The sequence below is a fragment of the Lithobates pipiens genome, unplaced genomic scaffold (genome assembly GCF_037356315.1).
Source record: "Lithobates pipiens isolate NorthernLeopardFrog02 unplaced genomic scaffold, aLitPip1_a1.2 Scaffold_3, whole genome shotgun sequence".
In the NCBI taxonomy this organism is placed as follows: domain Eukaryota; kingdom Metazoa; phylum Chordata; class Amphibia; order Anura; family Ranidae; genus Lithobates; species Lithobates pipiens.
The window spans coordinates 175,955,874-176,065,709 of NW_027507790.1; the positions used below are offsets into that span (position 1 = coordinate 175,955,874).

At 43.2% G+C, this 109,836-nt stretch overlaps 2 protein-coding genes across 6 annotated transcripts; one reads left to right on the forward strand and one right to left on the reverse strand.

Annotated features, from left to right (window-relative positions):
- Window positions 1–14,317: 14,317 nt before the first annotated feature.
- Window positions 14,318–77,110, reverse strand: GFM2 (GTP dependent ribosome recycling factor mitochondrial 2). Of its 5 annotated transcripts, none has more exons than XM_077462528.1 (21): window positions 76,905–77,110; window positions 65,463–65,572; window positions 63,209–63,290; window positions 61,834–61,879; window positions 58,212–58,309; window positions 52,220–52,345; window positions 49,712–49,800; window positions 44,736–44,824; window positions 43,864–43,924; window positions 37,731–37,916; window positions 34,489–34,569; window positions 27,620–27,768; window positions 25,597–25,737; window positions 24,601–24,700; window positions 22,887–23,070; window positions 22,697–22,773; window positions 22,289–22,427; window positions 21,718–21,891; window positions 20,419–20,534; window positions 16,691–16,873; window positions 14,318–14,573 (listed from the first exon to the last, which is right to left on the reverse strand). In XM_077462528.1, the coding sequence occupies exons 2-21, from the start codon at window positions 65,523–65,525 to the stop codon at window positions 14,448–14,450; spliced, it is 2,310 nt and encodes a 769-aa protein (XP_077318654.1). In that variant the 5' UTR covers window positions 65,526–65,572; window positions 76,905–77,110; the 3' UTR covers window positions 14,318–14,447. The 5 variants fall into 5 exon arrangements, with proteins under 5 accessions (XP_077318654.1, XP_077318655.1, XP_077318656.1 ...); XM_077462529.1 differs by having other exon boundaries at window positions 76,896–77,110; XM_077462530.1 differs by lacking the exon at window positions 61,834–61,879.
- A 287-nt stretch (window positions 77,111–77,397) lies between these two features.
- NSA2 (NSA2 ribosome biogenesis factor) lies at window positions 77,398–91,238 on the forward strand. Its single transcript, XM_077462533.1, has 6 exons — window positions 77,398–77,566; window positions 81,333–81,520; window positions 87,083–87,233; window positions 87,823–88,002; window positions 90,732–90,924; window positions 91,033–91,238. The coding sequence occupies exons 1-6, from the start codon at window positions 77,564–77,566 to the stop codon at window positions 91,098–91,100; spliced, it is 783 nt and encodes a 260-aa protein (XP_077318659.1). The 5' UTR covers window positions 77,398–77,563; the 3' UTR covers window positions 91,101–91,238.
- Window positions 91,239–109,836: the final 18,598 nt, after the last annotated feature.

Consider the following 109,836-nt stretch of genomic DNA (forward strand, 5'->3'; position numbering starts at 1 on the left):
TTGTGGATGCTGTTACATCTGGATGCTGTGTTCCGTCTTTCTATGTCCTTTTAATAAAAAATAAAAAAATAAAAAATTAAAGAAAGTACTATACAATCTGGAACGACTGTTGGGAAAGGTTCAACTATGGAAAAAGCCTGCAGCTCACTGACTCTCCTGGCAGAGGTTACTGCCACCAATAAGGCCGGTTTCAAAGTCCAATTTCTTACTGTAGCCGCTTTTAGAGATTTAAAAGGATAATTTTCCTAGTTAGTCCCTGCAGGACCACTGACAAGTCGCAACTTCATAGGCGCTGCTCTTGACCTAGCCATTACCTTAAAGAATCTAATAACTAATGGATCTTGTGATAATTGTATTTCCGAAAAAAATAAAATAACGTGGCCATCTGTGTCCTCAAGGTGCTAACCCCTTCTCCATTCCATCATGAAGAACTTCCAGGATGGAAATTATCTCCTGCGTCCAAACACTTCTTTGTCACGCACCAGGAGTTGTAGCATTTCCAAACCTTGAAATAAATCTCTAGTGGCTTTCTTTCCTGCTGTTTAATATGTCTGATAGACCCTTTTTCTTTAGGATCTGCTCCTCAGAAACCAGACTGCTAACTTGAGCTGGCTTACATTTGGTTGACAGATGGGTCCCTGACTCAGTAGATCATCCCGTGGAGGTGACATACAATGGGGTTCTTCCGCCGGGTTCAGAAGTGTTGAGAACCATATTCTTCTGGGCTGATAAGGAGCCACTAGTATTAGATTCGTGGACTCTTCCTGAAATATTTTGAGGACCAATGGTATTAACTGGAAGGGGGGAAAAGCATAACACAAATGGAAGTCCTACAGTTGAGCCAGAGCATCCAAGCCTCTTGCCCGATCCCTTCTGTTCAGTGAAAAGTAAGTCGGGAGCTTTGTTTTGAGTGGGTCACAAACAGGTCAACCTGAGGACTGCCCCACTTGTTTACCACCATCTGGAAAGCTTCCGAATTTAGACTCCACTCCGATTTGGAAATTGTCCTCCTGCTCAGAAAGTCGGCAATCCAATTCAAACTGCCCTTTAGGTGTATTGCTGACAGGGACCCCAGATTTTTCTCTGCCCAGATTAAGATCTCCAGAGCCAAGGACAGGAGAACCCTGCTTCTGGTGCCTCCCTGCTTTGCTACGTAGGCGACCGCCATGGCATTGTCGCACAGGATCTGAACGTGTTGGCCCCTGATCTCTTCCTGAAACCAAAGGAGCCCCATCCAAATTTCTTTCAGTTCCATCCATTTAGATCTTTTTGCATCTGGGTTTGTCCAGGTTCCTAGGGCAAAAAGATCTTCCAGCTGTGCCCCCCACCCCCAGGAGTTAGCCTTTTTAAAATACGGAATACCCAAAGTAGGCCCTCACTTAGGTTTAGCTGGTTCCTCCACCACCATAATTTTCTCCTCACTTGCACAGGAATTGCAAACCGTTTCTCTTAAGTGATCTTCATGCCTCCAATTGTGGAAAATTACTTGCTGCAGATTCCTTGAGTAGAGGCGGGCCCATTGAATGGCCGAAATGGAGGAAGTTAGGAGACCCAATGTCAACATCAGTGACCTTACTGTTAGTGGCGAGCTTGTCTGGATCTGTTTTAATTTCAATAGATTTTTATTGAGAGTTTATACAGATACAAAAATATGTTTGCACAGTGCACAATTGTACCATAGAATAAAATAGAGTACAGTATAAACAGAAAATAAACCCTGAGATTTATTGAGCGAAGCTTAACTACGTAAGCTAGCCGGTGAGGACCAGGTAAATCTTAAGTTAAATAACTCAAACGAAACAGCATCTTAATAGCTATAAAACCCTTGGTTCCGGAAATCCCACAAATGAACGGGGAGGTCGAGCCTCCTGGGCTCAGCACCCCAAATGGGAACTTGCTGTGCCGAGAACCCGGAGACCCCACCCAACCCAGGATTGAGAACCTATGTAACAAACATCCTCTGGATTAAGTAACAAAAAACAAATGTCCCGAAACGAAGTTCAATGAATTACCTTGGACAAGATATAACTAAACTGTTCGATCTAAATAAGACTATGAACAATCTGCTTACAGATCTGAGGCTTGAGGTTTATGATCTTATAGAGGGCTTAAGCCTCACGTTGTACCTATAATAGGCCTGATAAGAAGCACTAAATCAGAGGTAAGATATATTCAGAATTAAGAAGAAAGAAAGGAAAAGAAAAGGGATAAGAGAATAGGTAGCCATGGACGAAGCGGGTCTCTCTCACCTTACCTCAACATGGAGTCCCTGGTCAAGGTAGACACTTAGAGGTATATCTGATCCAAGGATCCCATATCGCTGTATGTTTGTCTACCGTATCAAGGAAGATGTTTTTTCCTGTACCATGATCCAAGAAATTTTTCTTTTAACCAATCTCAGGGAAACCATCAGTTTTTTCCAGGCTCTGGCAATAGTAAGTTTAGTTCCGACCAGAATAAATCTAATGAGTTGTTGAGTTAATTTGGGGACCCCCAGCAAGGGGAAATTGAGTAAAGCTATTTGAGGTGTTTTGTGAATGGGGAAGGTTGTGATCTTCCGTATAATGTGGAAAACCTTATTCCATATATTCCTGATTTTCGGACAATCCCACCAGATATGCAACATAGAACCTATATGACCACAACTACGAAAACAAAGGGGAGAGGCATTCGGATAAATTTTAGCCAGTCTGAGAGGAACCATGTACCATCTCATAAGAATCTTTAAGTTAGCTTCTATGAGAGTCGCATTCAGAAAGCCTTTGAAGGCCGTAAGAGACGCCTTATGCCAATCCCCTAAGGACCATTGTTGTTGTAGATCTGTTTCCCATTCTCGCATGAAAAGTGTTTTAACCTCTGCCCTGGTGGGAACGCGATAGATCACCGATACCCCCCCCTTCTGCTCCATGGCTTGACCACACCAACGTTCGTAATCAGTGCTAGAAAGAGGGGGTCAGCAGAAAGCCCCAAAGACTTTAGAAAATTGTAAATTTGGTGAGATCGGAATTTTTCAGTTTCGGGTAGGTGAAGCTTTTTGATATAGTGACCTAAAGAGAAAGGACCTGAGGGTGAAATAAAGTGGCCAATCCTATATAACCCTTTATCTAGCCACCAGCGGAAGGCCATAATATCCTGCCCTGGAGGAAAGAGGGGATTCCTGAATATGTGGGAAAGTGGTTTCCAGTGGGAGGTAATAAATCGATTATTTTTCAAAGAGTCCCAAAGGGCGATGGAGTGGGAGAGAGTAGGTGCCATAACGGCCGGTCTGGACTTAGGCGCGCTCCATAAAAGGTAATCCAAAGTATGACTAGGGACCGCCTGTCTCTCCATCTGAACCCAATCTGGCTGGGATGTTTTAAGGTATATAGTAGACAGTTGGGAGAGTTGCGCCGCCTGGTAATAATAAAGTATGTTTGGGACCCCCAGACCCCCTTGATTTTTGTTACGGAAAAGAGTTTCTTTAGAGATTCTATGGCCCTTGGAACCCCAAATAAATTTCATGATTCTGGACTGAAAACTACGAATACGGTCCCTAGGGACAGGGATGGGCAATGACCGAAAGAGATACAAAATACGTGGGAGAAGTGTCATTTTAACCGAATTTACTCTGCCTATCCAGGATAAATTAAGGGTATCCCAGAAGGCCAGATCTTCCTCTAGCTTGCGGAATGTCGAGGGGAAATTAGCTGAATACAATTTGTCAATGGAAGCTGTCAGGTGTATCCCTAAGGAAGAATCGATTCCGACCAATCAAAGCGGAAGTTATGTTTAAGTTGTGAAACAAGTATAGATGGAAGATTGATGTTAAGCACTAAGGATTTGGCATAATTGACCCTTAGCCCAGAGATTCCGCCAAAATCATTAAGGAGTTTGCATATTACTGGGAGCGAGGTGGTCTGAGAGGAAATAAAAAGCAGTACATCGTCAGCAAATAGGGCACACTTGTGTATCTTCGATCCACATCTTATACCCTTAATGTCAGGGTTCGCTCTAATTGATATAGCAAGTGTTTCAATGACCATGGCGAAAATCAATAGAGATAAGGGGCACCCTTGCCTTGTGCCCCTGAGGATCGAGAAGGGGTTTGAATAATATCCCTGCATCTTTATTTGTGCCTCTGGATTCGAGTAAAGTGCATGAATGATGTTCATGAAGGATTGTCCAAATCCCCACTTTTCCAGTGTGGGGAACAGGAAAGACCAGGATACTGAGTCGAACGCCTTCATTAGATCCAGTGAGAGGAGGCTCCCCTGTGGAGGGGGACCCCCATCCCACTTGGACTGCAACAGTGAAACTATGTCCACGGCCCTCCTTATTTGATCCGGGCCTTGTCTCCCCGGGATAAAGCCCACTTGGTCTGCATGTACGTATAGGCTAATGAAGTTATATAGTCGATTAGCCAAAAGTTTAGTCAAAATTTTAAGATCGTTGTTGATCAAAGATATGGGTCTATAGTTAAACACACAACTGGGGTCCTTCCCAGGTTTGGGAATTACCGTGACAAAAGCTGAATTCAAGGCTTTATCCAGAGGAGAGCCAGATCTGAGGTGATTAAAGAAGCGTGCTAGATATGGGGCTAGAGTTTGCGAAAAATGTTTGTAGTAAGGTACCGAGAATCCGTCGGGCCCCAGTGCCGAATTTGACTTAAGATCCTTAATGACCCCTTCTATTTCCTCTGCAGAAATTGGAGCTTCCAATTCGTCCCTATGGTGATCCTTCAGTGTTGGGATTTGAATTGACTGTAAGAACGAATGAATAGCGTCGGAAGACGAGCCACTATCTATATTGCCATAGAGGGAGAGATAAAAGTCATGAAATGCATCCAAAATTTTTGGGGGATTCTGGGATAGTGAACCATCCTTCATTTTGGTTTTGGGAAGTGAAAACAGTTTGGTTTTAGGGGACGTCTAGCAAGTCGGGTACCAAGACTATTGTTATGTTGATAAAAGCGTCCCCCTCCCATCTGAGGTCTTTTTCTGCTACTGCAGTAAGTGCAAGATTTAATGCATTGCGGGTCACATCTAGTCTGTCTGCTGAAAGTTGTGTGGGGTTAGCTTTATGACGTTTGCTTAGGGAAGAAAATTCCCTTTCAAGTTTGTGTATTTCTGCCTTACGAGCCTTACGTAACCTGGTAGATAGTTGGATGAGGACTCCTCTTATGGTGGCCTTATGAGCCGCCCATAGCGTTGAGGGGAAAATGTCTTCTACATCATTAAGGCGGAAGTAATCCTGGATATGTTGTTCTATTTCCGTAACGTGTACAGGGTTGCTGAGAATGGAGGCATTTAGGCGCCAGTGAAACTCGGATCGATGGATCGTACCCCCCTGAATGGAGAGAAGGACAATGGAATGGTCCGAGCAAGCAGAGTCCCTAATGATTGACCGATGAACTAGTGGGATATGTTGTTGGAGGATAAAGAAGTGATCAATTCTTGCAAAGGTTTGGTGAGGACTAGAGTAATAAGTATAATCCCAAACCCTGGGATTAAGTTCCCTCCAGGCATCAATCAAGCCATAGTGATATAAATGTCTGGCTACCTTAAGGCTCTGTTTAGTCGGACGAACCCTATCCCTTCCGGGGGGACGTGATTTGTCCACCCCAGAGTCAAAAGCTGAATTAGAATCTCCGCCGTATATGACTATTCCTTCCGTCAGTGGAGATAAGGTACTAAGCATGGATTGGAAAAACTGGGCTTGCCCTTTGTTGGGAGCATAATATGAGATAAGAGAGTAAATTTGTTCATCTATAATAATTTTAAGGAGAATAAATCTACCCCCTGGGTCTCTAAATTCGGAAACCAAAGAAAATTGAACCCTTCCTGAAATAAAAAGACCTACCCCCTTGGTTTTGTTGTCAGAATTAGCTAAGTAAAATTTGGGGAATTTGGCATGAATGAAAGAGGGTTGATAAGATTTCGGGAAATGTGTTTCTTGAAGAAAAAGGATATCAATTTTTAGGGCGTGATAATGCTGGAAAATCTTTTTACGTTTGATTGGGGAATTAAGACCTTGCACATTATGGGAGGCTAGTCGCATTATTGGTTTGTGGTGGGGTGTGTTAGCCATGGAGCAGAAAGGCACAGAAGATAGGGATACCCTGAGGACCTACCTTCTCGCTTGTTACCAGCTGCAGACTGCGAGACACCGTAAAGGACATCCAGGACGAGCATCAAGGGTGAGAGAGACCACTTAATGAGCTATAATTGGGATAGAAAGGAGGGAAAAGAAGAAAATGAAACAGACAGGAGAGAAATACGTCTGGATCTGTTTTATTGCCCCCAGGATCTTTTCCTTTTTCTCTTTCGCCATGAACATCTTTTGTTGGATAGAGCCGATGCTATAACCCAAAAACCTTATCTCTTGGGAAGGGATTAAGTTTGATTTCTCCTTGTTTAGGATTCGACCTAGGTTTTGCTAGTGGCATTTTGTTCTGTTCAGATATGCTAGCAGCTGACTTTCTGAGCTGGCGAATAGAAGCAGATCGTCCAGATACGGTGTAGTGTCAAATACTGTCCCCCATTGGATAGTATCTGCCCTGTATTGCGCGTGCGCAGTACGTAGGACAAGACGCTGAAAGTCTCCGAAGATGAACGGCACCTGCGCTGTGAGTCCAGGTTCAAGCCCCACCATCCAAGTGGACATAGAGTTAGAATAAAAAATAGCCGAGCTAAGCGAGGCTGTGCCCAGAAGCATGGCGAGCGAAGGGAGGCCGCGAGGGGCCCTGTTACTTCGTGCTACCATATGTCCATTTGGACGGTGGGGCTTGCACCTGGACTCTGTGTAGGCGCCGTTCTTCTTCAGAGACTTTCGGAGTCTCCTTCTCCTCCATACTGCGCTGCTCCTGCGCAGTACGGGGCGGACACTATCCAATGGCCGGACAGTTTTTGACAGAACAACGGAACTATCATGATTCCCTGAATCCTCATAGGCACCAAGGCTTCTGCCATGACCTATGTTAAGATCATTGGAGCCGAGGACAAACCGAAGGGCAGGGCTTTGAATTGCAGATGGGATATCCTGCCCTCTAAGCTGACTGCCGCGACGCAAAAACCTTTGGGACACGACTGCAATTGGGATGTGAAGGTAAGCAATCCTGAGGTCGATGGAAGTTACAAAACACCCCTGTAAGCAGTTTCCTTATGGAGTAGATCATATCCATGCTGAACTTCTTGTAGCAAATGGACCATTTCAGCAGTTTTAGGTTTAAAATTAAGCAACATTTTTATTAGGAAAATGTGAGAATAAAACCACTAGACCTTCCTCCTCGCGAAGCACTGTAATAATTACTCTCTGTTGCCTCAGATCCTTTAAAAAGGATATTAATGCTAGGGCCTTGTTCTGCGCTCTGGGGATCTGAGTTACAAAAAAACTGTTTCCGAAAACTCCAACCTGTATCCCTGGGAGATGACATTTAGGAAAAATGGACTGGACGTTATTGCCCTCCACTGAGGGAGGAGGGATAGATGTCTCCCTCCCACAGCAGGACCACCATCACTGGCTAGAAGCGGAGTCTCCGGATCAAGTTTTTAATCAGCGCGCCCTTCATGCTGAGTTTACCAGGGCCGACATTCTGATTGACTCTGCCGAGGCATCTGCTAAATATTCCACTGCTTTTCAGAACTGGAAGGGTATCCAACAGATCCTCTTGGGAAGTACTTCCCTCAATATGCTCCCTCAGCTGTTCTAGCCAATGCTCCAGATTTCTGACTACCACAGTTGAGGCCATGGCTGGCTTAAGATTTGCCATAGACGAGTCCCATGCTTTTTTTTTTAAGGAAATCTTCAAACCATGATCATTCAAACCATGCTCCCTCATGAGGTAACCGTAGGAGCATGGAACCTCCTAGTCTATTCGCTGCTGCTAGGACCGAAAGTCTACGCCAGCCAGGGCCCCCCTTCCTGCGTTCTACAGACTGCAACTGGAAGCCGCACGCCCGACTAAAAGTTCCGCCCCTTCCAGAAATGATATCAGCTGCCATCCGGAATGAATGGAGACCCGGGAAGCCCCTGGCTCCACGCTTCGAGAATGGGACAGACTCTTCCAGCCAGCCCAAGCTCTCACCGAGCGGGGAATTAAGGGGGAATCTCCGGAGCATCCCCCACACGTCTGGGAGGATGCTGGGATGGCCCAAAGGACCACAAGGTCCAAACAGAAAAGAGAAGGAAAAAGATAAGGTGAGCCATGCACCCACACTCAAGACCTCTGCCTGGAGAGAGCACAGCCCACCCATGGTTCCATGCAGCGCTTCCACCATGACAGAGGAAACACTACAACTGAGGCCCTGGTGGAAGTGGGCTGCTTTAAAAGCTGTTATTTGCAATGTTTCCTGGGAAGTTGGGTGGAGCTACACTCTCTCCAGGTGCTGTCCTGGAAATGCTTTCAAGAAAAAAAGTTTTTCCTTTAGTTATACTTTAGATACAAATTATCTTTATAAATGTCAAATATTGAATGAAAATAGTATCAAAAATCTCACACACATTAAACTATTTTTATTTAGTATTTGACATTGATAAAGATATCTTGTATTTACTTGAATTTGGTTGTTTTTGATACGCCATGTGTGTTCCATGAAAGAAGCTTCCCTTTTTTTCTTTTGTATTAATACATATGCTGCAAGGACCGCACTGACTTAGTGAGTTGGCATATTTCTACGCTTTAAACAATTTTAACTCTTTATTAGCAATAAATACGGCATATTCTGGGAAAATACTGCATGCAGGATTTTGGAAAAGTTTTTTTAATGAATGATATTTCTTAAAGCGGTTGATACCGACTAGAGCCCCATAGCTCTTATTCCTGAAGCGCAGGCTAATTGGGGGAGCTGCATACTATCAGACCTCTAAAAGTTGGATTTGAGCCATTCTTTTGTTTGCTTTTGCCAGTTTTTGTATCCCTGCTTGTGATGCAATGTTATATATAAGGTTATGTTTCTTGGCAGTGTATGACAAGAGGGATAAACGGGACATACACTTAAGTTGCATGTGAAAGGGAAACCCTAAAGCCTAGTACCACACTCTCTCTCTCATATATATATATATATATATATATATATATATATATATGTATATACATACACACACACACACACACACACACACACAGTATCTCACAAAGGTGAGTACACCCCTCACATTTTTGTAAATATTTCATTCTATCTTTTCATGTGACAACACTGAAGAAATGGCACTTTGCTACAATGTAAAGTAGTGAGTGTACAGCTTGTCCTTTAACCCTCTTGGGCATGGAGTTCACCAGAGCTTCACAGGTTGCCACTGGAGTCCCTTTCCACTCCTCCATGATGACATCACAGAGCTGGGGGATGTTAGAGTCTAGACTCTAGAGACATGCTTGGACGGTCCATCACCTTTACCTTCAGCTTCTTTAGCAAGGCAGTGGTCATCTTGGGGGTGTGTTTGGGGTCATTATCATGTTGGATCTCTGCCTTGTGGCCCAGTCTCCAAAGGGAGGGGGTCATGCTCTGCTTCAGTATGTCACAGTACATGTTGGCATTCATGGTTCCCTCAATGTCTGGGGCAGCACTCATGCAGCCCCAGACCATGACACTTCCACCACTATGCTTGACTGTAGGCAAGACACACTTGTCTTTGTACTACTCACCTGGTTGCTGACACACACCCTTTACACCAGGGGTCTTCAAACTACAGCCCTCCATTTGTTCAGGATCTACAATTCCCATCATGCCTAGTCATGTCTGTGAATGTCAGAGTTTTACAATGCCTCATGGGATGTGTAGTTCCGCAACAGCTGGAGAGCCGTCGTTTGAAGATTCTTGCTTTACACCATCTGAACCAAATAAGTTTATCTTGGTCTCATCAGACCGCAGGATATGATTCCAGTAATCCATGTCCTCAGTCTGCTTATCTTCAGCAAACTGTTTGCAAGTTTTCTTTTGCATCTTTAGAAGGGTCTTCTTTCTGGGACAACAGCCGTGCAGGCCAATTTGATGCATTGTGCGGAGTATGGTCTGATATGTATATGCTTTGTGTGAAAAATGTTTATAGGGCAGCCACCCACTTGGGACCGGGCCCTGGTGTTCCACCATCGGGCTCGGAGAAAAGAGCCCTGTCCAGAGGTCGGGGGGGCCCTCCATGGTTTCTTGCATCGGGGCCCTGAAGGTTCTAGTTACGCCACTGGTGGTATGCATATGCTGCGTGAGAGAAATAACCTATTAATATGACAATTCTGTGGGGAAAAAATACAACTTAAAAAAAAAAAAAAAAAAAAAAACTTACAATGCCTCTTACTAAATACCTTGGATTGTCTACTTTCCAAAAATAGGTCATTTGGGGGGTATTTGTACTTTCCTGGCTTGTTAGTGTCTCAAGAAAACGAGATGGGCCACCAGGACATCAGATGTGATCAGGTGAGAACAATTTTCAGTGATTGGCAGCATAGCTTGTAGACTCTATAACTTTCACACTGACCAAATAATATACACTGATTTGAGTTATTTTTACCAAAGATATGTGGCAGTATATATTTTGGCCCAAATTTATGAAGAAAAATTAGTAATTTGCTAAATTTGTTTTACAAATTTTTCAATTTTTTTCATTTATAGCGCAAAACAATAAAAAACCCAGTGGTGATCAAATACCACCAAAAGAAAGAGCTTTTTGTGTAAAAAAAATAAATAAATAAAAAAATAAGGACAGAAAATTCATATGGGTAGCATGTTGCCTGACTGAGTAATTGTCATTCAAAATATGAGAGCACTGACAGCTGAAATTTGGTCTGGTTAGTAAAGTAAGTGCCCAGTGGTCAAATGGTTAAGGCAGCCTAATAAGGACAGCAACCTGAGAGATGATTGGTTCCTCCCACTACAGTAAACACAGTTAGAACAATGTTTGTGGCCCATTGAGGATGGCGGCCGGTACATGCCTCAATTTGGGACAGAGGCGGACAGGCCTACTGGGATGGCAGGAAATGGGTTTGCTTTGAGGACAGCGGTGCTGTAAAAAATATGTGGGCCTGGGCTGACATGTCAACTGCACATGTGCCGATCTGAAGATAGCCAGGCTCGGGAAAGCCCATACGGACTTGCCCACTTTCAAGCAGGCATGCGCAGTGACGCAATGGCACTGGGTGGTGCCATTTTCAAGTGTAAGGCAACAGTGGTACTGGTCTCAGTGAGGTCTCAGCGGTGGCGTACGCCTCTCATCTTGGCTAGGTAAGACCGGACCCTCTGACCACCTTCTGTTATTATTCCTGTACCGTGTCTGCACAGCCTATGACCACTTCAGTCCTTTGGGCGTTTAAATTGAGAGAAGCAGAAGTGTGTTAGAGCTGACAGCTGCAGATAGAGCAGCCAGCCAATAGAGTTTAATGAATCACGAATGGTGGAAGAGAGAGCGTGATTACACATTTAGGATTGGATGAACTTCTCTGCACCTTTTACTTCCATATGTCTAGACGATATTGAAGATTGTGGATCCTTATTCACTTTTGCACATGCACTTTTGTGTATTTTAATGACATTTTGGACTATTTATGGATTTGATATTTGATATTTTTGCACTACGCACTTTTTTTTTGCACTTACTGAGTTAGTGCCACATTCATTATTTACATATCTGACCGCCTCCTGTACCATGTCTGCACAGCCTATGACCACCTCCTACCATGTCCGAACAGCTTATGACCACCTCCTGTACCATGCTCTGCAGGAAGGTGCCACCAGGGTTAACCAGGATAAAACAAAAAGTATAGCTAAGATTCCTGCCCTTCCCTGTTCGGTTGAGGATGCTTCACTGGGTCAGAACAGGCCTGATGCTTCTTATGCCGCGTACACACGATCGGACTATCCGGTGGACAAACCGTGGGACTTTGCAGCGGAGGACTTTCCGAACGAGTGGACCTGCCCTCACACGACCGGACTTTTCCGGGCGGACAATCCGCCGGATTATGGCGAGAGTCCGCCGGACTTTTGAAATGAATGGACTTTCCCACACACGGGGTAAAGTCCGTTCATTTTGAATGTAGCTCCAAAAAGACAGGACTAGCGAAGGAAGTCAATGTTTCCGCCTCCATCGGCGAGATTGACACCTCGCTGTCCCCGTCACCTGGTAAGGATTTAAAGGGGAACCCCTATGCCCAAAAAAATGGCGTGGGGGTCCCCCCCAAAGTTCATAACAGACCCTTATCCGAGTACGCAGCCCGGTCGGTCAGGAAAGGGGGTGGGGATGAGCGAGCGCGCCCCCCCCCTCCTGAGCTGTACCAGGCCACGTGCCCTCAACATGGGGGGGGGTTCTTTGGCCCCCCCCACCACAAAGCACCTTGTCCCCATGTTGATGAGGACAAGGGCCTTTTCCGACAACCCTGGCCGTTGGTTGTTGGGGTCTGCAGGCGGGGAGCTTATCGGAATCCGGGAGCCCCCTTTAATAAGGGGGCCCCCCAGATACCGGCCGTCCAGGGGTCTTCTTCCGACTCCGGGGTCTTGTCCCACTCTTCGGTTCTTCTTGCCGGGCCTCCGCTATCTTCTTATAGCTCTTTTACTAGAGTTGGCCCGGTCTGTCGCTGCCGCCGCCTTCTCTTCTTCTTCCTTGTGATGTTGACACGACGCTCTCTCTGGCCACAATGGCAGGGACACGTTGTGCGGGGACTTCTATAGGGACAAGGGGCGGGGTCACCGGTGATGTCACACGGTGACCCTGCCCCTTATGTCACAGTCCCAGCATCCTCCGGGACTGTGACATAAGGGGTGGGGTCACCATGTGACATCACCCAGTAACCCCGTCCCTTGTCCCTATATAAGTCACAGCACAACGCGTCTCTGCCATTGCGGCCAGAGGAGGCGGTGACAGAGGACCGGGCCAATGCTTGTAAAAGAGCTATAAGAAGATAGCGGATGGCCCGGCAAGAAGAACTGAAGAGTGGGACAAGACCCCGAAGTCGGAAGAAGACCCCCGGACGGCTGCGACGATGAATAAGAAAGCTGGGCTCCTTCGCTAGTAAAAAGAGCTAGCAAAAGAGTAGAAGATAACGGAGGAGTCCGGCAAGAAGACCCCCCAAGACGGAAGAAGACCCCCGGAGCTGTCTAATAAATTATTTAAAAAACTTGTGTTGCGTTTTTTTATTTACACTTTTTTCACCAGGTGAATGAGTAGGAGTACATCGTACCCCATACTCATTCACATAGGGTGGGGAGCCGGTATCTGGGGGCCCCCTTATTAAAGGGGGCTCCCGGATTCCGTTAGGCCCCCGCCCGCAGACCCTGACAACCAACGCCCAGGTTTGTCGGGAAGAGGCCCTTGTCTTCATCAACATGGGGACAGGTTGCTTTGGGGTGCCCAAAGCACCCCCCCCCCATGTTGAGGGCACGCGGCCTAGTACGGCTCAGGAAGGGAAGGGGCGCTGGCTCGTCCTCACCCACTTTCCTGACGGGCCGGGCTGCTTGCTCGGATAAGTGTCTGATATGGATTTTGGGGGGACCCCCACGGCGTTTTTTTCGGCGTGGGGGTTCCCCTTTAAATCCATACCAGGTAACGGGAACAGCGAGGTGTCAATCTCGCCGATGGAGGCGGCGTCATTGACTTCCTTCGCTAGTTCCGTCTACCAGGAGCCACGTTCAAAATGAATAGACTTTACTCCATGTGTGGGTCAGTCCGTTCATTTCAAAAGTCCGGCGGACTAGCACACAGATGGGTGGACAATTTTGAGTTTGAGTCAAAACTTCTAAGTCCACCAGACTTTTGGGGACAAAAAGTCAGCCGGAGTCCACACACGGGCGGATTGTCCGCTGGACTCTGGTCCACCGTACCAAGTCCGCCGGATAGTCCAATCGTGTGTACGCGGCATTAGGAGCCTTTTTATTTTCTCTAGATCAATGTTGGGTAGGTCAGACCCTGTGACACCTTGTAGGTGTCATCCATGCAGTTTGGCAGAGGTCTATATGCACCGGTCTGGTATGCCCCATCCCATCCGGCACAGGTATGGATTATGGTCCTTCAAGAACCTCTGTGTTCCAGAGGGTTCCCAATACATTGGATATTTTTGGACATGCTACTTGCTTCTGAATTCCTGTGTCACTCACTCAATTATGGAGAAAAAAAAAAAAAAAAAGTTTATAGGGGGACTCGCACCCATTTATTGCTTCGTTTTTGGTAGATTTTAAGGCTTATTCAGGCAATAAGAAAAATGTAGTTCAAATAAGCTACTTTAAATGAGATGAAATTGATATTTACCACCATCATAAACAAAAATCTATGATCTCATTCAAATGATAAAATACACCACAAAATAAAAAATGGCCCCAAAAAAATCCCTTTGGATTTTTATATAAAAATAAATAAAAATAAATGCATGGTAAAAAAAATATTTTATTTTAAGTTAGGCTTGATTTACTTTTTTTTTTACAGCATTAATTAAGAGAATTCATTTTGCAGACATATTGAACAAGAAAGTTGGTTTTCTTGGTTCCCAGCAAAGCTTACAGAAGTCCTTTCTTCTTTAGCAAGATATTCTGGTCCTGAGGATCCATCCCTTCATAGTTTGCCAGCTCAAGAGTAAATGTGGCACTCCCTGATGTTAATGTACGCAGGTCAGTAGAATAACCCTTGAAAAGATGCAAATGATTAAATTAAATCTAGAATATATGCATATCGAATTTTCACCATCAAATACTATACAGGCCTTACTATTTACACTCAGTGGCCACTTATCTAGTATCCATATGGGTAACTGCACACGATACGGATATATGAACATTAGATATTCCTGGTAGAAAAAAAACCCCACAAGAATGGACTGTATAGCATTTACACATTAAAACTCTTACAGCTCTTTTTAAAATTAAGGTAAGGTGCATATTTGCATATAAATACTGACTGTCGATGTGTCTGTATGCACAAGCCCATTAAAAACAATTGGCTGCATTTAGATCTGTAAAGAAAATGCCTGAAACGTTAGGCTTTTAGGCATTGTGTGTGCAAGAGGTTACCAAGAAACATTAGGCACACTGTGGCATTCAAATAATGCTGAGATAGTATTAAGCAAACTAATGTGTGTAATGAAAACATTCCCTGGCCTACACCATTATAGCATAGAGGACAAAATGCATCTGGAAAGTCTGGCCCTGCAATACGCTTGTTACAGCAGGAAAAAAAAAAAAAAAAAAAAAAAAAAAAAGGTCACACCAGCACGGGTTTTCTCATTTGTCTAGCTATTGTGATAGACCCATTGTAGCTGCCCGTAATAGTTGCCTGGTGCTGTACACACCACCCTCTTCGTGCCAGTCTGCACAACGACGTTTAAAAAAAATAAATAAAAAAAAATTAAAAGATTTATACCTGGGCAGCTATGGACTTCCAGTGAGCTTGGCCAAGTATGTCTATTCTCTCCCCAACAATTTTTACCCACACAAGAGTTTTTGTTTATTAAACTATTATGTAAGTGTTAGGGATAGTAGTGCGTAAAATGTACAGGTCAGCAATGCTGCATTTACCACATCTAGCACCAACATTTCTGTATATTGCTTACATTCGTTATACTAACTTATTTAAATAACTCCTAAACCGCTTGACCATATGTATGTGCTTTATGTTTTGTCGTGTATAGCCTAGCAATTAATGTAAAGTGGTCGTAAAAGCCGGATAGTTTTTTACTCTAATGTATTCTCTGCATTAAAGTAACAAAAAAACATTTTTTTTTGTTACTCGCCATAAAATCCCTTTGTCTGAGTTTATTGACGGATACAGCTCTTCATATTTCTCAATCATAGGGTTATAGCACCACCTACAGGATTAGGACACTATTCTGCCTATGGGCAGTCCTAGCTGGTATAAAACCCCTGCTCTGCTATGGGCATCCAGTTCTGTAACAAGCAGTGTCAAAACTATCAAACTCACAGAGGGGTGACTGCTGTGTCTGTCAATGAACTCAGAGAAAGTGATTTTATTGTAACAAAAACAATCCCACTTTCTCTTACGTTCATTAACGTACAGAGCTCTTCATATTTGTGACCATAGGGACGCCCCCAAAGCAGTGCCAAAAAAGTGAAAGCCCAAGGCCAAACAAACAAACAAACAAACAAACAATCAAACCAGGCTAATAGAAGCCCAACTGGAAATAGAGGGAGTTTGTTTTAGGAGTGAGCAAGGTGGGTAGGTACATTCCTACACACAGTGGGGTTGATTTACTAAAGCTGGAAAGGGCGAAATCTGCATAGAAACCAATCAGCTTGCAGGTGTTGTGTCAAAACGTAATTGAACAAGCTAAAGTTAGAAACTAATTGGCTACCAGGCACAGCTGCTTCAGATTTTGCAATCTCCTGTTTTAGTAAATGAACCCCAGTGAGACTGAAGAACGAACGTAGCCACCCTCTAACAGGTAGTCAGATCATAGCAGAAAAAAAAAAAAAAGGAAAGGACTTTGGAGATTTGGGGGTGGCTTAGAGCAACATAAGTTACTCTTCTGAATTAAGAATACATACTTAAATAGAATTTCTCTTAAACCTGAGTGTTGCTTTCAACTGCTACCAGCAACTGCTTTATCTGCATCATATTTTTAGGCAAATGTTGAATGTTTGTGAGAAAACAGCATCCAACAATCCAAGACTTCAGTGGACTTCGTAAAGGCACATGCTCATCCATTCTCATATTTTTCTCATGAAAGCTATTGTCTGGGGGCATAGGAAGGGTAAACCTATAATCCAATCCATAGTGAAGCCCTTACCATGAGTTCAGCAAGTGGAACAAACGCTAGGATGACTTTATTATCGAAGCGGCTCTGGATCTCCTGAACATTGCCTCTCCTCTTTGCCAGATCCCCCAGTACACTGCCCAGGTACTCCTCACCCACGGTGATCTCCACTCTCATCAGTGGTTCCAGAATCTGTTTATCTGCTTTCTTCAAGGCCTACACAAAATTGTAAATATAAGAAAAATACAGCATATGTAAACTATTTATGTATTTGAGAAACAAGATTTAGCACCATTCACATCAGGCCTATTTGACATGTCAAATCACATGCCAAATCGGAAGCCTATTGTCGGCAACCTCACCGTCTGAATCTGTGCAATGCCGCACCGCTTCCCAAAAGTAGTTCCTGCACTACTTTTGGTGACTTGGGGGGGGGGGGGGGGGGGGCGATTTCAATAGAAATCTGTGCATGAACCCACACAGATGTCTTTCAAATCACCCCCCGAAATTGCACAAAAATGCGGGTTTGAAATCATGCAAGGTCCTTCCCTCAGTGTGAAAAGGGCTTAATAACATAACTCCAAATAAAAGTGCCTAAAAATGGTAATCCTACATTGTGTTAAAGGATAACCAAGCCCAAGACCAAAAATGTAATATATTGCAGCTTACAGTCCATAGATGTGGTGGTTGCATTAGTTCTTTTTTTCCCTTCAAGCTAAGAGCATGTTTTGCAAATATAAAAAATAGCTGCTAATCTCCAGAAAGGAAGCGTCTTTGTTGCTTCAAGTGAGCTGCACTGAATAATATCTTCCTTACTAGTTATTTTCTGTAAACTACCAATTTTCCTGCCCTCCATGTAATGGAGATAAAGGTCTCCATATCAGGAGAGCAGCCTAGGGTGACATCCATAAATCCCTCTATAGATACATCGGGATCCCAGTGACAGAAACTCTGGTATTTGCAGGTTTTCTGGGTGAATAAAGCAAAAGAAGCTTGAAAAATGAAAAACAAATGCAGCCACCACACCAAGGACTAGAAAGCTGTAATATATTACATTTTTGGTTTTAAATACATTTGGTTTAGTAAACATGTATAAAAGTGGCTATACAATCACTGTAACCACAAACCCAAATTGTAGATGCCACTCAGGCTGTAGGAATCCAAATCAAGAAAGCTGACCACTGTGGGTCCCGGCTCCAGACAGCAATTTACAGGGAAGAAAATGTCCATATGAGTTGCACACCTCTGCAAACCCCAAGTAAGAAAGTGTAACAGCCTCAGCCTTGGCTCCCATCAGGCCATGCCCCAAAGCTTTTCACTCCACCCCAGAGCTTAATCATGGGGAGAATAAATGCATCAGTGGTTGTCATATAATTATTCAATGATTGAATTACGATGCAACTTCACAAGAGCGTATGTACCCATGTGCAACGGTCTGCAGCAGTCTATTATTGCAGACAATCAGCTGGCACATACACTTTGGTGAAGTTGCACCCTTGCATTTCTATGCAGCAGGCTCATTGAGTTTGGTTTTCTGTGAACAGACAGTAGCTCATGTGATATATAATCAGTTAAAGCTGAAGTCTGCTGCTGACTTGTACATAGACTTTTGTGAAATTGCATCATAATTCAATCATAATTGATTATATGTCAGCCGATTATGCATTTATTCTGCTCATCAGCATGGAATCGCTATCCCTATGATTAAGCTCTGGGGGCGGAGTGAAATGCGTTGGGGCATGGCCTGGCTAAAGCCCAGACTGAGGCTGTTACACTTTCTTACCTGGGGTTTGCAGAGATGTGCAGCTCATATGGACATGGCTATACATATATTTTGACTGATATCACTGATCTCCACACACTAGACTGATAGTGGATACAGTACATTACCTGAATGGACCACAAGATGGAAATATCAAGGATAAAGACAATGGGGGTTATTTACTAAAGGAAAATACACTTTGCACTGAAAGCGCACTTTGAAGTAAAGTAGCTTGAGATCCGAGGGGGACATGCAAGGAAAATAAAAAACAGCATTTTGTCTTGCGCATGATTGGATGATAAAATCAGCAGAGCTTCTACTCATTTCAGATACACCCCTTAGATTTAGAGTGACTGCACTTCCAAGTGCACTTGCAGTGCAAAGTGGATTTGCCTTTTGTAAATAACTCCCAATATTCTGTCTGGCTATCCACCTTTTGACCTTCCTGGGCTACATTGGAAGAAGAGGCATTGTCTTGGGCCACACATAAAATACACCAACAATATGGATAGCCGATAAGCAAAAAGGGTCAGGCAGATCACAAGTTGAAGTAGAACCATAGGCTAGACTTTTTTTCCCCCCCATTTTGGATCGAATAAGGGAGGGCTATAACCCGTCAGATTATTTTTCGCAATCTGTGTCCCATTGCCGAGATTTCTCTTCACTTCCTGTCCCACAACCAACCTGCAAGTGAGAGATAATCCCTGCAAATTAAGAGAAATCTTTAGGGACCCCCAGTTCACCAAACCTAATGCCCCCATTGGAAGATTTCCCCACTTTTCTGTGAACAACCCAAAATTTGGGATTTTATTTACTTTCAATGATCATGGTAAACAGGACAAATAGAAAGGGGGAATCTTTGTAATGGGGGCACAGACAGGTTTTTATTACTAACATGGGTTCTAATCCCTCTCCAGTTTTGCCTTTAGTTTTACCATAACAAATCGCTGAAAAAGATAATGTAGCTATCCGAGTAATAAAAATTTTACACCGTTTTTTAGAAAACATCAATATCTGATTTGATGGACATGAATAAGTCTCAATGAATTCTCAAAAGGTGCTCATCAGATATTTTGGTTCTAATTTTGCCCTTTGTGTGATTCATCCTTGAAAATAGTTGCTCACAAAAGATAGGTGCTGCCGAAAACTGATGACGTGAATAAGGAGTGATTGTGAAGAGTGGGAGAAGAGAAAACTTAGAAAAGTCCAGTAAAGAGGCACTGTCACATTTTACTTCAAATGCTTGTGTTTGTTAAGCACAAATGCATTTTTACAAAAAAAAAAAAAAATGTAAATATTTTTAAGTTTACAATTTTGTGTTGACCCTCAGGTTAGACACCCCTGACCTAGACCTATCATTGATCAGCAAGAGTAGCATCTTCTTTGACCAAGTTTTTTTTTTTTTTTTTTTTTTACTAAGAAATGACTACAACTGGATGCAAGTTAGGATGCGATTAGAATAGTTACATAGCATTTACTTGGTTTACAAACAACACCCCTTCCATTAAAGCAGAGCTCCAGCCAAAGCCCCATTCCATTAAAGCAGAGCTCCAGCCCCCCCCCCCCTTCTGCCTGTGTCCCGTTGAAGAGATTCCACAGGAATTCTCTAAATAGTATGGGGACTTTCCCTCAGTTGTTTCTGAAACAGACATCTCCAAAGGAGAATGTTTTCTCACCTCCTGTGAGAGGTCAGAGGTTCCTTTTTCTACCTATTATATCCTTAAAAAAAAAAAGTTTGAAATTATATATTATATATATATATATATATATATATATATATATATATATATATATATATATATATACATATATACATACATATATATATACACACACATATACACATATACACATACACACACACATACATACATACATATATACATACATATACACACACACACTTTATCATATTAACTTGGATGATGACAGTCTCTAAGCTTCGGTCTAGTAAAAGTAATTTTTCAACAATAATTCTCATTTAATTGAAGACATTTACCTTCTGTATGCAGCGTGAAACACAGGCAGACACCATTGTTGCAGAGGTGCCAGCTAGTATATTTATTGAGTGCACTGTGACCCCAACATCCAGCAAGGGTGAACCAAGTAGAGGACCTAGACAAAAATAAAAACATATGCTATTTGAATTTCTGGGATGTGGTGCATGGTGTGAGCCATCTTGTATCCCATATAAAAAGTATACCTTATTTCTATTAATATAAACACTAATATATTGATCTGCTTTGCGGACACCTAAGCCGAAGTCTTCATTGATAAAAATAATATGGTTAGGGCCATTTTAACACTTCAAGCGATTGTAAGTGTTCAGATTTAAAATAATTAAATAACAGACATGTCATACTTACCTGATCTGTGCAAGTGTTTTGCACAGAGCAGCCCTTATCCTCCTCTCCTCGGGTCCCCACTGGTGAGCCTGCCTCCTTCCCCCATAGCAAGCCACACTTGTGCTTTTGCTCGCTCCCAAGACGGCTGTGTGTGTCCATAAGGTGCAGAGAGCTTAGCGCAGCCCACCACTCCCTCCCTCCTCACTGACTGAGCCAATGGCTCCTGCAGCAGTGTCTGAGCCAATGAGGAGGGAGAGAGCCACTGCTCTTGTGCACATTGCTGGATCAAGATCAGGCTCAGGTAAGCATAAGGGAGGGCTGGGGAGAAGCTGCATACTGAAGGTTTTTTTTTTTACCTTAATACAGACAATGCATTAAATAAATAAAAAAAAAAAACCTTTAGCCTATAGAACCACTTTCACTTCATACTTCCTAAAATGTTCATCATTTTACCCTTTAAACAGCAAAGTTACAGGCATCTTCCAAATTCAGTGAGAAAATGGAAACTGCCAGGAGCAATCAATGCACTCCTCCTTGGAACCGTTGGCTTGCCAGTTCATCTCTACAACTACTAGAGGGAAAGTATCTTTTCCACAGAAATGGCAAAATCACCACATCTGTGTATTACTACCTCCCCTGCTTGTGGAACAAAGTGACATACTGTTGGGTGTGAAGCCACCAATCATTCCAACACGAGGATAAGGAGAAAAACCTCCCCTGTAAGCTCCAAGTTGCAACAGTACTGCTTCTCTTTGACCCAGCAAACAGGAGAGCAAAGGGAAGGTGAGTAAAAGTAGCTGTAGGGGTCAGCATTACTGACTCAAAGCAAGTTTCCAGAAAACCAGAGGACAGTAATCACATGCATATCCCAGCTAGCTGTGTGACGTCAGGAGGCAGGAAGGCTCTGCTTCTTAAATAAAAAATGAATTATACAAAACAGCACCTTCTCTCACCTGTTAAATAAGCACTATGAATACCGTTTTCTATTGCCTCCTTATAGTCGTTTAATAAACTCTGACGAAAGCTATCAGAGTATTTAATAACTGGGCCACCATCGGTCAAGGGGGTAACTTCAACCTCAGCTGTCACCTGGTGCCGATTATCATTTATGGTTCTATCCAGGGTTTCTAAAAACGACAAAAGTGTCTATTACAAACAGTTACCATACACAGTAAGATAAACAAGCCTGCACATTTCAGGTCTTTGTCCTTAAGGGGAAAAAAAAAAAAAAAAAAAAATCAATTTCTGTCTATTCTTTAGCTTCATCTAAAAATCAATGCACATCAGTGGATCATTTGGCCTATTCTGCCAATAATCATCTTGCAGAAACGTTCTTTAATAGCAAATAGATACTACTACACAAAATGACCACGAAAATTACCAGAGTGGTAAATGAGGTCTTTATTCTGCCACTACTTTTAGCACCCAGAATGGTGCGAAGGGTTTGATTTGATGCTCAATTATGAAAGTGAAATATGGTTGTAAAGCCATCGTGAGAGAATATCGCAGTCTACGGAACAATACCTGATGCTTGGGAAACACTCAATATAGTTTCTCTGTATGCAATCTGAAGAGGTCCTAAATAGGTCTCAAGGCCATACTCCCTCCGGATACGATCATGAATGATCTCAATGTGCAGTTCTCCCATCCCACAGAGAATCATCTGAAAATAGTGTAAGAAAAAGGTCAGGCACTGTATTATACAAGTACTGTATAGAATACTACATTTTCATGTCTTCTATCAATAACCTGGCTTTTGCAGACAGACCTCTTTGGAAAAAAATATAAAGCAAATACAGACATTACACATGCTTATATCTTGACTTGATGGTGTTTAAAGCAAAAACAAACAAAAAAAAAAAAAACCAAACAACATTTTTAAAAGCTTTTTTCACTTTGGGAAAAAAAGCTTGAACCTAAACGCATGCTTACTTGTCCAGAGTCAGGATCTATCCTGACCTTCAAGCTCGGATCCTCCAGCTGGAGACACTTCAGAGCATTTTCCAAATCTGGATGCAAACAAAAGGATAATGAAATACACAAACCCAAGACACTACATTTTGTCCTGTTCATAAGCTGAATTTTAAAAATCAGATACATTGTGGAGCCAGTTTAGACATACCTGTCTGTTTGGCCACAGATGGGGGTTCAATGGTACAAAAGAAGACTGGTTCAGGAATCTCCACACCAGCCAATACCAGGTCCTCCTCCGACTTCTTTTCCTTCTTCTCTTCTGCTCTACTGGCCCTGCGGGAGGCTGCTGCTGCCGCTGATTTAGATGACACAATGGTGTCTCCAGTTGCAGTCTAATACAGCATCAAATATGTAACAGCACAGAAACAAGTCAATCAGTCTAGTATTCCTTAAAATATATCTAACATATTTATAATATATAGCTATATATACACACACAAAAATATATATGCTTATATCACAAACTTCTTTATTGCCAATACAAGCATCTTCATAAAACAGACAACAATTTCAAGCCTCACCGCTCTTCATCAGGTGCAGTGGATTGCCATCTGGCTGCAGCCGATGATCAGCATACATTTTTTGCATTCCCATTCCACAGAAATGAATCTAATGATTGACTTCTGGCAAAACAGCATGCCTGACAGCACACAGCACACATGGATCACAATTTGCCTGGTTCCTGCTGAACTGGCAATCCATCTATGGTCAGCTTTACACTACCCATTGTAAGAAGCCTAAAGTGCATACATGTTCATCCTGTGCATATCTGCCCATATGTTAGTCTGCTTAAAGCACATGACAAACACAAGGCCCACTGGCCAAATCCAGTCTGCCAGGCCTTGTCATGTGGCCCTTGCAACCAGTTTTACAGCTGAGACATGACAGAACTCCATTCTGCCTCCTCCAGCTCCCACCCCCAGTTTCCCACTGTCACATACATACACACGCACTCACAGGGGAGCATGGAGGGGACAGATCTGCAAGGTGAGGCAGAGCCACCTACAAAGGGGAGGTACCGGAGCCAGGCCAGGTAGGAGAGAGTAGAAAGATGCAAGAAAGACTTGGGTGGGGGGGTTGGAGCTGGGGTTGCACAATATGCACCCCTAAACCCTTCACTTTGTACACAGTGCACCCTTGAACCCTGCAGTGTACATAATGCACTCATGAATCTGCACTCTGTAGGTAGCACACTCCAAAACCCTGCACCCCTGGAACTGCACTGTGTACATAGCACGCTTCTAAACCCTGCACACTATACATAGTGCACCCCAGATACAACCAGCTCTTTGAGGGCAACCGTACTGTTGATGCGGCCTGTGATGAGATGGAGTTAAATGCCCCTGGCTTAGAGCATGGAAAAATACCCAATACCGGTGCTTGGTAATTGGTATGGTAGTCATGTGGCCAAATGGAAAAACATGGACACTTACAGAGAGCTTCCTTTCTTCACTTCCCGCAGCTGAACGGAATGGCTGGGGTATGACTGGAAGATAAGCATGTGCTCTTGGGGTGGGAGAAATTAGCAGCTTAAAGTGAATGTTAGCAAAAGGTTCAGCTAACTGCTAGCTGTACATGGTGGCAAGCATTCATATTTTCCTGATATAAACAAATGCACACCTTTAGCCTGCCAACTGCTAATGCACAATTCTTAGGTTAGGAACGGCTACACCAACAGATTGGAGGAATGCATAAGGTAATTCCATTTTACAGAGAAAGGTACTTTTTAGATTGCATTGTATGCCTTTGTATATGTTTTTTAAAGCATTGTATTATAGACTGTACTATTAGTCTCTTGCCAGAAAGAGATTGCGGCTTTTTGTAGGACAGTTCTGTGAAAGTAAATTTGTATTCTTGTATACCTGTTTTAGTCCAACAGTTAAAGCAATATTGCCAGCAGACAAGGAAGAGATTTCAACTTGCTGATCAGCAAATGGCAGCAGCAAACGGCTCATCCTTTCCCTAAATAATACATACAATATGTAAAACAAAATGTATGAAGAAACAGCTATCAGTCTGCTTACTGTATTATAAGGCAAACCCCCTAGCTTGGTTTAAAAGAAAAAAAATCTCCGCCCAAATAAACATTCATATAGTGCAATTTGTAGCACACGTACATGACGACACTGCTAACCACTAGAAACAGTATGAGAATTTAGCATACTTCATTTTACATTGCTGCTCCCTTTTTCTTTCTTTTTCTTGAGTTGCAAACACTTTTTTTTTTATAAACTAGAGGCAATTGTCAGCATGAACATTATTATTATAAATTGGTATTATTACTGTTATATTGTTTTATGGGTGTAATGTGTATCTATGCCTAGTGCTTGCAGTCTTTTTTTGCACTGTTAGCGCTGACTTGTTTTGGTCATTTTCAATTCTCAGAATTCGATTTTGGATAAGTTCAGGGGGTGTGTTTGATGCAAAGTTTGTCAATCAAGGTAGCAAACATTTTCAGCTCAAATTCACTCCGTGGGTGGCCCTGTCTACCATCTTCTACCCAATCAGCCCTCAATCGAAGTAGCAGGGCAGAAAACTATCAGCCAAACAGCTGCTGCATCAAATCAACTGTGTTGGCTGTCATAATACAATAGCAGCAGTGGAGGATTTGTCCATCCACCCTGTATATTAGAGATGGAGGAACTGGTTCAATTTTTTTTTGTTCTGTCTGCAAAAAAAAAAACTAATCTACAAGTGTTTGACCAGCTTTAGCATGGGCAACAAGAAAGACATCTCTATTCTGACTGCTGGGAGTTTACACTACACTATACTCTGTGCTACTCAGCACTTTTTCTACCCAATGTGGCAGCTAATACACTTTAGCCATTCAAAATAGACTTATAGTTAGTAAAACATACATGCAGTTTTTGTTGACATTATATATTGCAGATTGAGACTTCATCATTCCCGAGTATATCCGGACAAAGACCAAGGGTCCACGCTGCTTGTCATGCACAACCTTGAATGCCAGAGCACACAGGTCATCCTTGTACCACGACCTTAAAGAAATTGTACATGTTATATATAATCATAGTTCTATCTCAAAGTATATCTCCCTGTCTGTTTATACTGCTCATCGTCTTATAACCTAGAAATAAATGTACCTAGACATACTAGAAGCATAACAGTCAAAGCGTAAGTTCACCCTTACACAGAATCTGTAAGTTGAACTGACGCCCCATACACACTATCAGATTTTGCTGATCTGCTGATTTTTGTCTTCAGATTTAACAAAACCATGTAGTGCAAGGGCCTGCCTGATTGCATACAAATTGAAACTCCTAAGGTTTGACCTCATATTATATGGTTTTGGTAAATCTGAAGGAAAACAATCTGCAGAAAATCTGATAGTGTGTATGGGGCTTTAACACCCAAACTTGCATTGTTTGTAACGGTGTTTGTTCACACCTGAACGTAGTGTCGCTTGAAGCTCCACCCATGCTACACCAATAATATTTTTAGCCATTTATAAGGGGGGGCATTTTTCCCACTGACCATCAGTGTGAGAAACATTCTTCCCACTGACTTCTAAATTAACCCCTTCACACTGACCGCACACATATCCGGCCTCACGGAAGTGGGCTTTTTTCCCCTTGTGGGGCCATATATATGCATACCTCCCTTTGTGCTGGGAGCGTGCCGCACAGCGCACTCCCAATACAGAGACCGGGCTCTCTCCAAGAGCCCTAGGTTTTGTACCAATGATCAGGACCTGAGACTGTCAGTTCCAGGTCACATGATCACTGATAGCCTCTGATTGGCTAGCACAGTGATCAGTCAGTCACTCTTATCCCACACCTGGGGTTCCTTCCTCTTCTGAATGAAGAGAAAGATACATTGCATCTTCCTCTTCTTGCAGGAGTGGAATTGCAAACAAACCAAGTGTATAAAAATAAATAAATAAAAACACAAGTTCAAGATTGCCAGGGTTAGTGTTAGGGTCAAGGTTAAAGGTCAGCATATTTTGGGTAGAATTAAAAAAAGGTTTTCATATAGTATCAGTGTTGGTGTGTTTTCAGGATAAAAAAAAAAATGCGCAAACAAATAATATACCCATATGTGGGATCACTTAATGTTTAAGTAATTAATTTAATGATTAATTTGTTTTGGGTTGCTCTTTGGTACTAAATGATAATAGCAAGAAATATAGTTACATTTTAAAAAAAACTGTGCTTAGGCATTTAGATTTGTTTTACCCTTAAGGTGTGAAGGGGTTAATATACCATGAGTTGCAGATCTAATAAATTATTGGCAAGAGTCCCCAAGGCTTATAAATTATTTCAATAGCTCCACTGTGTGAGAAAAGTTGAGAAAGGCTTTTATTGTTTTAACTTTCGAAGACAGCCTCTGTACCAATGAGTTTCATCATTTGCTGGCTTCCCCTGCCTCTCAGAGATCTAAGTGGCAAGATTTAATTGAGGAAGCTCGTGCTTTCACTCTCTCCTTTAACATCGTAACAAAGATGGTACCTTCACAGTCGGAGAGCCCAAATTTGTGTTTATTCAACATTATGAAGACGTGTCACTATTATCTTGACATCTCTGTGTTACTTGGATGGACTGCACTCTGGGCCTGAGCACATACATCCCCAGGGCATATAAATCTAGTTGTTCAATGACCCATCTCTTGGTAGATGAAAATGAAGGACTACCACTACATCTCCTGACTTCACACTTAACCATATTCAGGCCAAACCTAAAAGACATGCCTTAAATTTTCACTTGATTCTGCAACTATTGCAACACTAACAAATTGCTTCTTTTTAAGATGTGGTCAGTCTGGTTAAAGTTCAAACCATCACAAGGCCATTTCAAGCTGCCAAGTCTGCTGTTGCATGTGCAATTTACAGTAAAACAAGAATCTAACTTAATTCATACATACATGAATTCGTGAGGGCAGTCATCTGGAGATGGTAAATATAAAGTGATTGCATCCAGAAGAGGTTGAACTCCTTTATTCTTTAAGGAGCTGCCACAAAGCACAGGAACCGCAGAGCGAGCTAGCGTGATCCTCCGTACTGCAGACTGTAACTGTACAAAACACTGGGGGTTAGCTAAGGTACTACTCTACAAGTCATAGTACTTCTAAATATCACCATGAAGGCTGGTTAAAACACAAAAAGACCCACAAACATTTAATCAGTTGGCTGGGCAAATTTTTTATTTTTTTTTTAAGAAAAAGAGATTACAAATAGGATTTTTAAAACGGCTTACCTGTAAAATCCTTTTATTTGGAGTACATCATAGGACACAGAGCCTCAAGTATTTACTTAGTGGGTTATGGGCCTACCTTCAGGTGTTGACACTGGTATAACCAATACAGGAAGTTGACTCCCCTATATAACCCCTCCTCCTTCCAGGAGTACCTCAGTTTTTGTAGCCAAGCAATATACTCTCACCCCATAAAACAGAGGGGCGGGAGCTCCGTGTCCTATGATGTACTCCAAGAAAAGGATTTTACATGCAAGCGGTTTTAAAAATCCTATTTTGTTTATCGTACATCATAGGACACAGAGCCTCAAGTATTTACTTAGTGGGATGTCCCATAGCAATGCTACTTGAGGGGAGGGAGACACAAACCGTAGGGTAACCCCCAGACCTGAGGACTTATACTGTGGCCTGCAGCACACTGCGCCCGAAGGCGATATCCTAATTTCATCTTACATCCACTTGATAACATTTTGCAAATGTATGTACTGAAGACCAAGTCGCGGCCTTGCAGATCTGAGACATGGAGGCCTGGTGATGCACTGCCCAAGAAGCACCAACTGCTGGTAGAGTGTGCCTTAACTTGAAAAAAGGGGAAGCTTTCCCTTTAAATCATAAGTTTGAACTATAACTTGCCGAATCCACTTAGCGACAGTGGATTTAGATGCTGCCTGTCCTTTCTTAGGACCCTCTGGCAGAATAAATAAGATGTCAGTCTTACGAATCTGAGCAGTTTTCTTCAAACAGATCTTCACTGCTCTCACTACATCAAGACAATGTAGTGACTTTTCTTCCCTGGAAGCTGGTCTTGGGAAAAATGAAGGCAGGACAATATCTTCATTCAGATGAAAGCCTGAAACCACGTTTGGCAAAAAATCTGGACGAGGGCGCAACACCATCCTGCCCTCATGAATAATCAAATATGGCTCCTTACAAGAAAGAGCAGCCAATTCTGACACCCTCCTTGCCGAGGATATAGCAACCAAAAAGATCAGCTTCCTTGTCAAAAGGACTAAAGGAATTTGCTGCAACGGTTCGAATGGCTGTTTTTATAAACACAGACAAAACTAAGTTTTGTTTTGTTTAAGTCCCAAGGGTGATTTAACTAGCGGATTAATCCGCAGCACTCCCTGCATGAAACCCCTGACTAAAGAATGCATAGCAATCGGTCTTTGAAATAAAACTGATAAGGCTGAGACTTGGCCCTTAATAGTACTCAGGGCCAACTTCATCTCTATGCCCAACTGTAGAAAGGCAAGAATTCTGCCTATAATATATCTCCAAGGGTGCCAACCCTTGGATTCAGACCAAGAAACACAAGTCTTCCAAACTCTATAATATATAGCTCTAGAAGCTGGCTTCCTAGCATTAATCAAAGTAGAGATAACCGACCTGGAAAGCCCATGTTTCTTCAGAATGTGGGTCTCAATAGCCGACTTGTTAAATTGAGCATTTAAAAAGTAGGATGGAATATCGGCCCCTGAGATAGCAGGTCCGGCCTTAGTGGGAGGGGCCATGGACCCTCCACTGCCATCTTTACGATCTCTGCATACCATGACCTTCTGGGCCATGCTGGTGCTACCAGTATCACAGACTTTCTTCCCAGCTTGATCCTGCAAAGAAGTCGTGGTAGCAACTGAATCTCGGGAAATGCATAGATCAGCGAGAACTGATCCCACGGGGTCACCAACGCATCTGTTCCGTAGGCGAGTGGGTCCTTTGTCCTGGACACAAAGTTGACTATCTTCATGTTGAATTTGGACGCCAGAAGATCTATGTCCGGAGTCCCCCATCTTTGGCAAACATTTTGGGGTTAAGAGACCATTCCCCCGGGAATAACTGCTGGTGACTTAGATAGTCCGCCTGCCAATTCTCTATTCCCGGAATGAAAACTGCTGATAGGCATGGGACATGCTCTTCTGCCCAAGTTAGAATCTGGTTCACCTCTCTCTGAGCTGAGAGACTCTTGGTGCCCCCTTGGTGATTCATATATGCCACAGATGTGGCATGGTCGGATTGGATCCTGACAGGACAATTCTTTAACCTGGAGGTCCAGGTCCTTAGAGCTAGATATACTGCACGAATCTATAGGATGTTGATGGGCAATGCTCTTTCGGTTCTTGACCATTGTCCCTGGACAGTCGTCCTCTCTAGTACTGCTCCCAAGCCTGAAAGCCTGCCATCTGTCTTTACTATTTTCCAGATAACTGGTCTGAAGGATTTTCCCTTCAGCAGGTTCCGGGATAGTAACCACCAATTGAGGCTTTGGGACACTCTTGGGGACAGCCGCATTGGCAAATCTAAAGCTTGAATCGTCTTGTTCCAAGCAAATAGGATACTGCTTTGAAATGGTCTCAAATGGAATTGGGCATAGGGAACTGCTTCAAATGAAGCTACCATCTTCCCTAACAACCTCATACAAAGGCGGATTGAAGGATTTTTCCTTGACCTGATCATCCTCACTAGCTCCTGTATGGAGCTGATCTTTGCGCAAGGCAAGAAAACCCTTTTCTGGGCCGTGTCTATGATTATGCCCAAATACAACCTCTTTAGTGGCTATAGGGAGGACTTCTTTAGGTAGAGAATCCAACCAAGGTCTTCCAGGTAACTGCTTGTAATGACTACGCCTTGCTTCAAGCGAGCCACTGACTGGTCTATCAACAGATCATCCAAATAAGCCAAGACAGTTATGCCCTGTGCCCTTAACCTGGCTAGAGGTGGGGCTAGTACTTTTGTGAATACCCGGGGTGCTGTAGCAAGCCCGAAGGGCAAAGCTACAAACTGAAAGTGCTTTTCTTCTACTTCGAAACACAGAAACCTCTGGTGGGGAGGAAATATAGGGACATGCAGATATGCATCTCTGATGTCGATGGATGCCAGAAGTTCTCCTCCTCTTAGAATAGAAACGACTGATTTGATTGACTCCATGCAAAAAGAGCGGATCCTCAGGAACTGATTTAGATTATGTAGATCTAGAATTGGTCTGATATCCCCATTTGGCTTTGCCACCGTAAATAGGTTTGAGTAGAACCCCAAACCTTGCTCTTGTTTGGAAATCTGTCTGATCACCCCTTGAGCCAATAAATCGGTCTAATGCTTGTAACGGGGATTGCCTTTTGCCTGGATCCCTGGGAATATTTAATCTCAGAAAACGGACGGTGGAAAATCTCGAAATTCTAGCTTGTATCCTAGGGGTACTGTGGAGAGAGTCCATTTGTCCTGAATCTCCTCTTGCCAGACTTCTGAGTACCTCAGAAGTCTTCCCCCCACCTTGGTAAGGGGGTTGCCTCTTCATGATGAGCCCTTGGTGTTCTGCTTTGCAGGCTTGCGGCCCCAGGTCTTCTTTTGTGCCTGGGTTTGACCCTGGGATCTTCCCGTAGAGTCTGACTGTGAAGGCCATCGTCCCTGTCTAGAGATGCATGCCCCCAAAAAGTTTGTTTAAACGAAGGATGTTTATATTTTCTTTTGACTGGCAAAAGAGTACTCTTTCCACTGGAAATTGTTTGAATGTATTTATCCAAAATATCGCCAAATAGTCGTTCTCCCTTAAAGGGGAAACTAGTTAGAATGTTCTTACAAGGCGTTTCAGCTGACCAACCCTTTAACCAAAGGGTCCTTCGCATGTGTACAAGTACAAGCGCCAGGCGTGAAGCCTAGTGAATAGAATCTTTTATAGCATCTATGGCAAAGCATAATGCCCTAGGTAGCTCGGCCAACTCCTGAGCTTCTTGTGCAGGAAGCTCTTTGAGAGCATTTGTAAATTAGTCCTTGAAGGACTGACAGATGCCTATAGCTGCTATTGCAGGCTGAGTTACGGTCCCTGCTAAGGAAAAAGGTTTTTAACATAGCTTCCAATTTTTTATCTGTTGGCTCCTTGAGCATATGTGCATTGTCCACTGGACAAGTTAAACTTCTGTTCACACTGGAAATCGCACCGTCCACTGCTGGAACCTTCCATCTCTTAGTGAATTTTTCCTCCATAGGATAGAGACGAGAGAATCTCTTTGGAGGGGAAAAAACGTTTATCCGGATGATCCCATTCGGAACAAATAAGCTTCTCCAATAATGTGTGTGTACGGGAAATGCATGTAAAGGCTGTAAAGGTTTTAGGGAACCCAAGGAGGAGACTGGGCCTTCAGCTAACTCTGTTAGGGGTAGCATGAAAGTGGAGCGGACCATCTCTGTAAGGCTCTGTACTTCAGATTGTGAAGCTGAAACTTCAAGTATTGTTTCCTCCGCAGAGGAATAATTGGCTTGTTTTTCTTCACGATCCTCTATGAGTAATACCTCATTTTGTCCCCATAGTTCTTTTGGACCCTCCACTGACTGTAAAGTCTAAAGTGGGGGAGGGGGATCTAGGACGTTTCCTAACCACTTGGATGCAGGATGCGATTAAAGTCTCTAATCTTCCTTCTAAGCCCTGCAGGGCAGAAGAAAGTGCTTCTTCAGTCATGTATACAGGGGCTGAAGTGTGTGAAGCAGTTGCACCACCGCTAGCTTCTCATGTCTGATCTCTCTGAAGAGGATGACAGTATGGAGGCATGACTGGGGTTCCCAGCGACTGGGGGTGACACCTTAGGTACCTTTACGGTAGGTCTGGAAGACATAATGCTAAGTACAGAAGCAGAGGTACACAGAACTATTATTTGCCTGTGAATATTTCTTGCAAAACATTTCTGACAGCAGATTCCCATATGTGTCTTTTTTATTTTTTATTTTATCCCCAGCAACTGCCAGCATTGCACCAAGGTGCATAAAGAAAAAAAATAAAATAAAAACACATAGCCTTTCCAAAAGTTTTTTGCCCTCTGCTGTATAGTCCATACATAGTGAGACAGCACTGCTGAACAGGCATGCATAGGTGTGCAAATGTAGTCCCCTTAAAGAGACATACTTTAGGAATATAAGATACATGAAGGAAAAAGCATAGCCTTTTCCCCTACCTTGTCCTCGCTGCAGGATGCTGCTGACACAGGAGATCCAAACTTCGCCCATCATGGTGGGTTTAAAAACGCTCAAAGACTGGGGCCCTTTTAAAAGGGGTTCCGCTCTTTTGGGCCTTGTATAGCAACCCTCAGGACAACTTTAGGAAATGTGACAAGACCAAAAAGAATCCTGGTTCCTAGGGTCTGGCTCTCAGAGAGAAGCGTTACAGGCAAAAAAACTCGTTCATGAACCGAGGTCCAGGTACCATCCTATGGCCTCAGTGGCGAAGATGGATGTGTTGTGGAGGTTCATTAAATCCGTCATGGATCCCTCTAGGAGCTCCTAAGACCACATCTTCACGCATGACCAACACCTTAGACACTGGTGAAAAAACTGAGGTACTCATAGAGGAAGGAGGGGTTATATAGGGGAGTCAACTTCCTGTATTGGTTATACCAGTGTCAACACCTGAAGGTAGGCCCATAACCCACTGATTAAATACTTGAGGCTCTGTGTCTTATGATGTACGATAAAGAAAATATAACTATAGAATAATCCTAACTTGATTTCACAAGCAATGGTTATTCATATAATTCTACAGGAATCAAAATTAATAAAAAAAAAAAAAAAAGTGATTGGCTGCTAGAGGTTTATACAGTTTGCCAGAGAAAGGGTAAGTAGAATTCCATGTTTACTATAAAGCCCACCCAAACAACCTATTTCCATTACTAAGTGATGTGGCCTCTGTGTGGACTGTACTACACCGTAGTGGCATCAGCTACATACAGTTAGCAGTGCCGTGTTATCCAGCAGTATGGGTAGACTTCCCATCTGCTGTCGGAACTAAACGGAATCAGCCTGAATGCGTCTTTGATATTTAGGAGAAGCCCTGTATTATGAATGAATACAAGGCTTCCTATGATATCAGTCGAGGTGGAGGGGGGGGATGGTTGGATGATGTCACGATTCCCTCCTCGTCCATTGATAAAGCTTAGCGCAAACAAATTATTTAAAAGTTAAAGTAGCGTAAACAGGGAATTCTACTTTAAACCATGAAATATCAGTTAATCGATAGATTTATTCCTGTGCCCCATAGCTTGTAGGTTCCAGTTAAGCCAGCTTATACCATAGTCCTCTTTGGGTAGGTAGGGTATATTATAGTTAAAGAGCATCTGTGTACACATTTGAAAATCTTAAAAGGACAAGTATGCCAAAAGCTCTTCTGGCTATACTTTTCCTGTGGATCAGAGGAGTGCAGTTCGTTCTGTACACACAAGCCGCACGTCGGGGCGTCATCACCCGGTTCAATGAAAACTCGCCAACATTCGGCCCAAGTGTATGGCAGCTGGAAAACCAATGGCCGACTGGCTCTCGATCAGTGCTCTCAGGCGAGAGTGGCAATTCATCATCCAGTTCTCAGTCTTGGAGGCAGCAGGGGACAAATACAGCTGGAATCAGTATTGTAGCCATCTAGTTAAGTATGAGTGTTTATTTTTATTTTTTTAAGCCATACTTCTCTTTTAAAGGATCTGGCCAGTCTTTGAAGGGATTCCATCAATAGTTAGTGAAGCATAGATGCCCATAGGTGGCAACGTAATAAAATGAATACAAAATTACCTTTTCCAGAGGAATAAGATTAAAATTCCCATTGTACTCTTCCAGCATTAGTGAAGCAAACTCATCATCTAGATCAGCAATCTGCATATTAAGAAAAAAAATGTCCAATTTGAGTAATGAATTGTAAGTGCCCAGAACAATGTACAATACAAACATTCTGGCTTCATTATGTTATGGACGTGCACTTTGAGCTACAGAGGACATGAACTCTGTGGAGGGTTAAAATAAGTTATGGGTCTTATTTTTGCTACTGTATTTGTACATTGTATAACTAGAAAACTCAATAAAATAGCATCTTTATAGAAAAAACACAAATATTCTCCCTTTACACCTGTTGAGCCCTGTACCTTGATATATAGACACCGCAAGACTAGATGCATCTAAAAGTTGATAACATCTTAAATAATAAAATAAGGCTTTTCTACACATGGACACATCTATGCATTTCTGATAAACTGACCCTTGCTTTCCCATCTCAAGGCAGCCATACATGGATCAATGTTCAGCCGGTTCAGCAGGGACCAGCCAAATCTTAATCCATGTATGGGCAGGGATTTTGTACAAAAGTTAAACGGTAGATCAACTTCAAATCACACTGTCAGAGTATCCTTCTCAATCAACACTAGCGGTATTCAGTGTAAAGAAATGATGTTCATCGACCAGTGAGCTGTCAACAAATAGAACAAAAAAAAAAAAAAAATGTAACAAGTGACATACTAAACATGTAATATGTTGCAGCTCACCATTCCTTTGGTGGCTGCTTTAGTTTTTTTCCATGCTAAGAATTTTTTCAGCAAGTAAATAAAATGCCCATTGATCTTGCTAGAAATGTGGTGTCCTTCCTAAAAGCAACCTTCTCTTTCTTGTGTAGGCTTCTAATCCCATCAATCCACCTTGTAATTGAAATAAACATAGGCAGACATGTTTGAAGTCCAGCCTGTATGACAACTATGACTGCTCCTATAGATGCAGTGAAGAAATTAGTGTGGTATTTGCAGGAAAACTTGGTGAAAAAAAAAAAAATGCACCCACTGTATTTAACCCCCTCCTGCCAGGCATCCCTTTAACTGGGTTATTGTGCTCGGTGAGCAGAAAGATCTGTCTGATCACGCGACTGCTGTGATTGACTAACAATGGTCACATGATCAGAAGAACTGGCTTAGACCCCATACACATTACATGGTTTTGATAAATCTGAAGATAAAAATCTGCAGAAAATCCGATAGTGTGTATCGGCCCTTAGAGACCAGGCATGATCTTTGACAGCTTGGCGTCTGTGCTGCACAAAATCCTCTGTTGTCCATGGACTCATACTGTACATGAGGCGTGTGGGCTTTAAAGCTCTTTGCTCATGCACATATGCTTTAGGTGGGAGGCAAAAGTTAAGGACTGGTAAGTTGCAATATATTACATTGTTGTTTTTTGGTTTAGATGCGCTTTAAAGACACCGATTTGAAATTCACAAAAGTTTGTGGACCTTTTTAGACTATGCTTTATGTAATGCTTTTGTACTATTGGTGACCCCTTTTCCCTGTTTGTTCATTTGAGCATACTTTGAAAACAAAAATGTTCCAGTGGGGGGTAAATTTATAAAATGCAAAGACAGCAAATACATTTTCAAACTACAAATAATATAAAACTGAAATATCAGTAACAGAATATCACTGAACCTAGAGCTCATGTAGATAAGATAAACAAATATAAATCACTCTGCACCATGAGCGGCTTCTAGAAATCAAATATGTCCATATACAGCTTATACAAAAAAAAAAAAAAAAAAAAAAAAAAGACACCAATGATTGTTTCAGCATTAGCAGCGCTCTCCCAGTGCTATACACACTGTCTGCTTAAAACAGTTCAATGTGTGTCGCACTCCTTGTAAAAGTTTGTGTCCCAGAGATGGATCATACAGCATGCATCCACTATAGTGTGTTTTAGGAAAGATGGGATCTTTAAATTCCATCACCACCACCCCTGGTGAGCTCCACTCCCCTAATGTAAAGAACTCGCCACAACTGCAAATGCAATATGCCTTGTATCGCCAATCTCTTTGGTTTGCATGTAGTCACCCCTTGGATCCTCCTCCAATCGCAGTTAACCATAAACCATGAAAAGATATGAAGAAAAAAAAAAAAAAAGAAGAGGATTCTTTGCACTATTTCAAAATCTAATTTCGAAAGAGCGCAAAGAATTTTTTCTTTTTTTTTTTCCTTTTAATTTTGTCACCACTCTTTTCATGGTTTATGGATAAAAGCGATTGGAGGAGGATCCTACACAAGGGGTGACTAAATGTAAACCAAAGAGATTGGCGATACAAGGCGTATTGCATCTGCAGTTGTTGCGAGTTCATTACCTGAGTGGAGCTCACCAGTGGTGGTGGTGTCGGAAATTTAAAGTTCCCAGCTTTCCTAAAAACTCTATACTGGATGCATGCTGTATGATCCATCTGTGGAAAACAAACTTTTATAAAGAGCGACACACATTGAATTGTTTTTTTTTTTTGATTCGATATGATATGTTTTATTATGCACAGTGTATTTAACATTAATTTATTGCTCTTCCTTGTATACAGAAGCCCTTCTCAGACTCCATTTTTCAATCTGAGCTTTCAGTCCATTGTTCAGGAAACAGTTAGTGGTTATAAAGAAGGAAATCCCATTTTAATATTACAGAATGGATTCAGTGAATATTTTACTATCCCACAGGTAAGTTGACTGTCCATTTGTATAAATATATTGTAAATACTAGAGATGCATTGGTATCAGTGCCAATACACCAATACCAAGCATTTGCGTGAGTATCCGTACTCGCCCAATTGGTCCCGATACAGAAACTGGATACTTTTCAGTGATATCTGCACCCATACAAAATGAATAGGTGCAAACCGCAATGCAAAGAGCCGAACGCGATTCGAACAGGAACGCGGGGGAATTGTTTTAAACACACAGTGTGTATAGCACTGGGAGAGCGCTGCTAATGCTGAAACGATCATTAGTGTCTTTTTAGCATAAGCTGTATATAAACTACAAATAATGATCAGCAAGAAGCCAATGTATTACTAAAGGGAAAAAGAAAAACATTTTTCAGTGGCTATACTGAATTAAAATTTGTGTTTTTTCCCCATATCAAATTCCACACAGGCTCTTGTATCAATATCTTGTATATCAAATATTCTATGGTGTACTAAAACGCTCACAACTAGAATTGCTATCTCCAGTTGAATATTTACTTTAAAACTTTACTTGTTCTAGTAAGGCGTTTCTTGCTTCGATGGCAGAGTTTTTCAGATCCTGGTCCTTTATGTCTTTTAGAGGTTTCCTCTCAAATATTCTTCCCCCATCCTCACTGGATCGTGCGCTCCAGCAGATCGACTGCATACTCAATAAATCCACCAGACCTTGAAATGATTTGCCCTCCCCTATAGGAAGCTTAGCACAAGAAAAAGATGATTGTTACATACTGAAAAGATAAGTGGACATTGGACTAAGTGAATGGTGGCAAATCTAAAAAATAAAAATAAAAAAAAATTGCTCCCAAGAGCCTATCGGCAGCTAGAAAATAATTGGACTGAATAGAATATATCAAAAAAAGTTCTTATTGCATACAGATATATATATATAAAAAAAAAAAAAAAAAAAAACACTAGGGCTGGGAAAATTAAAAAGATTAATTCCTCAATTAAACATAATTTTTTTTTTTGATCGATCAAAATTCTTTTGATCGGTACTCACCTCTCCGCCGGCTTCCGGGTCTTCAGGGAGATCCATCAGAGATCCAGTTCTGTCACGGACATCAACGTCACCAGACTCCTCCCCCCTTCCCCTAAGTGCCTCCGTCTGCTAACGAAGGGAAGGGGGGGGAGGAGTCCAGTGACATCGATGTCCGTGAAGACACCCGGCAGCCTGGACAGTGATGGTAAATATGGATGTGGTTGACTAGGGTCATTCAGTGAGCTAAGTGTAGGCAAATTTGATAACTTCCTTTTTTAACATTGCTGTAAACAAAAAAAAAAACACACAACAAAATGTAAACACTCTGGTATGTCTGCGTGACTGGCTAAAGTGATGCCTACTATAAAGTGACTGACAGTCAATATACTAGATACGTTTTATAATTAAAGTTAAACTAACTTTCTACATTTTTCTTAAAGTTTAATAAAAAAAATAATTACTTAGGTCAGTGCTACAGTTTGAATTTAAAACGTATTTGTGTGAACTGTGAAGTTAAGTCATGGATTGTGGAAACGAACTAGTGTTGGGCGATTGTATTACCACTGACTAATGCAGAGTTGCAATGCAATGAGATCAGCTAAAAGTAGTTGGATCTGTATGTGCGTTATAATTAATCTAAATTAGTCGATTAATCGATTAAAAAAAGAAAAATCAATTAATCAAAACACGAAAATTTTAATCAGTAACAGCCCTAAAAAACACACAAATTAAAAAACGAGATGAGCTCTGGTATGCATGGTATCCAAACATGAGATGTCAATGTTACAAATTCAAATAGCAAAAGATAGTTTAACACTAAATGCTATTGCTCAGAGAAGAGTCCCAATGCGTTTTGATCGTATATTGTTCTGATCTTCCTCAGGGGGATGAAGACATCTTCAAATTGAAATATCGTGCATGACCAGAGTCGATTAAAAACATATAGGCGGGTTACTTTCCAGGTGGTAATCTGTCCAAGTAGTATGGAACAGGACCACACTATCCCATGGAAAGTCACACAGACTATAATGTGAGGGAAAAGGAGCACAGACATACCCATAAGTGGCCTTAGATGGTAAATAACATTCGAATCACAGCTGACACTGATGGGAATTCTTTCAACAGTATATATGTATGTATATATCCCACTTGATTATATAATAAATTCAAATCCAATGTAGTTTGTCTCTACAAAACCTCTCTTTGCAGGGGCACATAGATATAGATAGTAACCAAGAGGGATAAGGGATTCATGCAAGGAGTACTGAAACCCCCCCACATATCCAGATAGGTGCAAGTATTATTGGCTAGCAGCCATTCCCATCATGCAAGTGATCACTCACTGCAAGGGATAAGGTGTGTCAGTGTAATTGGCATGTATGCTATTTTTTTATATTCTTATCAATGAGGGATAGAAAGTAATGTTTATAGTTTTTTCTTTTCTTTTTGACAACAAAAAAATGTGTAGAAGTGTTAAAACACTGCAAACAGATCTTAAAGTATACTTTTCCCCGGATTAATTGACATTGAGGGTATTTGGGCATTTAAAGTAGAAGTTCACACAAAAATTAAACCTCAGTTTTTTGGAACCCTTCCGCCCCCCACGTCACATTTGGCACCTTTCAGGGGGGAGTGAGGTGCAGATACCTGTCTAAGACAGGTATTTGCACCCACTTCTGGGCACAGACTCCTACGGGAGTCTACGCCTCTTCCCATTCCACACACGGGTCCCAGAGACAGCAGGGACCATTCGGATTATGCAGCGTGACTCACGCATGCGCAGTAGGGAACTGGGAAGTGAAGCAGCAAGGCCTCATTTCCTGATTCCCTTACCGAAGAGAACGGCAGCAGCATCCGAGGAGCAAGGGACGGTTCGGCCTCGGGTGCCGACATTGTTGGACCCTGGGACAGGCAAGTGTCCTTATTTTAATATTATAATACAGTATTTGTAGCTGCTGACTTAAAAAAAAAAAAAACATTTGTGGCGTCTAATTGTACTGTTAAGTTATTCATTCTCAAAAATCCCATCAAAGACTGTATAGTTGGGTTTCCATTGATGTGTCTACATTAGAAGGCTGGCAATGCTACCAAGATTCTGGTGCAATAGATAGTAATAGAAAAATAGCTGTGATTTTAAAATGTCTGCTGTTGATTCCTATAGCTAGACTGCAGAGAAATAAACAAGGTTTTTTTTTGGTTTTTTTTAAGTACTTTCACTTTAGTGTCAAAGTCCTGGGCACAGGTTCCACAAATATAGAATAGCACAGTTCTAAGTAAGAATGGTTAAACAGCTGAATAAACTAATAGAAAGCCTCACTTTCATAGTAAAGGTAGAAACAAAATGTAAGGGTTGACATGTTTGGTAGTATTTATTTACTTGATGCAACCCCTTCTTTTATACTTTAATAACAATTGGGTATTTTTTTGTCTGTGTGCGCACAAAAATTAATTTTAGTGTATTTTTTCCTAAAAATATAAGTCCTCGGTCTCATGTTGCCGTCTGGGATTTTGGATCCTGATCAACTACAGCCTGCCCCCTACTGTGCATGAGCAAAATGTACCGACTAGAGGAAACTGTCCCAAACCCATCTGAGAGGTGTGATATGTATCTTAGGAGGCTGCAGGAGGGGATGAGGCAAACTCAGTGCATAGTCATCCTCGCCTACTTAAAAAAAAAAAAAAAAAAAAAGGTAGTAGCAAGAAGGTAACAAAGCATATGGCAAGGGGTTTCTTTCTATTCTACCCCCAGTGTAACACTATCAAAATCAACCAGTTTTATGATTTCTAACAACAAAATGAATACAGGGGCTCCCGACTTACGAACAGGGCGCTGCGGGGACCCTCTGCCGCTCTGCGCAGACCATCTGCCTGCTGCACACGAGCGGCCAGACGGAGCCTCGGAAAATAACGGAAATGTCCGTAATTTGCCATGCATGTGCAGAATGGCATTCGACGGAACAACGGAAACGTCTGTAATTGTGGTTCTGCGCATGCGCGGCTGACTTATGAACATTTCCGGATTACAGACAGAAGGAAAGTCCCTAACGGGTTCGTAACCCAGGGACCCCCTGTAATACAAGAATATTTTGATGCGTGCAACTGAGCTAGCTGCTTTTATGGGGTAAGAATTTTTTTTTTTTTTATGGCTAAAATAAAGTCTCCTTTTAACCACTTAAGCCCCGGACCAATTGTCAACCTAAGGACCAGAGGTCTTTTTACAATTTCGCACTGCACTGCTTTAACTGGTAATTGCGCGGTCATGCAATGTTGTACCCAAATGAAATTTGCGTCCTTTTCTTCCCACAAACTTTCTTTTGATGGTATTTGATTGCCTCTGCGATATTTTTTTTTTACAATATAAAAAGGAAAAAGACTGAAAATTAAAAAAAAAAAAAAAAAAAGATATTTTCTACTTTTTGTTATAAGAAAAATCCAATAAACTAAATTTTAGTCATACATTTAGGCCAAAACATATTCAGCCACATGTCTTTAGTAAAAAAAAATGTCAATAAGCGTATATTTATTGGTTTGCGCAAAAGTTATAGCGTCTACAAACTAGAGTACATTTTCTGGAATTTACACAGCTTTTAATTTTTTTTTTGTCCCAAGTGATTAAATTATGACACAAAAAAAAAAAAAAAGGTTTACAAAAAGTTGTCACTAAATGATATATTGCTCACACATGCCATAGTTATATGTGGAATTGCACCCCAAAATATATTCTGCTGCTTCTCCTGAGTACGGAGATACCACATATGTGGGACTTTTTGGGAGTCTAGCCGCGTACGGCACTGCCTTCAGGATTTCTAAGGGTGCAAATTTTTGATTTCACTCCTCACTACCTATCACAGTTTCGAAGGCCATAAAATGCCGAAATAGCACAAACCCCCCCCAAATGACCCCATTTTGGAAATTAGACACCCCAAGCTATTTACTGAGAGGCATGTTGAGTCCATGGAATATTTTATATTTTGCCACAAGTTGCAGGAATATTAAAAAAAAAATTTTTTGCACAAAGTTGTCACTAAATGATATATTGCTCACACATGCTATGGGCATAAGTGAAATTACACCCCAAAATAAATTCTGCTGCTTCTCCCGAGTACAGGGATACCACATGTGGAGGACTTTTTGGGAGCCTAGCCGCGTACGGGACCCTGAAAACCAAGCACTGCCTTCCGGATTTAAATATAAAACGCTACCAAAAAAACTGTTAGCGATCGCAGGGATCAGGCCTGACTCTGCGAACGCTGCAGTTTTGTGTTTAGTGTTTTGTAAGTGACAGTGATCGATCGATACTGCACTTGGGTGGGCTGGGCGGAGGGGCAAAACGCAGGCGCTAGCAGGTATCTGGGCTGATCCCGCTAACAATGCGTTTTTTTGGAACCCTAAACTGCTGGGGACGCTAGTATAGATCTGATCAGATCTTGATCTGTTCAGATACTATACCACTACGGGAGGTGTATGCTTTGCGCGTGGGTGTTAGCGGTACTGGCACCAACCTATTGCTGCCTGGGGCGACGCAGAGCCAAAACCTAATTGATATCACCCGCCGGGTGATCAGGGGGTTAAACCTTTATTGGGTAATAAATGGTGGGTGCCCTGATGCTATAAAAAGCAAACTAACTAACCAGAGTCACTCGTAACACTTATACGTGATCACTGGTGAAAGGGTTAACTAGGGGCAATCAGGGGGTTAAAATCTTTATTAGGTAGTATATGGGGATCCCTGACGCTATACAAAAACCTGACGGGGAACCTAAATAACTAACTGGCTAACCAGCATCACTTATACGGTGATCGCTGGTGAAAGGGTTAACTCTAGGGGCAATCAGGGGGTTAAAAGCTTTATTAGGTAGTATATGGGGGTACCTAATGCTATAAAAACCTAGCAGTAAACATAAAAAATAACTAGCTACCTAGCGGCACCAGTGACACTAAAGCAGCAATCAGAAAAACGATTGCTTAGGGACACTGGCAAAAGGGGGTGAAAGGGTTAACTAGGGGCAATCAGGGGGTTAAACCTTTATTGGGGGGGGGTAGGTGGCTACCCTGGACCTAACACTAACTGCCCTGACAGTTTTTACTGTCACAACTGACACTAAATGCAGTGATCAGTAAATAAATGATCACTGCAATCAGTGACACTGTGACTAAGGGGGGGGGGGGATCAGGGGGTGATTTGTGCGCCTATGTGTACCTACATGTCAGTGTAGTGTGTGGTGCACTTACTATGTGTTCTCGCAGTCCGGTCAAAAAGACCGCCCGAGGAGAATGACATCACTTCCTCCCTGCCTGTGTTTTTATACTACACAGGCGGGGGAAGCTTCTCATTCGCCAGGAGCGATCGAGAGGGGATGAAACCAACGGCCATCCCCTCATCCAGGATCGCTCCTGAAGCGAAACGGACCGCCGCATCCAGCGGGAGGGGGTCCGATCGGACCCCCCACCCGCTGGAAGGCAAGCACGTGCTTGTGCCTGTCGGTGCCATTGTGCCAACGTACATTGCCATGCGGCGGTCCTTAAGTGGTTAAAGTCAGGAGGTGAAAATTGAAGCAAAAAACTGGAAGAATTTAAAAGCAAGTATGAACGAAATAGCACTTAAAGAAATTATGTAAGAATAATCTAGCAAACATATCGGAGAAATGATGTGTCACCAACTTACCTGTAAGAGTAAAGGGTTGGCTTTCAACTTTTCTTTGATGCTTTCAACAGAATATGAAAAACTAGAAAAGAAATATATATTTTATACAGTACAATCACTTAGGTCAACTTTTATTGTGGTCATGAGAAAGAACCAAAAGGAGAAATCCATATACTTCTAATTAAAAACAAAAGTCCTCTCATATAAGCTAATAAAGAGTCATGCCAGCTTATACTAAGCGATTTTCAAACAAGCTTGTGCCAACACTTTGATGGTATTTTAATAAGCATATTAAACTATAAGGAAACATTATACATAGCAAGGAATGAGTTAGATATAGGCTGCTGTAACACTGATGTGTTTTTTTACCTTGAGAACACGTATACCCAATGGGCTAAATTTTGAGTTGGATCTTCCCATTTTTATGATTGAGACCCCCCCCCCTCCTTTTGTAAAACCTTTATACCAAAAGGAAAAGAACAGTTGCTGTAATGGTTTATAAAGTGTGAACTGGAATTTGCCTTCAATTTGTTAGTGCATCTCAATCTGCTAATACATTTAACACTACCCTACCCCCCCAGACTGACAATGCTGCTGTCTGCTGTGCCTCCAGAGAGCATTCATCCAGAATTGTGTCTTGCTAAGACAGGAAGTGTGTTACTGGCCAGATCACCAGATGAAAAAAGAAGCCTAAAAGAAGACTAATGCAGCCATCCCATATAATGATTGGCAAGCTGCAATAGATTTTACTTTTGGTTTTGGGTTGAATACTGTTTTGAGCTGCATTCAAAACGAAGATGGTGTCTTACATGACCCTATGCAAAGAACACCTAAAAGATACAAATGCAATCCAGTTGCCAGCATGCACACAATCCTATAGATTTACACAATACCTGGCATCAGATTTGTCCATCTTGTTCAAAAAACATATTCTTGGTACAGAATGTTTGTCTGCTTGTCGCCACACGGTCAGGGTTTGAGCCTGCAAGTAAAAATGTTTGATATAAAGTGGTTGATTTACTAAAACTGGAGAGTGCAAAATCTGGTGCAGCAGTGCATGGTAGCCAGCTCCTAACTTCAGCTTGTTCAATTAAGCTTTGACAAAAAAAAAAAAAAAAAAAACCTGGAAGCTGACTGGTTTCTATGCAGAGCTGCACCCCAAAAAAAAAAAAAAAAATCAACCCCAAAATGTCTAAAGAAAATGCACTTTATGCAGCTTTGATGCCAATTCCTACTATCCAATCATGAATTAGCTAAAGTTTCCTTCCTTCATACAATTTTAAAGACAGCAGACATGTTTTATCAGGAAAATAGGCATAGCTATTCTTGAGCCTCAAAGCTGGAGTAAAAAGGTAAAGGGTATCCTAGCAAACCTGTATGTTTTAAATGCATACAATGTTATAGTGTTTTAAAGGCGATTTACACCTTTTTAACCATTTCATGTGGCATCCAAATTTAGGGTACAACATGAAACCTGGTTATATTCCGTGTACACACGACCGGACTTTGACAGCAAAGGTCCGACGGAATGAATCCGCCGGACAATTCGATCGTGTGTGGGCTTCATCGGACCTTTCCTGTTGAAAAAAATCAGACGGACTTTAGATTTCGAAGGTTTCAAATCTTTCTGATGGACTCGAGTCCGGTCGAAAAATCTGTTTGTCTGTATGCTAGTCCAACCTATGAAAACCGACTCTAGGGCAGCTATTGGCTACTAGCTATGAACTTCCTTATTCTAGTCCAGTCGTACATCATCACGTTCGAATCCGTTGGAATTTGATGAGATAGTGTGTGGCCAAGTCTGTTCGTTAGGAAAGTCTGTCGGAACTCCGCTGAAAAGTCAGTCGGGAAGATCGTCGGACCTAGTCTGCCGGAAAGTCCGGTCGTGTGCACACGGCATTAGGAGACCCGCAATCAGCAGACATTAGCTTGTTTGGTAGCAGGGTAGAAGACACAGCAATATCAGAAATATATATCTTTTAATACTATCAGTGAAATGAAGAGGATACACTGTATAAAATCATAACCAGTAGTTACTAATAATAATAATAATAATAATAATAATAATAATAATAAAACCCTGCACAAATAGACCAGAATACCCTTCGGTTACAAATGGCTTGTAGTACAAAGAGACCTCTTCAAGAAAATAAAGTGCTTGTTAAGCCACTACTATTAAAACCTCCCATCCCCTCTGTAACATAACAATAGCCCTGTGCCTGTGTTATACAAAAAAATACGTCGATCTGTACCTACATCAGAGAGGCTTCCGGCCATCATGTGACTCCTCGGCTGTCTCCTCTGCCCGGCTGAAAGCTCTAGTGGGCAGGGCCAAACACTCCCAGAGAGAGCTGAGGAGTCACGTGAGCGCCAGGAGCCGCTCTGATATAGGTGGAGATCGGCATATTTTTTTATATAACACAGTCACAGGGTCACTTATTGTTATGTTACAGAGGGCATGGGATCCTGTCTGCTCTGAAAGGGGGGGGGGGGGGGGAGGAGGAAGGAGGAACATATACTGACCACTGTGTCAGGGCTCAGCAGCCATGATAAGCTGTGGTCAGTTAACAGGGTGGAGGATATAGCCAGGCAGGATTCAGCCAGGTTTTGTAGGTGATAAAAGGGGCCAAATTACACAGAACCAGCACTGTGCTGTATAACATGCTTTAATGCAGAGGTGCCCAACCAGTGGCCCACGGAGCCCTGTGATGTGGCCCGCGACCTCCTGCTTTGGGATGGCAGGTTTGCAAGCCCAGAACACGGGTTGCCGATCTGCCATCCCAGAGCATCAGTGTTCTGAATGAAGCCAGTGGTAGATGAAGCAAGCGGTTGCGGAGGGAGCAGAGCCGCATATGCAATGCTTCCTGTATAGCGCCGGTCTTCTGTCAGAATCGAAATGATACCAAATGCACTCTACCTGGGACAGCAACAGCCGGTGATACCTGAATAGAAGACCGTTATTAAAAGGTACATTTATTGCTAAAAAGTATATATGGGCATATCTGTTCTGCAGTGGTTACTTGGCTGCTTTCAAACTGATCCACAGGTGCCCCTTTGGGTTACCTGCACTGAGTCGTAGACCTCTGTTATTACCTGCGGGTTTGGTGCGCTTTCACAAAGTGTGCTATACCTGCAGTATATGTGCAGTTAAACCAGGAAAGCCACAGGTCCACTGCGTTGCACCGGCAGTGCAGGTAAACTGCAGCACATCAGTGTGAAAGCAGCCTTAGGCCCCTTTCACATGATCGTTTCAACCCACATGGACACTCCGTTCATACGTGGAGCAGCAGATATAAACGGACATGTGTCCATTTGCACCCACCTACCTCCAACTGTCCCATTCCATCTGGTTAGAGCAGATGGGAGGGCCCACAGAGTAGAGTGGGCTGTGTCCGTGTCCACTCTGCATATACAGAGTGGACAAGGATCTGTCATCCGTCCGCTCACTTATTGTGGCCCGCAACCAGTTACCAGGTTGCTTAAGTGGCCCTCGCTCTTCAAAAGGTTGGGCCCACCTGCTTTAATGGAACAGGATCTGTTTTGTTTTTTTGTTTCTTTAGGTTAACACTTTAAGTGTACATGTAATGTTTTTTTTAATTCAGTGTGGCTCTGCATAGCTCTGCCCACACATCTGCATCATTCATTCATAGATCTGTTACCATGATCTATAAATGGAAGACTACAAGTTCAATCTGTCACTGTGGTGAGTCGAAGATATCAATGGAATAGAAAGAAGATGAGCTTGAGCTCCAATCCAAATAGCGAATACATATGTAACCCATCAGGTGCTAAAGGGGTGTGACCACATGTTAACACTAGAAATTCTGAATAAGATCTATGCACAAATGCTATACACATCCTTTCTTGCAAAGTTTGCATAAAAACATGGAATTTTTCACATACATTGCAATACATGTTCAAGCTGGCCAACTGCATCAAAGTAATCCCTCTCTGGCCAGTCCCTACTTTACAAAATATTTACTTGCTTGTAGCTTACTTCAATGAATATAGTGCTAATATGGTGCAAATAGACACAGCTGAAAGAGAGCTGCAGACTCAGGTCTGGTCACTGACCTGCACTTGGCAAAAAAATAAATAAATAAATAGATTACTGTATATACCCCATCAATAGCTAAAGGGGTGTGACCACATGTTAACACTCAAAATTTAGAACCAGTCACTGACTAGACCCGAGTAGCTAACTGTAGCTATTTTACCAGCTAAACGAGCTGTAAAATTTGTATAATGTGTGTGTACACTATATTTATTGCCAAAGGGTTTGTAATTCTGTCCAGTTAGCCTTACATTTTAGGTGAATGGCCTCAATTTGCACTAATGCAATTAAGGAACACAATTTTGCTCACCCCATGCTTGTAAAAGTGGAAGCAGGGATACTAGAAAATGGATGGCCACTATTTGCACTTGCGCATGCTGACTTACTGCCACACCTAGAGAATATGGAGGCCTCTGCAGCCTCAGGAAAGCCCTTCACCTGAGGCACCTTTCACGCTAGTGGGGCAGAACAGTGGTGTAGTGGTTAGCACCCTCACATAGCAGTAAAAAGGGTCGCTGGTTCGAATCCCAACCACGACACTACCTGCCTGGAGTTTGCATGTTCTCCCTGTGCCTGCGTGGGTTTCTTCCAGGTACTCTGGTTTCCTCCCACACTTCAAAGACATGCTGGTAGGTTAATTGGCTGATGAATGGGGACCTTGGATTGTGGGCTCCTTGAGGGTAGGAACTGATGTGAGTGTGCAATGTACAGGGATAGGGACAATTGTAGACAATCACCCAGGTTGAACTGGATTAACTGGTGTCTTCATTCAACCTTACTAACTATGTAGCTAGTGGACCGATTATCACACTTGTCTGTTTTTCAGGCGGACCCGATCGGATCACCTATTGTTCTCTATAGTGGTGGTGGATGTCAGTAGACCTGTTTCCGCTGACACCTGCCGAGCAGTCGTTCCAGTCTACTAAAAACAGACGTTTGGGGATAAATTCACCCTCCGTCCAGCAGAACTGATGACAATCAGATGAAAACGGACAGGCAGTCCATTTCCATCCAAACGCCTCAGAGAAGACTGGGCTGTGTACATGCCCGCTCTGCATAGCGGACACAGACCTGTCATTCACCTGATCAGCAGAGAGATCCCCACTGACCAGGTGGATCCACTTGGACAGATCCACTCCATCTGAAAGGGGCCTAAAATTCAATTACAGTCCCAGAGAATTCTCTTCTCCTTAAAAAACTTTAATCTCCAGCACCTCAAGACTTTAGACATTGTCTGTCTTTAAATTGGAGACTTTAGTCTAAAAGGTGAATTAATGAAACCAAACAATAAGGCTTACAATCAAACCCAAGGCCTGGTTCAAACCTACGTGGGTTGCAGTTTCCATATTCCAGGTGCATTTTTCAATGCATGTTTTTCATCTATTGAAGTCTATGGAACCCAAAAAAAGTCCCTGGCCCTTTCCATAAAATGCACAGATGTGAACGTGACCCATAGGAAACCACGTTAAATGGACTGTAGTGTGTTTTTGCAAAACTGAAGAAGAAAAAAAAAATGCATAGGTTTGAACCAGGCCTAAGTGAACAAGAAACAAAAAAAAAAAAAAAAAACACTTGCAAGCTTTCTACTGCTCCGACTAGAAACAAGGAGGGTAAGGAGAAGCCCTTTCTCTTTTGTGCCCTACTTGCCCTAATCGCTATGGGGATTCATGTAATAATCTAGACTGTCATGAAGAAGTTAGGGGATATGAAAAATTGCAAGTTGCAGGCCCTTTCTGCTCAAAACAGACACAAATGGCACCTTTTCTCTAAGATGTATGTCAAGTTTAAGTCAGTGAATTCCATCACTTCTGTTACCTCTACACCAGCTGAAGCATCAAACACAGCAACAGCTCCATCCAGCACTCTCAGCGAACGTTCCACTTCTACAGTGAAATCCACATGGCCTGCAAGAAGTCAAAGCAAATATTTAGCCAAGGGAGATAAAAAGTGCTTAAAAGAAAAAGTTCACCTTTTGGTAAAAAAAGCAAACAAAAAACAAAAACGAAAAAACATTTTTGCAGGAAAAACAAATTAGCATTTATTTATTTTTCCCTAAGGAGCCTGCAGAGCATTGCATCCATGATTAGTGGATCAGGGGTGCAATGCCAGACTCCGGCAGACAAGCCCTGCAGCTTTCAGCCCATAGCTCCAGACTGTTTACAAGTTCCAGGGTTTGTGAATGAACTACGAGGCCGCTAATCAGCGATCCCACAGTGCATTTAGAACTGCAAGCCATAATGGCTGATGGTAGTTGCAGTTCATGCATTCACAGGAAACAGGGAATGAATGATGTGGCCATGTGGACGGGGCCACACACGGCCATGTTATTTTTAAATACTGACAGCCAGCACGGGGAGAAGATCCCCCACTTACTGTCAAATGGAGAGGGGGAGAGGCTGCAGCTGCTGGAACTTGTTACATATTCCACACTAAACACAGATGTAACATGTTCCAAAAGGTGAAGTTATCCTTTAGAGAAAACCTATACTGAGAGAAGCAAGTAGGCTTCTGCAACTGATCCCTCCTTTTAGGAATGTTAAATCATGCTGATCCAGTTGTTTCAGTACTTTAGTAAGTCACCAACTCTTTATAAATATGCAGAATATAAATAGGAGTTTTGAGTTTCATAACTCAAGAAGTAGTAAAGCCAGAGATAGCATAGCAACTTGCATTTTCAAAAAAGAGGGTCTGCACTGACAGTCACTATATTTCTCGTTTGACAGGCTTCTTCTGTTTTCTTATCTGAATAATCCATAAATGTAAAGTGTTTATTACCCCAGCATTTCCAAATACTAACACGTGTCTGCTGTACCATGTACTTGTATGAAAAAGTATCATGTTCTCTTTGTATTGCTTCCTTTGTGTGAAATCCCTAGTATTCCTGACAGTTCCTCTGCTTTCCTATTAAAAACTGACCACACTAAACAGGACAGCACAGCGTGGTCAGTTCTCTAGCTATGCTGGGAACTCGGCATGCTCTCCTTCAATGATCAGACTTGTCCTGCACAGCCTTTTACTGGCAAGATCAGTGTGCTGCTGCTTCTACTCCCCCCAGCTCTTATGCAGTTAACAACAGACGGAATGTGATAAAAAAATAAAATTAAAATAAAGTATTTGTATATATTTTTTTTAATCTATACACAAATGTTTTGTCTTTCATTTCCATTTTAAACTGAGTGGCTAGCTTTACAAGGTGATCCTTTACAACCACTTTAATCATTATACAATATTTAAAATGTGATACTACATTTCCGCTAAATGCATAACACTATTTCAAGTAGGCATACATAGTCTTGTTTTCTTTCAGAGTAACAGACAGCACAATCATGCTTGCCTTACGGTTCATACTACATCCATTGAACAACTTTGCTCAATGCAATGATAGGCTGAAATCCATTGTTTCCAATAGATCCAGTTAACACCGATGTGTTGTGCAGGTGCGCACTTAGTGAAAATGGAACATGTTGAATTTAAAATGCAACACAATGTGCTGGAATACAATGTGTTTATCCTTTTTCTCTTTTTCCTTCCCTTGTCTTTCTTCTCCTTCACTCCCCCCTTCCTTTTCCCCTTCTCTTCCTCTCCTTACCCTCCCCCCTTTCTCTCTTCTCTTCCGTCTCTCACCTCCCCCCCTTATTTTCCTTTCCCCCTACTTTTCTTCTTTTCCTTTTCTTTCCCCCTTCCCACTACTTTTCCCCTGCTCCTCGCTTCATATAGGCCCACGCTTACATGCATTATTATATCCATCTTTCACTTTAGCGATACTACTCATCCATTTGTGTATATGTCTCCCACATCCGCCATAAGGAAACATTAGCCGTGCTTCAATCCCCTGTGTAAAGATTGCGACATTGTATATATCATTCTGTGTTTGTTTTCCTTGATTACTATATACATTCTATTAATCCCTTTCAGATATTATCCTCCTGATGAAGCAGTGGATTTCTGCAAAACATGTTGCGGAATACATGGTTGTGAAGACCCACTATACCTCTGTTCTCCCTATTGGAGTACACCAAGTATTAGTGACACACATGTATTGTTAAATTGTATTCTAAAACACTAGCATGAAGTCTGTTTAGTATGTATTCTCCTGTATTGGGATATCCTACTTTTACTCTTTTTGTACAAATAAAAATAAACATTTTTATATAATCCTTTTGTATAATTTGTCCAGCGTAATTTGGCTCTGACTGTGTAAAACAAAACAAAACAAAACATACAATGCAACACGACGTAGTGAAAAAAAAACATGCCAGCACTTGCCAACTCAAGCATCAACATGCTAAACACAATGCACACATCATGAATCCTGGAGATTACCTGGAGTGTCAATCAAATTGATCCTGTGTTCATTCCAGTCAAACGTGACAGCCGCTGATTGAATTGTGATCCCACGCTCTCTCTCCTGTGCCATATAGTCTGTCACCGTATCGCCATCATCAACATCTACAACAACAACACAGCCCAATGAATAAACCTGAATGCCAACGTTCAACAAAACTACTAAATAAGCATTTGTAAAAAAAATTATATTGATGTAAAATAAGACAGAATGAATTTGAAGCCAAAATTATATTTATATAAATTATGTGAAAGAAAGGCAGGACTTTAAAGGACCATGAACACTCAGAGCAAAATATTTAGTAAAAAGTAAAATTTTTATTCATTAACATCATATCATAAAACACTTAGTGACATTGAAATACACATGAAGTTGCAACATAAAAAAAAAAAAAAAAAAAAAAAAAAAGGAAGAAGCCCAAACCAGCTGCCAACTAGACAGAATCAAAAGCGTTTTGACATGTGAAGTGAGGGTCTTCTTCAGGGAAAAAAGGAGAGGGCTAAAAGGCTTCAATAAAAATAACAAACAAGTTGATCCAAAATATAACAATTATATATATATATACACACACACACACACACACACACACACACACACACACACACACACGTAATGTCATACAAGTACATACAACAGTTTAATCGTTTATAGATCCATATAAATTATGTTATTATCAAAAACTGACCTCATGTATTTAATGCTATATGCACTGGAGATCAATTGCTCAAGGTAAGAAGAGGAAGATGGAGATGTCCACATAAAGAAACAGCAAGATGTTGGGTCATGTGCAAATTTCCTCCCGTGCACTACCAAAGTACCGCCCAGAAAGAAGGATGGAGATCCGCAATGAAAGACAAGAGGGGGACACAAGGGTCAACCAGACAATGCAGATCGCATTGACTCAACAACAGAGAGGATGGCCAGAAACTACTCCTTAGTGACCAATGTGGTATCTGTGGACACACTATACACCTGTTCGAAAAAATATATATAAAAAGGATTTTAGGACTGATCAGAGTAACAAGCCAGTAAGTAACCTACTTATTAGTGTTTTTAGGATCACTTCTGATCACAAAATATCCCCAAAAAAAAATGATACGATGTAGTCAACCCCAGAGGGAAATTTTGTCCACAGGTTTTACAGGTGGAAAAAAAGTCATAAGCCTTAGATGGCAAGACAAAAAAAAACAAGGCAAAAAAGGAAACAATATTCTTGTATTTGATAATATAGGGGAATGAGGATAAACCTAGGTTGAAAAAAAATAAAATAAAATGCTTGAATAAAAAATAAATAAAAAAGGTTTAGATTGGAGTGTGTGAATAAAATATGAAACACACATCAAGAAGTTAAGCAAAGAACTTCCCCCAAACAAACGGCACTGTCTGCCACCTATGTGGACATGTTGCCTCCAGAGCGCTGCCATAGAGACCGGCCGGGGCCGTTCACATGCCAGCACCAACGCCTCCAAACAGAGCCAATCGAAGGGCAATTTCCGTGGCGTTGTCCGACTGGATTCTGACCGGACGCCCCTGCAGCCTCTGTGACTATGTGGAGAGGCACTGATGATCGCCCAAAGTTCCAGCAGGATTCTTCCTGGGTCCAGCGACCCTGGGCTGATTATACGCCCCAAACTCCCCCCCCAACCGGCCAGGCTGGCGTCTGTTGTGATCATCGTCCAATGAAGAAGGAGTGACTTTCCAGCTCGAAGGGCCCACGACCTCAGCCACCAGAGCAGGGAATTCCCGACTAGCTGGCTCACCCGAAACTGACAATCCAGGGACAACGGAGCTTTGTCCCATTTGGACAGGATCTCCTTTTGCAAGACTCAAGTGTGCAACTGAGCATATACTACTGCCACAAAAGTGGCTACCATGAGACCCAGGACTCGCATGCAAAAATACGCAGTGACGACCTGCGGGACACCAACAACTTGACCGCAGCTTGAAGAGTCTGCAGCTTGTCCTAAGGGAGAAAGACTCTCGCCTCTGAGGAGTCCAGAAGCAGGCCCAGGTACTCCAGGCATTGAGTCGGCACCAACACAGACTTCTGTAGGTTCAGTACCCAACCAAACTCCCGAAGATTTGCATAGCGATTGCTACATCATCCCTTAATTCCTAGGCGGAAGCTACTCTCAGGAGGTCGTCCAGGTAACCCACGATTGAGATCCCTCGCTTCCTTAGCAAAGCCAAAATTGGGGCTAGTACCTTGGTGAAGACCCTCAGTGCCGACGCCAGGCCAAAAGGGAGAGCTACAAATTGGTTGTGCTCATCCCCGTAAAATTGCAGAAATCTCTGATGCTTGATGCATATGGGGACATGCAAGTATGTGTCCTTGATGTGCAGGGACGCCAGAAAATGCCCGATGGAGTGAGGCGACCACTGAGCGAACTGAACCTTTGTACCTACACAAAGCTGTTGAGGGCCTTGAGGTCCAGGACCGGACGGGACTACAAACAGATTGGAGTAGAATCCCTGAAACCTTTCCGGCATCGGTACAGGTACTATCACCCCGCGCAGCAGCAGGTCCTGTCCTGCCCTGAACAGGGCTTCCCGACGAGCCGGAAGAAGTTGGAGGGAAAAAAAATCTGTTTGGCAGCCAAGAAAGAAATTCTATCTTGTATCCTGATGAAACCAGTTCGCAGACCCACTGGTCGGAAAGTAGGGAGGTCCAACCAGGCTGCAAACTCCCAAAGGCTAACCCCCACCCGAGAGAGTCGGGCGGGGGCAAACCTTCATGCGGTAACAGATTTGCTTGCAGGCTTGCAAAACCAGGGACGCTTTTGTCACTCAGCAGGCACCTTGTCGGACTGGGAGCGCTTACCTGCCACTTCTGAGCAGAAAAGGAGGGCCCTTACCTACGGTGTGGCTCCTTACCTTTTCTGGACTGTGGGAGCAACGTACTGTTACCCCCCAATAACAGGGGCATTTTTTACTTCCCTTGCACCCTCACGCCGCTTCCACCCTGGCAACAAAGGCCTCCAGGCCCGCCGACAGAGCGTCCATAGGCACCGCAGGTACAGGGGAACCAGTTGCAAAAAACAGGGGTGTCTGGGGAAGAAGCGCCAGCTTCCAACACCATGCTGACCCACATTTGCCTGTGACCACTTAGGAACCTAATGCAAGTCACACAAAATGTCCACCCTCCTAGCTGCCACAGACTGAGGGGCCCCCCCGCAGGACTCACCACCCTGACTCAGGTACTGCGCTGTGCTGCTGCTGTCTGCTCTCCCGTGTCATCCACGAGGTGTCTGTGTGAAAGGTGTGCTGTTCTAGAAGGAAACAAGCACTCAGCATAGAGGCAAAACTACCTGAGGCTACTAAAAAATGCCTCGGCAAAAAAGTCTGAGGGCGCAGAGAAAATGGCTGCCAAACTTCCAGAAAATGGCTGAAAGGCAAAAAACGGTCTGTGGCTACAAGAAAAATGGCCACGGCCCCAGAAAAATGGCTGTGGAGCGCTCGGCGGCCTCCTCACATGTCAAAAACAGCACAAACACCCCACTGTGGCCCAGAAACAGGGAAGAGGACGAGCGGACACCCCCCCCCCGCCCCCCCCCCCCAACACCCAGCGCAGCTCCCTGCCAGGACCCAGAGCCCCCCCGGCCAAGTACGTGCACCGCACCCCCATGTGCCCAGTCACACAGCGGCCCATAGCATGGGGAGGAGGGATGGGACAGAAAGAGAAGAAAAGTGAGAGCGAGAGACCCCCTATTCGACCTCCCAGGGAATGCCCAGCTGCTTCATCCTGCCGAGACAAGTGGAACCATACTTACCCCTCCTGCAGGGACTGCTGGATGCATTCCACAGACAGACCCATCACCCGAGCAGTACGGGGTGGCTGTCGGCCACAGCACATTGTGACAGACAGCAATAACCCAGTCATATGTGTGCCCCAGAGCATACATCGCCTATATATAGCTCATTCTCATTAGGGAGAAAATAAAACTGAGCTGCTGGATGCAGTGTGAGGGGTTATAGCCAGTAGGATCATTCCCTGGGCGGTACTGTGCAAGTGTTGCCATTTTTAACACTTTCTGCCTAGTCCTCTCCTAAAGGGGCGATATAACCCTAAGGTCAAGATGAAGATGCCGTGGCTGTCAACGAACGAAAGAGAAAAGATGTTTCCTTTTTTCTTAGCACAACTTTCCACATCTTTTATCTTTCACAGTTTGGTTCATGTGCGGCTCTACAGCTGCGCTGCCAGCTACTTCCCAGCTTGTGCACCCAAGCCGTACGGACGGATCCTCCTTCAGGGGGTGGTGACAGCGGCGTTGGTTTGGGTTGGGACGCAGGGCTTCCTGCGTCCCTATGCCCTATTTGGCGCCAGTGGGAGGGAGGCTTAGCCACTGTGTCATGTGTCCGCCCTCGGCAGGGTTTCCATGGCAGCGACTTTGTTGTCCTCTGATCGGCTCCGTTCGGAGGTGCTAGCATGTGAGCGGCCTCGGCCGGTCTCTATGGCAGTGCCTCCTGATGCATCCTGGCCACGCCTGTGGGGAGTTACTAGGCTTTACATCCCAACACACGTTCTTACTAGTATGTGGGCAGGATGGTGCCAAACGCCACCCGTCCTTTTTCATTTGAGCCCTATTTAACAGCAACTATCCTCAGTTTGCTTTGATGCACTCTGGAGGCAACATGTCCACATAGGTGGCAGACAGTGTGGTTTGTTTGGGGGGGTTCTTTGCTTAACTTATTCTAAGCCTTCTATTATTTCTATTTTTTTCAACCTTCATCCCCATTATCATCAAATACAGGTATATTGTTGCCTTTTTGTCTTTTTTTTTTGTCTTACCCTCTATGGCCTATAACCTTTTTCCAACTGTGAAACCTGTGGACAAAATTTCCCTCTGGGGTTGACTGCACCGTATATTTTTTTGGGCTCTTTTGTGAACAGAAGTGATCCTAAAAACAACACTAATAGGTAGATCACTTACTGTACTGCATGGTCTCCATCTCTCTTTTGGGATAATAAATAACAATAATATTAATTATCAACTTCTTTTTGACTTATCGCTCTGATCAGTCATTAAATCCTTTTTATATTTTATTTTTTTGAACAGGTGTATAGTGTGGCCACAGATCTGTCTGGTTCTCCCACGTGTCCCCCGGATAGACCTCCTCTCACTAGGCCTAGCAGCCGGTAAGGTGTTAAGTAAAGCATAGTCTCTGCCACAGACTTGGATGTAGAATACTTGAGAAAAGAGAAAGTCTCTGCCACAGACTTGGATGTAACTGAGGGACATAGACAAATTTAAAGAGCTATCATACGGTACCAGTATCTCTCAGCCGGTCTGGTGATACCGTATGAGTGTAGATCCATGAAGTGTCCTTCAACTGAGCCTCCAGGCTCCTTCAGAGAGGACTTGCGCACAGCCTTCTCCTGACCAGTCCTTCCCTGGATGCTTCTCCAGTTGCTTGGCCTCTCCTTACCTGAGACAGCACCAGACCACCCTTGAATCACCAGGCCCGATATACATTCAGGCCTGTCCCTGCAGTTGCTTCGCCTCGGGCTATCCAGCCCGGAGACTTGGAAATGCATGGAACCGCACCGCAGGCCAGGGAGGGCCATGGAGGCTGGTCAGGAGGACCAGAAAGAAACACCGACAGAAAATATCTTCTGAAGCAGAACCCCGAAGCACGTGATGTCAGCACCTTAAATACCACCTCCCAGAATGCACAGCAGGAGAACACTCCCACTGGGCTGGTTTCCCACAGAAACATGGCATTCAATACACCCAGCTAGACTGCATTGTCACACTTGCCGACGGTGACAGCTACACCTGCGGTCTAGGAGAACCCAGTGCAACCCAGCTAGACTGGTACTGAAACCATACATTTAGTAAAATTAGCCCCAAAACTGTGGTTTCAGGAGAAATAACTTTCAAAAACATAAAGCGCATGCTCGTCAGGAGCAAGCGCTACATGATATTTTAAGTATCAACAATTTATAGCATCGGACTAAATTTCTCTCACCTCCCAGTGCCCGGATGTATCCAGAATAATACAACATTCTCTCAGTGGTTGTGGTTTTTCCGGCATCAATATGAGCCATAATTCCAATGTTTCTGATTCTATAAATGAAATGATTCAAAATATAAAGTGCACCTGTCATCCCTGAACAATAAACATTTTATGATATGAAATCATTTTTTTTTTTTTTTTTTTTTAAAAAGGTATAATTCAAAATCAACCTTTGACAAGTTTTTTATTATACATACATTCAAATTGTATTAAGCTAGTCTGGGGCAGTTTTGAAGAACGATGACCATATGGATACAATAGAGCAAGCAAACAATTTTCCCATACACTGAAAATGCATTCTAGAAGAACCTGATGCATTACATTATCAGATAAATGTCGCTCTGGACTTCGTACACGTTTGCTTTGATCATAAATCATACTCAATATTTTTATTTATTTAACACCAATCCCTACACTGGCTCCCAATCACCCAGCGAATTAAATTCAAAATACTAACCACAACATACAAAGCCATTTACAACTCTACCCCGAGCTACATCACCAATCTTGTCTCCAAATATCACCCAAATCGCCCCCTCCGCTCTTTTCAAGGCCTCCTACTCCCATGTTCATCTCCAGGATTTCTCCAGAGCCTCTCCCATCCTCTGGAACTTACTACCTCCACTGGTCCGGCTATCCCCTGCTCTTGCTACCTTCAGGCGATCCCTGAAAACTCATCTCTTCAGGGAAGCCTATCATGTCTCCAACTAATCTCCTACCACTTCTCAGCTCATTCTCCACAGTTATAACCTTTTGGACCCCATGCCCCACCCTATTAAATTGTAAGCTCTTCTGAGCAGGGCCCTCTTAATCCTCTTGTATTTTATTGTATTGTAACTGTATTGTCTCCTTTTATATTGTAAAGTGCTGCGTAAATTGCTGGCGCTCTATAAATCCTGATTAAAAATAATAATAACACCACCACCAACATATTCTAACTAACAAGGTCCAGTGTTTCTAGTCTATGTCTATCCAATCATTCTTCTCATATTTTAAAACGATGAATACATATTGATTATTCTACTCTAGGGAGCATAGTTAGGGTGATTTACACATTCCTGTTTTGAAACAGAGTCCAGGGAATTCCAATGTCAGAGAATAAATCTGCATGTCTAAAATAAGGCTCTCATTAAATAGTGCTTAATTTATCTAGTAATAGGTTTTCCAGATATTCTAACACATTTTATCTTAGGGATATTCTATCAAGAGTTTATTCCAACATCGGACAAGTTTTGTATACCACCACAACATGTGTAGCAGATATCTATGGTTTCTTGCACGTGGGTGCCAAAGCTTGTGCAAAGTATATATCTGGTATTTCTTTCACCATCGTGAAAAGCCCAGGTGCTGTATACAGTTGCCCATAGACATGAATGGGGGCTCATGTAAACATTTGTATAACTCAAGGTGAAAGGGCGGTGGGGGAGCAGAGTAAATAGGCTGAAAAATTAAGAAATCAACAGTGTCCCCCTAGTCCCGGTAACAGGCACATTTTCAACAAGTACAGAATGTACCTATTGATTTTGGGGTGCACATTTTGTTTGTATTGGTATGACACAAAAAAAAAAAATATTAAAAAATGGAGAAACAAAAAGCCAAATCTGGCACATTCCACGCAAAACTCCAAAAATGAACTGGACAAAATTATTGCCATTCTCAATTTACTCTTTGGTAGCACCCCCTTTTAGAAAAAAAATAAGTGAAATCGATTGCTTCCTGTAACCACCAATGAGTTTCTTACACCTCTGTACTGGAATTTTGGACCACTCTTCCTTTGCCAACTGCTCCAGGTCTCTCAGATTAGAAAGGTTGCTTTTCCCAACTGCTGTTTTGAGATCTCCTCACAGGTACTCTAAGGAATTTAGATCTGGACTCATTGATGGCCAATTCAGTACTCTCTAGTGCTTTGTCTTAAACCATTTCCGGGTGCTTTTTGACGTGTGCATTGGGTCATTGTCCTGCTGTAAAACCCATGACCTCTTGCAGAGATCCAACTTTCTGAAACTGGGCCCTACATTGCACCCCAGAATTCTTTGGTAGTCTTCATAATGTCATGCACATGTCAAGACATCCAGTGCCTGCAGCAGCAAAGCAACCCCAAACATCAGTGAACCTACACCATGTTTAAAGCGGAGTTCCAGGCTTTTTATGTTTAATAAAAGTCAACATCTACAAAAAGTGTAGTTGCTGACTTTTAATAAACAGACATTTACCTGTTCCACGGTCCAGCGATGCAGCCGAATGGAGGGTCGCTCCTCTCCCCCCCCCCCCCCACTCTCCGCTGGCGCCTCCATTGCCACTCTGGGCACCCGGCCGTGACAGCTTTTGGCTTCACGGCCGGGCACGCACAGCGCTCCCGGAGTGGACAGGCGATCTCCTGGGACCTGTCACGTATCCCAGGAGAACACCTGGAGGGGGCAGCCTAAGGTGAAAGGAGGAGTCGCCTTGGCAGTCCTGGGCAGAAGGAGGAAGTGGGACAGGAAGTCCCCCTCCTAACGAAGCTCCCACTCCCCCCCCCCCCCAAAAAAAAGATAACATGCCAAATGTGGCATGTAAGGGGGCGAGGACTTTTTTTGGGTGGGACTCCGCTTTAACTGCATGAACTGTATTCTTTACTTTAAAGGCCTCATTTCTTTTTCTGAAAACAGCAGAATGATTTGGTTTTACCAAAAAGCTGTCATATTGTTTAGTCTGTTCACAGCACATTCTTCCAAAAAAGATTTTGGCTTCCTCAGGTAAGTTTAAGAAAACTCCAATCTGGCTCATTTTATGTTTCTGTGTCAGCAGTGGGTACCTCCTGGGTCTCCCACCATAGCGTCCCTTTTCATTCAGATGGCAACATATAGTACAAGTTGACACAGTTGTACAATATGCCTGGAGGTCAGCTTGAATTTGTCTGGAAGTTGATTGCGGTTCATTTTTTTCTCTTTCGTCCACATCCAGGGAGATTGGCTACAGTACCATGGGTTGTAAATTTCTTGACAATGATGCGCACAGTGGACACAGGAACATTAAGATCTCTGAAGATGGACTTGAAACCTCAAAATTATCTATGGTTTTCCACAATGTTTGCATTCAAATCCTCCTACAATTCTTTGCTGCTCTTTCTTCTCCATGCTATTTCTTACAACTTTAAGAAGGTACCAATAATTTTGTACCGTCCATTTTTGGAGTTTTGCGTGGAATGTGTCAGATTTGGCTTTTTTGTTTCTCCACTTTTTTGTGTCATACAAATACAAAACAAGGAAATAAATATGAGAATGCCTAAACATTTGTAATTGCATCAATTTTCAGGTGCATTATCTGACAGAAATGCAGGGGTGACAAAATTGTAGGCCATGACTGTATATATCACAGTTTTTTAATTTAGACATGCTTTTTTAGTTATATTCTATTACTTTAATATATCTGTATTTTTTTTTTTTTTACAGCAATGGGAACACAACTGCATATTTTATAATCTCTCTATGTTATTACCAGTAGTGCATACAGGTATATGTAAAACATTTTAGAATAGTTTTGTAAAGACAAAATAATGCATACTATTCTCATATAATACCCAAATAAGACTCACTTGGATGTTGGAGGACTGATGATGCTCCGTAAAGACTTGATGTCACCTGAAAAACATTATCTTATAACAAATATTCCAATCTATTACATTCCCAATAAGGATAAAACAAGGAAAATCACCTATATTAATCATTTATAGCAGGGGTCGTCAACCCCCAGGCCACCTTTCTGCAGCTGGGCCGCAGGTGCAGGAAGCCAGCATGAGACACGTGGGTGGGTGGCATGAAAGAGCCAGGTGGCCGGCATAAGAGAGCCAGACAGGCGGCATGAGACAGCCATGCGGCCGACATATGAGAACTGGGCGGCTGGAAGAAGCAAGCGGGTGGGCAAGCACAGATGACATCATCTCTCTCCGTCCCCCCGCATCACCACTCTTACGCCCTCACAGTCTGTGTTCAGTCAGCCTCAGTCTCGGAGGTGCAGTGGAGGGCAGAGAGATAACATCTCTCACTACCCGCCCTGCATCGCTGCTTTTCTGCCTTCATTCAGAACCCACCATTGCACAGAGGCCTGCCTCTGCACTAAATAGACCGGTGCTGCCACCAATGCAGTAGTGGCAGACAGCAAGGCAAGTGGCATTCCCCATCTGGTGACAGGCAATGCGGCAGGTGGCGAGGCAAGTGACATTCCACATCTTGTGGCAGGCAGCGTGGCAAGTGACTTTTCACATCTGGTGACAGGCAACGTGGCAAGTGGCGTGCCAAGTGACATTCTGCATCTGTTGGCAGGCGACAGTGGAAAATTACACGCTCTGGGCTCCCACTGATTCTGCATTATGGCGAGTTGAACAATTTAAATTTATTACTACAATGTAATAATATAAATAATGCGCTTCAATCACCCTGACACCATATCAAGCCTGGTGCCTGTGATGATTGAAGCGCTAACACCAGCCATAGCCCACGTAAATTCTTTTACCCTCTGCGTGACCCCCAGTCCGTGGCACAATTTTCTTCCATGCAGCTAGTCCACGGTGCCAAAAAAGTTGGGGACTGCTGATTTATAGGACTTCTTTATTAAAAGGAAACCTGTAGCAGCTGCCATGCTGACTGATTCACTTTAACAGTCACTGACCTAGAACAAATATTCACATCAGGACTTCTACCTTTTCTCCAGCATTCCATACTTGTATACTTGTACTAGATGAGTGACTCAAAGTATTGAAATAAGAGGGTCAGGATAGTGGTCAGACAACTTTTATTTTGAAGTCAGCCAGTGAACCTTTTAGAACCTGAGCAATTCAAAATGGATCAGCTTGTTAGAAAAAAATAAAAATAAAATAAAAATAAAAAAGTAGGAAGATTCATATGAATAAATTACTGGTGGTGTAATCCAGCTGTTAATTATAAGCACAAGTCATAATAGTAAAATGATACCTGTTGGCATGCTGTAGTTTCCGACACTGAGAGTTCTTCCTCGTCCATGAAGGATGAGTTGTCTTTTGCAGCACCATATACACTGTGCAGGAGACAAGAAGAGTCACAAACCATTCTATATAATTTCATACACATTGCACTGCAAGGGAAATCTATGGATTGAAGGTGAATACATCAGAAAAAAAATAAAATAAAAAATCAAGATTTTTGCATTCACTATTAACAATGTTTCCATCAAGGGACACAGGCCCCACCCTTCTTTGTTTTTGATCAGGTTATCAGTACTGCTTTTCTACAAAACTTAAGTATGCCGATAATGCGAAGGGTTATTCTGAGCTGGCCTACAGTTTATTTTTTGTTTGTTAGTGTCCAATGCTTCTGTGGGCAGCAGTCCTCAATGGACTGCAAGGAAAGGACCTTATGGCAAGTACAAAAATCCTATGTTGGGTGCCACAGGCTCATAAAATCAAAAGAGAACTATGCATGCCTGCAGTTCAAAGAGCCACCTAAAAGGACCTTTTGCCAAGGCTGGTAACAGATGAGCAAAACTTTAACAAAGTTGCTTTATGCTGAAAAAAAACTGTGAAGTGCTCAAAATACAGTAAATGTGCCAGGGCAGGAGAGGGTGAAACATAATGCTTAGGATGATAAGCTTGGATGATGGTCTGTTTCAAACTGGTGCACCCTTATAAGATTACCAAAAGGAATAAGTCTTCCTGAAAGGCTGGGCCATGAACTGGTAGTGTAGAGGCCCCACAGCAAAACATAGGAAGTGCTGATCCACTGCAAAGATGGGGAGACGGAAGCAAGAATGTCTCCCTGGTAAAAGGAGGATATGACAGACCTTGTGGATTCCATGCAAAATATCTAGGCTTGAATGGAGATATACACAGCTTTGAGGATGGAGGTGGATGCTTCTTTGAGTGTGGGAATGCTGAACAGGTTGGCGTAAAATACTTGAAATCATTCTGCCACAAACTGGGACAATGACACCTTGGTCCAGAAGACCCAAAAGGACTGGAATTCTGGTATACTTTGTGTCAACGGGAAAATTGAAGGTGAGAAACTAAGGAAGTGGCAGGAGTTGAAATTCTAGTTGGTAGCCCATGGATAGCACCTCCTGCACCTGCCCAATTTTTCTACTTTTTAAATACCGATTTCAGAATCGGTGCAAACACAGAGCCAAATGTTCTAGACCTGGAAAACACTCTGTGGCTAACTATTACCAACATGGAGTCTGGTACATGGAATCCAATACCCAAAAGTCTCTTCCAGGCTATGCTTGCAACATCTAATCCACCAGGGTCCAGACGCAGCACTCTAAGCCCTTGTACACACGGTCGGACATTTCGACCACAAAATCCATCTGATTTTTTCCGACGGATTTTGTCTGAAACTGGTGTTGCATACACACGGTCGGACAGAGTTGTCGGAAAATTCTGACGGAGCCCACACGCGGTTTGATTATCCGACAACACAGTCCGATTGGACATTTTCCGTTGGAATGTCCGACCGTGTATACAAGGGCTAAAATCCAGACTGATCACAGGCTTGCTGGATGGCTGAAATCTAGGAGACAAGCTCTAGCAGAAATGTAGAGAAGTGTATTGATTAAAATAGAAAAATCAGAGGGAGAAAGATGGAGTTGGGTTCTATCACACACTAGTAGATTTTCATATGGAAATTCTGACTAAATTCAATAACTTGAGGAACGATAAATAATAAATATTACTACAGGCATTTATATAGTACCATCAATTTTCGTAATGCTTTACATACCTACTGCAGGTTCACATCAGTCCCGGCCCTCAAGGAGCTTCCAATCCAAGGTTCCTAAATCACAACCATACATACACATACTATGTCTTTGCAGGTGGGAGGAAACCAGAGTACCCGAAGGAAAACCAATGCAAGCACAAGGAGAATATGCAAACTCCGTTCATACATTCATTCAACATGGTTGGGGTTCAGTGCTGGGGCCCATGTTTGAAAGTGCTTAAAAATGTAATTTGCCTTTAACATTTTAATATAAATAAAATAAACCCAAATACACTGTTAGAAATTCATTCGATCCTGTTCTTTTAAATTTTCTCATTGGTGCTGTCAAAAACAAACACTCTTAATACAATAAATGACAAACAAATTATACTGCGTGTGGCCGGCTTAACATTTGTTTAAATGTACCAATGAGTAAGACATATTTTCACATACTGAACGTCATTATGCCATGCGGACTGTGTGGATCAACACTCACCTCTTTGTACACAGAATGGGAACCAGAGAACTTCCCATGCAAAATCTTCAGCACTGCCCACATCTTTATTCTGCTATGTTCTCTGGATTTTATAAACGGTTCAAAATATCCTACATTGCAAAAAAAAAATTATGATATATATTACAAAAATGTTTCTTTAAAGTAAATACAATTAAAGAGGTTGTAAACTCTGAAAAAAAAAAAAAAAAAACAACCTGCAAGACAAAGGCATAATGAGCTAGTATGCATTGCATACTAACTCATTATGAAATACTAACTCATGAAATACTAACTCATTATGAAATACTTCCCTTCGAACAAAGCTGTTTCAGCAGCGCCCTCACAGCACTGAGACGGCTGACATCTTCCCCAATGTTTCTTCCGGATTTGCGTGCTCCAACGCTAGGATTGGCCGGAAACCGCGATGACGTCACTTATCGCGGCTCCAGTCACTCAAGCGGTTAAAAAGAGTTACTGAAATGGAGATGGAGAACCTGGTGGCCACTGGGAGGGGCCTCTGGTATAAATTCCTCAAAAAGTGGTTCTACTGACACAAATTTGTATTTGATGGGTAAAAGGCCCTTTTTCCAGATAATTTTTTTTTTTTATAAGAATTAAATAACAAAAAACTTGCAGGGTACGGAGACTATTACCCAAAGAAAGATGTATATGCTTAGCTATTTTCAGGTACTTTTGGTTCGGTCACGTGATCCGACTCCCCTGTGTCATCCAACGTCACTGCAGGGGAGGGAGCGTTAACGGCTGAGCCACTGAAGCCTATGGGTGACATCACCACTCAAAGCTTTCCTAGCCGCTGTCGGATCACTTTATCCTCACACCTACAGCTGCTGCTGGCTGACACAGGGGAGACTCCAACACACACCACTTAGAATTAGTGCAAACACCTACACCTCTTCGCCTATTTAGATTTGTGTTATCTTTCGTTCAAAAACTAGCTTTTTTGTTTTATATCTGTGTCCCATTGGGGAAATTTCCCTCACTTCCTGTCCCATAGCCAAAATAGAAAGTGGAAGGAAATCCCTCCAAAGTCAGGGAATCTCTGGTTGTCACCAGTTTCCCATTGAAAGATTTCGCCTCTATTCCCCTCTCAGCAAAAACAGTAAACAGAACATTTAGGGGGCAAAGATACAGACAGCAATAAAAACCTGACAGGTGTTCCAATTCCTCTCCACTTTAGCCAAAACAAAGTTTTGCCTTTAGTTATCCTTGAAGTATGGGAAAAAACGTTACTTAGCTAGGTACCAATACGGCACCTCTAATGATGTATGCCCCGCTCATGACTGCAGCTTCTTTCCTGAAACATTTTAGTACATGCATCCACTGATGGTGATGTTACTAGTAAAGTTCTGGCAGTGAAACCAACAGCATAGCTCCCAACTATCCCCGATTTCGAGGGACTGTCCCCAATTTGGAGCAATGTCCCTTTGTCCCTCATTTTGGTCTGATCTATATAGTTGGATATAGAAAGCACTTTTTATCTTTCAAAAAGTGGTTCCCAGTGCTAAACATTTCATCCAAATTCTAAATTGCTGCATTTGTAAAATTTGAAAAGCCAATATAAAAAGGAACAGTAGTGTTACAAACAGCACTTGTGGATTTCATTAGGGCTGAAACAACTAATCGATTAATCGACAACTAATCGATTATGAAATTATTCGATTACTATTTTCATAATCGATTAATCGGCCAGTAACAAAATGGGGTTAAAGTTAATGAGTCTGATGATATTAACCAGATTGACCCTTTAATAGTATATCTCTCCTCTAATAGTATATACACTATATCTCCTCTAATAGTATATACACTATATGTCCTCTAATAGTATATACACTGTATCATTCCTCAAATAGTATATACAGTATATCCCCTCTAATAGTATATGCAGTATATATCCCCTCTAATAATATATGCATTATATCTCTCCTCTAATAGTATATACAGTATATAGCCTCTAAGAGGAAATACAGTATATCTCTTCTAATAGTATATACAGTATATCTCTCCTCTAATTGTATATACAGTATATCTCTTCTAATAGTACCGGTATATACAGTATCTCTCCTCTAATAGTATATATCACCTCTAATACAGTATATCTCTTCTGTCTGTTATTCTCAGAGTGGATTAGATATTTTGCTCCCTAACCATTGTGGCAGCACGCAGGTAAAATCACCTGGTTGTATTCAGGATAGGAAATATGTGTGTCCTAGATTCAGGCTTTATGCAGACTTTTACAATTAGAGGGGAAGAGTTAATGAGCCCAGCTGTAGTAAGTGGGCTCATTAAGACCTCTACAAAAAACCCCAGCATGCATAGGGAGATGCTCCATCCTGGAACCAGTTTTGTGTTGTATAGACTGGGGAGTGTGTCACCTGTACTGTGCGGTGAGTTAACGCCTGTGTGGCAAAACCTTTACAACAAAGGCAGGGACTGGGGCAGCACAAGGCTGCACCCAGTTGTTAGACAGGGAGTCTACGTGTGTAGTTAGAGGTCAAGCTGACCAGGATTTATTTTCTTGTTTTATTTTGTTTGGCTGTTATATGCATCACTGCATGTAGCCTAAATAAACCGGATCTTTTGTTTTTTTAACCTACACCGCTGTCTGCTGTGCCTGACTTTGTGTTGTGAACCCATCCAGGGGGTCACACACACCCACTACCGAGCGAACCCCCTCACAGTTGGTGGAGAATTTTGGCAGTTTTTTTTTTTTTGTTGTTAAGGCCAGCATGGAGGAGATACTGAGACAGCTGGCTCTAGCAAATGCAAACCAGCAGCAAACCAATGCAGCTTTACAAAAGAGCCTTGCAGCTCAACAACAAGCCCAGCAGCAGACAAATGCAACTTTGCAGCAGAGTTTGGAAGCTCAGCAACAAGCCCAGCAGCGATCTGAAGCCCGCTTCATAGACCTGTTGCAGAAGCAAGAGCAGAATTTTCAACAGCAAATAGAGACATTGATACAGCAACGTCCGCAGACCAATGAAGCAAGTGGGTACAATAATACCGCAACCTTTGGTGTGAGCCGTTTACTGACAAAAATGACTGGAGAGGATGATCCGGAGGTGTTTTTGACCACATTTGAAAGGACTGCTGAAAGGGAAAAGTGGCCTAAGGAGCAATGGGCTGGACTGGTGGCCCCTCTGTTAACTGGGGAATCGCAGAAAGCTTATTATGACCTAGAGCCTGACCAAGCAAAAGACTATGTGGTGCTAAAAGCAGAAATATTGGCACGGCTGGGTGTCACCCTGGCAGTCCGGGCTCAGCGTGTGCATAACTGGACTTTTCAGGTTGGAAAACCTCCCAGGTCTCAAATGTATGATCTCATTCACCTGAGCAGGAAGTGGCTGCAGCCAGAGATTTTGACCGCACCAAACATTGTGGAACGTGTGGTTATGGATCGTTTCCTGAGAGCTCTTCCTACTGCCACCCAAAAATGGGTAAGCCATGGAGACCCAGAAAATGCAGATAAACTTGTGGATCTGGTTGAGAGGTACTTGGCTACAGAGAACTTGACCACCTCTTCCAGGGACTCACGGACTTTCCCCCCTAAGACCAGATCATCCCCAGTGGCGGGTAAGATGACTCCAAGGGGTGAGGGCGGAGAGAGTGAGAGGGTGGGAGTTCTACCTAAGGTCTGGCGGGAGCAGCCCAGGAAGCCCATGCTGCAAGAGGCAGCGAAAAAAATTATTTGCTACCGCTGCCGGCAAGAGGGACATATTGCAGCCAATTGCCCAGTTGTGGATGAGCCTATGCAATGTGACTTTATAAGGGAGAGACGTCAGTCGCTGTTTGCGACAGTTGCATGCACTGCCATTCGGGGACCTGAGAAACATTTATGTAAAATGTGTATTAATGGTAGACATGCTGATGTGTTGCTAGATTCAGGTAGCCTGGTAACATTGATAAAAGCTGAATTAGTTACTACAGAGGTCTCTGGGAAGAACAGGGTGGCTGTTATTTGTGTGCATGGGGACACCCAAGAGTATCCTGTAACTTCAGTGTTTTTTGAGACCCCCAAAGGTAACCTCTCTCATCAGGTGGGGTTAGTGTCTCAGTTACCACATGATGCTATTGTGGGAAGGGATTTTCCAAAATTCTGGGAACTCTGGGATTGTCCTGAGGCCCCCATTGGTGCCCCTATAAACCAGGAAGATGACCAGAATTCCTCTGGGAGTGGTGAGGACTCTCCTGAATTTCCCTTGTCGGTATTGGCGGGGGAAACTCGAGAAACTGGGGAGGAGCCAACATCCTCAGATGAAAACATGCCGTCTGTGGAGTTTTCGGATCTTGAGGTTCACAGGGAAAATTTTGCCACAGAACAGTTAAAAGACCCCACCCTAATAAAGGCACGGGAAAATGTGGTGAAAATAGATGGCGAGTTAGTGAACCCAGATAAGACTTGCCCTTATCCTTACTTCACTATGGAAAGGGACCTGCTATATCGAGTGGCTCAAAGGGCAGAAGAAACCATTGAGCAACTTGTAGTGCCCAAACCTTACAGGAAGTTGGTGTTAGAATTGGCTCATGGACACATTCTGGGAGGTCATCTGGGGACAGAGAAAACCAGAGAGAGGGTATTGCAGAGATTCTATTGGCCTGGGGTCATGAAGGAAATAGAAAAGTATTGTTCCTCCTGCCCTGTGTGTCAGAAGTCGGCACCTATGCCACATTTCCGTAACCCACTGGTACCTCTTCCTATCATTGAGGTCCCCTTTGAGAGGATCGCAATGGATTTGGTAGGTCCGATAATGAAGTCTGCTAGGGGGCATCAGTACATTTTGGTTATATTGGACTATGCCACCCGTTATCCGGAAGCAATTCCTCTCCGAAATACCTCGGCCAAAACCATAGCCAAAGAGCTATCCCTTGTTTTTAGCCGCGTGGGTATTTGTAAGGAACTGCTTACGGACCAAGGTACACCCTTTATGTCCCGGGTTATGAAAGAATTATGCAAGTTGTACAAAGTGAAGCAATTGCGTACATCTGTGTATTACCCCCAAACAGATGGGTTGGTTGAAAGATTCAACAAAACCCTAAAACAAATGTTAAAGAAGGTGGTGGATAGAGATGGAAAGAATTGGGATTGTCTAATACCCTATCTGATGTTTGCCATTAGGGAGGTACCCCAATCCTCTACGGGTTTCTCACCCTTCGAGTTGCTCTATGGGAGACACCCAAGAGGGCTGCTGGATATCCCCAAGGAAACTTGGGAAAATGAGAGTTCTCCTCACAGGAGTGTGATTGAGCATGTCGCCCTGATGCAAGATAGAATTGCACAGGTAACGCCAATTGTAAAGGAACATTTAACCCAAGCGCAGTTAGCACAGCAGAGAGTGTACAACCGTGGGGCCAAGACACGTACTTTTTCCCCGGGGGATAGGGTCTTGGTGCTAGTCCCTACGGTTGAAAGCAAATTTCTGGCCAAATGGCAAGGTCCATATGAAGTAATTGAAAAAATTAGTGAGGTGAACTACAGGGTTAGACAGCCAGGAAGGCGAAAGCCGGAGCAGATCTATCACGTCAATCTGCTGAAAGCCTGGAGGGATAGGGAATCCCTAGTCGCAGAGACTTTGTCACAAGTACAGCCTGATTGCTTAGTTCCTGAGGTTGGAATAGCAGACACCTTATCGAAAGCCCAACAACAGGAGGTTAAAGAGTTTGTACTTCGTAACAAAGAGATTTTCTCTGAGCTTCCGGGACAAACATCTGGCGTAGAGCATGACATTATCACCCCGCCAGGAGAAAGGGTAAAACTAAAACCTTATAGAATACCAGAGGCCCGACGGGAGGCAATACGTGGGGAGGTTCAAAGGATGCTGGAATTGGGTGTGATAGAGGAGTCCCAGAGTGACTGGTCCAGTCCTATTGTACTAGTGCCCAAACCTGATGGGAGCTGGCGGTTTTGTAACGATTTTAGACAATTAAATAAAGTTACAAAATTTGACACCTACCCCATGCCACGTATAGATGAGTTGGTTGACCGGCTGGGAACAGCCCGATATATGACAACTCTTGATCTCACCAAAGGGTATTGGCAAATTCCCCTGGCCGAGTCGGCCAAGGAGAAAACTGCGTTTGTAACCCCAGATGGGGCATTCCAATATAAGAGAATGCCGTTTGGGTTACAGAATGCACCGGCAACATTACAGCGGAAAATGGATAAGATTCTGAGGCCCCATCATAAACATGCTGCAGCTTACCTGGATGATGTGATTATCCATAGCACAGACTGGGTCTCACATTTGCCAAAAGTACAAGCAGTCCTAGACTCTATCCGGGAAGCTGGGTTTACGGCCAATCCAAAGAAGTGTACCATTGGACAGGAGGAGGCCAAATATCTTGGGTACACTATTGGGAGGGGGGTGATAAAACCCCAAGTCAATAAAGTCGAGGCCATACAGAGTTGGCCACGTCCCAACAGCAAGAAACAGGTACGAGCCTTTCTGGGAATCGCTGGCTATTATCGACGATTCATTCCCCATTTTGCTTCTCAGGCTGTGCCCCTCACCAACCTGACAAAAGGGAAAGAGTCGGTTATGGTTAAATGGTCCCCAGAGGCTGAGGAAGCATTTCAGTCCTTAAAAACAGCCTTATGTAGCCAGCCAGTGTTGTACTCACCAGACTTCTCTAAGGACTTTGTTGTACAAACTGATGCATCAGACGTTGGGTTAGGAGCAGTGTTATCCCAGGTCTGGAACGGGGAAGAGCACCCAGTCATTTACCTCAGCAGGAAGTTGAAGTCCCATGAGGTAAATTACTCCACGATTGAGAAGGAATGTTTAGCAGTGAAGTGGGCTCTAGATTCCCTTCAGTACTATCTGCTAGGTAGGCACTTTGACCTGGTGACTGATCACGCTCCTTTAAAGTGGATGGCTCAAAACAAGGAGACCAATAGAAGGGTAAATAGGTGGTTCCTAGCCCTACAGGAATTTAACTTTACAGTTAAGCATCGCCCTGGTGTTAAAATGGGGAATGTGGATGCTTTGTCTCGGATACATGCGTGTCTGGCTGCTTGTGTTACAACCCCAAGGTTGAAACAAGAGGGGGGGGGTATGTGGCAGCACGCAGGTAAAATCACCTGGTTGTATTCAGGATGGGAAATATGTGTGTCCTAGATTCAGGCTTTATGCAGACTTTTACAATTAGAGGGGAAGAGTTAATGAGCCCAGCTGTAGTAAGTGGGCTCATTAAGACCTCTACAAAAAACCCCAGCATGCATAGGGAGATGCTCCATCCTGGAACCAGTTTTGTGTTGTATAGACTGGGGAGTGTGTCACCTGTACTGTGCGGTGAGTTAACGCCTGTGTGGCAAAACCTTTACAACAAAGGCAGGGACTGGGGCAGCACAAGGCTGCACCCAGTTGTTAGACAGGGAGTCTACGTGTGTAGTTAGAGGTCAAGCTGACCAGGATTTATTTTCTTGTTTTATTTTGTTTGGCTGTTATATGCATCACTGCATGTAGCCTAAATAAACCGGATCTTTTGTTTTTTTAACCTACACCGCTGTCTGCTGTGCCTGACTTTGTGTTGTGAACCCATCCAGGGGGTCACACACACCCACTACCGAGCGAACCCCCTCACACCATATAGTTGGTTATTTATATTTACCACTGCATAGAGATATTTAAGAATAAAATTGCCTTTTTTTTTAAACGGTAAATATTAACTAAATTATACAACGGGCTTTTTTTTTTTTTAAAGGTTGTTAACCGATTAATCGAAACAATAATCGGCCAACTAATCGATTATGAAAATAATCGTTGGTTGCAGCCCTAGATTTCATTAACCTTTTTTTTGGTTAATTCACCTTTAAGGGGGTGTGGCAGGGGGCGTGTCCTATGCTTACATGCATTTCCTAGTAGGTGTCCCGCATTCCCATCTCAAATGTTGGGAGGTGTGCCTACAGTGGGGACTGCAATCACAGAGAGTCACTTGCTGTGCAGTTCTTCCATTCAGAGAACAAGGCATTATGTGATTGGGCAAGGGGTGTTTGAACATCCAGACACAGAACACCATGTATTCTTTGAAAAAGATACATTATTATAAATTGCACCATTGTGTGGATATTGGTGGGCCTAGCAGACAACCGCGTTGTTGTAGGGAACCGCCACAGGATCCCTTGGCCCTCACGGCATTATGAAAAGTTCTGTCATTACATCAGTTCTTGTTTCATGCTGCTGCAGTTTATCTATCTTTGTTAGCCAACTTTTGTCACCACTGTCAACACTAGCCCATGCATGGGTGGAATGATAGCATGTTAGCTACTTGTTAAAAATAAATACAGAAAAGGATACAAGATATGACAAGAGTGGCCTTTAACCGGGCCGCATTTGGGGCTCAGAAAGCGATTCTTCTAGGTTGAAAATCTATGAACCTACCCTCCCTTAAAACATAGTTGACCCATATGGGGCACACTATTCTCCATGAGAGGTATACACCAACACAGGGGATGCATGGCTAAAACTGCCAGAGCTAGGGAACTTATCCAGATGAGACTATTACGATTTCCAGGTGTATAAATATGTCTCAAATTTTTCTTGCTTGACCATTATATGTCTATGTCATATTTCTAATAGGTAATCTTTGTTTAGGGTTCATTTTCTTACTAGCCTGCAAGGGCATTATGTTATGTTATACTATAACTACTTTTTGAAGTAAGTCTAATGCCGCGTACACAGGACCGGACTTTCCAGCAGACTAGGTCCGACGGTCTTCCCAACGGACATTCGGCGGAGCTCTGCCAAACTTTCTGAATGAACGGACTTGGCGACACATGAACGGACTAAGTCCATTCGCAAGTCCGTTCGTTTTGAATGCGATGACGTAAATGGGACTAAACAAGGAAGTTCAATAACCAGTAGTCAATAGTTTCCCTTGCGTCGTATTTGGTCCATCGGACCAGCACACAGAAGAGCGGTTTTCCCGATTTTAGTCCGTTGGAATTGAATGCATCGGATAGATTTGAAACATGTTCTATTTCTAGGTCCGTCTGATTTTTTTGATTTTTTTTTTTTCGAAAAATAATCGGACTAGCCCACACACGATCAGATTGTCCTAATCCCTTCGGACCTAGTCTGCTGGAAAGTCTGGTCGTGCGTGCGTGGCATAAAAGTTTAACATTTTCCACTGTATGCACGCTGCATTGTTTTATTCTATATAACAAAACATTCTTTGATATATTAAAAAAGGAAAAGGATACAAGATGTTTACTGAATGGAGGAACTGCACAGCCAGTGACTGTCTATAATCGCTGTGCTCAAGTAATGTAGTAATGTGGGAGGAATACATTTTTCCAAAGGTGAACTAGGACTCTAAAGCCTTGTACACACGATCGAATTGTCCAGCGTGCTTAGTCCGGCAAACGATCCGGTTGATAGTCCAGCGAACTTTCTACAGAACGGACTTGGCCACACACTGACACACGTAAAGTCTGGCGATTGCTAACGCGATGACGTACAGCACATACGACCGGCGGAAAGATTTTGCTGCAAAACTACTTTCTAAGTCCGCCAGACTTTACGATGAAAAAGTTCGCTGGAGCCCACACACGATCGAATTGTCCGGCGTAATGTGGTCCGATCGTGTGTACACGGCATTAGATTTCCTTTTACAGGTGATAGAGAGCACAGGAAGTTACAAACTCACAGGATCAACAGGTATTTTTGCACTTATTAAAAATTTTACAAAATTAGGAAAAGTCTGTTACAGGTGTAGTAAACCACATCAGAAAAATAAAAGTGTAAACCCCCTGCCCCCCCCCCCCCCCCCGAACTTTTTATGACATCAAGCACTACTATGCACTGCAAACTAGCACATTATGCCAGACGTGCCTGTCAAACAGAGCCGTCCAGCGCTGTGCTGTCACTGATCTCGGGCGCTTACATCTTTGCACGGTCTTCCTTCCAAGTTGTGTCTCTTCAGCCACTTGAACGCCCAGGCCACGACCACATCACTGCCATGCACGCGTTTAAGAATTACATCACCATGGCACAGAGCAGGTGCTTTAAATGTGGCCTGAGCTTTGCATGTACAGCTCAGGCCACATTACCGCTGACAGGCAGGGAGGTGGCATTTATGACAGAAGAGACCACTAGAGTCTAATCTCTTATAATAACCCCACCTGCCACTGTTGCTTACAAATGTGCATTAAATGGCACTTCAAAGCAGAGCTAAACTTACCTCCCTGTCACTGGCCCCCATCCCTTGCCAACATCTTCTTCTGAGTGCCGGTCTTCGGGCATTTTCATTGGTTGGTATGAGATGATGCAACTCCTGTGCCATCCCCGCACACAGGAAATGTGCCAGTGCATGCGCAGCTCCGTTGACATGCCAGAGAACACTGTGAGCAGACAGGTAGGTGTATTTTATTGCAGAACAGCCTGATTTTTTTTCTGCAATAAAAAGCCTGCCTGCTCACAATCTGTCATGTTGGGACTTCAGTTCCACTTTAAATGACAGAAGTTCCCAGTCTCAGGATTCACATATACTTTAGTTTGTGATACCAAGGCATGCATCCAACCAAAACAACCCAAATCTAATTATTATTACTATACAGGATTTATATAGCGTCAACAGCTTGCGTAGCGCTTTACAATTAAAGAGGAAGTAAACCCTGATGGGTTTACTTCCTCTTTTTTTCCCTGCAAAGGTAAAGCATAATGGACTACTATGCATCGCATAGTAGCTCATTATGTGTCACTTACCTGACACAGGAGCCAGCGAAGTCGCCGCTGATCCCTGTAGTCCGCCGCATCCATGTTGCTGGTGGCGTCTCGCAGCTCCGACGAATCACAGCGGCGAAGCCGCGATGACGTCACTCCCGCGCATGCGCACGGGAGTCGCGTCTCGCAGCTCCGCCGCTGCCACTCGGCGAAGCCGCGATGACGTCACTCACGCGCATGCGCACGGGAGTCGACAAATTAGGCAAATCCATTCATGGATTTGCCGCATTTAGTGCGCCTGCGCGCCGCTGTCTACGGCGCATGCGCCGTAGACAGCGGTGCCCATTTTCGGGCAAATATCTCCTAAACCATATAGGTTTAGGAGATATTGCTTGGACCTACAGGTAAGCCTTAATCTAGGCTTACCTGTAGGTCCAAGTTGTTTGGAAGGGTTTACTTCCTCTTTAAGGATGAGCTCCGGCGTGTTCGCACAGCCCACGTGCAGAGCCCGCCAGGAAGTTGCCCAATCTCTGCAGCCACGCATCCAGAAAATGTCTCACTGCCTGTGATTAGCGCAGCGCTGACTTCCCGGTGGGTTCTGCACGTGGGCTGTGCGAACGCGCCAGAGCTCATCCTTACTTACAATGTAAAGGGAGACAGTACACAAACAGAACAATTCAAAACCAGAGGTGTAGAGGAGCCCTGCTCCTGTGAGCTTACAATCTAAGAGTCTAATGAGCACAGCTTCCATTACCTCACTTACATTGTATTCACTACTCCTCATGTACTCAGCATCCTCCTCACACAGCAGACACCATTCACAGATCAGCAACCTGCAGCTGAGACCTATACCCAATCTTCCAGTGCAGACTATGAGAAGAGAGGAGAATACACTGCCATAGCTGGACTCTCCATGTCTCTGGATATCAGGCTCCACATGTGACCTCCAGCACCATCCTCCTCCTCCCCCATGACAGCAAGCTCCGCCCATTACCGCACATTCCCTACAACACACTTCCGCCCTTCTTCCCAGAATGCAGATCGCCTGGGGTGCAACTGGAAAAACACTCCTACCGGAAACATGTACCCAAATAGAAGTGTTCCTACGTGGCCCGTGTTAGCGCGGAGAAGGCCAATACTTTCCCCAGGATGATTTGAGGAAGAAAGGAAGGGGGTATTTCTTCCCTCCATAAGAAAAGAGCGTGGTTTTGATGTATTAAGAAGGAACGGGGGGCTGGAGTGAACAGGAAGTGATGTCATGGCTTATGGGTGGGCGGAGCTTTCCTTTTTCTGATCCCATCGTCTGTCGGTGGCGGTGGCCCGGTGGGTCTCTGGGCTTTCATTTACCATCTGCTGAGAGAGGAGGCCGAGTCAGAGACTACAGACAGGAAGTGAGAGCGAGGAGTCCAACAGACAGACATCATGGTGAGTGCCGGGCCTGGACACATGGCGGCTCCTCCATAGTGTGTGTGATGGATACAGCCAGGACCGAGCACACGCTTCATCTTCTGATGTGTGCTGGACAAGGCCTTTAGTTCTAAAAGTCGCCTCACATCTTACCTGCCTCGTCCATGTTTAGAGTTCCTGCCACCAGGACCCTTCCTTTTATAGGGTGACAACACTCCTAAATTGTTCTTTAGTGTAGCCACCCTATTACATACACTTCTGGTGGATACTACAAGAGGCAGTGCTGATCTATATTACCCCCATTCCATAACACTGGAGGCTTCACCTGGGCTTCCCAGTCATGGGATGACGGTGACGAGGGACGAGGAAAGCATGGACACTACACTGCGCTGTGAGCTTGTTCCATACACCAGGGCTGACAAATTCACTTTGAATCGAGGAGCCAGATGATTAAAAAAACGTTATAAGCTGTATTGTGAGCGTATGCTGCGATATGTAATGTGTATCGCAGTCAATGTTTTCATGCGGAGGCGCCCCGACATGTGTGTTTTTACGTTTTTTTTTTTTATTCCTTTGTTACCAATGAAAGTTACAGTCAAAGTATGCAATCGCAACAACTATCACAGTCAAATAAAAACCACGGGGTCACAGCAGAAAATGGAACAACATGCCCAGTGTAGCACATTATGGACGGTCATGTAAAGCTATTCCGGATGGATGGATAGTGGTTAGTGCATCGCACTGGGGAGACCAACAAACAATTGTATGACAGACCCAAAACCTATGTATTTGAATCCTACACATACAATAGAGTAGGGATAACTTGGGTGATAATCTTTTTAGCATAACGGGAAATAATGCTTCCCTAGGGCCTGTCTTGCCCAGTAATGGAATAACGTAAAAGGCAAAATGTAGACAGAGATATATATTATGATAGAACAACAGAACCCATTACTGAGTCAGGAGGATGGAAGGCAGCCAGAAGGGAAAGAGGTTATGGGATTGAGTATCCACAAAGTGGGTAGGGAAGGCAGAGAGGGCCTCTTGCCCAGTGAGTGAAGTGGAATCCAAGAGGTCATTGCGGTTGTACCATCTCTTGAAGATAGGCGTCAGTGTACACAAAATGATTCCAAGGACATTAGGTCACCTGTGTTTACATTTGTACATGGCTATATATGTGGGGGGGGATTTTATGTGCTTGGTTGTTACATTTTTTTTACTATTTAAAAAAACAAATGAGACATGCAGGGTCTCCCCTTTGTTGCACTGAATGTAATGCAGTGCAGATCACCAGGGACTCAAAGTGACATCATACACGTTTCTCATGGGTCAGGAACAAGATGGGGAGGAGAGCGGATGTCTGGCCACTCTCCTCCGTCCCCTCTCTGTCCTCGACCCTGCAGTGCCCGCTATGCTGATCGTGGGTTCACATATGGGCAAGCGCAGCCTGGGATACATAGCATGGGGGCACTTTTACCCATGTGTGTGGAAGCAATTGGGAGGCAGTGTTGTTTGGTTGCTTCTACCTTATAAGTGAGTATTGCTGCTTGCTCGCAGCAGGGATGATTGTGGAAAACAGAACTACTTGCCTGGTGCCCAGAACTGCATGTCTCGGGCAATACAAATTGTGCATTCCCGCAACAGTGAATGGGCTGACAAAAGCCCAGGTGCCAGGATGCAATTTCTAGTTGCCATGGCAAGCTGCAAGCCATAACACGTACAAGGAACATGGCCTGTATGCATTAATGCAGCTGTACACCATTGCCTAAGAGATAATGATGTTCCTGCCACCAGGATTGTCTGTGTGCAGACATGATGCAAGGCATATATATGGTCCTGGTAGGCCCTGTGGCACACCTGTGCATGTGTGGGGTTCCTGCATGGGTATGGAGTCTCAGATCTTGCCTTAACATTATATCAGACCTGTCAAACTATCCCCTCCAGCACTGTGCTGTCGGCACTCCCACTGGTCATAGACCTTCTTCTCAGTGTCTTCCTTTCAGGCTCAGACTGTTTGGCCGGACCCAGACCATGATAGCATTACATCCTGGCACAGATTAGTGCCAGAAATATACCCCGAGCTGCACATGGGTAGGCTAAATGTGTACTTTAACTACTTAAGGACCGCCTGCCGCAGGTGTACGTCAGCTGTTTCACATAACCCCGGTATCGCCTTCATCAGCAGGCGGCCCGCTTTCAGATAAAAGTGGTATCAGCGGCAGATTTGCTGCAAGATCACTCGATGCGCTTTAGTGGTCTCCGCTGCTTACCTGAGCCATCGGTACTGGCGGAGACGATCGGGTCCTCTGCCCTCACAGGCATTTTTTTATTTTATTTTTAATGCACTTTAGTGTAAATGTTAGATCTGAGGTCTTTTTGACCCCAAATCTCACTTTTAAGAGGTCCTGTCATGCTTTTTTTTTTTTTTTTCTCTATTACAAGGGTCGTTTACATTCCTTGTAATAGGAATTAAAGTGTCCCAAATTTATATATATTTTTAAAGGACAGTGTCATAAAAAATTAAAATAAATAAGAAAAAAAAATTTAAATCGCCCAGCCGCACTTGAGCGGAAGCGAACGCATATGTAAGTCACGCCTGCATATGAAAACTGTGTTCAAACCACACATGAGGTATCCTTGCGATTTGTTGGAGCGGGAGCAATAATGACATACACACATACACACACACACACTGTTGTATTCAATTTTTGTAATGGGTGGCCATTAATTTGCATGAAAAGGAGGGAGTGTGAAGACTATTTACTTTTTTAAAACTTTGTGCAAGTCAGAGCGGTACGAGGCTGTCAAATTTTAAAAACATGTATTTATTGCATGCAAAGTTGTGTTTTTAGGTGAATACTCCATAGCTTTCATCAGATTTTTCTTTTTATCAAAGTTTATTGAATATTTTAATAGTAGAAACATTACATTGTAAAATTGGCGATAAGAGGTCTCAATACGCATTGAACAGATAGTCTTCCCTAAATTTAGGGTTACGACAGAAACAAACCTAACACAGTAAAACTGGATTAGAGCAAAGCTTATTAGATGTCCATTAATGAGAGGTAAGCAGCAATTTGAAATGTTAAAGGCGAACATTTGCAGAAAATGCTAAGGAGACTACTTCAGGGCAATCGGGTCAGTATCGTGCCTACCAATTTGCTAGCATCCTAGTGATTCTGTAACCAAAATATAATATTTGAACAATGGACTGAGGGAGGAACGAAAAAATAAAATCCCCACCCCCTTTTAGGGAAGGTTGGGAGCAGTAAACGGCCAAGGCCTCTATTGCTTTTCTGGAACCTATAGAGGCCCTAAAAAGGGGGAATTTATGCAACAAAGAAAGGGAGGGAGGAAAATGGGTACCCCAGGGGTTCTAGGCCGTGTCGCATAGGGCCATCATAGTTCAAGGAAGCGGGAGGACATTTGAGAAGGCGGGAAGTGGTCTAACCAGGGTTGCCAGATCTGCTGAAATTTGTTGTACGTATCTCCCATGATCACTATGAATCTTTAATTTATGAGCATTCTGTGGACTTGATTTTTATACCTCTTCAAAATGTAGAAGTGGTGTTTTCCATAACTGCGCTATTTTTTTGCCTCACTGCCATAAAAATATGAGTAATTGGGTGCATTCCCCAAGTGATACTCCTGCTATAGGTTTATGCATGATTTCATCAGATTCTTAAAGGGTTCCATGACTCAAAGTTTAAGAACCACTGCTCTGGACTATAGTTGCTTATGTGACAAAAAAAAATACTTTTTTTTTTTTTTTTTTTTTATATAGCCTCAGAACGAATACATTGAATTGCACCGCAAGCGGTATGGTTATCGCTTGGACTACCATGAAAAGAAGAGAAAGAAGGAGAGCCGTGAGGCTCATGAGAGGTCACAGAAAGCAAAGAAACTCATCGGACTGAAGGCCAAATTGTACCACAAGCAGCGCCATGCCGAGAAAATACAGATGAAGAAAACGTAAGTGCCTGAGTTTGACAGCTAAAGAGGTTCTAAAGGCAGAACAATTTTTACCTTAATGCATTCCCTGCATTAAGGTTTAACATGTCCCAGCATTTGTATCACCTCCTTGCCCACCTATAGACTTGCATGAGGCTTATCTCAATCCAACTCTGTGCCCATCTTCAGTGGCACTGGTGTCTTTTCCTCTCCTCACAGGTCAGAGGCAGGAGCCATTGGCTCCTGCTGCTGTCAATCAAATCCTGTGAGTGGGGCAGAGCCATGCTGTGATGTATGAGTCTATGGATGCACACAGCTCGAGAGTGAGCCCGCACATCCTTCCCCCTTAGCAAATGGTTTGCTAAGGGGGTAGACACAGAAGAGAAGTGGACAGCACTAGCGGGGTGACAACTGAAGAGTAGGTTTGGGGCCGCTCTATACAATAGCATTGCAGTAGGTAAGTATAACTTGTTTGTTTTAAGGGGAAAAAAAAGCCTTTACAACCACCAGATATTGCTTACTGTTATTTGGAGAACAGGAAGCTGTTGGTACAAGTAGGATCGTACTCCAAGGGGTTTAAAACGTAGCCTGAGCCTGTCTAATTGCTTGTATCTAATGCTGCCAGGCATGTGCTGCTTATGGGAATCCAGAAATATTCACCCTTTCTGACTGCTGACTCTGTTGTATTGGGGAAGGTTCACATTTGTAGGCACTACTTGTCCTGAGGAAAAGAAAAAAAAAGCAGCGCCAGAGATGTTGCGGGATTGAGCAAGAATGCAGCTGCTACCTAAACCGAAAATTATACTACAAACGAAGAGAGAGCAGTGCAATCTTGTAATGTCTCAACCAAATCTAGTGACCCATGCATACATCCTTACGAAATCAACATAATGAAAGTGTCTCAAGGTGAAACGTCTCTGTATAAACCATAATTAATTGGCAAAATGATCAATGTGCAAATAACCTGTGCTTTAAAAAGTGCATAGTGCAGAGGTAAACATCAACTATATGTCCATAAAGTGCTGAAAAGTAAATCCATATATGATCAAACGTCCATTTAATTTATTTTTACCATATATATCCAAACTGTGGTAAACAATGAAAATATATATATTCGATAGAATGTTCATCAGATTCACTTTTCAGCACTTTATAGACATATAGTTTGATGAATACCTGCACTAAGCACTTTTTATAGCACAGATTATTTGCACATTTATTGATCATTTTATTGATAATTAATTATGGTATACTAGTGGGTCACTAGATTTGGCTGAGACATTACAAGATTGCGCTGCTCTTCATTCCTTTATACTACTTTTCTTTAACATACAGTCCATATCTGAGCCTTTTAAGGGGCAGTGCTCATTGGTTAGGTGGCTTTTTCATAGCTAGTTGCTAATGTTTTCCTTTGGAAATGCTTCCATGCTAAGAATATCTGTTGATTTCTTCTCTTGACAGTGGTTACAAGTTTAAAGTAGTGCTGTCTTTGTAACAGGCATTGTAGTAACTCCTTTCTGTATAGAAGGATACAAGCAGTGTTTAAATCTGAACTCCAGGCAAACGGCTAAATACACAGATGAAATATATACAGTATCTCACAAAAGTGAGTACACCCCTCACATTTTTGTAAATATTTTATTATATCTTTTCATGTGACAACACTGAAGAAATTGCACTTTGCTACAATGTAAAGTAGTGAGTGTACAGCTTGTATAACAGTGTAAATTTGCTGTCCCCTCAAAATAATTCAACACACAGCCATTAATATCTAAACTGCTGGCAACAAAAGTGAGTACACCCCTAAGTGAAAATGTCTAAATTGGGCCAAATTAGCCATTTTCCCTCCCTGATGTCATGTCACTCGTTAGTGTTACAAGGTCTTAGGAGTAAATGGGGAGCAGGTGTGTTAAATTTGGTGTGATCATTCTCGCTCTCTAAGGGCTGGTTCACACTATTGCAATGGCAGACATTGCATGTAATTCACAGCATCACTGCTGTTCACAGTACATGCACATGTCTGTGCGGTGTGATGTCAGCCATACAGATAGTATGGCTGATATTGCACCGCATTCGGTGCAAACACGCACAGGACCCTTTTTTCCTGTTCGGCCCAGAATCGGATCGCATGTGTGTTCACACATATGCGATCCGATTCATGTCCGAACTGTCAGTTCGCAGTGTGATTATGCGAGCTGAAATGGGGGTGTCGTTAAAATATGACTAGAGGTCGACCGATATATCGGCCGATATTTGCCGTTTTTTTAATTAATCGGCATCGGCCGATTGAGCTGATAAGACCAATTTAGAACTACAGCGCGACTTGGAAATGACTTCTGTAAGAGCCGGTTCGCACAGGGGCGACTCAGATCCGACTTCGTCGCCCCAAGTCACCTCAGGTCGCACAACATGTAGAAATCAATGTAAGTGAATGAGAGCTGTCTTAATGCACACTACTGAAGTCGCTCTGACCTCAGAAATGGTTCCTGTACTACTTCAATCCGACTTGTAGGCGACTGGTACCCATTGATTTCAATGGAGGTCGCCTCTAAGTCGCATCTCTGTCTATACGGAGGCGACTCTCAGAGAATTATCAGCTCTCAAAAGGAGTCGTCCCCCCCCCCCCCCCCCCCGAGAACTCATTCTCTGATTGGCCACGGCAAGTCGCCTGGCCTGGGGCGACTTAAAGTAGTGTTGTAAGTTGCGTCCAAGTCACCTCCAAAAGTCGTGTTGCCCCTGTGTGAACCGAGCCTAATAGAAGTCAATGCAAGTTGCCTGAGTCTTCATAGAAAGGACTTGTTTCCTCTCTGGGCAGTCTACCAAGAAAAGAGCAAAAAGATACAATGTTTACACTTGAATGAATCAACTCTGTGTGTAGAAGTTCTCAGTTTAACCATTTAAAGACTAAATCTTTTCTGACACTTGTTGCTTACAAGTAAAAATCCTGTATTTTCTGCCAGAAAATCACTTAGACCCCCAAAAAATTATATATATTTTTTTAGCAGAGACCCTAGGGCAGTGATGGCGAACCTTGGCACCCCAGATGTTTTGGAACTACATTTCCCATGATGCTCTAGCACTCTGCAGTGTAGTGGAGCATCATGGGAAATGTAGTTCCAAAACATCTGGGGTGCCAAGGTTCGCCATCACTGCCCTAGGGAATAAAATAGCGGTTGTTGCAATATTTTATGTCACACGGCATTTGCGCAGAGGTCTTTCAAATGCAATTTTTTGGGGGAAAAAATACACTAAATGATTTAAAAAAAAAAAAAAAAACTAAAACAAAAGTTAGCTCATTTTTTTTTTCGTCCAAAAGTTTTGACTACCTGGTTTTTATTTTATAGGCTGCTTTCACACTGGAGCGGGCAGGCGTTGATGGTAAAATGCTGCTAGTTTTAGCAGCACTTTACCATGATTTTAGCTGTGCTATTCGGCTGCTAGTGGGGCGCATATAACCCAGCTAGCGGCCGAAGAAGAGGTTAAATGCGCCCTTGAAGCACCGCTGCCAAATCGCATTGCATGCACTTCGGCAGTGGTGCCCATTAATATCAATGGGCAGGAGTGGTGGAGGAGCGGTATACACCACTCCAAACGTGCTGCTTGCAGGACTTTTTTTTTTTTTTTTTTTTTTTTAACATCCTGCCAGCGCATCGTCTCAGTGTGAAAGCACTCTTTCACACAGACTGCAGGGGAGCCGTTTTGCAGGCACTTTACAGGAGCTATTTTTAGCCCAAAAGCGCCTAAAAAAACGCCCCAGTCGGAAAGGTGTCTGTCGGGTTTTATGAGAGGAAGGGGGATAAAAAAAAATCGGCCTAACATATCGGCCCAAAAAAATTGGCATCATATATCGACCATTGGCCGCCATGATTTCTAAATATCGGCATCGGCCAGAGAAAAACCCATATCGGTCGACCTCTACATATGACACTCCCCAGCAGTTCGCATATGGCAGTCTGAATTGCCGTGTGTGTTGGGTGCGATGTGGGAACCCGCAGTTGATTCGCCGGGTTCTCGCATCACAGTAGTGTGAACCGGCCCTCGTACTGGTCACTGGAAGTTAAACTCTTAGTATCTGAAAAAATTTTTTTTGCTCTACATAAAGATGGCCTATGCTATAAGAAGATTGCCATGATCCTAAAACTGAGCTGCAGCACGGTGGCCAAGTGGTGTCAGCATTGCTGCAGAGGTTTGAAAGGGTCAGCCTGTCAGTGCTCATACCATACGCTTCATAAAATTGGTCTGAATGGCTATCGTCCCAGAAGGAAGCCTCTTCTGAAGATGATGTACAAGAAATCCCGCAAACAGTTTGCTGAAGACAAGCAGACTAAGGACATGGATTACTGGAACCATGTCCTGTGGTCTGATGAGACCAAGATAAACTTATTTGGTTCGGATGGTGTCAAGTGTGTGTCGCAGCAACCAGGTGAGGAGTACAAAGACAACTGTGTCTCGCCTACAGTCAAGCATGGTGGTGGGAGTGTCATGGTCTGGAGCTGCATGAGTATTGTCGGCACTAGTTCAGTTCATTGAGGGAACCATGAATGCCAACATGTACTGTGACATACTGAAGCAGAGCATGATCCTCCTCCCTTCAGAGACTAGGCCACAGGGCAGTATTCCCACATAACGACGCCAAACACGCCTCCAAGATGACACCTGCCTTGGGTGAATAGAGTAAAGGTGATGGACTGGCCAAGCATTTCTCCATGCCTAAACCCTATTGAGCATCTGTGGGGCATGCTCAAACGGAAGGTGGAGGAGCGCAAGGTACATCCACCAACTTCGTGATGTCTTCATGGAGGAGTGGAAGAGGACTCCAGTGGCAACCTGTGAAGCTCTGGTGAACTCCATCCCCAAGAGGGTTAAGGCAGTGCTGGAAAATAAAAAATAATGGTGGCTACACAAAATATTGACACCTTGGGCCCAAGTTGGACATTTCCACTTGGGGTGTACTCACTTTTGTTGCCAGCAGATTAGACATTAATGGCTGTTGAGTTATTTTGAGGGGGCAGAAAATGTACAATGCTATACAAGCTGTACACTCACTACTTTGCATTGTAGCAAAGTGTCATTTCTTCAGTGTTGTCACATGAAAAGATATAATAAAATATTTACAAAAATGTGAGTGGTGTACTCCCTTTTGTAAAATACTGTATATAGGAGCTGTTTTACTTGCCAAAGGATTCATACTTCTGTCAACTCATTCCTGAAATTTACACAGCTCTGCCACACCATACAGCCCTGCCTGGAAGGGCAGAAGATCTGCTTTTTCCGTACTGTGATTCAGTTGCACTTCCAGGTCTTGTCTCTTTCCCAGTCTGTGAATGGAGAAGCAAAAGATGGAAAAGTTTATCCTTTTTGTCATTCATCCTCTTATCAGCTTGTTATATGTGAACACTGCAGCACAACTGATTGGCTCCACGTGTTTCTTCTTCCTCATCCAGTCTGGCTGCAGAGACTGCAAAATGTTGATACCAGAGCAAATTTAGTTGCACTGCTTCCATTTAAAAATATACATTTTAGGAATATATTATTGAATACAGAGATTCATTTGTGTCTTTGCTTCCTCTTATTTGTGTTCAGTATTCGGATGCATGAGAAGAGGAACAGCAAACAGAAGAATGATGAGAAGACACCAGAAGGCGCTGTTCCAGCTTACCTACTGGACAGAGAGGGGCAAAGCCGAGCCAAAGTTCTCTCCAATATGATCAAACAAAAGCGAAAAGAAAAAGCAGTAAGTAAGCTTTTGCTGTTAAAGCTGAACTCAAGGAATTTAGCTCTTCTGTAAAAAATGAAGAAACACTATGAATTACGTTCAGTGAGGTGAATGACATCTCTTGGACTTCTCTCTGTTATTTACATATGACACGTTTTATAGTACTTCTGGAAAGCAGCTAACGCTGTCAATGTGGGAGCCTGGCGCTGGGATTTCTGGTCTCTGACATCTTTAACCATATAGTTGCTGCAGCTGCTTTGCCCACCCCTCCCTTCCTCCTGCCCAATTACAGTAGCCTTTGTGCATTTTGTGAACAAGTTCACATAACAAAGGCTTCTGTGAATGGGCAGCCAAGGGCAGGGGTGGACATTGCTGCTCTGTGTGCTTCTCTCCTCTCTCACAGCCATGAGAGTGTCCTCCAGTATAGGCTCTGGCAAAGCCATAAACTGTCAGATATAAATAATAGAGAAGTGGCATGCACTTTTTGGACTTAACTCATGGTCTGCCTTCACTTTTTGCAAAGTGGCTGAATTCAGCTTTAAGATACTTCTTTTATACATTTATGTAAACAGTCCAGTGTTTTCAGAATGTGTGCTTTCCTCTTTAGGGCAAGTGGGAAGTTCCTTTGCCCAAAGTGCGTGCTCAGGGAGAAACTGAAGTGCTTAAAGTTATCCGCACAGGAAAGAGGAAGAAGAAGGCCTGGAAGAGACTGGTCACCAAAGTTTGCTTTGTTGGAGATGGGTTCACCCGAAAACCACCGAAGTATGAAAGATTTATTAGACCAATGGTGAGTGTGTTACAGTTCTAGTGCAGAAAGTAGTTACGGTACTAGGTTGAAATGTATGGATGCCCTTTCTTTCTAATGCTGGGTTTAAAACAAAACCAGTAATTTTAAAGCTGAACTCCTGGATTTTATTTTTTTATTTCATAAAGATCACAAGCTATGTAAGCTATCTCTAATTATAACTATTCTAGGTCTGGATGACTGCTGGTTGCCTCAAATTGTCCTAGATTCCTTCCCGCAAAGGTGTTCAGAGAAGCTCCTTGAAGGAACATATTTCCATGTTATTTTCTCAAATATATTTGTGAGCTGTATGTATTTTAAAGTGGTTGTAAACCCTTACAACACACTTTGACCTACAGGTAAGCCTAGATTAAGGCTTACCTGTAGGTCCAAGAAATATCTCCTAAACCTACACGGTTTAGGAGATATTTGCCGAAAGACAGGCACTGCTGTCTACGGCGCATGTGCCGTAGACAGAGGTGCACTGAGCGCGCCGTGGTCAACAGCGATATGCCACAAGTGGCGGCTTCCGTGCGCATGCGCGGGAGTGACGTCATCGCTGCTTCGCCGAATGACAGCGGCGGAGCAGCGAGACCCACCGGGAAGATGGATGCGCCAGACTACAGGGGACAGTGGTGACTTCGCTGGCCCACATCACCTCTTTTTGGGTCACCCACTGGCTTTCCTGGCCGCTTCCTTCCTGGCGAGTACCCCCATAGGAGGCTGATGGGGACACTCATGCAAGCTCACTCCCGAGTCTGTCTGTCTGTGTCTATTGGCACAGACAGTGGGACTCGGCCCCCACCTCCTGCTCCCTCATCACTAGCTTTGACCACAATGGGGGGGCCAATGGCTCCCACTGCCCAGTAAAGCCAGCGAGACCAGGAAGTACTGGGAGGGGAGCATTGCAGACATGCACTGTGGTGGATAAAATGAGGGTTCAGGTAAGTAAAATTGAATAATGAGGGAGGGACACCTATGCCTAAACATTTTTTTACCTTAATGCAAGAAATAGACTTTAGAACCACTTTAATATCATTTTCGCCAGGGGTTTTCGGTCCAGTAGATTATGATTTAAGCTACTAGAAAAAATGAAAATCAAAGACTAGGGGTTTCTGGTATTTCCCCACAGTGGGGTATTTCCCCACAGTAAGTACTTTACAAGAGGGTACGAGAGTAAATATAAAATGTATGAAAAAAAACATGTCAAAGTATAATTGAAGGCAAACCCTTATTGCTGCTGTCAACAGTGCTAGGTATGTGTAATATAAATATATATTTTCACACTTGCCTCGGTAACTGTCCTCAAATAGCTTAGAACCTAAGGTCCCTAACTCGCGTTCATACATAAACATACTAGCACCAATTTAGACAGGAACCAATTAACCTACCAACGTGTGTTATCAGCAAAAGAAGATCTAAAATGTTGGGTTGTTCCCAGAACAGTAATAAATGGGAAATCTGGTGACAGACAGAAATTCCCTCAATTTTGGCAGGATTTCCTCTCGCTCCTTGTTTTGGCAGGAACTGAAGAAAAATTTTCCCAATGAGACACAGATTGCAGCAGTTTTGACCCTTCCTTTATTCTATCCCTTTTTTTTTTTTTCTCTTTGGAGTAACTTTTATCAATAGAGTAAAGAATTTAATTTTCAGGCACCCTGGTAAAGAACACATTTTTAATACATTTTTCGCTCTCTTGGCAAGTTACAGATGCCACTGGTATCGGACATTTCCAATTATGTTGGATACCCTGTGTCCTGCTGTCTGGTTCCTGCTGCTGGCTGAAATGTCCCTACTATGTCTTCTAGTGGCATAGCAGCCAGTGGGAGGAATCGCTGAGCACCGTGGAGGACAGGTTATCAAGTACACCTGGAGAAGCGTCTACCAGCAACACCCATAACTTTTCAAGAGCGCAAAGATGTTATACGCTAATCACCAGATAGGCTAGTATGGAACATGTTATTTTACAAGGTGCTTTTTTAATTTATTTCTTTATCCTAGTGTTGGGGTGACCATAAGTCTGGCTTCACACCTCTCCATCCACATTCTCCAAGAGAATTTTGTGAAATTATTTTATTTATTTTTTTAAGAATTGTACTTGCCTAGGTGGAGGCAACATCAGTCCCTGCTGGCTCTAAGGCTGAGAACCAAGCGATCAAACACTGCTGTGAAGGGGGTGGGAGTGGCTGGCTCAGGCTTTTAGTGGCTCGCTGAAAGGCTGAGCTGGATAATGGTGCAGGCATTGAGGCTGGGTCCCGACCATATGGTTGCAATCTTTTCCCAGCCTGGACCCGCTCTGTGACGTCAGCGGACAGCGGTGAAGCCCACTGTCAGCTGAAAAAGGGCCACAGGAGAGCAGAACAAACTGCACTCCTGTGATCCACAGGAGAAGTAGCTCTAAACGAGCTTTGGTTGTACTTCTAAGGCATATGCAATTTTTATATAAAGAAGAAAAAAATGGATGAAGATGAGTGCTGCAATGCACATTGCATTAAAAAAATTTTTTTTCAGGGGAAGTGCATGTGGGATAAAATGCATAAGTGTGAATCCAACCTGCAAGTATTAATAATTGGACATGGAATCACAGTGGCGTACATTTTCACTTTTTAACTGTACCATACAGGGGGATCGATGGTGGTTGGGTAGTCTGAATTCTACCCAACCATTAGCTGATTGTCCAGTTAGGCTAATCATTTTTATGAGTATACCTTCAAGTTTGTGTTGTTTTACAGGGCTTGCGTTTTAAAAAGGCACACGTGACCCATCCAGAATTAAAAGCCACATTTTGTCTCCCTATCCTTGGAGTAAAGAAGAATCCTTCCTCTCCACTTTATACAAGCTTAGGTGTCATCACGAAAGGCACAGTGATTGAGGTGAATGTCAGTGAGCTGGGTCTTGTCACGCAAGGTGGCAAAGTTATCTGGGGTAAGTTTTTATGGTAAAAAAAAATAAAAATTTGTGTGTGAAATTTTATAGTGCACCACCAATAAGAGACACCCTGTATTCTAAGTTCTTCCACTCTTCTTCTCACAGGAAAATATGCACAGGTCACAAACAATCCAGAAAATGATGGATGTATCAACGCTGTTTTGCTTGTATAATGTAAAATTGATGACCAGTATAAGAGACTTGAATTTGCAACAAACAAAAATTACCCATATTGGGAGAATGGCTTTTGTTATATTTTTATGTTGACTACAGAAACATCTGGTATGAACAATAAAATGAACTTCTACTTCTGTTTGACTTCTGTTATTTTTCTAGGACTTCACTATGCAAATCCAGGTAAAAGGTGTACCACATATGTTATGATTAGTCTGAGTTTTGTCACATTCCTAAAAATTGTTAAATAACTTAAATAGTTTTCAGCTATGACTGAACAAAACTTTACAAAATTCATAGTTGAACTATTTTTGAAAAAGTAATCAGGCGTGTGCCAGAGCCATTTTTTACAGTTGTAGCCTTACATTTTGCTCCCTGCTCAGACTCCTTGCGATTTAAGTGTAATCCCATTTTGTATGAAACGCTATACTGCACATGGGTTTGACACTAGGTTTAATGGCTACCAGTACAATCCTTACATTGTACTGCATATTCAACTTATAATGGACACCATTCTGATTGGGATCAAAGTTTCATTGTAGCAGCACTGACTGGAGCTCTGTTTTACAATACTGGTAATGGTATTAATTATAGTGCCCTAGAGAACGGATAAGCAGCTGATGGGGGGGGGGGGGGGGGGGGGGGAATAAATCTGTCGCTCTGAAAAGCTTTCAAAGTGGACCTAGAAGTTATAATTACCTGCATGTACAAATTTGTTGCCATGGGGAGCACTTGCAAGTAATTTCGCAGAACTTTTTATATGCATAAGCTAATTGTAAGTAAATGCACCAAGTTTGTATTAAAAAGAAAAAACCCTAGGAGTGGGACTTTAAGGGCACTACCAAAGAAATCAATGATCTAAATTAAAAATAATTTATTGAAAAATGTCATAGACAAAAACATTGAACATGGTCATGAATACGAACTAGAAGAGGATAGTATACAACTGTAGATACATTGGGGGTTATTTACGGAACGCAAATCCACTTTGCACTGCAAGTGCACTTGGAAGTGCAGTCGCGCTAAATCTAAGGGGTAGATCTGAAATGAGTGGAAGCTCTGCCGATTTTATCATACAATCGTGCAAGCTAAAATGCTGTTTTTTTTCTTTTCCTTGCATGTCCCCCTCTGATTTCAAGTGACTTTACTTCCAAGTGCACTTTCAGTGCAAAGTGGATTTTCCTTTTTAGTAAATAACCCCCAATGTCCTGTACCCAAGTTTGTATTAAAGTGTATGTAAACCCAAACTATGAACTGTTATTTACATGCCTAAATAATGGAACTGCGTGACAAAAAAAAAAATCTGAATATCTTCCATCCCAAAATGTACAGTGCTTAGTCCAAAATGCAGTGTAACATCCACTTATTTGCAAATAATAAAAATCTGTGAAAAAAATATATATACAGTGCCTTGAGAAAGTATTCATACTCAAACTTTTCCATATTTTGTCATGTTACAACCAAAAAACATATATAAATTTACTTTATTGGGATTTTATGTGATAGACCAACACAAAGTGGCACATAGTTGTGAAGTGGAAGGAAAATGATAAATGGGTTTTCCAGAATTTTTACAGATAAATATGTGAAAAGTGTGGTGTGCATTTTTATTCAAGCCCCCCCCAAGTCAATACTTTGTAGAACCGCCTTTTTCTATAATTACAGCTGCAAGTCTTTTTGGACATGTCTCTACCAGCTTTGCACATCTAGAGTGACATTTTTGCCCATTCTTCTTTGAAAAATAGAGCAAGCTCTTGTCAGATTGGATGGCGAGCATCTGTGAACAGCAATTTTCAAGTCTTGCCACAGATTCTCAATAGGATTTAGGTTTGGACTTAGAATGGACCAGTCAAACACATGAATATTCTTTAAACTAAACCAGGCATGTCCAAAGTCCGGCCCGCGGGCCAATCGCGGCCCGCGGTCTGGTTTTGAACGGCCCGCCTGGTTGTTTAAACACATATATCTTTTGTGGCCCCCGGCGATCTCCCAGCGCCGGGGCCACAAAAGATATATAGTCCGGCTGCCTCGGAGGGAGGAGACGGGACGAGTGCTGTGCACACAGGAGGAGAATTTCCTGTTTACACAGCCGCTGTAATAGGAAGTCCCGTCTCTGCCATTGGATGACTGTACTGTGCATCAAAGGAGGCGGGACTTTCTCTTAAAGAGGCCATTGTGTAAACAGGAGATTCTCCTGTAAGATGTCTTTGGCGCTCATCCTGCCCTCTATGGCTGCACTGATGGCAATGGTGGCTGCACTGATGGCAATGGTGGCTGCACTGATGGCAATGGTGGCTGCACTGATGGCAATGGTGGCTGCATTCCTGGCAATGGTGGCTGCATTCCCGGCAATGGTGGCTGCATTCCCGGCAATGGTGGCTGCATTCCCGGCAATGGCTGATTCCCGGCAATGGTGGGCGCTGCATTCCCGGCAATGGTGGGCGCTGCATTCCCGGCAATTGTGGGTCTGCAGATAGACACTGACCCTTGTTTTGCTTCACAGTTCTTTATTTAAAATTTTAAGTTTTTTTTTTTTTTTTTCCTGAAGCTTCCCTCTTAACCACTTGGGTACCGCGCTATTGCAAAATGACGGCAATAGCGCGGACCCACATTTCCGGGACTACGTCTATTGACGTAGTCCTGGTTACGAGCGGCCTGCGCGCCCCCTGAGGGGCGCGCGCGGCGCGCTCTGTGATCGGCGAGTCCGTGAGACTCGCCTGATCACCGATCCGTGTAAGGGGTCGATCCCGACCCCTTATCACGTGATCAGCTGTCAGCCAATGACAGCTGATCATGTGATAAAACGGAGCCGGTAATCGGCTAGTATTCCTCCTCGCGCTGACAGCGCGAGGAGAAAAAAAAAAAGCCGATCGCCGGCGGCCATGTTCGGGACATCAGTCCCGATCACGGCCAGCATATCCAGCGGACACCTGCCCCCTGCCAGTGCCCACCTGCCACCCGCAGTGCCATCCTGAAATAAAGTAAGTGCCCCCCTGTCAGTGCCACCCAGCAGTGCCCATAGTGCCCACAGTGCCACCCAGCAGTGCCCACAGTGCCACCCAGCAGTGCCCACAGTGCCACCCGCAGTGCCACCCACAGTGCCACCCAAAATCTGCCTCAAAGGTGCTGCACCCCAGTGCCGCCCATCAGTGCCCAGCAGTGCCACCTATCAGTGCCCATCAGTCCCATCTATCTGTGGTACCTATCAGTGCCCATCCGTGCCACTTATCCGTGCCATCTTATCTGTGCCCATCTTTGCCCATCAGTGCCGCCTTATCTGTGCCTATTAGTGCCGCCTTATCTGTGCCTATTAGTGCCGCCTTAACTATGCCTATCAGTGCCCACCAGTGCAGCCTATCAGTGCCCACCAATGCAGCCCATCAGTGCCCACCAATGCAGCCTATCAGTGCCGCCTAATCAGCGCACTTCAATGAAGGAGAAAAATGACCCGTTTGCAAAATTTTATAACAAACTATTAAAACATGATTTTTTTTTTTTTTTTTTGCATCTTTTTTTGTTTGTTTAGCAAAAAATAAAACTCCGAGCTGTAACTAAATACCACCAAAAGAAAGCTCTATTTGTGGGAAAAAAATGATAAAAATTTCATTTGGGTACAGTGTTGTATGCCCGCGCAATTGTCATTCAAAGTGCATCAGCGCTGAAAGCTGAAAATTGGTCTGGGACTGAGGGGGGTTTAAGTGCCCAGTAAGCAAGTGGTTAAAGTGAAGGTGCGTGTTATACGTCAATAAATATGGTGTATCCAAATAATACACTTGAGTTCATCTATTCACCACACACAGCCACAAAGGCAAGAGAATTCTTGTTGGGCCGTGTATCAGTGCTCGGATGGACACGCTTAGACCGAATTTTAATGGTTCAAAGAATGTCAGGCAAAATGGTCGGCCCTCGCGCATGTTCAGTTCATCAAATCTGGCCCTCTTTGAAAATTTTTTGGACATCCCTGATCTAAACCATTCCATTGTAACGCTGGCTGTATGTTTAGGGTCATTGTCCTGCTGGAAGGTGAACCTCTGCCCCGTCTCAAGTCTTTTGCAGACTGATGCTGCATACACACGAGCGAATTTTGTCGGAAAAATCTTGGATAGTTTTTCCAACGGAATTCCACTCAAGCTTGGCTTGAATACACACGATCACACACAAGTTTGAACTTTCGACTGTCAAGAACGCGGTGACGTTGAACACTATGATGAGCCGAGAAAATTAAGTTCAATGCTTCCTAGCATGCAGCAAATGGTTTCCAAGCATGTATAGAAATTTTGCGCGTCGGAATTGCTACAGATGATTGGAACTTTTTTCTGACCAAAAAAAATTGAGAACCTATCTTTTGCTGGTGGGAATTTCTCCAGCAAAAGTCTGATGGAGCGTACACATGGTCACATTTTCCAACCAAAAGCTCACATAGGTCTATTGCTGGCTGAATTACCGATTGTGTGTGTGTATGCGGCATTACAGGTTTTCTTCTCATATTGCCCTATATTTGGCTCCATCCAACTTCCCATCAACTCTGACCAGCTTCCCGGTCCCTGGTGAAGAAAAGCATCCCCACAATATAATGCTACCAGCACTGTTTCATGGTGGGGATGGTGTCTTCAGGGTGATGTGCAGTGTTAGTTTTCTGCCGCACATAGCGTTTTGCTTTTAGGCCAAAAAGTTCAATTTTGGTTTCATCTGACCGGAGCACCTTCTTCCACATGGCTTCTAGCAAACTACAATTGGGAATTTTTATGTCTATCACCGTTGGCTTTCTTCTTGCTGCTCTTCCATAAGGCCAGATTTGTGGAGTGCACGACTAAAGATTTTCCTGTGCACAGATACTCCCACCTGAGCTGTGGATCTCTGCAACTCCCCTAGAGTTACAATGGGCCTCTTGGCTGTTTCTCTAATTTAATGCTCTCCTTGAATGGCCCGTCCGTTTAGGTGGATGGCCATGTCATGGTAGGTTTGCAAATGTGCCATGCTCTTTCCATTTTCAGATGATGGATTGAACAGTGCTCCGTGAGGTGTTGAAAGCTTGGAGTATTTTATTGTGTGTGTACACACACACACTATACATTTTTTTTTTTCCTTAATAACCTAACCCTGCTTTAAACTTCACAACTTTATCCCTGACTTGTCTGGTGTGTTCCTTGGCCTTCATGATTCTGTTTGTCCACTAAGGTTCTCTAACAAACCTCTGAAGGCTACACAAAACGGCTGTATGTATAGTGGGCTTGAATTACACACAGGTGAATTCTATTTATGAATCGTGTGACTTCTGAAGGCAATTGGTTCCACTAGATTTTAGTTAGGGGTATCTGAGTAAAGGGGGCTGGATACAAATGCATGCCACACTTCACTGTTATTTTTTTTTATCGTCAAAAATGTTGAAAACCATTTTGCTCCTATCACCTTCCAGGACGGCACACCTGAGGGCTCCTCCCTATAGGAAACAAACTCAATTGACAGCTTGTTATAAGTCCCCACCCTTTCCCTTTATTCCCAGTATTGATTGTGTTTCTCCCGAACACAGCAGCATGTTTGTTTTGTTTAAGACCAATTGACCAGGGATGGTCCCCTGTTGAGACAGGTTTTAGGGAAGTCGGGAAGGGCTGAACTAACCTGCAAGCTTGCCCTTCTCACGGGTCACCCTTAAGGCTGCAATACCACTCTGGCTGCAGGGAGTGCACTCCATCGCTGCAAGCCCAAAAAACGCTGCTGCCAGCTGCTCTCATCCCGATAAGGACCCCTCATAAAAGTCATCTTGCATTGAAGGAAGTGCTGTGCTCCAGGCCTCGCTCTAGATAAGGTCACTGCCACCTCACAGTAAGGGGCCGACACCAGAGGAGCAGCGCGACCCAGAAGCACCTCTAAAACACTGGGTGGAGAGTGAGAGACAGAGCTTGCTGTATTAAGCCCTCAGTGGTACCAGCAGCCCAGGACCGGACCAGCTCCTCATGGAACAGGAGGAAATGATGGCAACTGCAGGTAGATCCAGGTCGGGCCCGGTGAGTAAAAAAAAAAAAAAACCTTGGAAATGGAAATGGAAATGGGGGGGGGGGGGGGGGATGAGAGGCTCTGGCTTCTAAGGGGTCTGAGAATCCCTGGGCCAGCCAGGCTGTGTCTTGCTTATCGCCTTAAACCCCCCCCCCCCAGTACAAGCCTGCAGTTAGGGGGAGGACAGAGTAATGCCCCTTACACACTGTTAGAATTTATGGAGCTTTTTGTCTTCAGATTTACCAAAACAATGTAGTGCAAGTGCCTGCCTGATTGCATACAAATTTAAACTCTTAAGGTTTGACCTCATATGGTTTTGGTAAATCTGAAGTCAAAAATCGAATAGTGTGTATGAGGTCTTAGTTACATGTATGCTCTACATCTTGTCTTAACCCCTTCCCGACCAGCTGCTTCAGTTGTGTGCAGGTTGGCTCCCCTGGGCGAACTGACGTAGCTGTACGTCGGTTCTTCTTATGACCACTAGGGGATGTGCGCATGCCGCTGGAGAAAATGCGCTTACCCGGCGTTCGCGATCACTCCACACAGAACAGAGATCTATCAATGTAAACGCCGATCTCCGTACTGTCAGGGGTGAGGAGAGCGATCTGTTCATACAAAGTATGAACAACAATTGCTCTCCTCACCCAGTCAGTCCCTTCCCTCCACAGTTAGAATTACTCCCTAGGGAACGCAGTTAACCCCTTGATCGCCCCCTAGTGTTAATTGCCTTCCCTGCCAATTACATTTACACAGTAATCTGCATTTTTATAGCACTGATCGCTGTATAAATGGCGATGGTCCCAAACGTGTCAAAAGTGTCCGATCTGTCCGCCATAATGTCGCAGTCCCGATAAAAATCGTTGATCACCGCCATTACTAGTAATAAAAATGCCATAAATCTTTCCCCTATTTTGTAGATGCTATAACTTTTGCACAAACCGATCAATATACGCTTATTGAGAGTTCTATTACCAAAAATATGTAGAAGAATACACATCGACCTAATCTGAGGAAACAAAATAGCTTCTTTTTTTTTTTTTTTTAATTGGGGATATTTATTATAGCAAAAAGTACAAAATATTGTGTGGTGTTGTTTTTGTTTTGTTTTTTTGTTTATAGTGAATAAAAAAAAAATGCAGAGATGATCAAATACCACCAAAGGAAAGCTCTATTTGTGGGGAAAAAAAAAAGGGATGTCAATTTTGTTTGGGTATAATGTCGCAGGGCCATTTCAAGCCCTTCTGCTATAAATGTATTAATAAGTTGGTATGGAAATAGGGCTTCAACTTTAAAGTCCCTTTCATCTATGCAGACGGAAATGCTGGCAACAGTCAAATCTTTCCATGAAGCCACCGGCAATCAACAGCCCAGGGCTCTAACCCAGAGGAGCTTGCCCCTAGAGAAGGCCAATCCTAGGAGTGTCTCTCCAAAGGGGGACCTAGTGCCTACCCCCACCCTCAGAGTCACTAGCAGAGGAAAAGGAGGATGGGGGGAAAAAGGGAAAGCCAGGTCAAATCAGACCACAGCTCAGATGGGGAGGTGGATCCAGACCAGCTAAGCGAGACACAGGAGGATGTCAGGCAGAGGAGACACCTCTTCACCCTGGAGGATCTGGATGGGCTCCTACAGGTGATCTATGAAATGGAGATTACAGAGACACCCAGAGTGACCTCCGCACAGGACAAGGTATACAGGGGGCCGAGCAAGGCTCAATAAAGGGTGTTCCCTCTCTACCAGTCCCTAAAGGATTTGATCCTACAGGAATGGAGGGAGCCCAAAAGGAGAATTGTCAGACTGGAAAAGGAGATTTCCCTTTAAAGAGTCTGACGAGGAGACCTTTTTTAAGCTCCCAAAACTGGATGCTGCTCTGTCTCAAGTCACCAAGCAGTCTGACCTCTACTTTGAGGATGCAGGCAGTGTTAAGGATCTGATGCACAATAGATCAGAATCCCTCCTTAGAAAGGCTTGGGATGCAAATACATCAGCCATGGGTCAAGCCTTAGCGGCAGCCAGAAATGCAGACTTCTGGGTAGAGAAACTGACCAAACACCTGTCACAGGAATTTGAATCAGATGACATCCTTGACTCCCTTTCAGTGATAGGAAAACCTATTGCATACTTTGCAGATGCCGCAGTTGAGTCTGCAAGAGCCTCAGCTAAGACGGCCGCATTAATCAATTCAGCTAGAAGGGCTGTCTGGATTAAGGCCTAGGATGGAGATGTCACATCAAAGGGTAAACTATGCGGCCTGCCCTTTCAAGGCTCATTGCTGTTTGAACAGGGCCTAGACGACGTCCTGTCTAGGTCCTCAGAAAAGGGTAAGAAGTTCCTAGTGAAACTCAAGAAGGAAAACTTTAAGAAAAATGTCTGTGCCCACCAGAGAAACAGCAGCATAGAGCCAAAAAAGAGCCCAACAGAAAAGATATCAGACATGGCCTACATTTGGCAGATCCTGCAAGAAGGTCATTGCCTGTAATTTTTGGCAAAACCCCCCTCTATGATCCCATGTATTCATTGTTTGCAAGCTGTCAGGAAAGTATTGGCTTATAGTAAACCAAAGAAACCTGAACAAGTTCTTGGAATACAAAATAATTCAATGGAGAGTATCTACTCCGTACGCAAAAACCTCATGAAGGAGGCCATCATGAAGACACTGGACCTCAAGGATACCTACCTGCATGTTCCAATTCACTTGGATCATCAGGTTAACAGTAGTCGATGGAGGGTAGATTTTTCACTGGCAGTTCAGAGCCCTCTCTTTCGGGTTAACAGCCAGCCCAAGAATTTTTACCAAAATCCTAGCAGAAGCAGTAGCCTTTCTGCATCTCCAGGGTATACCTCTGACTGCCTACTTGGACAACCTACTGGTCTCTGGACCGTCAGTTGCTCAAGTCAGATCAGACACCAACAAGGTAATGTCGGTCCTGGAAACCCTGGGCTGGATAATCGGCACAAAAAAAATCCTCCCTCAAACCAGAACAGGTCAAGACCTTCCTAGGCTATCTAGTAGACTCCAAACTACAGAAGCTCTTCTTGCCAAATGACAAGGTGGCAAAACTAGCTTCATCAGTGGGGGACCTGATAAAAATCCCACCGCGCTCCAGAAGGGAGGTGCTAAGAACCTTTAGGCCTGATGTCGGCAAGTATACTGGCCATCGTTTGGGCCCAGCTTCACTCAAGAGTCTTCCACTTCTTCCTCCTATCCTGGGACAAGGAGTCCCTGGACAAGGCGATAGTGCTCACACCTCAGGTACTATACTCCCTAGAGTGGAGGGCAGTGCCCAACAACCTAAAAGGGGGCAGACCATGGGCTCAATGGGATCCAGTAAAGGTGACCACCGATGCCAGCACCTGGGGGTAGGGGCCCACCTAGGAAAGGAGAAAGCCGAAGGTCAATGGAACAGCTCACTCGGTTGGATGTCGTCCAACTACAGGGAGCTCAAAGCGGTGGGAGAAGCCCTGAAAACCTTTCAAGAAAGCATCCTGAACAGGGAAATTAAGGTCAGTTCCGACAACGCCACTGTTGTAGCTTACCTGAATCACCGGGGGGGGATGATGATGATGATCCAAGGGGATCTTGGACTGGGCCAAAGGGAAGGTCCTCTCTTCATATCAGCTGTCCACATTAAAGGGACAAGGAACACCAAGACGGACTTCCTCAGCCATCAGCCGATAAGGCAGGGGGAAAGGGAACTGAACCCCAAGGTACTTTAAACCCTGGTGCAGCGCTTCGGAAATCCGAAAATAGTTTTGTTCGCCAACCAACAGAAAGGTGAAGAGATATTTTTCGATTTTCCAAGAGATGGAGTCAAAAGGATTAGATGCACTGTCTCCGACCTGGCAGTACAGGCTGGCATACGCCTTCCTACCCCTAGCACTGATTCCAAGTGTCCTTAAAGAAAGCTCAACCAGTCTCCAAGCCAGTTCCTCCTGATATCGCTTTGATGGCCAAGGAGAGCTTGGTTCACAAGCTTAAGATCCATGGTGGTGGCAGAGCTGTGTAAGCTCCTAAACAGACTGGATCTTCTCAGGCGGGGCCAGTACTACACTCAAGGCTGGAATTTTTCCAGCTGATGGCCTGGCTAGTGAGTGCCAGATCTTAAAGCATAAGGGCTGCTCAGAGAGCGTGATAGGTACCCTCCTTATGAGCAGAAAAACAGTGACTAAGAAAATCTACTCCAAAAATTTGGAAAACTCTGTTCCTGGGGTATAGAAAAACAGATGACCTCCACCACTGTCTCTATTATCTTGGAGTTTCTCCAGGATGAAGAAAAGGGGCTAGCGATCAGCACCCTTCATGGGCAGATCGCAGCGCTCTTGGTCTACCTTGAGATAAGACTAGCAAGGGAAGACCTCATTAAGCATCTCCTGGTGGTCAGGGAAAGGGTTTTCCTGGTCTCCAAAGGCAGTTTCCCAACATGGGACCTGACAAGGGTATTAGAGGCATTATCTAAACACCCATTCAAACCTATAGAGGAGGTTCCTTTTAAGTTTCTAACCTTTAAACTATAATTTTTGTTAGCAATTACGTTCCTGAAGCACTACCGTGTCGGAAGTGTTGTTACAGCAAGACTTGTCCTTTGGCCGAAAGGTCCTACAAGCTGTGGTCCCACCCTGAAGGTAGGCCTGTGTTTACTTGATTATCCTCTCAGTTGTACCATCCTGGAAGGTGATAGTAGAAAACCTACGTTAGACTTGCCGGTACCTTCCAGGACAGCAGGCCTACTTCCCGCCCCAAAGGGGGAGGGAAAATTTGTTGAACACTAGGTGGTAAGTACCTATGTGGAGTGATTCTCCCTGTGAACCGGTTCGGGATTACTTTATTACAAACTGGGGATCAAGGGGAAGGGTAGGGACTTATAACAAGCTTTCAATTGATTGTGTTTCCTGTAGGGAGGAGCCCTTATCTCATCTCAGGTGTGCCATCCTGGAAGGTTCGTAGTCTAATGTAGGTTTTCATTTCCCTTCCACTTCACAATTATGTGCCACTTTGTGTTGGTCTATCACATAAAATCCCAATAAAATACATTTATAATTTTGGTTTTAACATCACAAAATGTGGAAAATTTCAAAGGGTATGAATACCCTTTCTACTGTATACAGTAGAAAATGTGTATGTGTGTGTGTGTATATATATGTGTATAATATATTTATATTCTTGCTTTCTCCACCTTCCAAACACGCTGCTTACCTCAGATTTTGTCTCCAAACTTTCATCTTTGTCTTTCTCCACATATGAACAGCTTTCCTCCAAAAAGTAGCCCAAAGGAACAAAAATAACCTCATTGCAAAATGTCAGCTTACCAGATCAATTTATTAAAACAAAGCGTTAAAATCTTACAAACTGAGTGCATTTCATCCAGTGCACAAAGGAACCATTGCGTTTTTAATCAAGTATTTCCCCCTTAAGGTTAGACTTTGACCTATCCAAGATGGCCGTCTTCCGATTCCTGTTTGTGTAATAATGTCATCCGGCCACACCATTCATAAAGGAGGTTGGAATGGTTTGATTACAACAACAGGGCAGGACTAACACCGCTCTCTGTATGTTGTCAGCCTGCCACAGGACTTGGGAGCTGAGTGCATTTCTGGAAGATTAACAAGTTGTTTTTTCTATACTTGCTTGGCCTTTAAGGGGATACAACATGGGGAAATATGCATGAAATGCAGAGATGTGTATATATATATATATATATATATATATATATAGATGGACCAGCAGGTGTAAACAGACTTGTGTCTGTTTACACCCGCCTACCTCTGATTCTGTCTGCTAAAAACAAATAAAAGGGGATCCATTCTCCTCCATGTAGGCAGATTGGAGGTGGTTGGGGGTAAATGGACAGCTGAGTCTTTTTACACCTGGCCACTCGTAGAGCAGAGCGGGCCCTGTCTGTCTCTCCGCTCTGCCGAAATTGATTGGTCACAGTCTTCCATCTGCTATGCTCTGATCAGCAGTGTTAATTTCATCAGCAGCATATTTACAGTGACAAAAACGAAAAGTACACCACATTTTTGTCCACTGACAAAAACTATGGCAAAAATCAAATCTGTTTTTGTTAAGGAACGAATACAAAAATATGAGCTAGGGATGTGGAGACAAAATGCAGGGGAAAGGGGAGAGAGAAGCGTCCAACTACCTCTGGTGCAATAATGGTTTATTCACAAATTGCTAAATAAGCATAACTTTCACTCATATTTGGAAAGATAAAACAGGCTCTTCAGTATGACAGTGTCAGCATGAGGGGACCCGTGGAACCAACCCATGTGTCTGTCTGCTACTGCCGAATACGCGGGTGGGATGCCAGCCGGTTCACTCAGTGACGGAGTGGTGGAAAGCAGTCAAAGCCTGGTGCAGCCCGCTGTAGTGCTCGGCCAATAGGAATGTGTTTCAGAATGACACACACACACACACACACACACACACACACACACACACACACACACACACACACACACACACACACACACACACACACACACACACACACACACACACACACACACACACACACACACACACACACACCACCCCCCCCCCCCCCCCATAATAAGCCTAGTTAGTATATATTGAGTTTAGAAATGCTTAAATAATGCATTACAATTTAAGGAAACACATCAGATTTTAGTTGACTAAAATTATTTTATTAGACTAAAATGTACTGGAGATTTTAGTCGACCAAAATACAACTAAACCATTGCAGGTGATTAAATGGAACTAAAACTAAAATGGAATATTAGTCAAAAGACTGTCAAACTAAATCAAAATGTAATGCCAAAATTAACACTGCTGATCAGCAGGAGATCTATGAGTGGATCCCCTGCTGATGAGAACGGAGTCCATCTCGTGTGAAAAGGGCCTTAAACACATATTTTACAAAGCATTACTGAGCTTCAAGGGCAGGGGTCACACACTGCACAGAGCAGGGAACCAAGTGTAATTTAGGCTTCTGTGAAAGGGAATGGACACCCCTCTCCTACACAATCTTATAGGGAAACATGCACAGCTGAGGCTGTCAATCACCTTCTATGTGCAAGTGTGGAGGGGTGTGGTGTTTGCATTGATTGTCAGAAGTGTCTCATTCAGATATTAGAGGGAAGAGAGAGCAGACAGGAATCACACTCTGCTTTGGATTGCAGTTAGTACATGCAACAGAGCAGTGTATGTCAACTCATGCACTATAGGGGCCTTGGCTGCAGGCCCTGACATCACCAAAGGGTCACACATAAAGTTCATAATATGTAATGCTAGAGAAGACTGTCAGAGACTGCAGACCTCATAGAGGAAATGAGAGCGTAAACATTAGGGGTGCAACGGATCATCACCAATCCGTGATCCAAGCGGGTCAACCAGTTTGGATCAGCACACCCCGCAATCCGCGGAGCGCTCCGCTGCCTCGGCCTTAGGAAAGGATGCGGCTTCGGCCTAGCTCCGGAGCGGCGGCCATTTTGGTACACCCGGCGACCATTTACAATGTGATCGCTCTGTCAAATGACGGAGCGATCACTTGTACACAAACTGGTGTCATGTCATGAGCTGGTTCCTCTCTCCCCTCTGTGTACTGATCTGTACAGTGGAGGGGAGGGATCGGATGGAAGCAGCGCTGTGGGCTGGATCTGTAGTGCCCACAGCGCTGCTCTCTGACAATTGCAGTCACATCCATCCATGCTCGGCCATTCCTCCATACTCTGCCAATAATCTGCAATACCCTGCCAATACTCTGCAATACCCAACCATACCCTGCCATACTCTGCCATACTCTGCCATACTCTGCAATACCCTGCCATACTCTGCAATACTCGTTGATAGCCAGCCATACTCTGCAATACTCGGTAATACCCAGCCATACTCAGCGATACCCAGCCATACTCAGCCAATATTATAGTGGGGGAGATGTCCGTTACAGTGGGGGAGATTGTGGATATTACAGTGGGGACTATATGGTGGTGGAATTTTCACAGGTTTTTGAAAATTCAACTATTATTTGCTGATCCGAGGAACGATTCGATCCGTGAGTTTTTTGATCCGTTGCACCTCTAGTAAACATGCTACATTTTTGACTGGTGGTATGCTGCAGATACTAGGAACATGTTACATGAGGCTGGTAGAGATCACTGTTATTGCCTTAACGTTTCCACTACAGACTGCTGAGGGCCGCACATAATATACCAAAGGGCCGCATGCAACCCTTCGGCCACAGGTTGGGAACCAGGGCTATAGAGGACTATGCTATTTGATTTTAGTTTCAGAGATTTACTACACCCTTGTTTTGAACAAAAATAATGAACAAAAATAATGTTTATAAATATATTCATGCACTTGTCTAATCTATAGAGCAGGGTTTCTTAACTATGGTGCCATCTTGGTTCCTCAGGGTGCTGCAAGCGTAGTACCCAGTTTACTCTGGATGGTTTGCATCATGGGTTGTCATGGTGCGGACAAGCAGGCCATCCTGCCATAACCACCAATGGTGTTCTAGGACCAAGATGTTTTAAAACCCATCTAGAGCTCCTGAAGGAGGAAAGAGAAGCTGAAATCGAAGAGGCCAGCAATTTGTGGGATCATGGAATAAGATATGTACATGTGAATACTGCTTTTAATTACGGTGAGCTGATCCATTAAGAGGAGGAGTATCCTGAGGCGATTGAGGACATATTTGCAAAGCTTTTATTAAGCCTTAATCTGGTAAGCAAACTCACTATAAGGTGACGGGCACGTGTGTGCATTTCAAGTGTGTGTAACCACCGTGGTGTTCTTACATAGGATCGCAAGTGTTGATTATCTACGGACTTTTTCATGAACTCTTTAATTATGGATTCATATTAATTGTCATCATTTTTATAAGTTTGGAATATACTAATTATTTATAATTTTTATTATATTTTTCTTATATTTTGTATTTTGGTAGTTAGTGTATAGAATATTTTTTGTGTTGGCGCAGCTTTCTGTATTTCCTTATTGCTGTTAGGTGTGTGTATCCCACTTATTGCTGCTGCCTTCTTTATAGATTAATTTTATCTTTCGTTTTTATTTTATTATTTTTGGTTTTTGCCAAGCGCAGTTTATTTTTCCTTCCGGCATGCAGGACAGCCCCGAGCATTCAGGAGAAGACTGAAGTCTGCTTTCTCCAGATCTTACACGCTTAGGGGGCTCTGTGATGGAGGGGCTTGGTGATGGGGAGGCTCTGATGTGGTGAGAGGACTCATGTATAAGGGTGGCTTTGATGTGAAGGTGCCTCTGACGTGAAGGGGGGACTCATATTTCTGTTTTTTACATTTCATACTGTGGCGCCTTGAGATTTTGCGTATTTTTAAGGCCCCATTGACACCTCAGGTTTTTGTAGCTTGAAGCTCGAAGCTCTAAAATGCTGGAGAAGAAAAAAAATCAACTATGCTCTATGGAGACAGTTCACATCTCCACTCCAAGTTGCCTGAAGCTCAAAAGAGTCCTGGAGCTTTGAGTGTTTTTGGCATGTTTTTATTCTTTAGAAACGTGGCATTCGCATGTTTTTGTGTGTGTTTTGTTTGCGTGCTTTTCTGCTCAGATAAAAAATGAAAAAAATAAAATGGTAATAATATATGAATAAATAATAGTAAGCTAAATACAAAAATAGCTAAAAGCATCATAAATAAATAAAATAAATTGATAATATGTAATAATACATAACTAATAATTAACCCCTAACCTTAAAACATCTTACATTCTCTATTATTAATAATAAATAAACACCCAAACCTGAACAAAACCAATACATTATTATTAATAATAATAATAATAATGTATTTATTTTGTGTTAGGATGTTTAGTTATTTTTTATTAATATTAAAAAAAAATTAAGGGCTAGGGGTTAAGGTTAGGGGTTAATTATGTATTTACTATTACTTAGTATTAATTTAAGATTATTTTTATTTATTTGTGTATTTATTTTACTATTTATTCATTTATTATTATTATTAGTAGTAGTAGTATTAACACCCTAACAATTTTTTTAAAATAAATAATCCTATGTCAGGAAGCTAGTTCAGCTAATACTAATTCAGATAAAGCCAATGCAAATTCCATCTGCAGCTACTGCTCATTCCCATACAGCTAATGTTTGTACAGGTGTACCAGCACACAGTCAAGCTCCGGCTAATATCCAGTGTGCACTGACACGTAGGTGCCCCCTGACCTACCACCTGCTGTCTTACTGTGTATGACTGACTCCAGTTCGTGACTCAAGTACGTGACACCCTAATCCTAACCCTAACATATGCTTAACTCTAACCCCTTACCCTAACAAAAATAATAATAATTAATAATAGAAAAAGAAATAAAAGTTAATGGAAAAACTAAAAAAAAGTTGAAATACCTAGCAACAAATGATGCAACAGATGATAGTTTTTTCTTTTGGCTAATAAAAAAAATGCCAAAGCATTAAAAACACACAAAAATCGTGCATAAAAACGCACACAAAAAAACATTCAAAGATGCTACGCTCAGGTTTGAATGCAAACTAAAGGGTGCAGCAACTGAAAAAGGGTTGAGAAATGCTGCATAGAATTACAGTAAACAAATTACAGGGGAATCCAAATTGTGGAGAGTGATGCCTACATAATTTTGCCATATTTGTAATTTTTGTACTTACCGTAAAATGTTTTTTCTTTAAGTCCACTGATAGATACAGGAATGTAGAAACAGACAGGTTATACAGCTACAGGAGGTTAGGACGCTTGCAAACAAAAAAGTCATAAGCCAGTTGCTTCCCATCATCTACCCAACATGCTTTAGTTTTGTGGGAAAGCAATACACAAGCCAGCACAAAACCACAAGAGTGCTGAACATGTGCCTCTCAATGAACTCAGATTTTGTCCATTGAGGGGTACAGGAATTCAGAAACAGTCAGGATATCCATAAGTAGTTCAGCGGGACGAAGGACAAAAGCCATTTACAGAACCAAAAAAGGGATTAGGATCACCTGTAACCCAGGACTACCAGAGGGACCAGTTGAGGGAAGTCCCCTGCAAGATAGGGTAATCTGCTAATGACTATAGGAGGTCTTTTCTGTTCAAAAAAGGGCAGAAAAGACCAACGCCAAGGGGAAAGACTGCACCCGAGGAAGTCTACACTAACAGTGTTTTGTCATCTAAAATATCACCAAAAGAGGTGATAAAAACAGCTACTCAAGAAGGAACTAACAGACCAACAATGTGCAATGGTCAACAATAGGAACACTGAGGCAAATCTATAAGAACAGGTCCCTGGAGGGATCCATGGACAAAAAAAAAAAAAACACAAAAAAAGTCTGCAACAAGAAACCAGCCAGCCTGCAAGCAAGCCACACACTCTCACTGGCCAGGCAATCCATCTCCCACAGAGGATCCAATAAAGGCAAGGACCTTACCAGAAACTGGTAACGCCCAGGAGTACAAATGTTGAAGTCGAACAAGGGAGGTAGAGTACATGAAAAGTACCCCTAAAAAGATAGACCGGTACAAAGGTATACTATATGGTGGAGAACACCAGCTGTAATGGAGCCCAGGTCAAGAGAATGACTTGTAGTGAGGTTCCTTGAAGAGACAATAATAAATGGTTTTAGGGAACCAGACCGAAGCTCAAGGGTTGAACATCATTGCAGGGGAAGCCCCTCGGAATGGAGAGACAAGATTATCCCATTCCCCCTGAAAAACTGGTCTGCAAAAAGAGGCTAGAGAAGACTGAGCATCACCGAGAGTAGGTGAGACAATAAAGATGTTTCCTCAATATCCCAAAAGCTTTAAGGGGGTCCCTACAGCTAAGAAGGGATCCACTGACCCACAGGGTGTAGATTACTTTAGCAAGGATTTGAGTTGGACAGTCTTGCTCATCAGTTACCGATAACTTCCAACACCGGACAAAGCTTGCAAGTTTTAGGCCCCTCACAAGTGTTCTGACTACAAGAATCCATAAAGGTAATCCTCCTTTAAGGAAGTTCATCTAAGCTATGGGAATGCTAGGAGAAGAAACCAGGATGGAAAAAAGGTCTAGAACTATGAGAAGTAGCAGATGCTTCCAAAGGAAGCTGTGGGATCAAGTCCTTTTTAAGAAAAGGAATAACAATTGATTTTAATCAACACTGCAGATCAGGAAACAACCTCCAACACAGCAATATAGGGTCTCAAGATAATGCCTGGAAAGACACATTGGTGAATGCAGTAGTGCAAGAAGAAGGATGAGGGAGTGCTAAATGCCACATACAAGGAGTTAACCAACAAGTTAAAAGGTGTGCCCTGAGCACTCAAATCCCAGGGTAACAAACTACCTGAGAAGCTGTCAAGATGTAACATAGCTCGGCGCTTATAGTAGTAGGGGCACACCTTCATGTAGAACACCTATCAGTAGGTTTAGCAGATCTCTGGTAGTGGGCCCAATGACCTGAATGGGAGTTATGAGAATGGGATATTTCTGCTCTTCCACAGATCTGCTGCATTGAGGCAGGAGCACACTCCAGCCACAACTGCCATTTTTCATGATGGTGTCACGACCAGGCCTGAAGAGACAACATCACTCAAAGGATAAGCAAGTCAAATGTTGCTTAGATGTCTTAGCAGAATCCCAGAGTGTCTTATGCATTTGCACAGACATCAGTCCTATGCAAAACACAAGTTTTGAGGCTTGTAGTAGGCCACCACAACTAAAAAAAACTATGGCCTCTCCCCACAGTCGAGTGATCCACTTTAAAGGATTCTAAGTGTTCTGTAATAAATCAGGGTTACTGCCAA

What these genes read in the sequence shown, in the direction of transcription:
- NSA2 (XM_077462533.1), top strand. An exon ending in AAAATACAGATGAAGAAAAC is followed by an intron (nt 81,521 to 87,082) that starts GTAAGTGCCTGA and finishes ATTTGTGTTCAG; the next exon opens with TATTCGGATGCATGAGAAGA. An exon ending in AAAAGCGAAAAGAAAAAGCA is followed by an intron (nt 87,234 to 87,822) that starts GTAAGTAAGCTT and finishes TTTCCTCTTTAG; the next exon opens with GGCAAGTGGGAAGTTCCTTT.
- GFM2 (XM_077462528.1), bottom strand. Translation starts at nt 65,525, where the DNA reads ATGTGGGCAGTGCTGAAGATTTTGCATGGGAAGTTCTCTGGTTCCCAT. An exon ending in GAAACGCCTTACTAGAACAA is followed by an intron (nt 34,570 to 37,730) that starts GTAAAGTTTTAA and finishes CTTAATATGCAG; the next exon opens with ATTGCTGATCTAGATGATGA. An exon ending in TCATAGTGCTTATTTAACAG is followed by an intron (nt 20,535 to 21,717) that starts GTGAGAGAAGGT and finishes ATTTTTGTCTAG; the next exon opens with GTCCTCTACTTGGTTCACCC.